Source organism: Chiloscyllium plagiosum, unplaced genomic scaffold (genome assembly GCF_037043375.1).
Source record: "Chiloscyllium plagiosum isolate Xiang-an unplaced genomic scaffold, Cpla_swu_hap1 HiC_scaffold_15, whole genome shotgun sequence".
NCBI lineage: Eukaryota > Metazoa > Chordata > Chondrichthyes > Orectolobiformes > Hemiscylliidae > Chiloscyllium > Chiloscyllium plagiosum.
Window position 1 is genome coordinate 46,463,884 of NW_028270153.1, and position 117,096 is coordinate 46,580,979.

The 117,096-nt window shown below is 40.4% G+C and overlaps 1 long non-coding RNA gene across 1 annotated transcript; it reads left to right on the forward strand.

Annotated features, from left to right (window-relative positions):
• The first annotated feature begins 2,424 nt into the window (after positions 1-2,424).
• Positions 2,425-79,124, forward strand: LOC122560057 (uncharacterized). Its single transcript, XR_006314629.2, has 3 exons — positions 2,425-2,841; positions 7,611-7,750; positions 79,022-79,124. It is a non-coding gene; the product is annotated as an uncharacterized LOC122560057 (long non-coding RNA).
• Positions 79,125-117,096: the final 37,972 nt, after the last annotated feature.

Genomic DNA, 117,096 nt, shown 5'->3' on the forward strand with positions numbered 1-117,096 from the left:
CTTGGTTATTCAACTGAGGAGAAGGGCATTATCATTCCAGTAATGATTTTGCTTTTCACAGGCTGTATACAATATTGATTCAGAGGTTATTCAGTTTCGAAAGACAGAGGAAAAACAGCCTATTTGTTAGGATAATGATCTGGTTTTCACATTGAAATTAGTTGCCAATTCGTTGACAGGATCTTTGGTCAATGCAACAGATGAAGGATTTGATTTTATGTAAAATCTTGAGTCTTGTACAAGTTGGAAATTGAAAGAAACCCTTTTGAAATCATTTTCAGAATTATTAATTCTTAGATGTGGGATTCAAAATTCCATTAGCTTGGTCCTGTAAGGGTTCAGAGCTGAAAATGTGTTGCTGGAAAAGCGCAGCAGGTCAGGCAAACTTTCCTCATTCCTGAAGAAGGGCTTATGCCCGAAACGTCGATTCTCCTGTTCCCTGGATGCTGCCTGACCTGCTGCGCTTTTCCAGCAACACATTTTCAGCTCTGATCTCCAGCATCTGCAGACCTCACTTTCTCCTGTAAGGGTTCACCCAATTTTACCTTTTCTTTGTTCTGGCAGATGTAGGGTTATTGAATTTTCAATCACTCATACTTATTATGCAGTATCACAAAACTTTAATATATCCTTTGCACTGAACAGTTTCATTAATGTGCGCTGAAATGTGGTTCCTTTTCTGTCTCTAAGACTAGTCAACATTCAACCCATAGGAACAAATCATGTATTCACACCTAAGCACCTAAAACAGTTGTTACAATATATATCCTACTGATCTCAGCCAAATCTATGTAATACAACCCATGGTGTTTAATCATTGCCTGTCTCAAAGTATACCAGTGTATAATGATTACTGCAGAATTAAAATAATTAAATGTTATATTTTACATATTATTGATGTTTGACTCCTATAGTTTCTACATAAACTAGCTTGACACCAGGACTTCTACTTTTAAATTACTGCTAATATTCAAGTAACGGTTAATCTCATGTGAAAGCCTAACTTGTCCCTTGACTTTTAATTAAAAAACTGCAAAATCTATGTACTTACCACCCAGTATCATTTTGTCCTTTTGTAAACCTACTGAAAAGAATCGTAAAACACTGTACCTTTGAAGGTAATTGTTCAGCTCCTTGTGTCTGTGCACATACCTTTGGCTCTATTTGCTCTATGTTTGGGTAAGGTTTGGCAGGAATAGTCTCCAATCTGTCAGCTCTGTGGTATCAAGTTGAGGGAAAAGGATGCATTTCAACCTCTCTAAAATGTCACTTGTGTAAAAGTCAAGTTTTAAGACTAACCTTTCGGCCAAAAGTAAAATGGGAGGAGGGGGCAGGTGGCGCAGAGGTAGATGGGGAATGAGTGTAGTATGACTTTTACCCAGGTATATAAGATAGAACTCAAAATTACAAACAAATGCAGTTGACCTGTGAGTTGTTGGGAAAAAAGTTAAGGTGTCAGATGGAAACCATTTCTCAAAATAATTGTATTTTTCTCTTTTGCAATGTTAAATCTTGTTTATATTACCAATGAATTGTTGTATTGCATGTCAATAGGATAATGGAAGGACAATCACTCACCAGTGATTACAAACTATTTACCTTTTGGATTTTAGAATACTATCAACTGTGTTTAAACAAGCTAAGAGATAAAGTTCTGTCATAAATTCCAATCATGAGTAGGACATTAGCTAATTCTTCCAATCCCATAAAATTACCTCAGTCACTGGTCAGTCCTGAGTTAATTCGTCTATCTGAAATGTTACAATTGATTTCAGTCCTTCAAAAATGAAAAGGGAGTAAAACAGAAACACATTGTCCAGTGTTACATTTAGTGAACTTTGCTACAAGCTGTGACGCTCAGCTTTCTCTTCCAGTCAAAAGGTCATGGTTTAAACCCTGCTATCTAGTCCTAACATGAGTACCTATGAAGTATCAAGACTGATAATTGCAGTGTTGAGAGAGCGTAACATTTTTACCACACCCTATAAGGCACGGTTTTGTCTTTTATGGCAGACAGAAATTCCATGGGAACACCATGGGAACATACATAAATCTGGGTGAGATGGTCTTAGGAGGTTTGGTACAAATGCAAGGGCCAAATAGCCTTTTCTGCACTGCAGGAATTCTATGATTCCATGAGTTGTCCCACTATGCAGCCTTTGAAAGGTTATCAGTTGCAATGGCCTCTTAGCATGGTGTTCGGATAGGCTAATGGCAGTCGTGAAGAGGCAGGGACAAGACTGGCAGCATTGGCATTCAGATATTCCTGCTCTGTGATGTTTATCATAGTACATAGGATTTCAGACATCATTTTTAACATATCAAATGTGTTCCTTTATTCAGTCTTGAAAAATACACTTAAGAGACACTGGAGAGTGTTTAACAGCTGTTAAACCACACTCCAGCAAGGAATCAGTGTTATAGGAAAAAATTGGAGTGGGGAGAAAATACTAATAGAAATAATAGATACATATACAATTAAACTAATTCCATTACAGTCTCTGGAATCCATTTGTAGTGGACGTGAACAGTAAAGTTTCCAAATGTGTCAAAATTAATTCATGCTTTGTTGGATATCATGATCAGGAATGTCAGTTGATCTGCAAATTTCTTTGATTAAATTATCTATAATTGCAGGAAATGAAAGTGAATTAGCCCTACCATGTCTCTATCAGGAATCATTTTTCTCCCTATGGTGTTAATCAAACGATGCATGTTTATCTTTCAGAGATTTTCATCTGCATCTGTAAGCAGTAATTTGTGGTTTGTCATCTCATGGTTTCACAATACGTATCTGACACGGGAAGTCAAGATGAGAAAAAAAACCTAACAAACAGCTACGTGAGTGGACTTTTAAAGATTTTGAAGAACTAAAACCAACAAACAGAACATCTGGTTACTTATCTTTTTTTGTGGGATGTGCTTTGTGCAATTGCAGATTGTGTTTATCTAATAACAATTACAAAATTTCAAAAGTGGAGAAGTAATTGGGATTGTTAAAGCTGCTTGTACAAATCTCTATCCTTTCTCTTTTAGCCATGATGACAGTCATAACAGTCTTTTCCATAGCTACAGCAGGTACAGGCTACTCCAGATAAAAATCAAGGAAGGTTGCATGACTCCATTAAACAGGCTTACTTTCAACTGTGCCTGAAAGGTAATATAGTGAAATGCTGGGAAAGTTTGATGAGACATTCTGGGCTAATAATATATATATACTATGAGAATCCTCTCACATTGGCAGATTGCTGACAAAGATAGCATTTCTATTCACGTTGAGTTGATAAACTGCTTCAATCCAGCTATTTGTTCAGAGAAGCCACCAGGATAATTGCATTGCTGTTGAAAGAAGGTTCAAAAGGTCATTGCACGATAATATCCCAGCGATGTGGAGAAGAGCAAGGCAGTTATTCATCAGCATTCTATTGTTTCACTACTTTTCTGCATATGAGAGCCCATTTATACATGAAAGTGAATGTTGAAGAAAACTGCCACTTAATGAGGTGTTATTTGGGCATAGATAAAAGCTAGAGACCAGAATAGAAATGTTAGCTAATGCCTTGATTCTTTCTGGTTATTGGTGCAGGTTCTGACTTATGATTACATTGGTATTGTATTGATCTGACTATTCACATTGGGTGCTTTATCTTTTGTTGAAATGTGGAATGTCTATGCATACAACAAGGACTATCCTTCAAAGGTACCTACCTATTTCTGAGGAGCTTTAGACATCTCAAGATGATGAAAGTTGTTGCATTATTATATGTTCTTTCTTTTTTTGTTCTTGCGAACATTTGTAAAGTTTGGAAAAGTGACGCTATTTCTTACACAAAAATGAAGAGTAATGAGCAAGTGTGCTATCTATGACAACTTGTCTTTTTTCAGAAGACTTTTCAGACACCTGAAGAGTTGCATTTATAATGATTAACATACTTAAACTTCACAATGTCATAGCATGTAAAGATTTTTGTCGAAAGTGTGGTACTGAAAAGGCAGCATCCAAGGAGCAGGAAAATTAACATTTTGGGTAAAAGCCCTTCATCAGGAATGAGGCTGGGAGCCTCGGGGGTGGAGAGATAAATGGGAGGGGGTGGGGCTGGGGGGGAAGGTAGCTGAGAGTGCGATAGGTGGATGGAGGTGGGGGTAAAGGCGATAGGTTGGAGGGGAGGGTGGAGCGGATGGGTGGGAAGGAAGATGGACAGACGGAATGGGTCATGAGGGCAGTGCTGAGCTGGAAGATTGGAACTGGGATAAGGTGGGGGGATGGGAAATGAGGAAACTGGTGAAATCCACATTGATGTTATGGGGTTAGAAGGTCCCAAGGCAGAAATGAGGCTTTCTTCCTCCAGGTGTCAGGTGGTGAGGGAGCGGCGATGGAGGAGGCCCAGGACCTGCATGTTTTCGGCAGAGTGGGAGGGAGAGTTGAAGTGTTCAGCCACGGGGTGGTGGGGTTGGTTTGTGCAGGGATCCTGGAGATGTTCTCTGAAGCGCTTTGCGAGTAGGCATCCTGTCTCCCCAGTGTAGAGGAGACCGCGTTAGGAGCAACGGATATAGTAAATGACGTGTGGAAGTGCAGATGAAACTTTGATGGATGTGGAAGACTCCTTTGGGGCCTTTGAAGGAAGTCAGAGAGGAGGTGTGGGCACTAGTTTTGCAATTCCTGCAGTGGCAGGGGAAGATCTCGGACGTGGAGGGTGGGTTGTGGGGGCCTTGGACCTGATGAGGTAGTTGCGGAGGGAATGGTCTTTGTGGAAAGCGGTTGGGGTGGGGAAGGAAATATATCTCTGGTGGTGAGGTCTGTTTGTAGTTGGCAGAAATGGCAGAGTATGATGCGATATATATGAAGGTTGGTGGGGCTGGAAGGTGAAGACGGGGGCATTCTGTCCTTGTTGCGGTTGGAGGGGTGGATTTTGAGGGTGGAGGTGCAACATCAACCAAGTGGGAGGTGAAATTGCAGTCTTTAAAGAAGGAGGCCGTATGGTGTGTTCTGTTGTAGAACTGGTCTTCCTGGGAGCAGATGCGGCGGAGGTGGAGGATTTGGGAATAAGGATAGCACTTTTACAGGAGACAGAGTAGGAGGAGGTGTAATCCAGGTAGTTGTGGGAGTCGGTGGGTTTGTAGAAAATATCAATGTTGAGTTGGTCGCCGTTGATGGAGATGGAGAGGTCCAGGAATGGGAGAGAGTTGTCTGAGATGGTCCAGGTAAATTTAAGGTTGGAGTAGAATGTATTGGTGAATTTGATAAACTGTTCAACCTCTTCATGGGAGCACGAGGTAGCGCCGATGCAGTCATCAATGTAAAGGAGGAAAAGGTGGGGCGTGGTGCCGGTGTAACTGTGGAAGATAGACTGTTCCACGTAGCCAACAAAGACACAAGCATAGCTGGTTCCATGCGGGTGCCCATGGCTATCCCTTTCATCTGGAGGAAGTGGGAGGATTCAAAGGAGAAATTATTGAGAGTGAGGACCAGTTCAGCCAAGCTTATGAGAGTTTCAGTGGAAGGATACTGGTTGGGACATCAGGAGAGGAAGAAACAGAGGGCTTGGAGGCCCTGGTCATGGTGGATGGAGATGTACAGGGACTGGATATCCATGGTGAAGATGAGGCGCTGGGTCCCAGGGAAACTAAAGTCTTGGAGGAGGTGGAGAGCATGAGTGGTGTCCTGAACGTATGTGGAGAGTTCCTAGACCTGGGGGATAGAATAGTATCGAGGTATGTGGAGATGAGTTTGGTTGGGGCAGGAGCAGGCTGAGACAACGGGTCGGCTGGGGCAGTCAGACTTATGGATCTTGCGTAGGAGGTCGAACCGGGCAGTGCGGGGTTCCTGAACTATGAGGTTGGAAGCTGTGGGTGGGAGATCCCCTGACTTAATGAAGTTGTGTATGGTCTGGGAGATGATGGTTTGGTGATAGGAGGTGAGGTCGTGGTCGAGGGGTGGTAGGAAAAGGTGACTTCAAGTTGGCGCCTGGCTTCAGCAGTGTAGAGGTCATTGCGCAAAACTACCAGTGCATCCCCCTTGTCCTCTGGTTTGATGGTGAGGTTGGGGTTGGAGCGGAGGGAGTGGAGGGCTGCGCGTTGTGAGGGTGAGAGGTTGGAGTGGGTGATAGGAGTGGACAGGTTGAGGTGGTCAATGTCCCGGCGACATTTGGAAATAAAGAGATTGAGGGCGGGTAACAGACAGGCACGGGATGTTGGAGGTGTGGATGGTGTGTGTTGGAGGTGGGCGAAGGGATCGTCAGAAGGTGGGCGGGAGTCTGGATGGAAAAAGTACGTTCGGAGGCGGAGGCAGCGGAAGAAGTGTTTGATGTCACAACGTGCGTTGAATTCATTGATCTGGGAGTAGAGGGGGATGACGGTAAGGCCTTTCCTGAGGAGTGATCGTTTGTCCTCAGTGAACTGGGAGGTCTGGGGAGCTGGTAGAAACTCGGCAGGGCTGGGAGCTAGGACATTGTTTTGGACTGGAGCTGAGACTTGGGGAGGAGACTGTAACTGGAGTGGGTGTGGAAGTGGGGGGAACAGGGGTGACATCATTAATGGAAGTGACACACACCCTGGGCATCAGGGGGGCGGAGGTGGTGACTGTGGGATCCACAGGGGGCTTGTTGGCGATGTTCAGGTGAGTGGCATCAGTGGGGGCGGAAGTGGTTGTGATGATGGTGGCTGCAGAAGTGGAAAAGTCATAACACATAGCGTAGGTGATGAAGGTTTATAAAAGATGTAAAGACTTTTGCAACATTCAGAGTGAACTAATATTGAATCACCAAATCTTTATTGTAGACTAGCCTAAAGCATAAGGAAAGTGATTTAAAATCCCCATCAGGGCCCAGCCAAAAAGCACCTAACTGCAATTGCAAGGTGAAACACATTTTGAATTGGAAATTTCAAAGAGTTCCATTTAATATCCGAATATAAATTCCATTGTAGTTTAGTACTTGATGAGAAGCACAAATGTTATCTTTATGCACACTTAGCATCGAATTGCTGAAATCATGAGCTTTTTTTGTTCTCTACAAGGAATTGAGATATTTTTCTGGCATTTAATCTTCAGATTTATGAGAACCTCAGGTACAAATCCAAATTCGTTGGGAAGACATCCAATTTGAAAATCTAAATGACCCTATCTCAACAAGATCAAAATGAATGGTGTAGGTTCTGCCATGTACATCTTGCTCTTGAAGAGGGACTGTAGAAATTCTAACCTCAAATGATTAGAAGATTTCTGTTTTTATAAAATTACTGCCAAAAGTAAACATCTCTACAGATTCTACTCTATACAGTTATGCATTCACGTTGCAATTGTCTGCTCAGGTACAGACCATACTTAATGGAATTATGATATTAATAGCCCTTTCCTCTCTTCTGCAACGGTTATACTTTGTTCTTTATAAAAATAATATGTTTGCTATCAGAATTGTTTTATAAAAATTGCATTAAAGGAAATAAGCTATCTGAGCACGGACTTGCGTTATCTGCTTCTAAATTATATTGAAATATGGTTGAACCTTATTACTGTAACTCATTAAAACTATTGATCAAAGAAGTCGGGTGAAAGAGAGGGCAAGAAGAATTGGGAAGCATTGAGAGAGATTATGCTTTTTTTTGTTATACAGCTCCAACTTGTACCTCATATGAAGACCAAAAGGAACAGGACCACCAACACCAGCAGAACACCAGTATCAGCTGCATTCTCCTGAGCCAAATGCCACTTTAAGGGGCAAAGGAGAGGAACTCGAGATCCGGTACAAAGAAGGTGAGGCCTCCAACACAGCATCTGGGGTAGAGGATCAACTCACTTAATATTGAGAAGCTCCAAAGCCTCAGGAGGTACAGACTCTCACAGTAGATCACTGCTGACATCTGCAGCCTCCTGCAGCAAGACCTACTCCGTGTGGAGCAGCTGGGTATGCACTGCCAGTGCCCTCTGAGATGCCTGCAATTGGAGGCCAACCTCACAGGGCTCTGGCTCTTCTCAATAATAATGGTCTCCTTTTCCTTCAGAAGAAAAGTAGAGACACGTAATTATTAGAAATGGTCTGTGGGGAGAGGAAGGAAGGACACCGCTGTGAAGGTGACTTTAAGGCATGAGTGTAAATGAAGACATTGTGTGAGGGAAAGCATGATTGCCAATTGTTGAAATAGGGATGGGAGGTGTCTCATGTCGAGTTGCAAGTGTGTTATTCTGAGGAATGCTGCATAGGAGGATGGTGGAAGAGTTAGAATGTGAGGATTATCCATCAAAGGTGTTGGTTCATTCATCCTTCCCAACCTCCTGCGATCCTTGATCCTTGTGATATGCTGTTTCCAGGTTGTGGGAGAGGGAGGTGGGGAGACATGTGATACTTCCATCAGTGCCTTTTGTTGAAGATGTTATCCCCTTCCTCCAATCCTTGAGAAAGATCGACTCAGTCCAGCCCCTCAGGTCGCACAGCAGGACTTTAGGAAGCCCTCCCAGCTCTCTTCTTCATTACTGTGGTTACCTCAAACAAATCATGTATAGATCAGTGTTCTGACAATGCCGGCATCATTAAAATCCTCCTCTGACAAATCCAGTTTGTCATTGCCCCCACTCAACTCCCCCTCCCACCCTAGCCACCACCACACCCCAACGTACTCCTTTCCAGAATGGACGGGGATCTCCAAGATGGGATGCAATCACTGTGGTCAGCAAAGCCCACAGAAGATTCTAACAGTTTCCCAACTCAGTAATGGTTTCACCATTTAGCCAGGAATTATCAGTTGAAAATTCTGACTAGATGGAAGCAAGGATCAATTTCAAGAGAATGAATAAAGAAATAATATGAAAGTAAGAATTTGTTTGAAAAATCTTACAAGAATTAATGCACAGAAGAATTAGACTCCAAAGTTTCGATTGTTACTTTTTGAGTTGAGCATTTTAAGCTGCATTGTAGGCATGTTAATCTCTTCTCTCTGTGATAACCTCAACGGGAAATTAACATGTAAATATGGCAATTTATTCAAATTTGCAGGGAGCTGGAGGACAAGTTATTGTTTTTGTAAGATTAATGGGTAGTAAGGTAAACCATCCAAAAGTTGTGGCAGTGTATAATTTATGGCATAGCTCTTTCTGTGCACAAGTTGCTGGATGAATAACACAACAAGAATAATGAGCACCATGAAACTCACCATTATTTTGCCACAATGCTTGCAGAATATTTTTGAACTCTTCACTATTGATTCACAATTATCTTTCTGATAATGAGGTTTTGGAATATGGCAAATTGACAAATTAGAAAATTAGTCCCATTAAACTGCAAATTTGACAAATACACAGATGTTAAGATAAAATGACATCTGGCAATGTTGGCTATGGAAAGATAACTGCAGTCAGTGACCCAGAAGGAATTTTGAAATTAATTGTACATTTCCTCCAAATGTTGATGGTCATTAAAAAAAAAACACAGAATTAAACTGGTAATAAAAACGGTAATAGATGTGGCTTTCATATTGCCATGACCTTGGTTTTGCACTGTATAATAGAGAGATGGGAAAACATGGTTTAAAATCTTTATAGGTTTTCACATGATTAAGGAGAATCCCAAGCTTTTTAAATATATGTATGTAAAAAGCAAGAGGGTAGCCAGGGAATAGGTTGGCCCATTCAAGGACAAAGGAGGGAATGTATGTGTGGAGCCAGAAGAGGTAGGTGAGGTCTTGGACGAATAATTTTTATTAGTATTCACCAAACAGAAGGACTTGGTGGAGGATGATCTCAGGAAGGGAATGTCAAATTTCTAAGCCAAGTTGCTATTAAAAAGGAAGAAGTGTGGTGTATCTTAAAAAGTACTAAGATAGATAAGTCCCATGTCCTGATGGGATCTATCCCAGAATATGGAGGGAGGCAAGAGAACAAATTGCTGGAGCATTAACAGACATCTTTGTATCCTCTTTGGCCACACGTGAGGTCCCAGAGGCCTGGAGAATAGCTAATGTTGTCTCATTGTTTAAAAAAAGGAAAACAGGGATAATCCAGGAAATTACAGGCCCGTGAATCTCACAGCAGTGGTCAGGAAATTATTGGAAAAGCTTCTCAGGGACAAGATCTATAAGCATTTAGAAGCAAATTGTGATAAATAGCATAGTCTTTTTACGGGGGAGGTAGTGCCTCACTAACTTGATCGAGTTTTTTGAGGAGGTGATGAAGATGATTGATGAGGGAAAAGTGGTTGATGATGTCTACATGGACTTTAGTAAAGCTTTTGATAAGGTCCCTTATGGCAGACTGGTACAAAAGGTGAAGTCACATGGTATTGGGTGAGTAGGCAAGATGGATACAAAACTGGTTTAGTCATGAATTTGGAGGAAAATGTAACCAATCTAATTAGTAAGTTTGCAGATGATACAAAGATTGGTGGAGTTGTGGATAATAAGGAGGATTGTCAGAGGATACAACAGGATACAGATCAGTTGGAGGCATGGGTGGAAAAATGGCAGATGGAGTTTAATCAGGACAAATGTGAGATGATGCATTTTGGATGGTCACGCACAGGTGAAAATTATGCAGTGAATGGTAGAACCCTTAAAAGTATTGATTTGCAGAGAGATCTGGGTGTGCAGGTCCACAGATCACTGAAGATACCAGCGAAGGTAGATAATGTAGTAAAAAAAGGCCTATGCCATGCTTGTCTTAATTGAAAGGGGCATTGAGTATATGGATAGACAAGTTGTGCTGCAGTTTTATAGAACGTTAGTTAGGCCACACTTAGAATATTGCATGTAGTTCTGGTCACCACACGACCAGAAGGATGTGGATGGTTTGGAAAGGAGACAGGAAAAGTTTACCAGGATGTTGCCTGGTATGGGGGATTTAGCAGTGAAGAAAGGTTGGGTAGACTGGGCTTGTTTTCACTGAATGTAGGAGATTGAGGGACGACCTGATAGAAGTTTATAAGATTGTGAATGGCATAGAGAGATTGGAAGGTATGAGGCTTTTTTCCAGGATGGAGGGGCCAATTACTAAGGGATACAGGTTCAAGGTGTGAGGAGGGGAAGTTTAAAAGAAATGTGCAAGGCAAGTCTTTCACACAAAAGGTAGTGAGTGCCTGAAACATATTGCCAGAGGAGGTGGTGAAAGCAGACACAATAGCAGCATTTTAGAAGTACCCAGGCAAATACACAAATGGGAAGCAAATAGAGGGATATGGATCTTGTAAGTGAAGACAGTTTTAATATGTAAGAGCAAAATGTGTCAGTGCAGGCTTGGAGGCCTGAAAGATCTGTTCCTGTGCTGTATTATCTTTGTTCTTTGTTGTATTACAACATTTTGCATGGGAAAAGATAAAAACGGTGTACTGAATTTTCATTCAGAATGGGTGTATTTACATAGAAGGACAATGCCAGCTCTGTTAGGATGATTGTTTAGAATGTGTTAAAGTTTGATCAATTATTGACACTTACTGTACTTAGATTATGTTTACTCCCCTTCAGTCCTTTCAAAGTAGGGAAGTGATCGCAGCTGATGTTAATAGTGAACAAGTCAGAACCCAGACAGAAATCTAGCTAGCTGGATCCTATTTTTTGCTTTTAATGAGGTGGTCTTTCACCGAAACACAAGCACAGAATGCTGCAGATTTTGTTTTAGCAACAAAATGAAAGTTTGTTGTGCACAAATTATAAATAAAACGTAATAAGCCAAAATGTTTCCATATTACACAAATTAATTTAAAAAACTGTAAATACAATCCAATCAATCCCAAAATATCCTTTACGGTACTCATACCAGAGAAAATTCCCCTTCTCTTTGACATCTATTGAATACAAGAGTCAGGACGTCATGTTGCAGCATTATTAGACTTTGATTGGCCACACTTAGAATATTGCGTTCAATTATGGATGCCACATTACAGGAAGGATGTGGAGGCTCTGGAGAGGCTGCAGAAGAGGTTTAGCAGGGTGCTGCCTGGATTAGAGAGTATTAGCTAAAAGGAGAGGCTAGAAAACTCTGGTTATTTTCTCTGGAGTGGTGGAGACTGAGGGATATCTTGATTGAAGTCTATAAAATTATGACATGCCTAGATGGAGTTGATGGTCAGGATCATTTTCTCAGAGTTGAAATGGCTAATACTAGGGGACATGCACTTAAGGTGAGGGAGAAAGTTTAAAGGAGATGTGAAGAACAGATTTTTTACACAAAGAGTGGTGGGAGTGTGGAATGTGCTGTGGTGGAGGCAGATGCAATAGTGGCATTTAAGGGACTTTTAGATAAGCAGATGAATATGCAAGGAATGGAGGGATATGGACCATAGGCAGGCAGAAGGGATTAGTTTAATTTGGCTTCATATTCAGCACAACATCATGGGCTCAAGGGCCCATTCCTGTCCTGTACATTTTTATGTTCTATGTTCTATCTATTTGCTTTAATTTAATTGTAACTTCAATTGCAAACAGGAGAATCTGGTAGCCTCCTGTGTGAACCTTCATGTTAATGTGCTTATATTTTCTCAGCTTCAGGGTTTTAACCAAACACTTCTGGCTTAGACTTTCAAACTAAGCCCTTATACTGAGGTAACCTATTTCTTGAAATTCTAAATCATTTCCTTTCATCAGGAGCAACTGGTTTGCACATCTCACTTTAGCGAAGACTATTTCAAAACTACCAAATAAAACTCAAAAAGGTTTTCTTTAAGCTTTGGGTTTTTTCGTAATCAAAAGGAAAAGAATCTTCAAACTTCTAAACTGATTTCTCGGACCTTTGAGTATAAGAGTTGGGATGTCATGCTTTCTGCCAATATTCGCCTTTCTCCTGCAATGTTTCTACAAAATATCCACAGGGAATTGTCCCAAACTCCTAGCCAACAATCAGTCCTCAAGTAACACAACTAGAAGAAATTATGACACTGCTTTAAACCACTCAAAACACTCCAATTGCACAGTTAGAACAAGTTTTAAGGGTAAAATTTCCCTAAAAGCTTGTGGACCCCATTATTTGTCTCAAATATATGTTAGAAGTTTGCGTTATTTTAGAAACAGTCATTCAACGTGAATTTCACACAATGGCCATTGGATAGTGGGTGTGCTTTTGAACATGGAAGACTAATCATGGCCTTTCTAGCTAGAAAGCAGCATCCAAATGGCATAATAGTTCAAAGGAAAATAATTTAAAAATGGAAGTTCACGAGTTTTAAAATATTAGTGGCCTTTTCAGCCAAGCATTAAAATCACAAAATGAACTCTGCATCTGGAGTTGTTTATGGATTCTATGGGCTGCTGCCTAAATGACATGAATTGTAGTTACTGAATACAGAAGTTTAGTTTTTTTTGATCACTTGTTCAGACAAGTTTGAAGCATCTTCAAAGCAGATAGGGCTTGAATCCAGTCCATCTGGTCCAGAGGTAGGGACGCTACCACTATATCATAACAGTCTACTAAACTGTCTCTGAATTATTCATCTGGTCCATATTTTTTGGAGAGTTCTTAGCTCTTTAGCTATTGATCCTGATATTCTAAGTCTGTGAGGACCTTTGTCCCCATTTGCTAAGCAATTCTAAATGGCTTGTCTATCTGCATTGGACACACCTGAAGCTACAACAATAACTTTGTACATTGTTTAAATATGTTAAATTTTCTTTGAAAATCTCTGATGTCCCGATTAAAATTAGGACATTTTATGCAGTTTCAGACAATCTACTTTCAACATTCCTTTGTTTGCATTGATCCGGCACGCACCCTGAGTGCTTTACTTTCTCAAGTGAGTTAAACTGGGCACTCAATTAGGACTTATCTGCTTACCAGCAAGTTACATTTTCACCACTGTCGGACACAGAGACAAATGGAGACATCACAGGTTGTCTCATGCACTTCAGCCTGATCTAAGACTGTTGACCATATTTTTTACTTACTTTTTGCTTACTGACTATGCAAGCATGATAGGCCTCAACAGCATGAACTTTCCATTGTTGTCCACCATGTCAGGTCATGATAATACTTTGACGATCCATCACTTACCAGAAATTGACTTCATTGATTAGCTTATTGAAAGCAATAAAATATGTTACAAGTCATTAAGCAGAACTAACTGATTTCTATGTGTGCAGTTTGAAAACCCAAAGCAGTCTGTTCAGGCAGAGTTCCAATATTGTATGCACAGAGCACATGCAGTCCTTAAAGATGAAATCTGTTAATGTCAAGATACACATATTAAAAATTTGCCTTCAGAACAAAATAATTCAGCTTCAGTGAGATTTATCAGGATAACCATTAATGTTTTTCAAGTGTCCTGAACATAATGCACACTCTCTGCAACATTTTCCTCATGGTTTCTGAAATTCTTGGGTCTTGATTTCTATCTCCATGGTAGGTTGCATTGTTCACCATAGCGCCAACCCTGTCAAAATTCTTGTGATGCTTTCATCTGCTACTTCCCCATGTTCCCAACCTATGCCACATAATTGTATTCTCTCTTGACCTGTCTCATCAATCCACTTCCCATGCGGAGCACAATCATTTGCCCTCTAGCTTGGTTGCTGATTTAGAGCTGAAAATGTGTTGCTGGAAAAGCGCAGCAGGTCAGGCAGCATCCAGGGAACAGGAGAATCGACGTTTCGGGCATAAGCCCTTCTTCAGGAACCCTGAAGAAGGGCTTATGCCCGAAACGTCGATTCTCCTGTTCCCTGGATGCTGCCTGACCTGCTGCGCTTTTCCAGCAACACATTTTCAGCTCTGATCTCCAGCATCTGCAGACCTCACTTTCTACTGGTTGCTGATTTACCCCCATCTCAGAAAAGATTTGTCATGTTCTTGGCAGCCATTCCGTTTATATATTTCATTTTATATTGCATATAGTATACTTGCTAGGACAGTAAAAAATGCTTTGCCATTGCCTTGTGCTGCAGGAATGAGATAAAGGTGGCAAAAAAAATCAAGACTTTGCCTTGATTCTAAAATTATCTCAGGTTTTTTGCTGAGTTGGCACTGAAGGACTACCAGTGGTTTAAGCTGGTTCTTTTTAACATATGCAAGGGCATTGAAGTGGAGGAGATGGAGAAGTGTCCAGATGTCTGAAGAAATATCACTACGTTGCACTATTGATACTTTGCCATTCTCATTTTCTTTAAGGATCTGCAGCAGAAGGCAGTAATAAGCTAAAAGTGACATCTGCTTTTGATGCAGCTTTGTTAAGCTTCTGGCTTTATCCTTTATTGTTCCATGTTATTTTTTGAATAAAGTATGTTTCCTGTGCCAGCTAGCGGAAGGTTCTTTTGAATCAAATTCAAATATTGTGTGGGATTTGTTGAGTGATGAGCCCTGAGTAGCAGCTTTTAAGTAAAAAAAAAATAAATCAACAGACGTTTGTTTCAATCATTTTGGTCTCAGTCACATAATTGGAGGTGTTTATCGTCCTGGAGAAAGTGAGGGCTGCAGATGCCGGAGATCAGAGCTGAAAATGTGTTGCTGGAAAAGCGCAGCAGGTCAGGCGGCATCCAAGGAACAGGAGAATCGACGTTTTGGGCATAAGCCCTTCTTCAGGTGTTTATCATCCTGTCATGTTCAAATGTAGAGAATCTATTCAAACTTTCAGAAAGAGAGAAAATAAGGTGATAAAAAGAAATTATAGAGGTATACAGTACGGAAGCAGACCTTTCAGTCCAACTCATCCATGCCGACCAGATATCCTAAATAAATCTAGTCACATTGCCAGCATTTGGCTCATATCCCTCTAAACCTTTCCTATTCATATACCCATCCAGATGCCTTTAAAATGTTGTAATTGTACCTCCTCTGGCAGCTTATTTCATACACCCACGGCCCTCTCCATGAAAACGTTGCCCTTTTGATCCCTTTTAAATCCTCCTCTCAACTTAAACCTGTGGCATCTAGATTTGGAATACCCCAGCCTGAGGTAAAGACATTATTTATTTATCCTATCCATGTCCCTCATGATTTTAAAAACCTCTCTAATGTCACCCCTTAGCCTCTGATGGTCCATGGAAAATAGCCCCAGTCTATTTAGCCTCTCCCCATAGCTCAAACCCTTTAACCATGGCAACATCCTTGTAAATCTTTTCTGAACCCTTTCAAGTTTTATAACCTTCTTCCCATAACACGGAGACCAGAATTGCACGCATTATTCCAAAAGTGGCTTAAACAATGTCCTGTACAGCTGCAACATGACCTTCCTATACCTATACTCAATGCACTGATCAATGAAGGCAAGCATAACCAACTCCCTCTTCACTATCTTCTCTACCTGTGACTCCACTTTCAAGGAACTATTAGCCTGGATTCCTAGGTCTCTTTGTTCGACAACACTCCCCAGGACCTTACCATTAAATGTATAAGTCCTGATTTGATTTGCCTTTCTAAACTGTAGCACCTCACATTTATCTAAATTAAACTGCACCTGCCACTTGGCCTATCTGATGAAAATCCCGTTGTACTCTGAGGTAACCTTCTTCACTGTCCACTACACCTCCAATTTTGGTGTAATCTGCAAACTTACTAACCATACCTCCTATGTTCACATCCAAATCATTTATAAAAATGATGAAAGGCAGTGGACCTAGCACCGATTCTTGAGGCACATGCTGGTCGCAGGCCTCCAGTCTGAAAAACAACCCTCCACCACCATCCTCTGTCTTCTACCTTTGAGCCAGTTCTGTTTCCACATGGCTAGTTCTCCCTGTATTCCATGTGATCTAATCTTGCTAACCAGTCTACCATGAGGAACTTTGTCGAATGCCTTACTTAGGTCTACATAGGTGATGTCCACCGTCATCAATCTCTTTGCTATTTCTTCAAAATACTCAATCAAAGTTTGTGAGAAGATTTGTAGCTCGGGTGCTCGTTGTTGTGGTTCTGTTAGCCGAGCTGGGAATTTGTGTTGCAGACGTTTCGTCCCCTGTCTGGGTGACATCCTCAGTGCTTGGGAGCCTCCTCTGAAGTGCTTCACAGGAGGCTCCCAAACACTGAGGATGTCACCTAGACAGGGGACGAAACGTCTGCAACACAAATTCCCAGCTTGGCGAACATACTCAATCAAGTTTGTGAGACATGTTTTCCCATGCACAAAGCCATGTTGACTACCCTAATCAGTCCTTGTCTGTCCAAATACATGTAAACTCTGTCCTTCAGGATTCCCTCTAACAACCTGCCCACCACAGATGTCAGGTTCACCGGTCTGTGGTTCCCTGGCTTTTCCTTACCACCTTTCTTAAATATTGGCACCATGTTAGCCAACCTCCAGTCTTCTGGCACTTTACCCACGGCAGTGTTACAAATATCTCAGCAAAGACCCAGCAATCACTTCCCTACCTTCCCATAGAGATCTAAGGTACATCTGATCAAGTCCTGTGGATTTATCCACCTTTATGTGTTTTAAGACATCCAGCACATCCTCCTCTGTAATAAGGATATTTTTCAAGATGTCGCTATTTATTTCCCCACGTTCTCTACCTTTCATACCCTTCTCCACAGTAAACACTGATGCAAAATACTTGTTTAGTATTTCCCTCATCTCCTGCATTCCACACGTAGGTGACCTTGCTGATCTTTAAGGGGCCTATTCTCCTTTAGTTTCCCCTTTGTCCTTAACACATTTGTGGAATCCCTTTGGATTCTCCTTAACTTTATATGCCAGGGCGATCTCACATCCCCTTTTTGGCCTCCTGATTTGCCTCTTAAGTATACTCCTATTGCTTTTATACTCTTCTAGGGAATCATTAATGTTTTTCGAAATGAGTAAAGTTTAACTTGGGTAATTATTAAAATAATAACAATTATAATAAGCACGATGATCTTTGTTTTTAGGTACCATTTTGTTCTATTGGTAAAACGTATTAAGTGTTAATGTATTGGTATTTGTAACGTGTAAAAGCCTTATCACCATGAAGTATCTGATCAGCTCAGTAGGACTATGCACAAAGGGGTAAAAACAATGACTGCAGATGCTGGAAACCAGATTCTGGATTAGTGGTGCTGGAAGAGCACAGCAGTTCAGGCAGCATCCAAGGAGCAGCAAAATCGACGTTTCGGGCAAAAGCTCTTCGTCAGGAATAAAGGCAGAGAGCCTGAAGTGTGGAGAGATAAGCTAGAGGAGGGTGGGGTGGGGAGAAAGTAGCATAGAGTACAATAAGTGAGTGGGGGAGGGGATGAAGGTGATAGACCAGGGAGGAGAGGGTGGAGTGGATGGGTGGAAAAGGAGATAGGCAGGTAAGACAAGTCCAGACAAGTTATGGGGACAGTGCTGAGCTGGAAGTTTGGAACTAGGGTAAGGTGGGGGAAGGGGAAATGAGGAAACTGTTGAAGTCCACATTGATGCCCTGGGGTTGAAGTGTTCCGAGGCGGAAAATGAGGCTTTCTTCCTCCAGGCGTCTGGTGGTGAGGGAGCGGCGGTGATGGAGGCCCAGGACCTCCATGTCCTCGGCAGAGTGGGAGGGGGAGTTGAAATGTTGGGCCACGGGGCGGTGTGGTTCATTGGTGCGAGTGTCCCAGAGATATTCCCTAAAGTGCTCTGCAATTGCAACATTTAAGAGGCATTTGGATGGGTATATGAATAGGAAGGGTTTGGAGAGATATGGGCCGGGTGCTGCCAGGTGGGACTAGATTGGGTTGGGATATCTGGTCGACATAGACAAGTTGGACCGAATGGTCTGTTTCCATGATGTACATCTCTATGACTCTATGACTCTATGGCCTTCCTCCAATTTAGTCTATTCACCCGAAAACAAGTCTTATCTTCATGCATAAGTAACTTAAAACTTACTGAATTATGGTTACAATATAATATAGTAGTATTTTACATTCAGTTTGAAGAACAGTGAAGTAGATCCAAGTCTAATATTTTAAACTTAACTGAGAGCATAAAAGCCGAGGTAGCTGAGATAAATTGGCCAACAAAGCTAAGGGATGTATCAGCAGATATGCAGTGGCAGATAGTGGCATGAGATATTTCAGAATACACAGAATACATACATTTTGACAAGAAACAAAAAATCCAAGGAGAAAACCACATTCCATTATTTAACTAAAAAAGTTAAAGGTTATGTTATTTTTGAAGAAACATCATATCATTGTGCAAAGATTGTGGTAGGTCAAAAGATTATACAGAATATAAAAGGCAGCAAAGAATAACAAAAAAGATTAATAAGAAGGGCGAATTAGAGTATGAGAAAAAACTGCTGTAAAGACCATCCCAAGATGTGCAGGTTTGGTGAATTGGCCATGCTAATTGCCCGTAGTGTTCAGGGATGTGGAGGTAAGGTGTTTTAGTCAGGCGTAAATGTAGAAAAATCGGATAGGGCAATAGGTCTGGCTGGGTTACTCTTCAGAGGGTCGGTGTGGACTTGCCTGTTCCTACACTGTAGGAATTCTATACATCAAACTTATATTTGTGCTTTTCGAATGAGGCCTGAAATGAGAAAAGAGCTGTTTTAACAATGAAGAATTGCTGCATGTAATGAAAGCAAGTCATTTGATACTCAGTGTGGAGTAGCTTGGGTTACAGCAATGTTTGTGGATGAACTGGAGCCAAAGGGTTGTGTACAAATGGATTTTTGGTTGGCAACAAGAGACTTTTGGCTTAAAGACTAATGACCAGTCATGACGAAGACGTCCTACCTTGCAGCAACCACATGATTGGTTCTCAGGTAACTGAACAGCTTGGGAAGAAGATACAGAGAAGCCATCAGATCTCCACCAGCCAAGAGCCCTCTCTCCATTTCCTGCAGTAAGTCACTTTAAGCATGAAGCACATCGGTTTATATTTCTTTCAGCAGCTGCTGTAAGCTGTGACTTTTAATTGATAAGTCAGAGAACGTTTTTACGCGTCCTTTGAATCCTTCGAAGCACAAGTCAGAAGTAGATAGATAGTGTACATTTCGGACTATTTACTTTGAGATTTAAGACTATTTACTGAAGAATCCTGTGAAGAAATTGATATAGTTTGACAGAGTTTAATTAAGGTACAACGGTAGAGTCTGATAAGTATTGTTTTTTCTTGATTAATTGATCAATAACGTTGTGTTGGACCCTTCCCTGACTCCTGTCTGCTTTGTCTATCTCACTATATAACGTGTCTGATTGAAAAAAGGATTATTGCAAACTGGTCAAAGTTAATCAGGATACATTTCCCCACCTTTCTCTTTACAACAACTCCCTTGGAGACATTTTCTGGATTTGGGCTGCATATTCCTCCCATCTCGAGGAGAAAAATTGCTCTCAAGTCTAAAGACTTTTTAAAGGCTTTCCCTGAAATAACAACATGTCGGGGTAACCTTAACAAAGTAACATCAGGTGTTCAAAACCTCAGGGACAGGAAGCCCGACCTTTGAGAGCTTCCATCTTATCTGAATAGTTGGTATATTGATAGATCTAACAGTGTCAGAATGCAGTTGTGGGTGCTGCTGGTATTACAAGGGATTTTGATTGGGAAGGATCGGGAGCCTGGGGTTGGGGCAGTAATGTATCAGGTTGGAGAAACTATGGTGGGATTGATGAAGGGGAGTTTCTATCTTGGCAGACTCTCCAGTTGGGCAAATGGGTTCCTGAGCTGGTAAAGTATTGGGCTGGCCACTTTCCTTACATCTTCCTTTGCACCCCTCTCCCTGTACTCTTACTCATGAATCCCTGCTACCCACATTGATTACCAATGGCCTAAGATGCTTCATGATCTGGGGATTCTTGCAGCTACTGTCCCCAGTGGTGCTGCTGAGCACAAGATCTGCTAGCCTCTGTTGCTGGTAGCTCTGAGTGGATAAGATCTCTGTGCTTGGCAACTTGATTCCAGGTGAAGATATGCTAGTGGCCCTGCTACTGCTTGATTAGCTTCTAGTTTGGCAGGCATTTCTGAAGGAAGCCACACTGGTCTCTCCCCAGTTCATCTGCTTTTAGGCTCGACCCATGATGCCGCAGTAACTCTATACTACTGTAATTTCTCAAATCCCGAAGCATCTTCCTATGTGTCTAATGCTTTAAAAAGACATTAAATGGAGCTGTTAGATTTACAAGGATATGGGTATGCTTTCTACAGAAGTATGAATATTAACAGAAATATTTAAAATTATATTGCCAGGACTGCCAGAATATCATTCAATAAAAATGCAATTTCATTTATTCAGTAACATTAATATGTTATATTTCATTAAATGTTAGATAAGACCTGTTTAGCATGTGTAAAGATACATGTAAGCAGTGGCAATATTTAGAGGGGCGATTGCATTACATCCCCCCTATTAAGAGCTAATGGGCGCTGGCAGTCATAATATGATTCAGTCCAACTCTCAAGGCTGGTCTGCTCTGACACAATTGCTCTCCTGCCGGCATCTTTGATATTCCATTACTATTTGTGGAAATGTATTCACTCATTTCTCAGTGAGAGTATTCTTAGCAATGGGTGCCAGATGGTTGCTGGCACCCTAGGAGCTGTGTCTCTGAATGGATTGGCACTTCAAGAAGAGCAGGGAACAAACTGGGAGAGAGGAGCAGCTGCACTGCAATGTGTGCTAATATTGCAGAAGAACTACTTATATTCTACATTCATATCGGTTAATAGCATGACAAATATCCTATAATTCTGAGGAAAAATGCTGCTCTTATTCTACATTAGATGCTCGGTAAATCTCAGCTTTAGTTTATTCTTCCATTTGATTATTGTTTTCTTTATTTTATGATTTAACTTCAATCTTTGAAGTATGAATCACTATAAAAGACTGTTGATAAAATACCTGTTTAAATTTAGATTTGTCAACTCTCATGTTTAAAATAACATTAAAACAACATTTAACAAATTTAACAAAAATATTAAAAGGCAATTTTGACCAGAGGAAAATTCAATCTCTTTTGTTGAGAGTCAGATCATACTTAAATAATAAAACTGAAAATGTGTTGCTGGAAAAGCGCAGCAGGTCAGGCAGCATCCAGGGAACAGGAGAATCGATGTTTCGGGCATAAGCCCTTCTTCAGGAATCCTGAAGAAGGGCTTATGCCCGAAACGTCGATTTTCCTGTTCCTTGGATGCTGCCTGACCTGCTGCGCTTTTCCAGCAACACATTTTCAGCTCTGATCTCCAGCATCTGCAGACCTCACTTTCTCCTTAAATAATAAAACTTCAGGCTGAAAATTCTGAATTCACCAATATGTCTGTGCTCAGTTAGAGGAAAGGAAAAAGAAATAAGTGGAAGAAACAAGACTTTAAATATTGAAATTTTGATTTGTTCTTAAGTTCAAGAACAGAACTGTCAAAGAAAGGAAACTTGAAGCAATGCATAACTCGAAAGAGGTTATACCTGATAAAAGCAAATGATTTATTTTTAGCAGCTTACATGTGTTATGGTCTACCAAGGCACTTTACAGGAGAATTTTAAAACAAAATATTATTGTGAACCATGTAAGCAGAGCAGATGACTGACAGATTAATTAAAAAGACAGGTTTTCAGGAATGTCTGAAAGGATGAAATCAAGATAGAGATGCAGAAAGCAAGTTGGATAATTAGCAGTTTAATGGAAAAAGAGTTGAGGGCACAGAAGGTAGTCTACATGAGTAAGATGAACTTGGAAAGCATGCAATGAGAGATAGCGAGAAACTAGAGAAGGATCTGAGTTCAGCTCTCAGACAGATAGGAGAAAGAACGGAGTTCAAGGAAGATTGGAACAATGGTTGGTGGAAGGGAAGGATATAACAGAATTGCTGATCTACTGGTCTTGATCTTAGTGACAAAGAAATATTTTAGATCTTTGCACTTACTGTTGGAAGTGAAGGTGGGGGAGAAATGGAAGCAGGATTATGAAATCGATTGAACTGTGTAATGCAAGTGAAGAAAAACTTTCATAGAAAAAATTTCTTTTGATAGTTATGAGGAAAAAGGAGTGTAGGGATAGATTCCTGCGATGTATGACAGCTTTACTGGTAATGTGATGGCAATGAATGCCAGAGCCTCATAACAGAGCAAGAATGTTCGAGTTCTCAAGATGTCCAATGTTTACTCATTGTTGAAAGTAGCTGAACATGATTGAAGTTCATGTGATATGTGGGTTTCTTTAATTCATTCTTTCTTTTCCTCATTGGATAGTTGGGAGCTTTCCCTCCTGTCATGATCAGGAATGCCATAAAAACCCTTATTTGTGACATCTCCTCCTCAGTATGTGGTATTTGGGGATAGAAGGAGTTTGCTAACATTCCTCGTTCCCTTACTGCATCTAAGAGTCTATTTGATATACAATGGTAGAAGAATATTCAGTTGTCAATCTTAACAAGACTCTGTGTCTCAACAAGGTATAGTTTATTTTATTGAAGTGAATATCTAGAATTTATATCAGCTAGATAGACATTGTCATTAAAAGTAATGGGAGGCATAAATGACACATTTGTTCCCTTCAGGGTCCATACCTATTGATCTGATTTCCCCACCCAAGAATATATGGCAACATCAAATTTGGTGGAACTTAACATAGTCCTCAACATTAACCCTTTCAGAACATTAATTTATCTAAGTTCTCCTCCCAAGTTCTTTTTCCTTCCTGTCATTGCCATTTATTATATTCATATACAAAATTACAAAATTTACCATAACTTCATTTCCCCCAATGTACAGATTTGAAATATTGGTAGGTCTTTGGCTTGAGTAATGTTGCCCTTGATTCTGATCGTGACCATGTATGGAGGACCTTTTATTTCTCAGATGTCCTTTGTGGGGACGTTATTCTTGCCAACCCAGCTGGTTGGTTGATTAACTTATCTGGAAGGCCCTTAATTTCCTGTCTTTTTCAAACGAACTCTTTGCTGCTAATTCAGTTATTTTCCCCATATCATTTGGGTGATATTGAAACTCATGAATTTGGAGTTTGCACATTCTCCCTGTGTGTAAATGGTTTCCTCCAGGTGCTCCAGTTTCCTCCCACTGTCCAAAGATGTGCAAGTTAGGTGAATTGGCCATGCTAAATTGCCCATAGTGTTCAGGGATGTGTAGGCTAGGTGCATTAGTCAGGGTATGTCTAGAGTAAGAGGTAGGGGAATGGGCTTGGGTGGGATACACTTCAGAGGGTGGGTGTGGACTTGTTGGGTCAAATGGCCTGTTTTCACACTGTAGGGATTCTATGATTCTATGATACATCATGGAGGACAACTGCTTGATGGAAGCAAACATTTTTAATGCAGCATTCTTGATTTTTGAGCCAGATAATTTCTTCTCTTTGGCTGTATCTTGCATCTGTGGATGTTGGTTTGACTTCCATGGAGTTGTAGGAAGCCAATCTTAATTTTGTGCCAGCAAACCTTTATTCACAATTTGCCAATAGATCTGTGTTGAAGCATGTAAGTTGTTTGCTTCAACTGTTTGATTAGTTTGGGTGTTTTCATTTCCCCCACACTTTTATTTTACTGGCGCACAAGATAGTTTCTCATCTTCCGTCAATGTACTGCAGGATTGCTGCTTAATTAGCATTCTCTCTGTCACTGTAACTGAGAATTCTGCTTTGGAAAATGAAGGATCAAAATGTTCCCCTTGAACACATTTTTTTCTTATGCACTAACATCAAATTCAAATCTATAATAACTTGCTCTGCAGACTGTTTTGTTGTCAATGTGACCTCAGTTAATGATTCCTCAAAGAGATCAGGTGGGTGGTAGAGTTCACTCTTTTTGTCAGTATTTGCATCTGCTCACAAACTCTATTGATTTCAGTCCTTTGAAGGTCTTTCTCCTGGGTCCAATGGATGTTTCACTGTTGCACCTTGTGTTATCAAACAATAATGCTCACCACTGATCACCATGCTGTATTTGATGTTGGATGGATTCTGCCACACTTCCTCTTTCCTTTATTGGATCTAATAGCCTGTCTGGCTAACAGTGACAGAGGAACACCTGCCATGGTGTCTTAACAAGGAAAGACTCTTGTCTTGATGAAATTAATTTTATTGCACAATAGCAGATAAGTGCAAGATACATTAGTTATTGGGGCTAACAATATTTAGAAACATAAATGACAATTCTGTCCCCTTCAAGATCCAATGCTATTCTGGTGATTTCTCCACTTAGTATTCAATGATATTGTCAGAATGCATGAGTTTAATGCAATCTTCATCATGCAAATTAGTCTTTGCAGCACTGATACCTTATACAACACTTCAATAGTGAGTTACATGATCTGTGGAAGACCCTCTTTGCTTCAGTCTCTCTGTCTCTCTCACTCTAGTATTCTGTTGTCTTCCTGTTTGCAAGGAGGGACAGACATACCAAAGAGTGGGTGTGATAGCACGTAACCATCCAATGAATAGAAATTTTTTTTCCGAGGGAGAAAGAAATGAAAGAAAAGGTAAGACTTAGCATGAGAATGAGGCTGAATCGAAGCAGTGGATGGATAGCTGGGTGTTTGAAATGAAACAAAAGGATGGGTGTTCCTGTAAAGGAATTTTATATGAGGAGTGATGTGATAGCATGAATTTGTGAATGTGAGTGTGAGTGTGCCTACAACAAGATATTGGGGAACAAGATATTCATCTGCTTTGGTATTACATTGTTTTCTGCACCAGATTCAGGGGTGTGGTATCATGCTTCTGTTGTTGAAATCCTCCACTGCCTCCAACGTCAACTTCCTGCTGTTGCTCAGGAAGTGAATCTCCCTTAGAATCCCTAGCAACACATCCAGGTACCTATTGGTGAAACAGGACACAGTGCTTACTCATCTGCACTCCATTGTAACTCTTCCAATTATCCAACCACCAAATTGAACTCTTTCAACTTCATGTTTGAACTGTTCCTTTAAATGCTGCAATTGAGATAGCGTCATGAGAGTCCGCATCATGCCTGTTATTGCTGAATGGATGGGACATCTAAAGGTAAAATGATGAGGAGTGTGCATTAAAAAGGAAGACATATTGAAATTATACATGGGTTTCCTGCATGAGATGCTGCTCCCAGTCCATTCTGAGTTTATAATTGATGAATATATCTTAGGATTTCCACTCAAGAATGCATGAATCCCTATCTTTTTATCTGAAATACTTTAAATCAAAAAGGGAGTTGAATTCTTCAAGTTTTATTGATTTCAGATAACTTCCCAATTAAAACAGATGCTCCTTTTCTATTAATGGTGCTTCAATTCGAATTGCACTGCTAGACCTATCATTAACACCATCTGTGCCTCTCTTTGTTTCGAACAATGACTATTTGCATGTCGGAATGTATCTTACTTTTCAGATTTGCTGTACAAGATGTCGGATAGCTATATGAGTAATTTTAATTGATTTATTAGATTTAGGAGCAGAAGGAGGCCATTCAACCATCATACCTGCTCCTCTATTCAATGAGATCATGGCTGACCCAACAATTTTCAATTGAACTTCACTGACTTTTCACCATCAATCTTTATTTGCTTGCTTATTAAAAATCAATCCATCTCAACCTCGAATATATCTCAATGACCCAGCCTCTAGAGCCCACAGTAGTAAAGAATTCCACAAATTCACTACTCTTTGAGAGAAGACCCGGGTTCAATTCCCGACTCAGGCGACTGACTGTGTGGAGTTTGCACATTCTCCCCATGTCTGCGTGGGTTTCTTCCGGGTGCTCCGGTTTCCTCCCACAGTCCAAAGATGTGTAGGTCAGGTGAATTGGCCATGCTAAATTGTCCGTAGTGTTAGGTAAGGGGTAAATGTAGGGGTATGGGTGGGTTGCGCTTCGGCGGGGCGGTGTGGACTTGTTGGGCCGAAGGGCCTGTTTCCACACTGTAAGTAATCTAATCTAATCTAATCTAATCTAATCTAATCTAATCTAATCTAATCTAATCAAGAAATCCCTCCTTATCTCTGCCTTAAATGGGCAACCCCTTATTCTGAGACTAATCCATCTAGACCTAGACTCTTCCACAAGGGGAAGCAAGCTTTCAGTGTCTGTCCTGTCAAGTCCCTGAGAATCCTAAATACATTGGATGTACTAGTGGTCATCTTCCATAATTCTGGAGACTTGGGAGTAGTTCCTGAAGATTGGAGGGTAGCAAGTCTAACTGACTATCTGAAAAAGATGGGGGAGTGGAGGCAGAAAATGGGGAAATGCAGACCAATTAACCTGACATCATAAGTGAGGGAAAATGTTAGATTACATTATAAAAGATCCAATAACAGAACATTGGAAACCATTAGTGGGATTGGACAAGATCAGCATAGATTTTATCAAAGGCAAATCTTCCTTAATGAATATACTGCAGTTTTTTTGGGGGGAGGGGCAGGGAATGTAATTAGTAGAAACTATAAGGGAGAACTAATTGATATTGTATATTTAGATTTTCAGAAGGCTTTTGAGAAGGTCCCCCTTAAGAGGTTAATGGGCAATGTTAAAGCTCATTCAACAGCAGGTAATATACTGGCATGGATTGAGAATTGGTTGACAGACAGGAAACAGTCTGAAAAAATGGGTCTTTTTCTGAGTGGCAGGACCAGTTGACATGAGGAAAAATTTCTTCACGAAAGATTTCTTCACTCAAATGGTCATGAACCTCCACTGAAGAAGGCTGTGGAGGCCAAATGATTGAAAATATTCAATATGTAGAGATACATTTTTAGATATCACAGTCTTCATGTGATCTGGGGAGAAAGCAGAAGGATGGCATTGAGATTAGTTGTCAGCCATGATCATATTGAATTATAGAGCAGTCTTGAAGAGTCGAATGGCCTACTCCTGCTCCTGTTTTCTATGTTCTTTTTGGTCAATGCACATGAAGTTTCACTCTGAAGTTCAAAACATAGCCTGGAATTGAAGTTTCTGAACTTCAGTTATGAGATTTTCTCTTATCTATTTAAATGTTCCTGTCACTTCATGTCCATGTATTAGTTCAAATGAACTCATTGGATGTGTCATTAATGGTGAATAGTTACAGAGGAATCCTTTATCCCAGTGCACCTTGAGATTATGGGTAATGAGCAGAAGATGTGAATTCCCATTCTAGTCATCATTTACTTGAAAATTGATGGTATATAAATATTGAGCTTTAACCTGACTGTACTTCTTTGGGTAATCCATATCTTGTAAAAGAAATGTACTAATGTTTTCACCAACACCTTTGCAGTAATTTTTCATGAAGGTATTGCTTCAGGAAATCTTACGAAAACATTTATAATAATGAAAACAAAGCGATTCCTGTTCCAGTTCTAGGCAGAGGCTCTACACAATCTGTTAAGACCTGCTAAACATCTCTTCAAAATTTCATATTAGAACAATTAAACTGTCAAGTTTAATTGATGGCTTGATTTTCCCACTCCCTGTCATGTATATCATGTCTGTCAAAGTATCTTTATGCAATTCCTTTTCAATAAAAATACTTTAATATTTTAGCCAATGTTTTTCTAATATCTGGGTGAGCTGGCTATGGAATATTGTGAGCCACTCAAGGATTTTAATGATGATATACCAGTGGAATGCCATTTGCTGGACCTCTGTCGATTGCTCATTGGTGATTTTTATATGGTCTCTATTTCCTCATTAATACTTTGTCTTCTAAATAATAACATTTAGATATTCTTTCTGACTCAATTAATGAGTAGGCTTTTTATATAAACCTTTTAATTCTGACTTGATTTATTGTTGTTCTATTAAAGAAATAGGTTAAACATATCAGCTTTAACTAGGAAAGTTAATTACCTCTATCTTTTTAGTTAAATTTTCAGAACTTATATTCATTAACTAAACTTCCAAATCACCTTCCTCTTTCATTGACTTCCTATCTGAAACAAAGACCTCAGAACTTCCAGTGGTCTTATTTTCTTTGTGACCATTCAAAGACAAATTTTCATGACTATCTTGAGCCACCTCTTCCTTGTTAGTACATTCTAAGGAAACATGTTTTCTTTGTACTACTACTGCAATTTTAACACTGATTTCCTTCCCTGATGTCCTCCAATTTGAAGATTCATTAGGCATTCAATCTACTGCAATTTAAATTCCAGACTGGGTTTTGTTATGTTCAGTTTATTACAATGGAGGCAGTTAACTTCTTTATATCATTTTTTTGCCTTTTATTAATTTGACATCCTTCTATCTGTTCTCTAAAACTAATATCTCTCCCCACTGCAGATTTTCTATTTTCCCAGTTTCTTTGTGGATTTCCATCTGGCCATTTCTCACCTGTAACTGTCAATGCAAGATATCATAGATAACTGCAAGAATTGTGAATTTTCCACAGTCACAAATTCCCTCAGATTCACAACATTTACTCTAGCTTGAGTGATCCAAACCACTGATCCCACAAACTTTCTTTCTCCCTTACACACTCTAAAATGATCTGATTAGATTTTTGTCTGGTAGTCCAGAATTTTACTTGATAAACGTTTAGGTATAAGCTCATAAACATTGTGTGATGCCTTTCTGACAGCTTTGTACTTTGTACTTTCCAACAGATTGACATACACAGTCAAAGCTGTACCTGTCAAAGCTCTCTGTAACATTTGCGTTCAAACGTCTTTTGGCTACTTTATCTGTTCAGCTACAAATGGGAAGATGATGGCGCAGGAGTAATGTCATTGGGTTGGTAATCCAGAACCACAGACTAATGTTCTGGGAACATGGATTTGTATCATGCCATAGCCTGAGGTGAAACTTGATTCCAATAAAAATCTAAATAAAAAGCTCGCAAATTCAAGAGCTTTCATTGTTATGATTCCAGCTGATAAAACTAGATCTGGACAAACTGAATTGTAGTCTGGGTTCTGACATGTCCCATAATAACATGAGCTGGGATCATAACAAAGATTATTTCTTGCTATTCTTGTTCCATCTCCCAAAAAGCAACCCATCACCTTTTCTTTCCTTCAGTCTTTTTGAGATGTCCGGCGACCCTGAACATTTAATTCCCAGTTTTGATCTCCTTGTAGCCGTGAATCATAATGACTATAAGATTATACCCATCAACCTCTATTTATGCCATTAATGTTGCTCTGAAAACCTTATATGTTTAAGTAAAGAGCCATTAATTTTGCCTTTCTTCCCATTTTTCTCTCTTTGACCTGATTTTTGTTAAGTTCATCTCAGCTCCCTCTTGACCCAATCTGGGTATCATTACCAAAATAGCTGCCATGCAATGCTATCAGTTCCTTTTACTTTGTAAATCTATATATCCACTCCCCAGAAATCTCTCCAAATTGGGATGGATGATGGATGATGAATGAATATCAATAATTTAGTAGCTCCTGGGTGTATGCTTTCCCCAATCAAAGCAATTTTTAAAGCATTAAATGTGTTACAACGTTTTGCAGCATTCAAGATATAAAATACTGCATTTAATGATTTAAAAGCAAAATTTTTAAAAAAGGTAGGAAGCAATAGGTAGGGAGGGGAGCCAGATAACACAAAATGGGTTGTAGGTGGTAGATGAAGGCTGAATGAGGGGTGTGATAGTGGAGAATGTGGACTTCCTGAGGCTGTGAAAGTGATGTACAAATGCAAGTATGATCTTTTTTTATATTTTTGACATTTGAATCTGGTATTGATAGCAGTTTAGGATTAATAGTTTGCTCAGTACATTGTGTTTTCTTTATTAAAAATGGATGGATAAAAAAACTGCTGTTGGGTACTAATTTTTATCAAAAAAAGTAAAATCCTGGCTCTCCAAGCTGTACCATCTGTGCATGTTTAATATAACAGTGCTGTATTCTCACAAATTTTAAAAAAACATAATATGAGTCACAGAAACTGCCACCAACAGGTAAAGAAACAGCAGAACACTAAATGGAGCTGTTTGACTTTGAACATCATGGGATGGGTTTGTGAACATGTTCTGCAGAAGGGTCACTGAACCTGAAATGTTAGCTTTGCTTTCTCTCCACGATGCTTCTGGACCTGCTGAGTTTTTCCAGCAATTTTGTTTTTTGCATGGGGTGTAGTTGTCCTCTTTTAACAACCTCCTCACAACAATACTGACAATGGCAAATCATTGTATGCCTTATCACTATACATTCACTAAGAGGGGAGCACTGTGGCTTAGTGGTTAGCACTGATGCCTCACAGTGCCAGGGACCCAGGTTTGATTCCACTCTTGGGCGACTATCTGTGTGGAGTTTGCAGTTTCTCCCCTTGTCTGTGTGGGTTTCTTCTCACAGTCCAGCGATGTACAGATTGGGTGGAATGGCCATGCTAAGTTGCCCATAGTGTGCAGTCTACATGGATTAGCCAAGGGAAATGCAGGGTTACAGGGTAGGGGTTTGGGTCTAAGAGGGATGCTCTTTGGAGGGTTGGCATGAGCCAAATGACCTGCCCCCACACTGTAGGGGCTCTACGGCAGAAGCAAAGTTTTCTCCATGTGTGAAATTGCTGCACACCATTCAGCTTTCTTGCCAACAGTAACTTTGAGCCTGATAAAGCTAAAATAATGGAGACAGGACTTTGCCAAGCTAAAGGTGACCTCACTCACTGGTGAGAAAAAGGTCAGGGATCCCCAGTTATTTCCAAGAGAGTGACTCAATGGAATCAAATGGCTTTTAGGTTTTTCATTGGCCACTGCTTGGCCTTACTCGTAGTTGAAGCTCCTGGTTGTTAAATTCCACCTTTCGTGAGTTGCTGATCAGTCAGAGGCTGTGGCTGAAATCTAATGACGGAAGGTGGAATGTAGGTCACAGACTGTGGTTGGAGCGGGGATGGATAGATCATAGGACAGTGAGTCAGAAACAAGGGCTGGAAGCTAACTTTCAATTTGAACTCCCTGTTCAATGCCAAGCAAAGTCCCTGATAATGAGAGATACCATCTCTCCACCCATCAGCCCTCCCTCACAACCTCAGGAGGCCACTGACATGTTCCACACATACTATTCCATCACTAGGTCCTGAGTCTCATGCATAGTGGAGGTGATTTTGTGGAGGCTGCAAGAGTGGGAATACGGAATGTGGGGTGCCTTAATTAGACAGCATGCAAAATGTTGATTTCTCAGCATCTGGTTGAGATAGAATATAGAACATAGAACAGTACAGCACAGTACAGGCCCTTCAGCCTTCAATGTTGTGCCGACCTTTTATCCTATTCTAAGATCAGACTAACCTACATACCCTTCATTGTATTACCTTCCATGTGCCTGTCCAAGAGCTGCTTAAATGTCCCTAATGTATCTGACTCTACTACCATTGCTGGCAGTGCATTCCATACACCCACCACTCTGTGTAAAAAAACTACCTCTGACATCTCCTCTAAACCCTTCCTCCAATCACCTTAAAGTTATGATCCCTCATGATAGCCATTTCCGCCCTGGGAAAAAGTCTCTGGCTATCTGCTCTACCTACCTCTCATCATCTTGTGCACCTCTAACAAGTCACCTCTCATCCTTCTTCGCTCTAATGAGAAAAGCCCTGGCTCCTTCAACCTTTCTTCTTAAGACATGCCCTCCAGACCAGATAGCAACCTGGTAAATCTCCTCTGCACCCTCTCTAAAGCTTCCACAGCCTTCCAGAACGACCAGAACAAAACACAATATTACAAGTGTGGTCTAACCAGGATTCTATACAGCTGCAGCATTTACTTGCGGCTCTTAAACTCAATCCTCTTGCTAATGAAAGCCAACACACCATAAGCTTTCTTGACAATCCTTTCAACTTGGGTGGCAACTTTGAGGGATCTATGGACATGGACCCTCTGATCAGTCTGTTTCTCCACACTGCCAAGAATCCTGCCTTTAAACCCTGTATTCAGAATTCAAATTCGACTTTCCAAGGTGAATGACTTCACACTTGTTTAGGTTGAACTCCATCTGCCACTTATAAGCCCAGCTCTGCATCCTGTCAATATCATGTTGCAACCTATAACAGTGCTCCACACTGTCTACCATTCCATCAACCTTCATGTCAATGACGAACTTACTAACCCACCCTTCCACTACCTCATCCAAGTAATTTATAAAAATCACAAAGAGCAGAGGCCCCAGAACAGATCCCTGTGGAGTACCACTGGTCACCAAGCTCCAGGCTGAGTACTTTCCATCTACCACCACCCTCTGTCTTCTATGGGCCAGCCAATTCTGTATCTAGACTGCCAGATTTCCCTGTATCTCATACCTCCTTAATTTCTGAATGAGCTTCTCGTGGGCAATCTTATCAAATGCGTTGCTAAAATTCATGTACACCACATCCACTGCTCTACCTTCATCAATGTGTTTTGTCATATCCTCAAAGAATTCAATAAGGTTCATGAGGTATGATCACAAAGCCATTCTGACTATCTCTTATTAAACTATAGTTTTCCAAGTAATCATAAATCCTGTCTCCAGTGTAACAAAAATTACAACAACCTATGATGGTTTGATACATAGAATACATTCACAGGCCATAAATACTCATTAATATGAAACAGTTTTCAATAAGGTCCTGCCTTTAAGACAAAGTCAGTTGCATATGAGAATATCATGGCACCTGGTTCACTTCCAGACCTGGCCAGACTAAGGTACTTCTGACAGACAACTTAAATTCTAACTTCCATAAGTTTGTGGTCATCAACAATTCTACTGATAGTGTCCTAAGCCACACCAAATCCCATTTCAAGAGTAAACTATATAATCAACTGAAGTTATGCATAAATTGCGCAGCACTTTGATCAGTCCATATGTTTGCTGCTGTGTCTGTACCAAGTAGCCGAAACACAAGATCCAGGTGGAGTCAGTTCAGAAATAGCTCAGCGTGTTAGTGCTGGAAGACTAAACATCTCAGAGTTTGAAACTTGAATGGAGGTAATGACTTCAGTGAGGACAGTGAACGTGCTAGCAAGCTGTACAGAAATGGCAAATCTAAGATACTGTTTTGAACTGAGCCATAGCAATAGACTAGGGCTTAATCTAAGGAAAGACAACATGGGACTAATATCAAGGACATCTTGTTTTTACAGAATAGTGACCAAGGCATGGATTTTCAGATAGTTACCCTTAAACAAAAAAACCTTGGATCATTAAAAAAATTTGACACTGTACAGGGAAACTAGTATCCTTGTGATAGTATGTAAGACCATGCTTCCTCAATCCGTATCTATTTTTTGAATTAGAGAAATCATTCAGCTTCAGCAAGCGTAAGTATTCACCTTGGAGAAGTAGGTTAAAGTCTGTAGCAAGCCGAGTGGTACTTCTGGAAAAATGTAGATAATATTAATATAAATGTAGATAATGTAAATAATATAAATAGAAATGTAGATAATTTAAATATAAATGTAGATAGTATGAATATAAATGAGAATATAAATATTCTCATCTGAGTAGCTACATGAGTTTTATTTTGCATCTTCCTGATTTGGTTCACCAATTGTAAAGGAAAGATTTGCATATCCCTTTCCTGTTAACAAACTCAATCAATTACAAAATTAAAAATCACACAACACCAGGTTATAGTCCAACAGGTTTAATTGGAAGCCCTCCTTCCTGAAGAAGGGCTCATGCCCAAAACGTCGATTCTCCTGTTCCTTGGATGCTGCCTGACCTGCTGCGCTTTTCCAGCAACACATTTTCAGCTCAATATGTTGAAGGGGCCAACACCTTCAACATATTGTCTAGCTATCACCATTGTTAACAGCTAACCCGAGAATGCAACTTCTAAAAAAAGGTTTTGTGATTTACACATGAAAGAAGTGAAACTATCACTGTATTCTCACAGATGAAAGGCTTAACAGACAATCAATTTTTCAATGTATAATTTCAGTTACATCACACTGTAAATTTTTGCTATAAATTCTGTGTTACGATCGAGCCCTCCATAATCACCTGATGAAGGAGCGTCGCTCCGAAAGCTAGTGTGCTTCCAATTAAACCTGTTGGACTATAACCTGGTGTTGTGTGATTTTTAACTTTGTACACCCCAGTCCAACGCCGGCATCTCCAAATCAATCAATTACATTACTCATATTTGCTATTGGCTTGGGTATTGTCAGCTAGAAGCTATATATGGTCACGCTTACTGCCCTTAGAGTGTAATAATAATCTTATGTAAACTCTGCTATCCCAATTCTTGTAGCTGATCATTTTCAACAGTAAATAAACGGTAAATACTCAGTCACCAATTAACAAAGGCTGGTAGCATTTGAAGTAGGTGCATTTAAAATCAAGGTAGAATACTGTAACACCTCATTTTCTTCATCAAGCATAGATAATACTGAAACAAGAAAATAAAGATTGAATGGCAGCCGCCACATTACACTGTTATCACAGAGCAAATGGTCTGGGTTTGTCCTCAGGGGGTGTGGGACACAAGCCAGATTCCATCAAAGTAATTATAAAAAGAAACTGTGGTAGTTATATTTGAAACACCACAACAGTGAATTTCCCTAAAGACAGGAAAACTGCATCCAGGGAACAGTGTAAAATCGAAAAAACCTTCCCTCAGTCACACTTGTTCTGACTCTGAAAGATATGAAGCATTTTGTCCTGGGCTTTAAGAAATTGCTTTGAAAGGAAAAGCCTCCACAGGAATTGAAACAACTTTATACCATAGCTTTATTTGCTTTATTCAGCTGCAGTTTTGCACTTAGAAAGGAAGCATTTTGTGTGTATCTATTTTGTATTTTTTCTATAATTATACCAAAAATAATTGGTAAATGACAAAAACGTTGTATCGTGTATTTCTGGTATATTCTCAAAAAAATTGTTGTAATCTTGTCTGTTATTTTTGCTGGTTGCAGATGTATAGAGATAACCTGTGGAATGATTTACCATTAGAAAAGGTCACTAATATAATTTCAGATCTGTGATAACTTGGTAGATTTTGGCTTTGCTGAGGTTTGGGACACACAAGCAGCTTTGGTATTTATGTGTTAATAAAAGTTAAGAAAATACTAGCTGGAGTTTCTGCACTTGCTCATACCAACAATCTATGCTGGAAAATACGTGTGTGTGGACATTAGATGAGGTGATGATCAGAGGAGGCAAAATGTCCTCCAAGATCCAGCAGCCTACTGACACGAAGAAAGATTTTGGTTTTATACAAAGCCTTCATGGCGTCAGGACACTTGAAAACATTTTACAGCATATGAAATATTTACAGTATAGTCATTGTTGTGGTTCTGTTCGCCGAGCTGGAAGTTTTTGTTGCAAACGTTTCGTCCCCTGGCTAGGCGACATCATCAGTGCTTGGGAGCCTCCTGCAAAGCGCTTCTTTGATGTTTCCTCCAGTGTTTATAGTGGTCTGTCCCTGCCGCTTCCGGTTGTCAGTTTCAGCTGTCCGCTGTAGTGGTTGGTATATTGGGTCCAGGTCGATGTGTTTGTTGATGGAGTTTGTGGATGAATGCCATGCCTCTAGGAATTCCCTGGCTGTTCTCTGTCTGGCTTGCCCTAGACAAACTCCATTGCAGACGAAACGTTTGCAACAAAAACTTCCAGCTCGGCGAACAGAACCACAACAACGAGCACCCGAGCTACAAATCTGTGCACAAACTTTGAGTACAGTCATTGTTATATAATTGGAAACAAATAGTTCCTTGAAAGTAGAGTCGCAGGTAGATAGGATAGAACAAAGAATATGACTTAGAATCTTAACATTAGCCCATTAGCAGAAGGCATTTGGTATGCTTTCCTTTATTGGTCAGAGCATTGAGTATAGAAGTTGGGAGGTCATGTTGCGGCTGTACAGGACATTGGTTAGGCTGCTTTTGGAATATTGCCTGCAGTTCTGGTCTCCTTCCTATTGGAAGGATGATGTGAAACTTGAAAGGGTTCAGAAATGATGCTGCCAGGGTCAGAGGATTGAGCTAAAGGGAGAGGTTGAGTAGGCTGGGGCTACTTTCCCTGGAGTATCGGAGGCTGAGGTGTGATCTTATCGAGGTTCATAAAATCATAAGGATAGGATAAACTGACAAGGTCTTTTCCCTGGAGTGGGGGAGTCCAGAACTAGAGGGCATAGGTTCAGGTTGAGAGGGGAAAGATAAAAGGGACCTAAGGGGAAACTTTTTCATGCAGAACGTAGTGCATGTACGGAATGAGCTGCCAGAGGAAGTAGTGGAGGCTAGTACAATTACAGCATTTAAAATGCATCTGGATGTGTATATGAATAGGAAGGGTTTGGAGGGATATGGGCCAAGTGCTGGCAAATGGGACTAGATTAAGTTAGGATATCTGGTCGGCACAGACATGTTGGACTCAATGGCCTGTTTCCATGCTGGATATCTCTATGACACTACGACTCTAAAACAATCAAGTTAGGTACAGAAAGGTCCCACAGACAGCAATGAAACAAGTGACCAGATAAACTATTATTGTTGAATATTGAATAATGACCAATACACTGGAAGAACTTCCCTACTCTTCTTTAAATTGTGGTAGAAAGTCTTTTAGGTTCAAACTCCTAAGCAGACAGAGGAGATCTCACTTTAATGCCTTATCTTAAAGGTCCAATAGCACTGCTGAAAATGTAGCATTACCTAAATACTACACAGAAATGTCAGTCTAGATTATACACTCAATTGTGTGGTGTGTGATTGTTCCATGACTTTCTTATTACATTTCAGGCATGGTCATTTGGGCAAGCTACTTGAGTCTGTCAGCATCCTTGAACCAGTTTATGTTATCTGTAGGAAACGAAGGGAGAACTTTGGTAATTCAAAAAGCACCAATGTATTCATTATTACAAAATTAAACATGGCAATGGCACCTTTGTTCCCATAAAGGCATTTGTACTATACACTCAATAAGTCCAGTAATACTGAGAAAATACACACTTTGTCAAAGTGGAACCATACCAAATGAGTTTCCCTTTCTCAATGGCCTTTTTGAGAAATGAGCTCAGTGGAACTGTGCTATTGCATATTTTCCATGATTTGAGCAGTAAGTTTTGGGCCTAATCCACTTCAGGACAAAAATTCAGAGGATCTTGATAATTCAGCTTCACAAATCCTCGTCACAATCCATAGGGCTGGTGTTTGATGAAATATTTTCTATTTTCTTGGATGAATACTGCTCCAACAACACTTAAGATGTTCATTAGCAACTATTAGAGGCAACTGAGGGAAGACTGAGGGACACTAACACTTTGACCAGAGAACAGAATGCAGCCTTCACAACAGATAAGATTGACACATTCTGTGCCAAAAGGCTCTCTGTCCTCTGGTATCAATGAGCCATCCAATTAACATGAATTGTATACTTTTTTTGTCTAATGAACAAGTGTATCATATCTAAGTTTTACATCTTTATAAACCTAATAAACTAACTGGAAATTCCTTGTGAATGGCTGACTGGCTATATTAAATAACTGTGGTCACAAAACTCTACTGTGGTACCAATATGCAAGCTCATATTAGTTTTTCAAAGTTTGTGCAAAGATTTGTAGCTTGGTGCTCGTTGTTGTGGTTCTGTGCCGAGCTGGGAATTTGTGTTGCAGACGTTTCGTCCCCTGTCTAGGTGACATCCTCAGTGCTTGGGAGCCTCCTGTGAAGCGCTTCTGTGATCTTTCCTCCGGCATTTGTAGTGGTTTGAATCTGCCGCTTCCGGTTGTCAGTTCCATCTGTCCGTTGCAGTGGTCAGTATATAGGGTCCAGGTCAATGTGCTTATTGAAGTGGTTAGCCACGAAACGACGCGACCAGCTATCCTTAGTAGCCACACTCGCAAATGACAAGCAACATGAGTTCGACTGGGACAACACTACTATTATAGGACAAGCCAAACAGAGAACAGCCAGGGAATTCCTCGAGGCATGGCACTCATCCACAGATTCAATCAATAAGCACATCGACCTGGACCCAATATACCGACCACTGCAGCGGACAGCTGGAACTGATAACCGGAAGCGGCAGATTCAAACCACTACAAATGCCGGAGGAAAGATCACAGAAGCGCTTCACAGGAGGCTCTCAAGCACTGAGGATGTCACCTAGACAGGGGACGAAACGTCTTCAACACAAATTCCCAGCTCGGCGAACAGGACCATAACAACAGACATTACATCTTTGCGACAGATTACTTCTCCAAATTTCCTACTGTTCGACAAGCAAGATTGTTGCTGACACAATGAGTAATTTAGTTTATTCAGTATCTGTAAAAGAATAGTGCCTGACAATGTACTGCAGTACACCAGCAAGCTGTTTCAAACCATGTGTACTAAGTAGGGATTGACCCATATCATATCATTACCCCACCATTTATACTTAAATGGTCTAACATTTATACTTAAATGGTCTGTGATATGTACTATCAAATCTATTATTAGATTAGATTCTATTAAATTAGATTCCCTACAGTGTGGAAACAGGCCATTCAACCCAACTAGTCCACACCAACCCTCCAAAGAGTAACCCACCCAGACCCATTTCCCTCTGACTAATGCATCTAACACTATGGGCAATTTAGCATGGCCAATTCACCTGACCGGCACATCTTTGGACTGTGGGAGGAAACCGAAGTACGCGGAGGAAACCCACGCAGATAGGGGGAGAATGTGCAAACTCCACACAGACAGTCACCCAAGGCTGGAATCGAACCTGGATCCCTGGCGCTGTGAGGCAACTGTGCTGACCACTGAGCCACCGTGCCACCCATTAGGTAATTATCAGTAATTAATTATCAAACAAGGCAAGATTTTTCTATTGGATTGTGTTTTCATGAAACACAAATAGAGAAGAGATTATAATCTCCAACTTGTGCTTGTAAGGGTCAAGTTCGAATGATTTTGCCCTGTGGTTGTCGAACCATTATAAAGCATAGGACATTCTTCTATGAAGGAAGAGAAAAATGAAAGAGTTCATGAAGAGAGAGCAGGTAGCAAACTAAGAAAACTACACAATAGACAAAGAATGCAAGTTAGAAATCCAAATTCAAGTACTTGGAATGATTTCTACTGGCTAGGATCAAACAAAGCCATTACTAATCATGGTGTTGTATTGAGAACTAACAGAATCTAGCTCAGATCACTTCAATCACTCATGAAGAGGGTGAAAAAGAACCCTCCATCAGTGATGATTGTGTGACGATGTTGAGTGACAGCAATCAGCAGCAAAATAATTAAGTTGTCAAACAAGTGCAACAGAGAGTAATGTACATGTTTTCAGACAGGTATACAATGACAGGAGTTATCTTGTAAATTCATCTTTTATCTGTTTGTAATTATTTTAATCAATCTGTTTGGTCATGTTAGGAAGACCTTCTGGACCAGAGGTAAGGGCACTACCACTGTGCCACAAGATTCCTTTTCTTGACAAATTTCTCATCACCTCAGTCCTAAATAGCCTACCTTTAAATTGTGACTCATGACACCCCAATCATCAGGAATATCATTCCAGCCTTTATTCAAATGGAAAATACATTATTGTGTCATTATATTTTTAAGAATCATGCTCAAGATATCATCAGTGTATCAAAGAATGTACCCTGAATATGTAAAATATCATGCTTAATCTTACATCAGGATCACTGACACATCAGTGGAAGCATGCTTCCCTATGCAATTTACTAACTTAATATTAACTAGGATATTATGTGTCTGATGAATGTAATGATTGTACATAATTGTTAGCTGCAATAAACATTTGTTGGATGCTTCAGTGCCACAATATTTCTTATGTTATAAAGGATAACCATTGTCATATCAAATAAGATGCTGTGCTGGAAGTGAAATTTCATCACCTTCAATAATTGTGACTACCACTTAGAAAGACAAGTGCATCAGCTGCATGGGAACTCTGACACCTGCATGTTCCCTTGCAAGTCCTATATGAATTTCAATTGAAAAAAAATCGAGATCCTGGAACTCTCTATTTAACATGCAGTGTGAGAGTACTGTCCCCATATAGACTGCAGTAGTTCATGAAGGTGGCTCACCAACATTTTCTCAATGACCTTTAGGAATGGATTTTAAGTGCTCTGCTTGCACATCATGCCTAAAGTAAATAAATTGAGAAAAGACAGAGGCAGTCACAATACTTATGGCCACAATGATTGGAAATAAGTGCATAAACACTGGAATGGAGCACACATAAATGAGATGAAAAGAGGAATTAAATGAAAGTGCAAAGAAACAAGTTTAGAAGAGTAAGATAATGTGGGGGCTGAAACAGCCAGAGGAAAATAAAGATTACAATCTACAAGGAAAGAGAAAACAAGCTTGAATTTTAACATTGAGTTTTATCCAAATGAATTGAATAACAGACTCTGATGGGTAGGCAATGAGCAACTGAGGTCCCAGAAAATCATATCAGTTAATTTAATAAAATGAGTCTTCAATAGGTTGGGAGGAATGCCCAGAATTAAATAAATTAAGGATATAATTGAAGCTGAGCAAGCCAAGTTGGCAACAATCTCCAGAGTATGTTGGGGAAACGTAATTATTTAGTGAATTGCCAAGTGGCATTAGTTGAGGTTGCATATTTAATACATTTCCAGCTGTTTCACTGTTCACTTAGGCCAATACAATTGATTATGACCACATTTATTTATGAAATAAATTGGCAGCTGGCTGTTACTTGTATAGCCCAACTCCATCCTATGAAAGGTATTTTAATCAGAAAGGGCCTGGAGGGGAGTATGACTGGGAAAGCTAGAGAAAACAATTAAATTAGAATGTCTGTGAAAGCTGATGGAATGCATTAAAATCACAGCAGGGTTGAGAACAATGTGCAGGGTTAAAGGTAAACATCAAAATTACACTGTGCTCAGAACTCTGAGTAAGGTTTGAGGGTAGACAGAGCAGAGTTTGTTTAAAAACACAAGTTGGTGCAAGTTTTCTTGCAGAAGAAATTAAGAGGTAGTAAAAGACAAATTTCAAACATTTTTTGACTAATAATTAACAATCTGCACAATACAGAAAATCTGTGACAGACTAATGAGAAGAACAGAAAGATTTGAGCTAAATCGTAGAAATGGAGGAACTGAGTGACCAGCTGGACGTGCTGTATCCACCAGCTAGGGGCAGTGATAGGGTAATTGCTATTGCTATGTGTTGACATTTCTAAATTCCTACACATATGCATTACATATTTATACATATAGCAGTTTAATAAAAATGTGGTCACAGGAAATAAAATTTTGCAGACAGGAAATTGTGTCCGAGCTCATGATAATTCTAGATATTGCGAGATTTTCTTTTGTGCAGAAAACACATGGTGAAAAAGTCTAATTTCTTTTTCAGATTATTGTTTTGGATTAGTTAAATTGAACATTCATAAATATAAATTTTCCCAGAAAATCACCCATGTTGACATTTAGCAGAAAGAAAATTAAATATTTGAAAGAAAGTTCTTGTGAAGCTTTTTACTTAGTGTGAGTCAGACAATCATAGTTTTTGCTCTAATCTGCATAAGCTTAAAGTGAGCTTCCCTTTCATTCCCTTCCAAGTTAAGTTTAAATTTACAAAGGTTATCTTTGTAAGAAGTTTGCGTAGTTTATACATTGCAGATAGAAAAGTTATATCAGTTTAAACTTTTGTAGAAATCTTTGATTTTTAGGCATATCGAATATACTTTGGAAAAGTAACAATGTGTTAGCTCTAAATTTCGCAGAGCTGTAGAAGTAAATGCATGGAACTAAAAATGCATAAAAATTACAACCAAGGTATGTTATGTGATGATTTACCATTGTATTGACTTTACAAAGAATTTAGTGACGAAAATACAAAGAGGTGCAAAACAAATTGTACATTAAGATCATAGAATCATATAAAAGAAGTTCTTTGGCTCATCAAATCTGCATCAGCAAAAAGTACCCTAAATCTACACTAGTCCCATTTTCCAGCACTTGACCCATATGGTTGAATCTTGTAGCATCTCAGGCGCTCGACCAAGTACTTTTTAAAGATTGTGAAGTTCCCCATGTCAACTACGCTTCCAGGTAGTGCATTCCAGATTCCCACCAGCTTCTAGGTGAAAAATTAAAATTGCTCCAATCCCCTCTAAAACACCTGCCCTTCACCTTAAATTTATGTCTCGTTCAACTAAAGGAATAGATGCTTCCTATCCACACTGTCTATCCCCCTTATACTTGCAACTCTTTGTATTTTTGCCACTTATACTGTACACCTTAATTAGGTTTCCCCCTATATTACACACCTTAATTAGGTTTCCTCTCAGCCTCCTCTGTTGTAAAGATAACAACACAAGCTTATCCAGCCTCTCTTCATAGCTAAACTGCTCCAACCCAGGCAACATCCTGGTGAGAGTCTTTTTCACTCTCTGTAGTACAATCCTTCTTAGAATGTGACGATCCAAACTGCACCTGTAGCCTAACCAAAGTCCTATACAGCTTCAACATAACCACCCTACTTTCATAATCTATACCATGATTGATAAAGGCAAGTGTCCTGCATGCCTTCATAACCACCATATTATCCAGTTCTGCCACCTTCAGGGATCTGTGGACAAGCATACCAAGATCCCTCTGAGCTCCCTAATGTCCCGTCTTGTAAGGGTATGAATAAAAAAGATATGCAGAGTCATTACAGGGACATCAGCAATGATTGCTGCATCAGCAATTATTGAGGTAACATTTATTTATTTTCCAAATCAACATGGGTGATTTTCTGGGAAAATTCATATTTATGAATGTTCAATTTAACTAATGATGTTGAACTTAATTACTGAAATATCATGGGATTAGTTATAACTATGAACTTTATTGATTATTGGTATGTTTAATCTATTTTCAAACCTCTAAAGAGAATGATGTCCTGGAAAGTTTTCCGTTTAGCTCAAGTGCAGGTGACCATATGAAACCTCATTTTATTGATGGTTTCTATCTTTACCCCAGCTGTTCCACCCCAAGGTAATTTTTTTCAGTCAAACTTATTGTTAGGCTATCATGAATTTGGAGAGATTTAAATTAGTTTAGGAAGCATAGGCCCATAATCAGTCTTCCTATCTGTAGGTTTTGTTCTAAAATGAAATGCCATCCCCTTTGAACTGAGTTCCCCATGCCCTCCCTCTTTGTGATAAAGTTCCCTTGATTTCCCCTTCATAACCCCAGATTCCTTCTGGTCTCTCTCCTGTTCAGAATGAATCCGCAATATCACTCTACCCTCAAATCTCCCATCCACCCATCTCTCTCTACCTCTCTCTCCTTATTCTCTCTGCTCCAAATTCTCTGTGGAATTTTCTCCTCCACAATTTTCCGTGGATTCTTCCTGATCCCGAGTCTCCCCTGCCTCAAGGTTTCTCCCGGATTCTCCCTCCTCTCCCATCAGATGTCCCCGGATTCTCCCACCATACCAAATCTTCTGCCCTTTCCCTAAAATCAGCCCCCTCCTCCCTGACTCTGTTTTGGATTATCCCTGGGTTTCTCCCTTTCATTTTGTCCACCCAATTCGCTCCTGATTTTGCCGCTGATGCTAGCACCAATATCTCATTCTAATATCTGCTCCACTCTCGGTATGCAATGTGTTCTGGAATTGGAAGTGAAGTTATAGTTTCAAGTATTGGGCAAGTAGTTTCAACTGTAGAAAATTCCTGATCCCCTGGAGCTATAGAGAATCACTACAGAGAAAAATCAGACAGTACAGATTAAATTGGAATGCTAAAATCAGTGATAATGGTACTTATGATGGAAATTCTTGGATATTATCTCACTGTTTAAAATGGAGAGAGTGAGTGGAAAGGAGTGTGAGAGAGACAGAGTGGGGAAGAGGAAAAGCAGAGGCTTTCTCTCCCTAACTATTCTGACAAAGCATCCTTCACTATATGCTGTGCCCTGAGATGATCACCCTGATCTGGAGGATACGGAAACAGAGATGGAATTGGTTATTGAAGCAAAGAAGTGGTTGGAGAGCCATGTAGCAGATCGACACTGAGGCAGCAGAGCAAGAGGCTGGCAGCAGCAACTGTAGAAGGTGAGGCAATGAAAGAGATGGAGATGGAGGCAGCAAAAGAGTCCACAGTGGAGAAGGAGCAAGAAGTGTCAGAGGAGCAAGTGGAGGTCAATACAACAGAGAAATAATGGAAGCTTGAGGTGGAGGAGGTGCAAAAAGCGCATCATAGAACATAGAACATAGAACATTACAGCGCAGTACAGGACTTTGGCCGATATTACGCCGACCTGTGGAACCAATCTGAAGCCCATCTATCCTACACTATTCATGATAGTTGACAAGGAGGTTGAGGCTGCGCAGGCACAAGAGGAGTTCGACATGAGTTGACCAAACAAATTCATGTTACTTTTGCAGGTTTGATGAGACAGAATGAAAAAAAAAGTAATGAGTGTGTCAGAGATCAATTGCATCATCTCAATGCAGACATGATGGGCCAAATGACCCCTGTCTGGGATGTACCTTTTCTATGGTTCTATGGTATCAGCAGCTGCTGCACAGACATGAATTAGCTAACCAGCAATCAGCATGACTAGTATCAGACAATGGGAGGCGTGCAGGTACCTAAGAATGGATTGGATCTGCGTTTGGGAATTTTATGGCTTATATTGCTTTTATTGTCCTCACCAGTTTTTTTATGGTGATCATTAATTTTTATGATTCTTATAATTTTTATTGCTTATTGTTTTTATAAGTTTCACAGTTTTATAGGTTTTATGGTAGGTATTATAGAGAGATTTTTGCACTTTGTGAAAAGATGCATAAATTCAGAACTTTTCATCCTAACTTCCCAGTGCTTTTTCATTATATGGTTCGCTGGTTGTGTTTGATGTCATTTTAATGCCCTTGAGAGCTTCATTTTGGTACCTGGCAAAACTTCAATTTGATACCAAATGAGAGCTTTGATGCCAATTAGACAGTTTCATTTTGATGTCTTCCAGCACTTTGATAACTTTTGAGTACTTTGTTCGTTCCAAATGAAAACACTTGGTACCAAATGAGAGCTGCATTATTTTTAAATGCATTGAAAATTTTGTCAAAAGTTTCTCGGAGGGTTGTTGCTGACATTGGAAACATTCCATCTCAGGAAACTACCCCCTTCATCTTGATAAGCCCAGAGTGAAGAAAATACTGAAAGAAAATTAAACTTTCAAATAAATAGGTATTGAGCAAAAGTCTCATATTGAAGTAATAAACTATGGGACTGTGAGATAAGTAAAACTGCATTGTATTATTGCACAGCTCTCAGAATAGCACTGTACCTTTAAGACAGCTTGGTGATACCACAACATGTGATTCTTTGGCAGAAGAGATCTTCATCTTACTCTCTGTGGAATCTTTAGCAAGCAGTCAACTGTATACATAATATAATATAATATAATATAATAAATAATATAATACAATATAATATTATACATAATATAATATAATAGTAATCTAAGTAAGCATATAACCCTGACTGTATATGCAAGTCAAAGTGATGTCATATTAGTGCACACAGTTGATTGTTTATATACTTAAAGATATCTTTAAGAACCTGAATCTTATGTAGTATATGTTATCTGGCTTATATACAGAAAATCATATCATATCAAATTGTAACTTATTGGATAAATTGAGGTTGCAGAGAATGTCAAAGCTCATTTTCTTTTGAATGAATAGGAAAATGAAAAATTCCGGTGATTACAAGTTCAAGCATATTTAAATATGTCTGCACCTGTTGTATTGAAAAATGATCAGTTTGAAAATTAGCAATATTTTGTTAGCTGAGAAGAAATTTGCAGGGGCACTCTGGCAGCTAAACCATTTGGTCATGGCTCATTTTGAACATGTCAGCAATGCTGTTCAGCGTGGCAGGAACCCGGGTTCACTTCCAGCCTCAGGCAACTGTGTGGAGTTTGTACATTCTACCCATGTCTGTGCAGGTTTCTGCTGGGTGCTCCACTTTCTTCTCACAGTCTAAAGGAGTGTATGTTCGGTGAATTGGCTATGCTAAATTGCCCCTAAATTGTCCAGGGATGGTGCTGGCTAGATGGTTTTGCCATGGGAAATACAGGGGTGGGTGGGTCTGGGTTGGATGCCCTTCAGAAGGGTGATGTGGACTCATTGGGTTGAATGGCCTGCATCCAAACTGTAGGGATTCTGTGAATCTTTACCAGGATTACCATTTATCATTTGAGGGGAGCATGGTATGTTTTTGGAAGAAGTAAAACAGAGAATTTTCCTTACACACCCGAACTAACATCACTAAAATAGTTTAACAGTTTATTACATTTATTGCTGTTTGTAAAGCATTAATAATTGGTTGTTTCATTTCTCCACAAAAACACCAATCTTTACATTTTGAAAGTAATTCTTTGGTTGTTAGGTTCTTTAAGGCATTCCAATTATGTGAAAGGTGCTCCATAAATGCCAGTTCTTTGTTTGTTTAGAATTGAGTCTTGAGTTTATGGAGAAACATTAAAATTCCAATCAAAGTTTGATAGGGAGTTTAGTAATATTGTATGAGGAAAAAAAATAAGCCATCCAAATGAAGAAAGAGATTAGGAATTTGAAGTAGTCGAAAACTTAGTTAATAGAACAGATACTTTTAAAACAAGTAATTAAAATCAGTTACAACTAAATTTAAATTGACAATCAAGAAAGATAATTTGCATATCCTTGAGTTTGATCTTGTAAGATTATTCTCCAGTCAGGATCCTCAGACACCACTCATATCCTAACCCTAATTGATTTGGTTTACGTTACAACTTCCCCTCCAAATTCTGTCCTCTATCATCTCACAGGGTTGACTCTCTTTGTCTGATTTCACTCTGATCAGATCAGAGAGGGCCATAGAATCACCTCCCAATGGCTTTTTTTCCCATTCAAAACCTTTGGAGGTCCCCAAGGCACTTTCTATTTCTCATCAACATGCTGCATTTTGGTAACATTCTCCAAAGACTCAATATAAGATTCAATATGCTCACTAATTTGTCTCAGTCTCCACCAACTCTCTCAATTCCTCCATTGTCTTGGATGGGCTGAAATATCCTCCAATTAAACATGAAGAAGATCGAAGACATCACCTTCCCACTTCTCAGCCTCCTGACAAAACCCATTCACTGTTTGCTGAATCTTTTCTTCACAATGGCGATAATTTCACGTTGAATTAAACCATTTGCAATCACAGCTTCCGTTTCCACTCAGAGTTAAGCTTCCTACTTCACACACTGTCTATCACAAAGGTGGTCGACTTGTACTTTCACAATATAGTCCCTTTCTGTCCTAGCTCATCTGAATTGCTGAAATGCTCATCCATGAATCGGAGATGCCGGTGTTGGACTGGGGTGTACAAAGTTAAAAATCACACAACACCAGGTTATAGTCCAACAGGTTTAATTGGAAGCACACTAGCTTTCGGAGCGACGCTCCTTCATCAGGTGATTATGGAGGGCTCGATCGTAACACAGAATTTATAGCAAAAATTTGCAGTGTGATGTAACTGAAGTTATACATTGAAGAATTGATTATCTGTTAAGCCTTTCATCTGTTAGAATACAGTGATAGTTTCACTTCTTTCATGTGTAAATCACAAAACCTTTTTTTTTAAAAGTTGCATTCTCGGGTTAGCTGTTAACAATGGTGATAGCTAGACAATATGTTGAAGTCTAGCTATCATCATTGTTAACAGCTAACCCAAGAATGCAACTTTAAAAAAAAGGGTTTTGTGATTTACACATGAAAGAAGTGAAACTATCACTGTATTCTCACAGATGAAAGGCTTAACAGACAATAAATTCTTCAATGTATAATTTCAGTTACATCACACTGCAAATGTTTGCTATAAATTCTGTGTTACGATCGAGCCCTCCATAATCACCTGATGAAGGAGCGTTGCTCTGAAAGCTAGTGTGCTTCCAATTAAACCTTCATCCATGAAGTTTGACTATCCCAAAGCTCTCATGTGCAGCTTTCCATCTCACACACTCCCTCAGTCTGAATTCTAATTCTTACCCAATGAAATGTCTCAGACCTGAAATGCTAACTCTGTTTCCCTCTCCAGAGCAGGCACCAAGCATCATCTGATCACTAGTTACCATGTTTAAAATGTTGGGCATAATAGTCCTGGAGGTGGTCAGGTGGAAGGGCATTTAATTAGATGGGGTATTGGCATTCCTGAATCCAATTATCTTGTACCTTCCCTCAAATTAAACTTTTGGCAGCAAGGTACATAGTTGATCTTTCCATCTGAGCACCAACTGAGGCAGTGAAGTGGCTGATTCTGAGACTCTTCTGAGACTCTCTAATCATCACTGGGATTAACCAAGCAGTGAGTGAGTATGCTAACAAGTTTTCCTGAAAGCAGCAATAGTGCAGGCTATTTGTTGGCTGCAATATTAGCAAACTTGATCAGAGGCGCTCAGTCCCAGCCCTTGCTTCTGAAGCCCTCTGTCAAATCTTTCCTCACAATCCTCACCTTTGAAACCCCTCTCCACTCCTTTCACCCAGGTAAGCCATTTACCTTACACTTGCACTGTGTGTTGCTTACCTGGCAGCAGACACAACTTTCTACATGGTGATGTTGAGCTTGAAACTATTGGTCTATGATTTGATGGAAGCTTCTTTTGGAGGGGAGTTCTGCCCCTGGGGATTTACTTCTAGATGATGCCCTGCTGGTGTCCCTGGAGCTGTCTGATTGGTAGAGCTCCTGACAGGCCTCCTGAAGAGATACAGTGGCTCTGGTCTCATTGACTGTCCAGTTGGCAGGCAAGACCTGCATTGTCAAAATCAGATTCTGCCCATTTTGTGGGCACAATAATGTCAACATTGCATAAAGAATTTTAAACTGAAAATGTGTTGCTGGAAAAGCACAGCAGGTCAGGCAGCATCCAAGGAACAGGAGAATCGCGCTTCGGGCATAAGCTCTTCTTCAGGAAGAAGCCCTCTGCTTATGCCCGAAACGTCGATTTGTGATTTCTTGTTATTATCATTATTTGGAAACTTGTATCTAACATGAACAAAACCATATATAACATTAAGTTTGATCTAGATTTCTATATTGTGTGGCTTAAAGAAGGAATGGACTTAGTTTAGTCTTTCAGTTCTGAGAGTGGTACTGAGGTTTCTGGAAATGTGTTAACATGCATTTAAATGAGGCTTTAAGAAACAGCGCTTGAGGTGAATTATCCAGTGCTTTGGAAAAACATGGGTGGAAGAGAACAAAAAAAACTGTGCTATTTTCAAGCAACAAGGAGTCCTATGAGATACGAGACAGGAATTAATTGTCTTAGAAAGACATAACTATCTAGAATGTCAGTGAGTGTGAAAATTTCTTTCAGAAAGTATGTCGGCTTATGTCAGATCTAATGACTTTATGGCAGCAAAGAGGCTTTTAGTTGACAATCACTAAAGTATTTTGGGCTGAAAGGACATCCAGAGTGTTTTAATGTAATTAAGAGCTCCAGTCACAAAAGGCCAAAGAAGAGCAATTTCTGGAATCCATGTTAAGAATTAGGTGAGCTGTATTTGCAGTTTGTTTGAGAGTCTGATGAAGAGACATTAAATAAAGAAGTTTGCTGGAAAGAAGCCAAATGCAGCCTTGCCAAATGGACAAGCAGCTTCATCATGTACTTACAATAGATGACTCTCCGCTGAGGTTTGAGTACTGATAGGGTTGTACAAAATAAAAGGGTTGGATCATTATTTTTGATACTTGGAACAGTCCTTAATTGAGTTTTTGAAGAAGCAATGAAGGGGTTTGATAAAGGCATGGGGGTGGTTATGATCTATATTGACTTCAGTAAGGCAGTCGACAAGGTTCCACATAGTTAGCAAGGTTAGATCACATGGAATACAGGGAGAACTAGCCAGTTGGATACAGAACTGCCTCAAAGGTTGCAGACTGAGGGTGGTGTTGGACAGTTGCTTTTCAGACTGGAGGCTTGTGACCAGTGGTGCTGGTTCCACTGTTTTGTGTCATATATATAAATGATTTGGATGTGAGCATAGGAGGTATGATCTGTAAGTTTGCAGATGACACCAAAGTTGGAAGTGTAGTGGACAGTGAAGAAGGTTGCCTCAGAGTACAATGTGCTGTGGACCAGGCCAGACCCTCTCAAAACATATAAATAAGGTAGCCCAGACCCTAACATATATTGTTTTTTAGGCAGATATAAGGTGGATATCCCAGGAGTGATGCAGTTGGTCAAACCACTTGGCTTCAAGTCAAGTATAACTTATTTACATACCACCAAATAAAACACAAACAAAAGAAAACAGAATTTAGAATCACAGCAATTTGAAAACCTGACCCACCCGATATTCCCACAAGTTAACAAAGAGCTGTCCTAATTTCCTGCAACATCCCTTAAACATACCCCTTAGCAAAAAGGTAAATTCAAACACAGGTTCTTACAGGGGAGTGAGATGGTGGAGAGTATCAGCCAGGGATCATTTGCTGAAGCATGGAACCTCTTTTCACTCCAACCCTTCTTTGGGTCCCCAACTAAAACTAAAAACTAAACCAAACTAGAAAAATTCCTGAATTCAGAGAACTGGCCAGTCCCCTTTCATTGTACAACTATTTTTTTAAAAATCCTAAAAGCCTTTTACCTGATTATTGCCTTGGGCAGTATCTGTAAGCCATTAGCAAAGGCTTGCGACCCCAGACAAATTAAAACCCCTGCCTTTTACAACTCCTCTTGAAAAGAAAAACCAAGCACAACATAACACTATTAAAGGGAGCAGCTTCATCACAAATGGAATCTTGATCAGATGGGCCAATGGGCCGAGGAATGGCGGACAGAGTTTAATTTAGATAAATGTGATAGGCTGCATTTTGTAAAGTCAAATCAAGGCAGGACTTACACACTTAATGATAAGGTCCTGTGGTGTGTTGCTGAACAAAGAAATCTTAGAGTGTAGAGTCATAGAGTCATAGAGATGTACAGCATGGAAACAGACCCTTCGGTCCAACCTGTCCACACCAACCAACCCAATCTAGTCCCACCTGCCAGCACCCAGCCCATATCCCTCCAAACCCTTCCTATTCATATACCCATCCAAATGCCTCTTAAATGTAGCAATTGTACCAGCCTCCACCACATCCTCTGGCAGCTCATTCCATACACGTACCACCCTCTGTATGAAAAAGTGTAGGTTCATAGTTCCTTGAAAGTAGAGTCACAGGCAGATGGGACAGTAAAGAAGGTGTTTAGTATGCTTTCCATTATTGATCGGGGCATTGAGTATAGGAGTTGGGAGGTCACATTGCGGCTGTACAGGACATTGGTTAGGCCTCTTTTGGAATACTGCATTCAATTCTGGTCTCCCTTCTATCAGAAGGATGTTGTGAAACTGGAAAGGATTCAGAAAAAAAGTTACAAGAATGATGCCAGGATTTGAGGTTTTGAGCTTTAAGGATAGGCTGAATAGGTTGGGGCTATTTTACTGAAAGCCATTGGAGGCTGAGGGAGTGACCTTGTAGAAGCTTATAAAATTATGAGGGGCATAGATAGGGTGAATAGCCAAGTTCTTTGCCCCAGGGTAGCAGAGCCCAAAACTAGAGGGCATAAGTTTAAGGTGAGGGGGGGAAGATTTGAAAGAGTCCTAAGGAGGAACGTTTTCATGCAGAGGGTGGTGCGTGTATCAAATGAGCTGCCAGAAGTGGTTGAGGCTGGTACAATTGCAGTATGTAAAAGACATCTGATTGAGTATAGGAATAGGAAGTGTTGAGAGGGATATGAGCCAAGCGCTGACAAATGGGACTCGATTAGGTTGGGATGTCTTGTTGGCATGGACAAGTTGGACTGAAGGGTCTGTTTCCATGCTGTACATTTCTATGACTCTATGACTCAAAGACCATTTCAGATTGTTCCGACATAGTGTTAAATAGTTTATGCTTCTTTTTTATTTGGTGTATAATAAACATTGATGTTCTTTTATGAAAAGTACATTGGTAGCCTCATGTGAATATATTAGTGATTGACCACTCCCGTATTAAAAACTGAAAAAAATAACTTATGGTCTATCTAGCCAGGTTTAACTCTTGTATCTGACTTGTTCAGCATTAACAGCAATTGGGAACATAACATATTGCACATTGAAATGAACAGGCTGCACATAATATAAGAGGGAGCATTAAAAGCCACTCCTTTGTTTGCTGATCCATATCGGTTCCTTGTCTCCCAAAAAAATTGATTTTAAAGTATGTGAGGGATCTTGGAGTCCATGTACATAGATCCCTGAAAGTATGCCTGTTAAGAAGGCATACGGTGTGTTAGGTTCATTGGTAGAGGGATTGAGTTCCAGAGCCACAATATCATACTACAACTATACAAAACGTTAGTGCAGCCACACTTGGAATATTGTGTACAGTTCTGGTCGCCATATTTCAGGAAGAATGTGAAAGCATTGGAAAAGGTGCATAGGAGATTTAGCAGGATGTTACCTGGTCTGGAGGGAAGGTCTTATGAGGAAAGGCTGAGAGACTTGGGTCTGATCTCATTGGAAAAAAGAAGGTGAAGAGGGGATTTGACAGAGACATACAAGAGGGTCAGAGGATTAGAAAGGGTAGACAGTGAAAGTCTTTTTCCTAGGATGATGACGTCAGCTTGTACGAGGGGGCATAACTACAAATTGACGGGTGATAGATTTAAGACAAATGTCAGAGGCAGGTTCTTTACTCAGAGGATGGTAAGGGCTTGTGCCCGAAACGTCGATTCTCCTATTCCTTAGATGCTGCCTGACCTGCTCCGCTTTTCAAGCAACACATCTTCAGCTCTGATCTCCAGCATCTGCAGCCCTCACTTTCTCCTCAAGGGCATGGAATGCCCTACCTGCCAATGTAGTCAACTCAGCCACATTAGAGAGACTAAAACAATCCTTGGATAAGCACATGGATGATGATGGGATAGTGTAGGGAGACAAGCTGAGAATAGTTCACAGATTGGTGCAACATTGAGGGCTGAAGGACCTGTTCTGCGTTGTATTGTTATATGTTCTATGTTCTAAATTTCTTAACCTCATGTTCAAAAGCCTGCATAGCCTTATCCTTAACAATTAATCTCCCAGCCCAACAACATTCTGTGATCTCTACAATGTGCCTTGAAACAACTATTCACCTTAAAGATGTATGAAGATCTTGGGCAGAAAGCTGAAAGCTTCCACTATTAGTCTAAGACTTAGAGTCATAGAGATGTACAGCATGGAAATAGACCCTTCGGTCCAACCCAACCAGATATCCCAACCCAATCTAGTCCCACCTGCCAGCACCTGGCCCATATACCTCCAAACCCTTCCTATTCATATACCCATCCAAATGCCTCTTAAATGTAGCAATTGTACCAGCCTCCACCACTTCCACTGGCAGCTCATTCCATACATGTACCACCTTCTGCATGAAAAAGTTGCCACATAGGTCTCTTTTATATCTTTCCCCTCTCACCCTAAACCTATGCCCTCTAGTTCTGGACTCCCTGACCCCAGGGAAAAGACTTTGCATACTTACCATATCCACGCCCCTCATAATTTTGTAAACCTCTATAAGGTCACCCCTCAGCCTCCGACGCTCCAAGAAAAATAGCCCCAGCCTTTTCAGCCTCTCCCTAAAGCTCAAATCCTCTAACCCTGGCAACATCCTTGTAAATCCTTTCTGAACCCATTCAAGTTTCACAACATCCTTCCGATAGGAAGGAGACCAGAATTGCACGCAATATTCCAACAGTGGCCTAACCAATGTCCTGTACAGCGGCAACATGACCTCCCAACTCCTGTATTCAATACTCTGACCAATAAAGGAAAGCATACCAAACACCTTCTTCACAATCCTATCTACCTGCCACTCCACTTTCAAGGAGCTATGAACCTGCACTCCAATTCTCTTTGTTCAGCAACATTCCCTAGGACCTTACCATTAAGTGTATAAGTCCTGCTAAGATTTGCTTTCCCAAAATGCAGCACCTCGCATTTATCTGAATTAAACTCCATCTGCCACTTCTCAGCCCATTGGCCCATCTGGTCAAGATCCTGTTGTAATCTGAGGTCACCCTCTTCGCTGTCCACTACACCTCCAATTTTGGTGTCATCTGCAAACTTACTAATTGTACCTCTTATGCTCGCATCCAAATCATTTATGTAAATGACAAAAAGTAGTGGACCCAGCACCGATCCTTGTGGCACTCCATTGGTCACAGGCCTCCAGTCTGAAAAACAACCCTCCACCACCAGCCTCTGTCTTCTACCTTTGAGCCAGTTCTGTATGCAAATGGTTAGTTCTCCCTGTATTCCATGAGATGTAACCGTGTTAACTAGGCTCCCATGGGGAACCTTGTCGAACGCCTTACTGAAGTCCATATAGATCACATCTACTGTTCTGCTCTCATCAATTCTCTTTGTTGCTTCTTCAAAAAACTTAATCAAGTTTGTGAGACATGATTTCCCACGCACAAAACCATGTTAACTATCTCTAATCAGTCCTTGCCTTTCCAAATATGTATACATCCTGCCCCTCAGGATTCCCTCGAACAACTTGCCCACCACCGAGGTCAGGCTCACCGGTCTATAGTTCTCTGGCTTGTCCTTACCGCCCTTCTTAAACAGTGGCACCATATTTGCCAACTCCTGTCTTCCGGCACCTCACCTGTGACTATCGATGATACAAATATCTCAGTAAGAGGCCCAGCAATCACTTCTCTAGCTTCCCACAGAGTTCTCGGGTACACCTGATCAGGTCCTGGGGATTTATCCACTTTTACCCGTTTCAAGACATCCAGCATTTCCTCCTCTGTAATCTGGAATTTTGCAAGATGTCACCATCTATTTCTCTACAGTCTATATCTTCCATATCCTTTTCCACAGTAAATACTGATGCAAAATACTCATTTAGTACCTCCCCCATTTTCTGCGGCTCCACACAAAGGCCGCATTGCTGATCTTTGAGGTATCCTATTCTCTCCCTAGTTACTCTTTTGTCCTTACTGTATTTGTAAAGACCCTTTGGATTCTCCTTAATTCTTTTTGCCAAAGCTATCTTATGTCCCCTTTTTGCCCTCCTCATTTCCCTCTTAAGTATAATCCTACTGCCTTTATACTCTTCGAAGAACCCATTTGATCTATCTTGTCTATACCTGTCATATACTTCCTTCTTTTTCTTCCTAATGCTCAGTGACAAAAGATGACCACATGGAAGTATTGGTGAAGAGGCATATCATGAAGAAAGGATGTAAAGCAGTAAAGCAGTAAGATAGCAAGTGACAGTAGAGTAAGACTAGATAACTACAAAACAAGGTAAATAATACTGCAGCAAGGTTTAAACTTTATCGACTACAGAGTCTAACTGCAGACTGGAGCTCACTGAAGCAGATCATAGATTGGCTAGCTCCTCCCAGAGGCTGTCACTCATATGTCAGTGAACCAAGCCATACAAATATTCCTTAGTTAACGCATTCTAGCTAACTGCCTTACATAATATCTCCTCCAAAGGTTTTTTTCAGCAACATAAGACCAGGAGTAGGCCATTTAGAGTGTTCTGCCATTCGGTTAGATCATTGCTGATCATCCACCTCAATAAAGGCAAAATAATGTGGATGCTGGAAATTTGAAATAAACATGAAGATTTCTGAAGAAATTCATCAGGTCTGGCAGCATCTGTGAAGAAGGAAACAGAGCTGTTGAGTTTCTTTCTCCACAGAAGCTGCCAGACCTGCTGGATTTTTCTAACAGTCTCTGTGCTTGTTCCATCTTCTATAGATCCTTTAAAACAATGAAATGAAACATTGAAGAATGATCCAAGTATGGATCTCTCCCAAACCTGGATGCTACCACTGGTCTCTGTCTCTCCCTCTGACTTGAGAAACTTTGGAAAACGCTAAGCTAGGGAGTTGACAAAATGCAGTGCTGCTGAAACAAATTGCCTCCAGAACATTGTTTACGTGAAGGTGCTATGAAGTCAATAACAAATTACATTGTGGTGTGAGAAACACCACAGGCTTGCTTCAGCGTGCGGTGCTCTGAGTCATTGAGGGCATGGTGTGAAATTCTCACACGCTATGCTGTGTGCAGAATTAGCCTATTAGTAAGCACCAAAGGTCAAAACAAAACTTCTGAAATAAAATGCAAAAAGTGTTATGTTTATCTGGAGATGGTTGGCAGAATCCTGGGATTTAGGACTGTTGTTCGCAGATCATTTTCACTACTAGTTACCAGCGAACTACTGCTGCTCACTTTAAGACTGAGGTATACCATGTAGTTCTCTAATTTCAGGAAAGAAAGGAGTCATGCAAATATATAATACATTTCCATCCTGATATAGAACTTCTTCAGCAGCTATAACTATTTGCTCTGTTACTGTGAAAATATTTAAATTTCAAGAAGAATGGATCTTAAAACCAGTTAATGGTTGATAATGAAGGTATTTATGAATAAATCTATCCTTAAAATATTCTATATCCTTAACAATTCTGACAGAACAGCTTAAAGTTTTTATTTCTTCACTTGAAGATCTGATTCTCTATGTCACAGGCAGTGCACTTCAAAGTAATTAATTGCATGTGAAGTATTATGAGCCTCCTGAGGTATGTGACAAGGTAATTTATGAATGTTAGTTTTCTTTTTATTCATTTACCAGTCTCTTCCTAAGATATCAACTTCAACCTGCTCATACTTGACTAGGAAGTGCAGGCCTAGGACTACCCAGCTGTCTCTACCTTTTCTCTGAGATATACCAGAATGTGGAAGTTGCCCACACCTCCCCCCTCACCTCCCTCCAAGGCCCCAATGGAAACTTCCATATCCGCCACAGATTCACCTGCATCACCACACACATCATCTATTGCATCCTCTGCACCCGATGTGGCCTCCTCTATATTGGGGAGACAGGCCGGCTACTTGCGGAGCGTTTCAGAGAACACCTCTGGGACACCCGGACCAACCAACCCAACCACCCTGTGGCTCAACACTTCAACTACCCCTCCCACTCCACCAAAGATATGCAGGTCTTTGGACTCCTCCATCGCCAGACCACAACAACACAACGGTTGGAGGAAGAACGCCTCATCTTCCGCCTAGGAACCCTCCAACCACAAGGGATGAACTTGGATTTCACCAGTTTCCTCATTTCCCCTCCCCCCACCTTACTCAGTCAAATCCATCGAATTCAGCACCGCCTTCCTAACCTGCAATCTTCTTCCTGACCTCTCCGCCCCCACCCCAGTCTAACCTATCACCCTCACCTTGACCTCTTTCCACCTATCACATTTCCGACGCCCCTCCCCCAAGTCCCTCCTCCCTACCTTTTATCTTAGCCTGCTGGACAAACTTTCCTCATTCCTGAAGAAGGGCTTATGCCCGAAACGTCGATTCTCCTGTTCCCTGGATGCTGCCTGACCTGCTGCGTTTTTCCAGCAACACATTTTCAGCATCCAGTATAGGCCCCATCTTCCCACTTTAAGTACAATGGAACAGATTGAATGGATATGATGTAATATTGGTGTATCCGATAATCCTGGAATGCAAAGATAATTTCAACATCCTTTCTGTAATGCAAACCATCTTCTTAAACTTCTTTCTGCTGTCTCTCCAACAGCAAGTGCAAGGAGTTCATGGCCTCACTGGTCACTAAGATTAAAGTCATCCAACCAGTTGCCTCTGTAATTTTCCACTTTTCCCAGCTCACAGGATTGATCTAAGCTCTCCTGTTTGAAGTTTTCAAATTAGATTCCTCCTACCCCTAGCTGCCATCCTGAATCAGCCATCATCAAGATCAAAAATACTCTTTTCAACTGTGTCAAAAGTTAATTATCTTTTCTCATTCTTCCCATCTTTTCTGCAACTTCTGAGATAGCTATCTGCATCATCCTCCTACAACCCCTCTCATTGCTACTCAATGTGACTTTTTCACCTCATAATTTTTATCTACATACTGGGATCCAATGAATCACTTGCACTGGCTTTTCTTTCTCCATCTGAACAGTTACTTCTGGCATTCCCCAAGAATCTACCCTAGAACACAATCTCAGCTATCATCATCTACAATCTGACCCTTTCCGTATTTGTGCCAATGATACCCTTCTCTATGTTATCAGTACCTTTGTCAACTCCTCCCTTGTACCAACCCCTCTGTCAGGAATCTGCATTTGCAGCAATTTCCTCCAAATAAATATTAGGAAAATCAAACTCATTGTCTTGTTACCATCACACAATCTATTCCCTGGTCACCAACTCCATCTTAGCCCTGACAACTGAGGCTGAACCAGATTGTTCACTTCGTTGGCATCATATTGCAACCTGAGATAAGCTTCCAACAATATGTCCACACCATCATCAAGACTATCTTGTTACTTGTGTAGCATTGTCCAACTCTAGCCCTGCCTTTTCCAATATGCTGCTGAGGCCCTCATTTTTTCATCGCTTTACTGCCTCCAGATTTAGCTATCCTGATGTACTCCCTGTCCAGTCTCCATGTTTAATCTGCTGTAAATTTGAAATTATTCAAAACTCTGCTGCTGTGCCCTCAATTCACCAATCATCCTGTGCTCACTGGTCTGCATTGGCTCCCAGTTAATTCTCATCCTAACCTAACTATCAAATTCCACATTTACCATACTCACCTGTATATCTGACATTTCCATGAACCCTACAACTCTTAGATATTTTACTCCTACAATTTTGGCTGATTAAGCATCTCTGATTTTACTCACTCCCACGTTGAAGGTATACTTCAGGTGCCATGACCCAAAACTCTGGAATGTCTTTTTATATCTTCCTGCCTCTCTACTTCTCCTTCCTCTCAATGTTGACCTCATTGACCAAGCTTCTGCTAATTGAACCGAGTAGCGTCTTCTTTGAATGTCTGTCAAATTTCATTCAATAACAATCCTGTAAAGCACCATAGGATATTTTACTACAATTGAAAGCCTACAATATTGTAAATTATTATTGCATAAGTTAGGTTCTGTCATTTAAAATCATGTTACTCACAATATCCATTTGATGCTATGGATCAATATATCTTTTGACAGAACCAATTTTTGACTGTATTAACCAAACTTCTTAAAGTTGTTGCCAAAATATACCAAATAATGTTCTCTAAAACAAATTTGGAAAGAAAAACTTTGCAACGCTCAGAGATAATAAATAAGTTTAAATGAATATTTGTGAGAAAGCAAGCAATGTCCAAAACAGGCACAATTTTGGATACAATTTTTGGTAGTATTAAGTAGTGAGCAGTGCATGTTGTGAAAATTCCCAGATTATGAGTGGAAATTTCCAGGCCCATCCAAAGCTTTTAGAAGAACAGGTGGAAGAAAGGGTAAGAAAGTGGGGTTGACAGTCCAGCCATGGTCTCAGTGAGAGGAAATGGGCCAAATGGCCTCTCTATGCTCCTACACCTTATGGTCTCATGGTCAAACTTAATTAGGTGAGAGGCAAGACAAATAAGATTGCGGGAGGGGTTAAAGTTTTGGCATAAAGTTCTTAGAACCTCTCAGGTGAGTCAGCTTTTCTGACCTTAATGGTTGGGAATGCTTTATTTTTGTATTCATTAGCATCTTTGAATATGCATTAGCACTCCAACCCACAGGAATTATGTTAATGGGTGCACTCTTCTTAGGCACAAATGGGAAACGTGGCTGTTACAAAGTTGATAGAAATGACGTGTTTACATGATGATTTGGATTTCTTCCTCCAAGCTGTGGTGAGTCCAAACTTTGCTGACTTGGCTTCTTCATAACCAGACTTACAACGTAAGCTGTGAAGACTGGCTGAGCAAGCACAGTCACATGGTAAATTCTTAAATACTTAACCAGTGTAACTGGTGAATGGAGTAAGGTTAAGGATATGGGAATCTGAGTGGAAGTGGGATCAGGAGGAAGAGCAGGAATATCAAATGAGTTGTGAAAGGGCTGATAGCCACAGATAAGAGGAAGATAGATAGAGAAGATGTGAAAGGAGAATGTCATCTACAGCGATGAATGAATCAAAATGAAAAGGTTACAACCACTATCTATCTCTTGGATTGTCTTGCAGAAGGAGACCTTGTGGAGAATGCATATTATAAATTGAAGGCTCCGTAGATCTGCTTGCACATGTTTCTGCACAGCACAAACACATCCACTTGAGGGAATTGAAACAGAAATCGAAAAATACTATTACGCAAGCTCTCAGTTAAGGCCTTCTCACTGAAAGAAAGCACTCTCTTTAAAACAAAAGCAAATAAGCTCCATCAACTCCTAATACAACATCCCATGAGTCATTTGGTTCTGAGAAAAAGGACACCTAAGACTCATCAACAGTAGTGATGTTGTTGGCGTACAGTCATGCAAGAGCATTCACAGGCTCTTATATCTGAAATTAAAGGATATGAGGATGAAAGTATTATCAGGCGGTAGATTCCAAAGTTGTAACGCAAGGGACAATGAAGGCCACCAAAAGCTAATTTGCACATGCATGCAAAGCAATGTAAAGGTTAAGTTGACAACAATGTTGCATGTGACAGAATGAAGAAGATGAAAACCAGTCACAGGTCATGGAGGATGTATCTCACCATGTGAAGGTGGTGCAGAGCAGGCTTACACACAACATATGAGCAACTGATAGGAATCCTAAAGGTGCTGTACTGTGTCGAGATCTCACATGGAAAACAAGTATTTCATTCTTCATATTCCTTCATTGATTAGTACTTCCACGTTTAATGTTTGATGAACTTTTTAATATCAAAGCCACATTTGACTGTATGTAGCCCTTGCAAAGGAGCCCTAGCATAACAAAAGCCAATATAAATCATAGTAAAAACTCTCTGCTGGTTAGGGTCATACCTGGCGCAAAGGAAGATGGTTTTGTTGGTTGCAGGTCAGTTATCTCTGCACCAGGTTTTCTCTGCAAGAGTTCCTCAGAACAATATATTCAGCCCAATAATCTTTAGTTGCTTCATCAATGACCTTCCCTACATCATAAGGACAGAAATAGGATTGTTTGCTGAGGACTGTACTATGTCCAGCCTTTATAACTTTGCAGATATTGGAGCAGTCCATGTCTAACTACAGCAAGACTGGGACAATATCCAACTTTGTTCTGGATTAGTGGTGCTGGAAGAGCATAGCAGTTCAGGCAGCATCCAAGGAGCAGTAAAATCGACGTTTCAGGCAAAAGCCCACCTAATATCCAACTTTGGCCTAATAACTAGCAAGTAATATTTGGGCCACTCAAGTACTAGGCAATGACTATCTGAACAAGAGAGAATCTGTCCATTGTTGCTTGACGTTCAATGGCACCACCACCTCTGTCTCCCCACTTGCATTGCCCTGCAGGATACCATTGACCAGAGGCTGCACTGGATTAGCTATGTCAATACTGGGATTTCAAGAACAGGTTAGCGGCAATGGGTCCTACAGCAAGTAACTGATATCCAAACTGCTCAGGAAGCTTAACACCATCCAGGACAAAGCAACCCACTTGATTAGTACTACATCTACAAATATCCACTCCCTCCACCAATGATGCACAGTGTATACTGTCTACAAGTACCATTTTTTAGTTAATGTGACAATGAATTAAACATGTCAAGAGTGTGTGGGGCTCAATAAGTTCATCGGTTTTCCTGCTCCTCTGATGCAGCCTGACCTGCTGTGCTTTTCCAGCACCACACTCTCAATTCTAATCCCCAGCATCTGCAGACCTCATTTTCGCCTAATTGATAAATCATCCCCAGTGGAAGGCAGGAGAGAGAAACCTTATCAAATACAAAGTACTGCAAATACAATCCAGGTACATGGGCAATGAAATAAAGGGCAACTGATTCTAACTGATATACAGCAGTAGGAAGTCACTGCTTTTAACAAAGGAAGGAGATAATGTTGGTAAGTGAAAACTATCTGCACCGCCAACATCCTCAGTATGAAATATTTGAGTGGCTTTTTGATTTTCAAAACAGCATTTTCACAGATGTTAGAGGGCTAGTACTATTACTTAATGGAGAAGAGGGAAGACACATTTTGAGAACACCCATGATGTGCACTGTAATTTATGATTCACCTTTTTCCAGTTGTGCTTCCTGCTGTGAATCACGCTAACATTCTTATGTAGGCAGGGTTGCCATTAGTAAATCCAATCTTCTTTGAAATTTATTTCAATTAACAATGCACCTCAACTAGCCAGATAAATTCAATTTCTATCCAAATTTAGATTTAATGTCAATGTAATTTAGAAATTGAATCAAAAACACATCCAACTTTGAAAATTCACTTGTGCATGAAGCATAGAGTAATGTTTCTTCATCAAGGTAAATTCCTCAGTAACTTCTGAAGGCAAAGTTTTAACTAATGATGAATAGAACATCAAAAAGCACAAATCAGAATTGAAATAATAAATTATAGACCTAAACAGATCAGCAAGTATCTGAAAAAGTAAACAAACATTTTGGTTATCGAGTCTTTACCAGGATTTAAGAAGAGCCATTTCAAAGTTATGAAAATAATGTGGTGAGGTCATAAGTCAAAGGTACAAAATATCAACATAAAGCATAAACTGATGAAATTTATTTTTTGTAGTATATTTTTGTAGTATCACATGTTTTCTTGTATTTCAAATATATATTACTTATTCTATAATCAACAGTGTATTCTACTGTTTGTCTTAAAAACAAATTTTAGAAAGTATAATGATTTGGAAGAATAAGTAAATATTGCATATTGGTACTTATTCCAGTTATGAATAAGATTATAAAATGTAGGAGCAGAAGTAGGTAATTTAGCTCATCAGGTCTGCTCCACCATTCAATGATATAATGTCTAATTTGATAATCCTCAATTCTGCTTTCTTGTTTTTCCTGTTTTCTCCCCATATTCCTTGATTCCCTTACTAATTAAAAACCTGTCTAGCTAAACCTTAAGGATATTTCAACAACCAACCATTACAGCCTTCTGTGATAAAAATTCCACATATTCAATACCTTTTGAGAGAAGAAATTCCTCTTCACCTCCATCATAAATGGGTGACCTGTTGCTCCCACAAGGGGAAACAATGCTGGAGTAGAGTGGTGCTGGAAAAGCACAGCAGTTCAGGCAGCATCCGAGGACAGTAAAATCGACGTTTCGGGCAAAAGCCCTTCATCAGGAATACAGGCAGAGTGCTTGAAGATTGGCACTCTGCCTGTATTCCTGATGAAGGGCTTTTGCCCGACACATCAATTTTACTGCTTCTCGGATGCTGCCTGAACTGCTGTGCTTTTCCAGCACCACTCTACTCCAGAATCTGGTTTCCAGCATCTGCAGTCATTGTTTTTACCTGGGAAACAATGCTGTCAAGTCCTGAATAAAGTCACTTCTCTAAACTCCAATGAGTACACTACCCTTACTAATCAACCTCTCCTCAGCAGTATCTTTCTGGATTTAAATAATATTCAGTTCCTCTAAACTTCCTGCATATTATTTTCCATCTGCCAAGTTTTCATCCACTCACTTAATCTTTCTATATCATTCTACAGACTCTCTGTAATCCTCACCATTTGCCTTCCCTCCGATTCTTGTGTCATTTGCAAACTTGGCAATAGTACATTCACTTCCATCACCTAAGTCATTGATATTCAGGTCGTTCAGCTATAATGTGCATTTCATTAACACAAATTTGTTATAACACGATTGACAAGTTAGGGACACTATCTAAAGTTTGAACTTTTAAAACGTGTGTTGTCTCTAACGAAATTACATCGCCAATACTTTAAGCGCTGTTTCTAAAGTACGATTTTTCTATAAGGTAGGGTTGCACAAGTATGCAACCATCATATTATTGAAGAACTATCTGTATATTGTAAAGAGTTGTGGGCCCAGCACTGACCCCTTTGGCACTCTACAGTTCAGATCTCTTTGTCGTGTCGTTACTTGAAAAGTTTTTGCTGGTTTGATATAATAATTCCACTTCTAAACAATAGTTTACCTTGTGCAGAATGACAGCAAGATTAATTTTCTTTTGTATAGTTTGAATCTGATTTATCTTTTAGAATGCTATTCATCCCTAAAGGTAGGAGAATTTTAAAAAAACAAGAAACTCCACCTTCTGAAGTCATAAGAAATGTCTTTTGTGTGCTGAATACAAAGCAAATTTTGTACTTCAGTACTAGTTATATGTTGCATATTGCATGTCATTCTTAGAAAACAAGAAAAATCCCATGAAAGGAGAAAAACTGAAAATTACATCTAGTACAGCTATAAAAGTCATCTCAATGTGGTTCCTATGCCTAGCTGTCCTTCTCTGACAGAGGTAATTGAATGTGAACAGGAGCTGAGCGGTAAATGGCCTTGAAGTTTACATGGAATAATTCTCCTGACACCGTTGATACAAGTGCTGGAATCAAGAGTCCACAATGCTTGCTTATTTCCTGTTTATTCTGTCAGAAGTGGCAAATTCTCACCTTTTATAAGAGGTTGCTCCATTCACAAATAAACATAGATTTGATGTTTCTATCTTGTGATTTTGAAAAGAAATGATAGATGTGGAATCATAACCCTTTTGGGTATATTTAAAGGAGTTGGATTTCCATATGCTGAATCAGATTGACTGGAGGCAGGTGATCAAAGCCATGGTGTCATATGGTGGCTTTAATGCCCCACCTCCTTTCCCAGATTTATGAGGGTGAGAGGAAAGCAAAGAAGGGTTTGGAAAAAAGAAGTCATTCTTTCCACTAATTGGGAGCACTTAGCTAATTAAGGAGATCCTTAAGATGTTACATTCTAAGACACTTAAATTCTTGCCATTGTAAATTGCCTTTGGGAACAATGTACACTTCAGTGGTGGGTTAACATCTAGAAATTTGTGATTAGAATTAATAGTCACATGGAACAATGTAGGTTAATTTAGGATAGTCAGCATGAACTTGTTAAGGGAAATTTATGTCCAACTGACTTTCTAATGTTGTGAAGTGGTAGCAGAGAATGTTGATAAGAGTCAGGCAATTAATATAGTGCACATGGATTTTCGAATGAATGTTTGACACAACACCTCACAACAGATGTGGATGGAAAATTACAGGTCTTGCAGTAAAAGGAATTGTAGAACATGGATGCAAAATTGACTTAGGGCTAAGAAACAGAGAGTAATGATTAAGGAGCATTTTTTCCAATCTGGAGGAAGGTTTGTAGAGGGATTGTAATGTGATTCTTTCTTCCCCATTATATATATAAAAATGATCCAGGATCTGGTGTGAAGGGGATGTTTTCAAAGTTTGTAGATGACATGAAACTTGAGAGAACTCTAGACCATGAAAGCAGAACTTCAAAAGGACATTTAAAAGTTGGCAGAGTGGGTTCATAGGTGACAGATGAAATTCAATGTGAGATGATATACTTCGGTAGAAAGGCTATGAGAGACAGTATGAAACAAAGGGTGCTATTCTAAAGGGTTTGCAGGAGCAGAGATATAAGTATATATGTGTAAAAGTCATTAGATGTGACAAGACAGGTAACAAGAGATGTCAATGAAGTATACAGTGTTCTCGGCTTCGTGAATCGGGGCATAGAGGACAAGAGCAGGGATGTTATGCTGCCTTTATATAGGATGCTGGTTAGAACTCAGCTGGAACATCATGTACAATTCTGGGTATGACACTTTACAAAGGATGTGAATGTATTGGAGAGAACACTTCACCACAGGAAATTACATCACCAATCCAAAGAAACCCAAATATATAAATAGAAAGCAGGAATTTTCAGCATTGCTTTGCATGAGGCCCACTGAAGATGTTACCTTGTAAGGTAACAAAATGTCTGGAAATGAACCTTTCAGCTCAGTGAGCAAACCTACATCCACAGCTTTCTATCTCCCTCTGTAACCTGCAACATCCTTCGGCATTGTTCACAACTCCACCAAACTTTATATTATTCGCAAATTTACTAACTCATTCTTCTACACTCTCATCCAGGTCAGTGCCCCCAAAACAGATCCTTGCAGTACTCTGCTAGTAACTGAACTCCAGGGGAAACGTTTCCCATCAACTATCACCCTCTGTCTTCTTTCAACTAGCCAATTTCTAGTCCAAACCACCAAATCACCCTCAATCCCATGCCTACGTTTTTTGCAATAGCCTACTGTGGGGAACCTTATTAAATGCTTTACTGAAATCCATATACACCACATCAACCACTTTACCCTCATCCACCTGTTTAGTCATATTCTCAATGAAGTTTTTAATATCATCAGGGGTCTGGACAGAGTAAGTTGTAAGGGACTCTTCTGCTTCCAAAGGGATTAAGAACTGGAGGGCACAGTTTTGAAGTGTTCTGCAAAAGAAGCAAACATGAAGTAAGAAAAAACACAGGGTAATGGCAAATGGCAGGAGATTGGCACTGAGTTAAACTTCTCAGGGGCTGTGCAGCCATGATAAGCTGAATAGCCTCCTTCTGTTCTCTAACAGTTCTGAAATATAATAACTTATTTGGGTAAGCATTTCACTTTGTTATTCAACGTTATATTTGATTATTTATAATCAACCTATTTTGCTTTGGAAGTATTTTCTTTCCAATATTTCCTTCACATTATCAAGTTCAACTCTCAAGCTTTTCTTTGCAACACTTTGTTGAATGAACCTTGTCCCAAAGAAACCAGTTATCCACATGGTATCCAATGGGTAGTTTTCTTTTCTCAGATTGACCTATATATAGGATCTCTTTCAGAATATTAGACAAGGATACTTGCATATCAGTTGCTTCCACCAATGCCAGTGTTTCAAAACCTGAAATGTTTTTAAGTAGTCTTTTTATTTTCTTAGCTTCCAAGACAAATGGATGTTTATTATTTTTTTCCACCAAGAATAAGATAAAGGCTACAATATAAGAATATCCATCTGGAAGATTGGCATACAAAGTAACACTATAAAGTATCATTAAAGATTGAAAGATTGGCATCCTTAAAGTGACTAATCTCATATCTTCACGATTATCCAAGTTTGGAAATTTGTGTGTACCTTTCTGTGGATTTAATTTCTTCCATGAGTAATTTACTTGCAAAACCTCCTTGGCCATAGCGCATTTTATCATGATACTCAGATCCAGTATTGCACAACAGGCATTGGGTCTGATTTCAGTACACAACTAGTTAAAGGATCTTCATTCTGTTCTGTTCCTACTTATATGACTGATATAGCCTAAGAAAGAATGTTGATCCAAGGTCACCCACAACATATTCTGATTGATATGTAATCCTATATAAATAAATGGCACATGGAGCCTGAATAGCAATCTGGGTGGCACAGTGGTTAGCACTGCTACCTCACAGCGCCAGAGACCTGGGTTCAATTCTCATCTCAGGCAACTGTCTGTGTGGAGTTTACATGTTCTCCGGGTGCTCTGGCTTCCTCCCACAGTCCAAAAATATGCAGGTTAGGTGAATTGGCCATGCTAAATTGCCCATAATGTTAGGTGAAGGGATAAATGTAGGGGGATGGACCTGGGTGGGTTGCTCTTCGGAGGGTTGGTGTGGACTTGTTGGGCCGAAGGGCCTGTTTCCACACTGTAAGTAATCTAATCTTAAACCTTTTTTTACTTTATGCCTCACACATTCCTTGCCCAGTCTGGCCTGCCAGCCTCCCAGCCTGATGAGGTGGACTTTCAGCCCAGCACGATGGGCCTTCGACCCAGCACAGTGGACGTTCAGCCCAGCACGGTGGACTTTCGGCCCCATACAATGGACTTTCAGCCCGGCACAATGGACTTTCGGCCAGGACTGTGCACTTTCAACCCTGCACGATGAACTTTCAGCCCAGCACGATGGACTTTCAACCCAGCACAGTGGACTTTCGGCCAATCACGGTGGACTTTCAACCCGCCAGGATTGAGTTTCAACCCAGCATGATGGACTTTCAGCCCAGCACGGTAGACTTTCGGCCAGTCACAGTGGACTTTTAGCCCAGCACGATGGACTTTCAACCAGTCACGGTGGACTTTCGGCCAGTCAAGGCAGTTTTTTGGCCCAGAGTGGCGGACTCTCGGCCTGTCGTGACAATCTTTTGGTGGTCCACTGTAGCAGTATCTCAGTCTGGCATGGTGGTCTTTTGGCAGTATGCAGCAGTCTTTCAGCTTAGCATGGCCTCAGCATGGACCTCCAGTCTCGAGATGATTCCTTGAAGTGAGGTCCCACTTTGGCTAAGCACTATAATTAAGCACTTCTAATTAAAACTAAGAAGTTCTGCAATGTGTAACTTTTAATCTTATTCCCTATGTTTTACACTACACTATACTTCCTGCAATGTTTAACTTTTAATTTTGGTCTTTCTTTCTACCTTGTTCTTAAGGTTCTATGCCAGATGTGTGGCAACATTATACACTTTTCACTGTACTCCTGTACTTTTGTACTTGAGTACATGCAACAATCAAATCAAAATCAAATCAAATCAAATATTCAGTATTAATGATGTCAACTTTAAACTTTTTTTTAATTTTCTCTATCATATGTTGCTTGAATTTTGCAGAACCTCCCCACAGAAATTCATCAACATGCATCATAAAGATGCCTGCTAATTTCTCCTTGTGATGCCAATAAAACACGGCTGGGACTACTTTTGATTGAATATACAGTCAGTTCTGTTATATTGTGATAGTTCTATTCTCGTGCAATCCTGTGTTATGAGAAAATAGCAGCACGATTTAAACTAAGGGTCTGGAATCACATTATAACCTATATATACTTCAAAAGTTTGTGCTTTAGAAACAGTTATAGCAAATTTGCATTAATGAAGCACACATTACAGCAGAACCACCTGTAATTCACTTCCAGCAGGATTAACCTAATTGAGAAACACTATACCTTGATGCAACAGTTTCCCTATCTTATCGCTAACTCTTTAGGTGGTTTCAAATACCTTCTGTTTAAAACTTTTTCTTTGCATAAATTTAGGAACAATTTACATTCTGAGGAATATGTCATTAAAATTGTTAATACAAACCACAGGCTTTTTTTAAAGTTGTACAGGAAATTAACACTTACATAGTGATCACCAAGCCTCTCTTCAAAACCCAAGCCACATTTAACCTTGTATCTAAAGTCAGGGAGCATTTTTCTCTGCATACTAATACAGCTGGCTATCCCCTATCTGACATCTCAGTGTGTATTCAAATTCTGTCCAGCTTTCCAATTCGTACAGTTTGGCAACTTTTATCAACTTAACTTCTAATTTTTCAGTATGAACTAAAAGCTGTATTCCTGATGAAGGGCTTTTGCCCAAAACGTCCATTTTCCTGCTCCTCGGATGCTGCCTGAACTGCTGTGCTTTTCCAGCACCACTCTAATCTAGACTAAAAGCTCAAACTCAAGAGATTTTACTTCTTATGGTATTCATAATCCATTGCATTGTGCTTGTTCATAGAATTGTTGAAGCATAGAATCATACAGTATAGAAAATGTCATTTGGCTCATCAAATCTATGCTGATAAAACCTTTTCTAAATCTACATTAGTCCCTCTTTCCAACACTTGAGTCATAGGCTTATCCAAGTATATTTAAAAGATTGCGAGGTAGTCAGGCAGTGTATTCTAGATCCCCACCATCAACTTTTTTTCTTCAAACCACCTGTAATCTTCCTTACCTTCACCTCAAAGTTATTCCCTTCAATTAAGAGGATCAGCTGCTTTTAATCCACCCTGTCCATGCCCCTCATAATCTTATATACCTCACTCAGGTTTCCAATCAGTCTTCAATGCTCCTAAGATAACAAATCGAGCTTATCCATTTTCTCTTCACAGCTAAACTGCTCCATCCCAAGCAACATCCTGACTAAACTCTGCACTTTCTTCAGTGCAACCAGAGCCTTTCTTCAGTGAGGTGACCAGAATGGCACACAGTATTCCAGCTGTGATCTAATCAAAGTTCTGTACAAGTCCAACATGACCTCCCTGCTCTTATAATCTATGCCATGACTGATAAAGGCAAGTGTCCCATATGCCTTCTTAATTACCATGTTAACATGTCCTGCCACCTTCAGGGATTTGTGAACAAGCATCCCAATATCCCTCTGTTCCTGTGAGCTTCCTGTTGTCCTGTCATTCTTGCTCTTGTCAAGCTATGACCTTTACTCAGCTGTCTCATTTTGGATATGACTATGATCAGAATTCCTTTCGCAAATCTATGGGTTTTGTTCACTTCCAGGTCCAATTTATGAACCTCGACTGCATTTTCTGGCCTTCCACACCTATACCTTATTTTGCTAATCTATCATTTTACTTTCTGCACCTCATCTTCCATATTTATTCGTAATTTGCATGGGTCGGTGGCTTTCCTGCTCTCACCATTATAGTGGCATCCCTCCATTTACTGGCAACTTTTTGAATCTGTTATTTTATGGTGACATTGTGTTGTTGCTTAGAAGACTTTATAGTCCTAATCAGTGCTAACTTGTTAAATAGTCAGCCCTTCATCTATGTTACATATGTGTTTGTTTCCAATATTTGGGCACTTGATGCTTCTTTTCCCTTCTTTTGACCTGTCTCATGTTATTACGCACTTCTGGAGCTCATGGGACTTGAACCCCAGTCTTCTGGCTCAAAGTTAGGGACAATACCACTGCACCACAACAGTCCTATCATCTGCCTTGATCTGCTGCTCATAATTGTCGACAATATATGTATGTGAAATGCATGGTTCATCAATATCTATTAATTGTTCAACTTCTATAAATATTTAATCAGTGCTACTTAACCCTGAGGAATGCACCCCTAGCAATCTAATTGCCATGTTGTAAAATTACTGTTTTCCAACACTACATATAACCTTTCCACTCTTTCTGCTCTTCTCTTTTGTTAAATGCCATGTATCTGGCATTGATATTTATTATAACCTTTCAGAATGCTATAAGGCTTGCTGAATTTTCTCTGAAATCTCAGCCTCAATTAAAGCCTTTCTTTATGCATGCAGGACATTCAATTGCTCAGATGAGGCTAACTGTAATTCTTTTATAAGATGAGGGATGATCAATCATAACTAAGGAACTTTTGTATTCCTCCAGAAAGTGAATTGATATGGACTATAGGCCATACAATTTGCGAGAAACTATTCATATGGACTGCCCATGACAGAGCACATTTTAGTTTACTTGGTTGGTTAGATGGTTGGGAGAAAGTGAGGACTGCAGATGCTGGAGATCAGAGTCAAAAGGTGTGGCGCTAGAAAAGCACAACAGGTCAGGTAGCATCCGAGGAGCAGGAGAATCGATGTTTTGGGCATAAACCCTTCATCAGGAATGTGGTGGGGTGGGTGCCCAAGGAGGCTGAGAGATAAATGGGAGGGGGTGGGGCTGGGGGGGAGTTAGCTAGGAAGGTGATAGGTAGATGAAGGTGAGGGGGTGATGGTGATAGATCAGAGCACAGAGTGGAGCGGGTAGGTGGGAAGGAAGATGGATAGGTTGAACAGTTCAAGAGGACGGTGCCGGGTTGGAGGGTTGGATCTGGATTAAGGTGGGGTGGGGGTGATGAGATGAGGAAACTGATGAAATTGACATTGGGACCCTCCAACCACACGGGATCAATGAGGTGCTCTTCTTCCAGGCGTCGGGTGGCTAGGTTTTGGCAGCGGAGGAGGCCCTGGACTTGCATGTCCTTGGCAGATTGGGACGGAGAGTTGAATTGGTCGGTCACAGGGTGATGGAGTTGTTTAGTGCGTGTGTCCTGGAGATGTTCACTAAAATGTTCTGCAAGTTGGCGTCCTGTTTCTCTAATGTAGACGACACCACATTGAGAGCAACGGACACAGTAGATGAGGTGTTTGGATGTGCAGGAAATTCTCTGCCAGATGTGGAAGGATCTTTTGGGGCCCTGGCTGAAGGTGAAGGGAGAGGTGCAGGAGTAGGTTTTATACCTTTTGCGATGGCAAGGGACGTTGCCAGGAATGGAGGGTGGATTGGTGGGGGGATGCGTGGACCTAACAAGGGAGTCGCAGAGGGAATGGTCTCTGCGGAATGCTGAGAGGGATGGGAAGTGAAATATATCTGGTGGTGGGGTCTAACTGTAGGTGGTAGAAATGGCAGAGGAAGATGTGTTGTACCTGGAGATTGGTGGGGTGGAGGGTGAGGACCGGGGGTGATTCCATCCTTGTTCCGATTGGTGGAGTGGAGTTCAAGGGCAGAGGTGCGGGAAGTGGAGGAAGTGTGCTGGAGGGCATTGTTGACTATAGGGAAGGGGAAATTGTGGTCCTTGAAGTAAGAGGCCATGTGGGATGTTCTGGAGTGGAATTGCTCCTCCTGGGAGCAAATGCAGCGCAAGTGGAGGAATTGGGAGGAAGGGATGGCAGTTTTACAGGGTGGGTGTTGGGTGGAGGTGTAGTCCAGGTAGCTGTGGGAGTCGGTGGGTTTGAAGTAGATGTTTGTGTTGAGTCAATTGCTGGAAATGGAGATGGAGAGGTCCAGGAAGGGGAGGGAGGTGTCCGAGATGGTCCAGGTGAACTTGAGATCAGGGTGGAAGGTGTTTGTGAAGTCGATGGGAGCGCGAGGTGGCACAGATGCAATCATCAATTATTTCTTTCGCAAATTTATTTATAAAGAGACTTCCTGCTGCCGTATCCATCACTACAATGTTCATATTCTCACAAATCTTTAAATTCATTGTCAGTGAGCAGGTTAGTCAACGGCCCCAGTTTATTGATTCATTTCTGCATTATTCATTCAAAATCTCTATTTCTTTTGTTGTTAAATATTATGGTAAACTGGCTAATTCCAGCGAGATGGCGAGATTTGTGGCAGAATCAAATGCAAAATCTGGTGAGGCCAATCTCCATGTCAGGGTATCTCGCCCCATCTTTTATCATTTTGATAAAGCGATAAGTTTCTTGCTAGCAGCAGCAAGCTGCCAATTAAGGTGGATCATTACTTGTTATTGGCCCAACTCCTCTCATCAGAACTGTATCCTGTTTTACATTTTACTAAATTAGCCAAACAAACTAGATATTAAGAAAACTTGAGATGGAAATCAGAGTGAGTGCTGGCAAATTCAGTACACAGTTTGCTCCGAATGATCTCCATGTTGGATACTGTGTACCAACATTTCAGGGCACACACCATTGGCACCAGCCACACACACATCACATCCATGGACACTGGCACTTACGGCTGCTTCTGCACTTCAATGCTGCATCACTCACACAGTTTGACCTGAACTGGATACGTGCAGAATCTCTGCCTTGCAATGCATTGCCCTGCCTAGCCTTTTGCACTCTAACCCTTTAGCCAGAGACATCAGGCTCATGGTACTTCTGTCTTGTCTTGCCATTTAGCACATAAACAAAAACATGAAACTTGTCATAGCCATGAGCAGGCCTCAGTCAAGTAAAGAGAAATAACCTCGGGTCAGAGAGTCCTGGTACAATCATTCAAGAGCAGCCTCTAATACCAATCCAGGAGACACTCATAAATCATCTCTTGTATTCTCATGTAAATAATGTGGAGCTGAATGTCAGGCAGCTGACCATTATTTTCAGGATTTTTTTCCCTTTTGTGTTTTTTTTTCTGAAATGAGACAAAAGCTGGTATTAAGGTAAATGAAAGGGTTAGTACAACTGTTACTTGGTGCAGTTGGAGAAGTATTAACAACAGAGACTGCTCTCACCCAGTTGACAATCTTACACCAGGCTGACATGGATGAGGGCAGTGGTCATGTATCATGGCTTCATCTGCTGGCTTTGTATTGCCTCTGCAACAGTTTGTCCAGCAGGGCCTCCAGTTTGCTGCCCAGAAAAAAAGAGTGATAATATCTCCTTTCTGCCACATCTAGCACAAATCTCAACAACTATGCATGCATCTCCAGGCTGATTGGCTTTTAAAGAAGGCACATTTTAGTGGACACCTGTGAATTCCAGAACGTCAGCTAAATGGAAATTTATTCTGGAATGTCAATTGGTAAGATGGGGCAAGATTCCGATGTGATAAATGCCATGGTATGGGATAACTAGTTCATGTAGCAAGCTGGTAAGATACAGTGAGAAAACGCATTAGGCCTCTTCACAAAAAAAATTAAAACCAACTCATACTAAGCCATAGAAGTAAGAATCAGCCCAAAATGATTTTCTTTCCTTATTCCACAGCTAAAAGTCCATTGCCATAAGCTCTCAATCATGGAAGCCTCACTACAAACTGTGATGGTTTCCTTCTACATGCTTGCCTTATATCACATTTATCACAATCTCTTCTGTAGGTTTAGTTTGCACTTTGTCCTTAATCTTGTGTCATTCAGACAATTTTTAAAATTTTAGTGAAGATGCAGGGGCAAAATGTCAATTTATAAGACAATCAGCCTGTTTTTCCTTTCAACTATGAATTTGAAAACACTTCTTTGAGAGAAATTAGACCTCATTAAGGAAATACGGTATTGTCCAGATTGCATAAACTGTAAATCCACTGACTTCCCAAAAACAACTGCCTTTTCATGTTCCATTTCCAGCTTTGTTTGAGCTTTTATCATAGGCAATCTGTTCAGCAGTAAGGGTATTTCTTGTTACTGAAGTGGGAGATGGCACGGTGACACTCAGCACATGGACACACAAGATGGTCACTGAGCTATAAGTTGGTCACTTCACACACAAGATGACCACTGGACCACAATATGGAGAGAGATAGCAGAGCAAACACAGATACTGCCTGGGGCTACCAGAATGCCAGCACAATGCACTCACAACCTAGTTGATTAATTTAAGGTGGGTGGGGGCTGAAAATGTGTTGCTGGAAAAGCGCAGCAGGTCAGGCAGCATCCAAGGAACAGGAGATTCAACGTTTCGGGCATAAGCCCTTCTTCTGTTCCTTGGATGCTGCCTGACCTGCTGCGCTTTTCCAGCAACACATTTTCAGCTCTGATCTCCAGCATCTGCAGTCCTCACTTTCTCCTTAAGGTGGGTGAGGGAGAGAATACACGAGTAGCATATACTGCCCATCGAAGTGTCTGGGCCCAGCCAACACCTTTGATAGAAATACTAATCGTCTGATATGGACTCAATACAGACTGATAATAGAGCCACAGAGTCATAGGGTTGTACCACACGGAAACAGACCCTTCAGTCCAATCCATCCATACTGACCAGATATCCCAACCCAATCTAGTTCCATCTGCCAGCATCTGACCCATATACATCCAAATCCTTTCTATTCATATACCCATCCAGATGCCTTTTAAATGTTGCAATTGTACTAGCTTCCACCACTTCCTCTGGCAGCTCATTCCATACATGTACCACCCTCTGTGTGAAAACATTAAAAGGTCTCTTTTATATCTTTCCCCTCTCATCCTAAACCTATGGTCTCCATTTATGGACTACCCCACCCCAGGGAAAAGTCTTTGTCTATTTATCCTATCCATGCCCTTCATGATTTTATAAAGCTCTATAAGGTAATCGCTCAGCTTCCGACGCTCCAGGGAAAACAGCCCCAGCCTGTTCAGCCTCTCTCTATAGCTCAAATCCTCCAACCTTGGCAACATCATTGTAAATCTTTTTCGAACCCTTTCAAGTTTCACAACATCCCTCTGATAGGAAAGAGACCAGAACTGCACGCAATATTCCAACAGTGGCCTGACCAATGTCCTGTACAGCTGCAACATGACCTCCCAACTCCTGTACTCAGTACTCTGACCAATAAAGGAAAGCATACCAAACACCTGCTTCACTATCCTATCTTCCTGTGACTCCACTTTCAAGGAGCTACAAACCTGTGCTCCAAGGTCTCTTTGTTCAGCAACACTCCCTAGGACCTTACCATTAAGTGTATAAGTCCTGCTAAGATTTGCTTTCCCAAAATGCAGCACCTCTCATTTATCTGAATTAAACTCCATCTGCCGCTTCTCAGCTCATTAGTCCATCTGATCAAGATCCCATTGTAATCTGAGGCAACCCTCTTCGCTGTCCACTACACCTCCAATTTTGGTGTCAGCTGCAAACTTACCTCTTATGCTCACATCCAAATCATTTATATAAATGATGAAAAGAAGTAGACCCAGCACTGATCATTGTGGCACACCACTTGGTCACAGGCCTCCAGTCTGAAAAACATCCCTCCACCACCACCCTCTGTCTTCTACCATTGAGCCAGTTCTGTATCCACATGGTTAGTGCTCCCTGTATTCTGTGAGATCTAACCTTGCTAATCAGTCTCCCATGCCAGGACTGCAGTAATCGTCCTTCTCAGGAAGAGTGATTAGCACCCATTACCACAGTGATGGACCTCCAAGCAGACATTGGAACTGACAATGTCTGTGTTGAAACTGACAAAGACCGCTCTGAAGTTAACAAAGACTGCACTGGAACTGACAGTGACTGCATCGAAACTATTCATGATTCTGCAATGTTTACAATAAACAAACTATGTTACAGAGACAATAGCCCCATTACTGACCTATTACATCACAAAATGTATAAAAGTATCTTGACATGTGCTCCAGGTTGAGAGAAGACTCGCAGCTGACCACTGTGCTGTTGGTGTCTTTCTCTCCTCGGAACTCTGGTATTTCCTTGAACAATAAACTCTTGTCATTGAATCCCGACTCTGATTCTGAGGCTGGTGATTTTCCCCATAACACAATAGTTGTGCTGATAGTACAGCTTGCCACCATTATTTTACATGGAGTTGCCACTCTTTTCAAGTGTGTTGTTACCCCTAAACTTGAAACATGTAGAATTCTCAAATTCTGTGGTCTGACTTTGATCCTTATGAGTTTACAAATTTAGCTAACATTTTAACCAATGTATTCTATACACTGTGGATGTGTATCCACTGTCCAACACAGCACAAATGAATGAATCTGCAACTGAAACATTCATTACCATCCTGATATTTCCTGCAACCAGGAGAATTTTATTTTCCTGACAGTGTTTCTAACTTCTTATGAATCTTCAGTGTTGTGCATCGTTCTGTAAAATTTGTTATTCTGTTTTGCATAATTCATTACATAATGATATTTAGAGTTACATCTGAAACGCTTGTTGAACATACCTTGGGAAACTTAGGGTTCATTCCTCTATTATACTTCCCTAATTCCTTGCACTTGTCCTGGTGTCAGAAGTGTCTCTATTCAATTCTTCTCATTATAATTCTTCTTTTGCACTGACCTTGCTCCCCTCATGTGGATGGTATCGAAATATGATTAACATTAACTTCCATTTGTGTGTGACTGCTGAATGCCCTATTTGAGTCAGGAAGTTACCAGAATTGATTATTTTCCCAGAAATTTTTTCAGGCTTCTGACAAAGTGGGTGGCACGGTGGCACAGTGGTTAGCACTGCTGCCTCACAGCGCCAGAGACCAGGGTTCAATTCCCGCCTCAGGTTTGCACGTTCTCCCCGTGTCCACGTGGGTTTCCTCCGGGTGCTCCAGTTTCCTCCCACAATCCAAAAATGTGCAGGTTAGGTGAATTGGCCATGCTAAATTGCCCGTAGTGTTAGGTGAAGGGGTAAATGTAGGAGAATGGGTCTGGGTGGGTTACACTTCGGTGGGTCGGTGTGGACTTGTTTGGCCGAAGGGCCTGTTTCCACACTGTAAGTAATCTAATCTAATCTAATCAAAGGTATTTTTCTTTCTGAAAATCCAGTTAATAACTAAGAGAATATCCATTCTGACACCTTAGTACCACTGAATAAATTAAAGGTAAGTACTGTGTTAGGAATCTTCAAACGCAAGTTTTGCATTCTTGAATGTAGCCTGAAAAAATCCATGATATATTTGTCTATAGAATAATCATTCAGCTTTCAATACCTATCAAAGACTAACCATGCTTTGTATGTATTTAATAGATCATAATTTTTATAAACATTGTCCGTAAATGTTAATAGAATTTCAAAATTTTCCTCAGTATCCAATTGTTGATCTACATCTATGAAAATATTTTATACATAATCCTGCTTCTAGTTGCAATTGATAGTGCCAAGTTCATACCTTATACTTTTCTTTTGATGAAGACGTAATCTGTTTTCACATCCATTTCATTTTTCCACTGATTACAAAGTGCAGCATTCAGAATAATATCCTAACAATTTTACCATTGGTTTCAGCCATCCTTCTCCAAAGTAATTACAAATACAATCTTCTTTGGATCGCTGCCGGCTTGGAGGGCCCAAGGGTCTGTTCGTGTACTGTAATTTTCTTTACTTTTTGTTCTCAATAATGGAAATCTTTATTTAAATTATTACCGTTAGACTCCATATCCACTGTTAATATATTCTATAATGGCTAATAAAACAAAAAACTACAAAAACAACTGTTTGTTGACTGTTAGTCCAACACCTCTCTTTCCCAGTTGTAACTATTTCTCTTTATATATGTAGACAGCAATCATTCAATAATAGCTAATGTTTGTTTCTCTGATAACTGTAACTACTTATATTATCAGGTAAGAGTTCTTCATTATTTGAAATTACTTTATTCCAGATTTTAGAATATCAGTCAACACAGATAAGACTTGCCTTCCACTGGTTTGAAGATTAAATTATTGTGTTACAGTGCCCTCATCTCTACCGACTGAACTCTGGTAATGATATTTTTTAATGGCAGTACATGTCAAGTCTTTAAATTAGTTGTTCCATATCAGTTTATTGCATAACCCTGGGAAAAGACATATTAACATTCAGTGCTGTAACCTGACATCTTAAATGCATGATTAAAAATTTAAAATGAAAGTTTATGAAATAATTTCACTAAAATTAAACATGTTTAATAATAATTTAACAGTAAACGATGCTACTCATTTATTCAGTCTTTTGTTAATGACATAGCCCGAGTTATTACATCCAGCTGAGCTTTTTTGGTTCAGGTAAAAAAAGAAAAATATGAAACAAGTATAGATAATTCTGCAATTTCATAGACGATTGATTGTACATAAATCAATAGGTTTTCCCTTTCCAGAGAATCACTGACCTCTCATGTTATATCCAGCTGTCCCTTTTTTGTAATTTGCTCATGTGTTGTCAGTATCGCTGGTTAGACCAACATTTATACCCAATTCATAACTACCCCAGAGAAGGTGCTGGTGAGCTGCCTTTTGAAGTCCCAGTTTAGAAACTCCCACAGTACTGTTAGGAAGGCACTTCAAGGATTTTGACCCTGCGACAGAGAGGGAAAAGCAATATTATTCCAAGGCAGGACAGCGTGTAATGCAACGGGGAACTTAAAGGTTGTGCCTTGTTTCTTTAAAGCAGCCTGTAATGAAAATGCAATTTTCTTTTTGTGGTCATCTTGATTGGTGTAGCTAAAATAATTGGTCAGAGCATTAATTTATTCATAAGCTTCAATGTAAAATCAAATTAGCCAGCTTGTAAAGGAAATAGACTGCAGAGATCCCAGCAGAAGTGTGCTGGGCTCATTATCTAGAAATTGACAGATCAAAATCATCTGCTATTTACATTCTAATGGTCTTGAAGAGCAGTGGTAGTGTACCTACGTCTAGACCAGGAGGAGGTACAGGTTTAGATCCTGCCTCTCCCAGAGGTATTTCATAACAGTTTGATTAAAATACTTGTAAAACAAACCAAAAATATAATTTTCACAGTTATTTCCTGGTGCAAGTTATTTTAAAATTACTGCTTTGGTTACATCTGAAGATTATTTTTCTTGAGTAATCTTAAATATTTAAATCATAAAAGAAAGTTTAAAACAGAAAAAATTGGAAATTTGTGACAATCTAATTTGAATGTGATGATACAGATGGATGAAATTCTAATAATTCAACCAAACAACTTTCTCATTACTAGTTAACAAATGTAGCATTAAAACAATTCCAAAATAAATGACTTTAAAATATTAATAGACTAATTTGCAGGTTTCATGGAAGGATGTGTGGCGTCTATATTTTAGCAGAAACAAAATTTTACCTATTCATTAATTTAAATTAGCAGTCCTGCTAATTCTTTACATATTATGTGGCATGGCACTCTGAGTGATATCAAACTGCAAATCCTACAACTCACCATGAAGCATGCAGCAGACCATCTGTTAGACTTCAGGATGGTTTCCGCCCGACAGCATTTTCTAGGCTCTGAGGCTTAAGTTTACCAAATTGTTCACTTCTATTCTATTTGGATTCACCCTCGTTGGTCTTTTGTACTTCCTTTCTGATCTAGCAGTGACCAAAACAGTACACCAACTCCATTCATGCTAATTGTAATTATTGTCAGAATTATAGGAATGATGCAAAGCAAATACAGCAAGGACCATGTTCCTTTGTCAGCTGCTCATTTTAGTTGTAAAAATATTGAAAATGCACCAAATAAAGTTACAGAAAAAGTCCCATTTTTTTCACAAGGATCATGTCCTTGACCACTTTAGGAAAAAAAAGCTATGCATTCAATATTACTCCGACATGTCCTCTGTTAAAGTGCACATTCTTCGCATACTTAGAGTAAAGGCATTTGAATGTACCCACAGATTAGGTTAAAATCCATGTACTACTGATTTTTAATGTAATTACTAGCCAATACTTTAGTCAGGGCTCATTTTTAAAAGCATCAAACATTTTTTGTTTGGAAGCAGCGCTAACTAAAGTTAACTTGTTTTTTGAAGCTGATAGTCAGGTTTTGCTAGTTTTCCATTAGGGTCTATGTTCATCCAAGTATGATCTGAGAATACATGTCTGTATGCATGTTATTTGATAGCTCATGCTGAAACTTACAGCTTTATGTACAAGACTAGACATTACAACCCAGTGCATCACTGTGATGCTGGTTTCCATTAGTTACCTAGCAACAACACCAATCTGGATTCCTTTGAAGTTGTATTGCATCAGTCAGGAATTAATGGTGGCATGAAACGTGTGCTTGAAGGGGTGTTTTTGTTTCTTATCTTATGGCAACATGAGGTCAGGTCATGTCATTTGGCTGGGATTACACTGCTAAATTCATGCTGGATAGCTGTAAATTCCAGATTGATTCTCTCACAAACTTGGCAATACTTGCAGCAAGGGACATGTTTCTGACTTTATTAGACAAGGCAAGCTTTGTAACAGCCTGTCACGGTGAAAAACACAAATGCACTGTCTGCATTGTCTCCCGTATAAAGAAAATAGGAATTATTGTTCTGACACTGGATGATTAGATCAAGATTGTATAGTCTTCTATCACTTGCTAGTTGTTATTCTTCATCAGGTCCTGAGAGATAGAAATGAGTTCACTTTTCTATGCTTTTGAATCTTATAAACTTAGCTTTGCATAGTGATTATGCTTAAAGACCTTAACATTGTATAATAAGTGGTATTTGTGCTGTTGCATCCATGCAAACCACAACACAAAATTAAATGATTTTGTTTGCTACACACAATTATTACAAAGTTGGGGCTACATTAATTTTAGACAATGGAATTCAGCTGTTTTTAGTGCCTCTGATAGTTTTCATTAAAGGTTATTCCAGAATACCATACAATTTGTTTGTGCATGTGGACAGAATATGAAGCATTTATGGAGTTTGAGCAGTTGTGCTCATGGGCACAGTTCAGGTTGTTATGTGCCTAAGAATGGGAACACATTGACCCATTACCACACCCTAATATTAAATAGTAAGTAAGAAAATATACCTTCTATTGTTGGGTGCACTGAATTTAAATAAGTATGAATATCTGTTAATCAATGTTCAATTTGCTGTTGAAACTATATCCTGTGAAAGCACATGTGCTTTGGGGTGGATGTGGTTAGCAATGCTGACTAACAGCGCCAGGGACCTGGGTTTGATTCCAGCTTCGAAAAACGGTCTGCGTGGAGTCTGCATGTTCTTCCCGTATCTGTGTGGGTTTCCTTTAAGTGCTCCAGTTTCCTCCCACAATCTAAAATATGCAGGTTGGGTGGGTTGGCCATGGTAAATTGTCTCAAAGTGTCCAGGAATGTGCAGACTAGATGGACTAGCCATAGGAAATATAGGGTATGGGGGGGTGGGTTTGGGTAGGATGGCCTTTGAAGTAGCGGTGTGGACATGATGGGCCGAATGGCCTGCTTCCACACTGTGGGGATGTTATATAAATCAATTAATTTCCTTTCATGCTGAGTGCTAAATTGGATTACTAATAATTTTTCCTTCCCTAACAGATACATGTAGCAGCAGGGGTAGAGCATCGAATCTGCACCACCATTCAATTAATCATTGTTGATATTCTATCTTAATGCCAGGTATTGAACTCAACAACCAAAGAAAACGTTCAGTTTGCACTAACCGGTAAGAATCTTGTATGCTTCAGTTTGACCATCTTTCACTCTTCTAAATTGTAGGGAATGCTTTATGCGTTAAGAAGTCTTCCTGTGTTTGACCACTGTAGTACATGAGTGAGGTTCTTTATATCAATGTGTTAAAAAAAAGTGACATTATTTCCATCTGCTGCAATTATTTTACAGTATAATTTTCTTTCAATCTAGTACAAGTTACATTGTCTTCATCTGTTATAGTAAATGTGTATGCATTGACACCCACAATGTGTAACCTTAAGAAGGAATTAAGTTACGAGATAATTATAACAACTGTCTTATTCTTATGTTTTTTATATAAAATATGGTTTGGATTGCTTAATATGATCCGAGAGAACTAGCGTGATGCGGAAATTCTAGAAACTCATGTAACAAAACAAACTTGATATATTGTGTCTGCAGAGAAGTGGCCCTGACTAAAACCTGCAGTGGAGGCAAGATTTTGTATTGTTGATTGTCATGTGAAATTTCAGCATTTTTGTTGGAACTATCTATTAGCTCTTGTGTTTTCTATGTAAATAAGATATCACTCAAGTCTACCATTAGCATTATTTATTTAGTGGCATCTTTAAAGTTAAGGAGCAAAAAGATTGCTTTTAGTTTTGAAGGTTGTAATAATGTAAAGACAAGAAATTTCAGAATGAATGCATAATTCACAATCACTGTTTAGACAAATTTTAGCACACAAGTTACAACCTTAGTAGAATATTTGAAGACATGAATAACATTCCAAAAGCACACAACAATCGAAGGGAAAAGGAATGAGAAAAGATAAAACAAAAATTTTCACGAGAGAAAAGGCATTCAGGAAATTAATGGGGCTAAAGATCAATAAGTCTTCTGGAACTGATGGGATGTTAAGAAGTTTTAGAAAAATACAGTGCAGTACAGGCCCTTTGGCCCTCGATGTTGCGCCGATCCAAGCCCACCTAACCTACACTAGCCCACTATCCTCCATATGCCTATCCAATGTCCGTTTAAATGCCCATAAAGAGGGAGAGTCCACCACTGCTACTGGCAGGGCATTCCATGAACTCACGACTCGCTGAGTAAAGAATCTACCCCTAACATCTGTCCTTTACCCTTAATTTAAAGCTCGTAATAGCTGACTTCATACGTGGAAAAAGGTTCTCATGGTCAACCCTATCTAAACCCCTAATATCTTGTACACCTCTATCAAGTCACCCCTAAACCTTCTTTTCTCCAATGAAAACAGCCCCAAGTGCCTCAGCCTTTCCTCATACGATCTTCCTACCATACCAGGCAACATCCTGGTAAACCTCCTCTGCACCCGTTCCAGTGCCTCCACATCCTTCCTATAGTATGGCGACCAAAACTGCACACAATACTCCAGATGCGGTCGCACCAGAGTCTTATACAACTGCAACATGACCTCAGGGCTCCGGAACTCAATTCCTCTACCAATAAAAGCCAGTACGCCATATGCCTTCCTCACCGCACTATTTACCTGGGTGGTAACTTTCAGAGATCTGTGTACATGGACACCAAGATCCCTCTGCTCATCCACACTACCAAGTATCCGACCATTAGCCCAATACCCCATCTTTTTGTTACTCTTACCAAAGTGAATGACCTCACACTTACCTACATTGAACTCCATTTGCCACCTTTCTGCCCACCTCTGCAGCTTATCTATATCGCGCTGTAACTTGACACATCCTTCCTCACTGTCAACAACTCCACCGACTTTCGTATCATCCGCAAACTTGCTCACCCAACCTTCTAGCACCTCCTCCAGGTCATTTAGAAAAATGACAAACAGCAATGGTCCCAAAACAGATCCTTGCGGAACACCGCTCGTAACTGCACTCCAAGATGAACCTTTACCATCAACTACTACCCTCTGTCTTCTTCCAGCCAGCCAATTCCTAATCCAAACCTCCAACTCACCCTCAATGCCATACCTCCGTATTTTTTGCAGTAGCCTACCATGGGGAACCTTATCAAACGCCTTTCTAAAATCCATATACACCACATCTACCGCTTTACCCTCGTCTACCTCCTTAGTCACCTTCTCAAAGAATTCAATAAGGTTTGTGAGGCACGACCTGCCCTTCACAAAAACATGCTGACTATCCTTGATCACATTATTCCTATCCAGATGTTCATAAATCCTATCCCTTACAATTCTCTCTAAGACTTTGCCCACAACAGAAGTGAGACTCACCGGCCTATAGTTACTAGGGTTATCCCTACTCCCCTTCTTGAACAAGAGAACCACATTTGCTATCCTCCAGTCTTCTGGCACTATTCCTGTAGACAACGAGGACATAAAAGTCAAGGCCATTGGCTCTGCAATCTCCTCCCTTGCTTCCCAGAGAATCCTAGGATAAATGCCATCAGGCCCAGGGGACTTATCTATTTTCACCCTTTCCAGAATTTCCAACACCTCTTCCCTACATACCTCAAAGCCGTCCATTCTAATTAATTGTGACTCAGTATTCACATCGGCAATAATGTCCTGTTCCTGAGTGAATACTGACGAAAAGTATTCATTCGGTGTCTCCCCAATCTCCTCAGCATCCACACGCAACTTCCTACTACTATCCTTGACTGCACCTATTCCTACCCTAGTCATTCTTTTATTCCTGACATACCTATAGAAAGTCTTTGGGTTTTCCCTAATCCTACCAACTAAGGACTTTTCATGTCCCCTCCTTGCTGCTCTTAGCTCTCTCTTCAGATCCTTCCTGGCTACCTTATAACTCTCAATCGCCCCAATTGAACCTTCACGCCTCATCTTTACATAGGCCGCCCTCTTCCCTTTAACAAGGGATTCCAATTCCTTATTAAACCACGGCTCCCTCACACGACCCTTTCCTCCCTGCCTGACAGGTACATACTTATCAAGGACACTCAATAGTTGCTCCTTGAACAAGCTCCACATATCAATTGCGCCCTTCCCTTGAAGCCTATTTTTCCAAGCCACGCATCCTAAGTCGTGCCTCACCGCATCATAATTTCCCTGCCCCCAGCTATAACTCTTGCCCTGTAGTGCACACTTATCCCTCTCCATGTATCTTAGGATATTAAAATAAGTAAAATAAGTACTAATCTTCCAGAAATCAGACTCTGCAAAAGTGTCAGAGGATTAGAAACTCCTAACATAAAGTCTTTATTTAGAAAGAGTAGGAGACATAAAACAGGTAGTTAAAGGCCAAATATTTCAACAATGTTGGAGTCCATTAATAAGGATATAGTGGCAAAACATTTAGGAATACATAATGTGACCAAACAGAGTTAGCATGGTTTCATGAGGGGAAAATCTTTGAGGAGGAAACAAGCAGGATAAATAAAAGGAAAGCAATGAACCTAGTACATTTGGATCCTCAGAAGACAATTGTTAAGATATCACATATTAGGCTTCTTAAAATAAGAGTCCTTTGTGTCGAAAGTAATGTATTATCATGAATAGAAGGTTGACTCATTAGTAGGAGACAGAGAGTTGGGTCAAAAGGCACAGTTTCAGGATGACAACATTTAATAAGCAAAGGGCCACAGGGATCAGTGCTGGAGCCACAATCATTTATAATATATATTAATAACTTTTGTTGTAGATTAGATTCCCTACAGTGTGGAAGCAGGTGCTTCAGCCCAACAAGCCCACACCAACCCTCCAGATGGTAACCCACCCAGACCCATTTCCCTCTGATTAATGCACCTAACACTATGGGGAATTTGGAATAGCCAATTCATCTGACTTGCACAACTTTGGACTGTGGGAGGAAACCCACTCAGACACAGGGAGAATGTGCAAACTCCATGCAGACAGTCCCCCAAGGCTGGAATCGAATCTGGGTCCCTGGCGCTGTGAGGCAGCAGTGCTAACCACTGAGCCACCATGCCACCCTTGGATGAAGAAAGTGAATATGTTGTAACCATGTTTACAGATGATAAAAAAATGGGGTGGGAAGAATTGAGGATGATACATGAGTCTGCAGAGAGAGAGAGAGATGAGTTAATCAAGTGGGCAAAACATGGGAATTGGAATATATTATGGGAACATGTGAATTAGTACTTTTGCAGGCTGAATATTATTTAAACTGAAAAAGACTGCAGAAAGTTACAGCACAAAGAGATTTTGGAGTCAGTGTGTGTAAATCATAAAAAAACAAATACCCAACTTCAGCAGGAAATGGGGAAGGCAAATAATATGTTGGCCTTCAGATTAAACGGAGTGGTGTACAAATATAGCGAAGCCTTGCTAAAACTATTAAGCACTAATCAGGCGACATCTATAATACCATGAACTGTTTTTAGTCACCTTATCTGATGTAAAATATACTGGCATTGGAGGCAGTCCAGAAAAGATTCAGTCCAGAAAAGGTTTACCTGGGCATGGAGAAATTTTCTTATAAGGAGAGGTTGAGTAGTTACTCATTGCAGTTTGGGAGAGTGAGAGACAGCCTTGTTGAAACATATAAAAGTCTTTGGAGAACTGGCACGGTAGCTGCTGAGATGTTTTCCCTAGTGGGAGACCCTAGTACCAGATGGCATAGTAAGGGGTCACTTAGATGGGACAGAGAAGAGGAGGAATTTCCTCCCTTATAGCATCATGAATCTGTAAAATCTTTACTGCACAGCACTGCAGAGATTGGGTTGTTAATTATATTCAAGGGTGAAATCGAATTTTATTTAGCAAGGGAATCAAAGGTTATGAGGAAAAGGTGGGAAAGTAGGGTTGCAACCATCAGATCAGTGATGATTTCATTGAATGATGGAGCACTAATGATCCTTATGGTCTTATGGTCTTATCTGATAACTTGTGCTTGGTGGGAGCCCATAGGTTTAAACCTGCTTGTTGAATAATAATCTCAGACAAGTAGTAGAAGTATCAGTTTTTATGTTTCTAGGAAATTTTATTCATAATGTAAAAATAAGATCAATCAATCAAGTCTTTCAACCAGTCATTAGATTTTGAAATAAATACAAAGGTAGAAAAACAATCCAGTGTTGGGAAACTGGCCTTCTGGCTTACTATGACTACACATTCAATTCATTCTAGAACGTTTTATTCCTCCTTATTCATTCCTCACAATAGCACTTCCTCAGCACTGCAGTGATGTGTCAGTGTAGATCATCTGCTTACTTCCTGGAATGATTCTCGAAGACACAACTGACTCAGTGGTGACTGCTACATCTCATCCAGGGCTGAGAAAAGTTTTGAAATCAAGTTTTCCTCTGTGCTTTAAGAAGTAAAATGAATAGCAGCAAGAAAAGTAACTAGTTCCCATGGACTGCAGTAAATGAGCCAACAAACCATTGATATAATTAATAGTAAAGGTAATTTATTGTATTTAAATTTCAATATGAATTTAATTGAATTCCAGTAATGTGATAACATGGACAAAGGCTTCCATGAATGGGAGTACAGGCTTTCTTGTGATCAAATAGGTAATCTGGAATCTTTCTTTGAGTAACTTGCTTTATCCTTATATTTCAATCAGGTTGAGGGAACTGGAAAGCCGAACAGACAATTAATTATAGAATCAATCCAATGTGTTGCTGACACAGATTGGGAATCTACAGTACAGCAATTTAAAAAGTGATAATTAAATTGTGGAACCAGTTCTCATTAGGCTTCCTATCTCAGCGCTAATTATTTTCCAGATTTTTTTAATAAATCTTGTTACCATGTTAACATTGGGAGGATGTAACCACAATGCCAACAGCTCCATGTATGTTGGCATGGAAAGGAATTTGTTCCACTCTAACTAATCTCACTGAATGTTTATTTTATCAAAATCTTATTTGTAGTATTACTGTAACTTGACATTTTTCATACTGAAGAACGACAAAAAAGAATCAATTGTAGGAGGACAAACTAAGTTACAGTTTTCCATGTTAAATTTTAGCAAGCTTCCAGTAATAATTGAAGTAGCTTTAAATATTGATTTAATTTTTATTAAAATTATTAAATATTTATTTTTAAAATTGGAATTAATATTTATTGAACTCAGTAATATCATAGTTGAATGGAGTTTTCATTTTATCATTGGCACTTTATGGTGGAACGAGGACAAGTTCATAAAGAAAAAAGGAAGTCATGTCTGCTAATTTTGCCTTGAGGGATATGGTTAGTAACATAACAGTTTAATTTCATGTCAGCCTCACCTCATCCTTTTAATAAATGTCTGTTTAATGCATTGATAAAAAGATTGATGCTAGCATTTTATATTTAGTAGTGCCAAAACAGTTGACATGGAGAGGCTCAATATTTTTATGTCTTTCTTCAACAGCAAAACCAATTTATTGGTGATGTCTTAATTTTGAGATCAAATGCAGATCACATTGTGGAACACCAAATCTCTGTCCAGAGGAATAAACTAGTCTCCAGTTGCTTGCCGTTTCAGAGAACACCTCTGGGACACCCGGACCAACCAACCCAATCACCCTTAGCCCAACACTTTAACTCCCCCTCCCACTCCACCAAGGACATGCAGGTTCTTGGACTCCTCCATCGCCAGACCATGGCAACACGATGGTTGGAGGAAGAGCGCCTCATCTTCTGCCTGGGAACCCTCCAACCACAAGGGATGAACTCAGATTTCTCCAGTTTCCTCATTTCCCCTCCCCCCACCTTGTCTCAGTCAAATCCCTCGAACTCAGCACCGCCTTCCTAACCTGCAATCTTCTTCCTGACCTCTCCGCCCCCACCCCACTCCGGCCTATCACCCTCACCTTGACCTCCCTCCACCTATCGCAATTCCAACACCCCTCCCCCAAGTCCCTCCTCCCTACCTTTTATCTTAGCCTGCTGGACATACTTTCCTCATTCCTGAAGAAGGGCTTATGCCCGAAACGTCGATTCTTCTGTTCCTTGGATGCTGCCTGACCTGCTGCGCTTTTCCAGCAACACATTTTCAGCTGTCATTTCAATAAACCATCTTCCTCCCACTCTAAACTTGCCATCCTCTCCCAGTAAAACTCAACCCAAGCTGGGGAAACAGCATCCCATTTTTCTGTCCCAGGCATGCGAGCTGGTAAGATGCAACATTAAGTTCAGCAATTTCAGAGCATAACCCCTGTCCTCCATTTTGATTGCAATTACCCAAGTATCTCCCACCCCATTGTGACAATGCTGCTCCTTTAACAAGGTCATGTTGTCCTTGGTTTTCTTTTCAGAGAAGTCATAAAAAAACATAGACTCCATAAAGTTGATTTGAAGGGTTTTAGGTCCAGTTTGACTCTAGCTAACAGAAATTGCCTCAGGCAACGGGCTTTCAAGTTTTTGAAAATAAACACTTGTACAATGAAAGGGAAATGGCCAGTTCTTCCAGCTCAGCTCTCTGGTTTGGCTTTAGCAGCAGTGTTTTGAAGTCGCTGGACCCAAAGAAGTAGGTCCAGGGTGGTACTCTCTCTTTCTGACTTCTCTTCTGTAAGACTCTGTGTTTGATTTTTCCTTTTGTTCCAAGGGGTGTTTATGGGAATTGTTGCAAGTTTTTTTTTAGATTAGATTAGATTACTTACAGCGTGGAAACAGGCCCTTTGGCCACACTGACCCTCCAAAGAGCAACCCACCCATACCCATTCCCTTACATTTACCCCTTCACCTAACACTACGGGCAATTTAGCATGGCCAATTCACCTAACCTGCACATTTTTGGACTGTTGGAGGAAACCGGAGCACCCGGAGGAAACCCACGCAGACACAGAGTGAATGTGCAAACTCCACACAGACAGTTGCCTGAAGCGGGAATTGAACCCGGCTCTCTGGCATTGTAAGGCAGTAGTAATAATCACTATGCCAGCGTGTGGCCCGAAAAACATGCTACTTTTTAACGATCTGATGGGTTTTCGGATGTTTAAGTTATTCTGTATTCTATTTTCTTTTGTTTATGTTTCATTTGGTAATCTTGTAAATAAATTCTATTTTTGTTTAAAACTAAATGGTTTGACCAGCTGCATCTCTCTTGGAATATCCACATTACACCTGTTTAAAACAACTAGCACAGTTAGGGTCTGGGCTACCTTTTTGAAATGTCTTGAGGACTTTGGCTTGGGATCATCTGTTCCAATTGCTTGTCCTCCCCCTCTATCAACAGCACAAAAAGAGTTTTGGACTCAATACATTGATTCTGTTTTTTTCTTCACACATGATAACGGTCCTTTACATAATGGCAATCAACTTCCTGACAACGCGAGAACAGAAGTACAGAGAGCAATGCTTTCTGTGATGCACTTGTGGGATGTAGGCATTGATGACTGGACCAGAATGTTTAACCCATCCTAAACTGCCCTTGAGAAAGTGATGGTGAGCTGCCTTCTTGATCTGCTGCAGTCCATGCACTGTCAATAGACTCATGCCATCAGGGGAAGAATTCCAGGATTTTCACACATGATAGTGAAGGTACAGCAATATATTTCCAAGGTGGCATGATGAGTGGCTTGGAGAGGATGATGGCAAAGACAATCAGGTACCTACGCTTCAGGTACCTAACGGCTTCAGCTGACGAGGTGAAAAAATCTGTCAAATGTTCGACCCTATAGCAATGACAGGCAACATCCTTCACAGGAAGGGCATGATCCTGGACATAAGGGGAGGGTACAGGAGAGAAAAAATGGTAGAAAGATTATAGAAGACAAACTGTCAACAGCTGAAGTTGGAGCGACATGGAGATGGAGCAGGAAGTTGTGAGTCTCCAGGTGGTGGTCACAGACATCTTTCCTGTCATATCAAAAGATCAGAATTCTAAATTACTATGAATGTTTCAATTTCTGAAACTTGTTTTTCAAAGAAAAGGCTGAATCAACTAAAAATATGAATTAACCATCCGTCTGGAGAGATAGGCTCATAGAATATCATAGTAAAGATGCAAAGGAAACTTCAACATTCAAATGGGGTTCAGCCAAATCAAAACAGACAGAACTGTGATTTCTCATGACGAGAAGAGTAATGAGGGATTAATGCCCTCTGCTCAACAGCAAGCCTGCTCTATGACTTACATCCCAGGCTGCAATGCCATTACTGTTTTTCCCTTTGGAAAGTACTCATTGAAAGGGCTTAAAAAGCCAACAAACAGAGTTTCTCTCACCCTGACTTTGTCACAGTCGAAAAGAATCAGAACAACAGAATCTCAGCCAACCTGAAAGCTCGAAATCTTTAAATGAACTACTAACAATAACTTACAGTGCAGCAGCAGCAACATTCAACTATCCACTCTTTGCTAACAATTCAAAGACTGATCCATATCCATAAATTGCTTTGTTTTAAAAATGTTAATTTGTACTTAATCTTTATTTCTATTCTTGTGTGTATGTGCGTTATGTTACTAATTCCTTGCGTACTTAGTAATTAATAAACTTGCTCTTTGTTAACTCAAGAAACCTGAAAATGACTCATTTTAAAGCAAAGTTCATTTAGGTCTGACAGAAAGGTATTCTAAGAGAAGGGTTGCAGTTATAAACCGACCTTTTATGATTAACTAATGGGATAGATGAATAAAGTGGCAGAGCCAGTTCATCTCTTCTCACAAGGAACTGAACAACTTGGGTTATCCCTGTCTACAATTGTAACAACTTTGGGAATTACACCTAGAGTCTGATCATCAAGGACCTCATAACCTGCAGCACTGATTGCCATGATGTGCCAGTGACTAAGAAAATCACTGCAGCTTTGAACTTCGTCACCTTTGCCTCCTGCCAAGGAACAGCTCCAGATCTTAGTGACATTTCAAAACAGCTGCACAACATTGGATCTTGCTGGTTACTGATGGCCTGTTTGTCAGCTAATTATTTTAACAACACACACAGCCTCTTTGGTAGACAGGAAAATGACCTTCACTCGAATGATAGATTCCATCACATATAGGTCATCATCAAATTTACCCAGGTGCCCAGGAACTGAACAGTGAGATCGTCAATAGTAAAAGCATCCACTACCTCAACGTCCAACTGGTCTGTGACTACAAACAAGAACTTCCTCCATGCTTTCACTTATGTTCCTAGCTGTTGCCCTGACTCCTTTATTCTTCATTAATTCACATTGCCTCAGATCTTCACTCTGATCCTCAAGGTGCGGAATTTGATCCCAGGAACGAAGAAAGATCTGTACTGGGGGCAGCTTTCTGAACACCCCAAAAAAAAGATCTGAGGTGGAATTCAAAACACTGATTATACTTTGTCAATGGATGACAGAGTGAATTGCTAAGAAAGATGATGGGAAGCAATCAAGCTGCTTGGTCTCGAAGGTGTTTCCAGGCAAGTAGAAAGCATTCCAGCACAATCCAGACCTGTGCCTTGTATACAATGGACAGGCTTTGAGGAGACTGAATATGAATTACTCACCTCAGAATTCCAAGTTTCTGACCTCCCTACTGTACTCACAATATGACTGGAAGTACAGGATCAATTGTAAGATACTCGGTCTTGGAGATGATCTTTGTCTGGAACTTGTATCATGCAAATGTCACTTGCCACTTATCACCGTAAGCCTGGACGTTGTTCAGCTCTTGCTGTGTACGGACACAGTCTGCTTCAGCATCAGAAGAGTTGCGAATGGTGCTGAACATTGTGCAAACATCGGTGAACATCTCACTTCAGAATAATTGATGGAGGCTTGGTCATTGCTGAAGCAGCTGAAGGTAGTGAGGCTTAAGATATAACCTTAAGGAACTGGCCTCATGGGGTGCAGTGGTAGGGTCGCTATCCTGGACCAGGAAGCCTGGGTTCAGGACTTACCTGCTCCAGAAATGTATAAAAACATCTCTGAACTAGTTGATTAGAAAAGTAGGTTAAATTTTTAAAAACATCCAAAGACTGTCTTGAAGTAATAACTGGGACTGAGGTAAATGATTTCCAACAACCATAATCATCTTCCTTTGTGCGATGTATGACTCTAATCAGTGTACATTGTTTGCTTCTGATCATGATTGACTCCAGCTTTGTCAGAGCTCCTTAATGCCACACTCAGTTAAATACTGCCCTAATATCAAGGTCAGTTACTTTCTCCTCAACTCTTGCCTATTTCAAATTCCCCATGCCCTTTCTATGCTCATGCCCTCTTAAGACCCCATGTTCTTCCTATGCCCTTGCTTGTCCCATGCTTCTAGCAACTCCCATGTCTATTCTACAGCTCCTGACCCAGAATCCATAAAATGGAACTGATTAAAGTACAACTTTTATTGAGCTCTCATTCTAATGCACTTCACACTGAAAAAAGCTTATTTATAAAATCCATTTGAAAAAACTTAATTACCCTTGAGTGGTGAAAATGTTGTAAAAACAAACTTTTTTTCACTTACCACATCAAAGACAGTTAATTATTTAATGACCTCTTAACACTTATTCAAAATGCCTCCACAATGCCTGCCGAAATAAATGATTCGTCTGCTTTTGAATTGCACTCATGAAAGAAAAAGAACAAAATGTACTCATGGCATTCATAATGGTTTCTGCTTTAATAAATGTCCTTCGAAGTCTGAACAATGGAGTCTATTGAAACTGAAAATGCTAATGGCCTTTTTTCTAAGCTATACCAGAAGGTCTGTCATTTGAAACAATCTGAAGGTACATAGGAGCATTTTTTACTCCCCACTAACTGAAAATTGTTGGAGTTTTTTTTCTCCATTTTGCCAGGATTTGGGGTATTTAAATTCCCTACTTTATTATGTTAATGATTCCAATGACAACAGTAAAAACGCATCTAATTTGTAATACATCATCTTACTATTGAAACTGATCCTCACATGTATTACAAATTCTGTCAACACAAGAATTCCAGAAGCAGGTGACTGATTTTCTGATTCCCCACTTGAGACTTAGATTCCCATATGGTGGACACCTCTTTTGAGAGACTGTGAACTGTACTTACTCACTGAAGAGACCCAACTCTGAAATGGGGCTGGCAAGAATGATAATGCTGCAAACAGGTAGGCTACCCACATCATAACCCCCTGCTAGGAAATAATAATAAACAACCATCATCATCATCATCTGCTACACATATGAAAAGCAACCTGTGATAATGGAGCAAAAAAGATCAGCGTGTTAAGATGTACATTCCCTAATTATATGCACTATGCAGGCCCTTAAACCTATCTCATTTTGATGTGAACAGAGTTACTTCCTTGTACTGAACTGTCAAATATCACTTAATAAACCTGTGTTCATCATGCATTCTATTTTTATTTTAGGAAGTTGACACATGTGAACTAGCTTGTCCAGTCTATGTTGTTAAAATCACTTTTTAGTATAACTGTTGTTTTTTTAGAAAACCTTCCAAATATACCATGGGAAGTCTTTTGAGAATGGAGGCTATCACAAGGTCTGCGTGAACTGATAATCGATAATGAAAACAAAGCTACCAATAGGTCCACTAACAACTGGCTTTTCATATATTACGTGACGTCATTATAATGCTGATTGATCCTTCACCACCTTTGTTGATGTCCACCATCACCTTTGAATTTGCCATCAGTTTTTTTTTTATTATCACATGCCCTTCCTATTGCTAACCCTCTTTATCTGGGCTGAGGGCTGTCATTAATACATGTGGACTTGCCCACAACAGTGATTGGCTTCTTCCATGGAACTCAAACTCAAAGCATTCTGACTTAGAGGGTTACGAATGATAATGCTGCAAACAGGTAGGCTACCCACATCATAACCCCCTGCTAGGAAATAATAATAAACAACCATCATCATCATCATGATCATCTGCTACACATATGAAAAGCAACTTGTTACGAATGATATCTAAGCCTTGTTCAATAAATTGAAAAGTCCTCTGAATTCCAGGGAATTCAAAGGATGTAATAAATTAGCGAGACTAGAGGCTAAAGTTGTCCGATGATAGTTACAAAACACTCAGGTTTAGCTGGAGTAGTTAATGAGCATCTTGATGGCTTAGTGTTTCAATTTATTTTTGCATATAAACTTCAAAGTGAACTTTTAATGAGGTGAGCAAGTATCTGTGAGAGGTAGGGACAATAATTTCAATGGACAAGTCACTGTCTGAATTTATTGTAGATGAAGAAAGGAGGTTAAAAGGAAATACAACTCTAAGAGCTTAAGTATTGAAAATTAATTAGCAAATCAGGTTGAATCAGTTTGGAAATTCTGGTTCCCATTTAACCCTGATGTATGGATGCTGAAAGGGATGCAGGGGAAAGTCCTCCTTACTGTGATACCCGGAAAGGACTTAATGTCATTACCAGAGATTGCTGGTCACATTCCTGAAGGATAATGAACTCACAAGATGCAATGTTTCACAGACTATTGTACAGAACTTCTAATGAAGAGTCTTGAAACATTAACTCTACTTTCCCCCCACAGATGCTGCAGACCTGCTGACTTTCACCAGGAATTTCTGTTTTTGTTCCACAACAGAACTCATTTCATTTGAAGTAAGAGACTCCCCACCAGAGCAAGGACTCATCACATCACAGAGTCATAGAGACGTACAGCATGGAAACAGACCTTTCAGTCCAACTCATCCATGCTAACCAGATATCCTAACCTAATCTAGTCCCATTTGCCAGCACTTCGCCCATATCCCTGGAAACCCTTCCCTTTCATATACCCATCCAGATGCCTTTTAAAATATTATAATTGTACTAGCCTCCACCAATTCCTTGAGCAGCTTATTCCATACACGCACCACCATCTGTGTGAAAAAGTTGTCCCTTAGGACTCTTTAAACTTTTCCCCTCTCACCCTAAACATATGCCCTCTAGTTCTGGACTCCCCCACCTCAGGGAAAAGTCCTTACCTATTTACACTATCCATGCCCCTCATGATTTTATAAACCTCTATAAAATCATCCCTCAGCCTCCGACGCTCCAGGGAAAACAGCCTCAGCCTATTCAGCCTCTTCCTTTAGCTCAAATCTTCCAACCCTGGTAACATCCTTGTAAATTTTTTCTGAGCCTTTTTTAGAGTCATAGAATCATAGAGTTGTGCAGCACGGAAACAGACTTTTTGGTCCAACTTGTCAATGCTGACCAGATATCCCAAATTATTCTAACCCATTTATTAGCTTTTACTCTATATCCCTCTAAACCCTCCCTATGCATGTACCCATCCAGATGCCTTTTAAATGTTGCCATTGTATCAGCTTCCACCACTTCCTCTGACAGGAGCCACCCTCTGCATGAAAAGGTTTCCCCTTACGTCCTTTTTAAATCTTTCCCCTCTCACCTTCAACCTATGCCCTCTAGTTTTGGAATCCCCTACCCTGGTGGAAAAGACCTTCACTATTCACCCTATCCATATCCTTCATGATTTTATGAACTTCTATAAGGTCATGCCTCAGCTTCCAACATTCCAGAGAAAATAGCCCCAGTCTATTCAACCTGTTCCTACAGCTCAAACTCTCCAACTCGGGCAACATCCTTGTAAATCTTTTCTGGACCCTTTCAAGTTAAACAACATACTGAATGTAGTATTCCAAAAGTGGCCTAAATAATGTCCTGTTTAGCCGTAACATGACCAGCCAACTGCTATACTCAATGCATTGACTAATAAAGGCAAGTGTACCAAACGCCTTCTTCTGTATGCTGGCTACCTGCACTCCAAAGGATGGTGGTAGAAGATTGCTTTTTGGACTGAAGGCCAGTGACCAGCAGTGTGCTGCAGGGGTTGGTGCCGAGTCCACTGTTTTTTTGTCATTTATATAAATGATTTGGATGTGAATATAGAAGAAATGGTTAGTAAATTTGCAGATGACACTAAATATTGTGGTGTAACGGACTGCGAAGAAAGGGACCTTGATCAGATGGGCTGGTGGACTGAAGAGTGGCAGATGGAGTTTAATCTAGATAAATGTGAGGTGCTGTATTTTCATAGGGCAAATCAGGGCAGGTCTTATACACTTAATAGTAAGATCCTAGGGAGTGTTGCCGATAAAAGGGACCTTGGGGTGCAGGTTCATAGTTCTTTGAAAGTGAAGTCACAGGTAGACAGGATAGTGAAGAAGGCATTTGGTACATTTACCTTTATTAGTCATTGCATTGAGTATAGGACTTGGGAGGTCATGTTGCAGCTGTACAGGACATTAGTTAGGCCATTTTGGAATATTGTGTTAAGATACTAACTATAGGCCATTCAGGAAATAATTCAATTAACAATAAAATGACTGATAAGTTGAATTCCAGTGGCTGGGAGGGAAGGAGGATACAAGAAGGCTTACGACTACTCTCGGCAAAAGAATCTGCAGAAAGAGAAACCAGGACCAACCCTCCAGAAGACGTCCAAAGTTGAGACTTCACGAGGAGTACCCCTGCACCAGTCCTGTTCAACCTGAGCACAGATGGTTAACATCACAAACTAAACTGTTCTCCAATGTGTGTACATATTTTAAGTTGGACACATAAGTTGTTTTTAGTGTATTAAAGGATTGTGATTATTCAAATGGCCATTTGTTTCTCAAGGTTGTTACTCAATTACTTGATAGAAGTGTACAAGATGATGAGAGACATAGATAGCGAGAACAGTCAGAGACCTTTTTCCAGGGCAGAAATGGCTAACACAAGGGGACATAATTTTAAGGAGATTGGAGGAGGGTTTAGGTCAGGGGTAGGTTCTTTAAACAGAGAGTGGTGGGTATGTGGAATGCACTGCCAGTGGTCGTGGTAGAGTCAGATACATTAGGGACGTTTAAGCAACTCTTGGATAGGCACATGGAAGATAGTAAAATGAAGGGTATGCAGCTTAGTTTGATCTTAGAGTAGGATAAAAGGTCGGCACAACACTGAGGGCTGAAGGGCCTGTAGTGCGCTGTACTATTCTAAGTTCTATGTTCTTCTCTGTTCTATCACTGGCAACCAAATGGATCTGCTTCCGGACTCAGGTCAACACTATGGTCGTTAATATTAAACATTGTGATCCATTGCTCCCTTTTAACTCGCTGACAACAATGTGCTCAAATTATTATGATTATTTTGGTTACATTTATTATGTTCTCAGTGAAATTTTACCCATAGAACACAAATAACCAAACAAAGCAAGACACATTTCAAAAGCGAATGTATTTACAAATATAAAAACAGGAGCAGGAGTAGACCATTTGACCCTTAAGGGCAATTTTTTTTTTAGATTAGATTACTTACAGTGTGGAAATAGGCCCTTCGGCCCAACAAGTCCACACCGACATGCCGAAGCGCAACCAACCCCGACCCATTCCCTTACATTTCACCCCTTTACTTAACACTACAGGCAATTTAGCGTGGCTAATACAACTAATCTGCACATTTTTGGACTGTGGGAGGAAATCGGAGCACCCGGAGGAAACCCACACAGACACAGGGAGAATGTGCAAACTCCACACAGCCTGAGGCAGGAATTGAATCCGGGTCTCGGGCGCTGGGAGGCAATAGTGCTAACCACTGTGCCACGGTGCCACCCAAACCACTGTGCCACCGTGCTGCCCAATCATGTGCAATCATTACCTGGTTCCATGGACTGAGCTTATACATAAAAATATCAGTCAGTGATTGCAGCATTTTAACAGTCCAATTCAGACTGCAGAGAGAAGATAATAGAGCTTTGCCACATCAAAAAGTAAAATAGTCTATTCTAACAAATTTTAAATGATTGCTGTAATCCAAATTCTGTCCTTCAATGTTAGACTTCTCAGTACCTCACTGTTATCATTCTTCAAAATACAATATCTTTTCTTTTCCTCCACTCATTATTACCATGATAAAGCACCCAGCCAAAGCAAATGGATCCCATTAGCTGCATATTGACTTGTATTAAACTACTTTCCTGAGTGAGGTTTGCTGAAGAAAATAGGCACCTTGTTTTTGTGGTAATTGCACCAATTGTGAACATCACTAAAACCATATCTTTGAAAAACTGATGATCGAAAATTTGCAGTACTAAAGGTTCTAGGTTCAATTCTATTTGATAAATCTCTCATCACTTCTTTAAGGTCATAGAGCTAAAATAAACAATGTTTTATTTTGGCTTTATCATACTGTGGCATCAAAAAGTTTTAGTACACCCTAGAAAAATTCATTCAATAATACTGCAGCAATAGGTCGAAGTTTATATCAGAGTATTTATAGCATTAGTAGAGGTTTTTCTTGTAACAGAGCTTTCATAAATGTAGTTGCTAAAATAACAACTTGCACTAAATAAAAACTTAATAAAATATCTCAAAGCACTTCACAGGAGTGTTAAAGGATAAATTGATATCAAATTGTGTAAGTTTTGAAACATTTCACTCTTTGTAGATGCTGCCTGACCTGCTCTGTATTTCCAGCATACACTGTTTAAATTCCATGCAAGATGATGTTAGGGTGGATGGCCACAATCTTAATTTAGGAGACAGTTTTTAAGAAGAGTCTTGAAAGTGGAAAATGAGGCAGAAACATAGAGAGATTTCAAAGACAATTTCAGAACTCACGATCGAAGCAGTGAAGGCACCGCCACCAATGTTAACGATTAAAATTGGAGAAGCTCAAGGTCAGATTAAGCACAGATTTCTCAGATGGTTGTGGGAAGGAATAAATTATAGAGATAGGAGAGGTGAAGGGCGCAGGTGAATAGACGATCTTCTTCTAATTGGGTGAGGACACAGAAATCAGGAAGCCTTCCGCTGATTATTTTGTGCATCAGCTTGACTTGCAATGAGAAAATGAGAAGTGTTGAGTGTGATGGGGATGTGTTCATGTGCATCTGATGAGAATGCATAGCCCTGCTTGCTTAGTAAGCCTTCCCTAGTAAGTGAGTGGGCACTGGTCCCTGGAAAGCATGAGAAGATTGATAGCATGAGGTGTGTGCACGCCTCTCAGAGCACACCATGCATGCTATGGTGAACTCAGCACACTCTTGTAACATGGCTGTGCAGTAGCATTTAGACTGAGTCTCAGGAGTGTGAGGTTACAGAGAGAAAATTGTGGTATTTACCTTGTGTAGCTTGCTCTTTCTGCATGGGATGCCACTACTTATAGACCATAACACCATAAGGAGTAGGGACAGAAATAGGTCATTCAGCCCATCATGTCCTGCCTTTTTGTGACCTGATGGGAGAACTTCTTTCATGCATGTACGGGAAGAAGTCATCCAGTCTGGCCAAGACAGCCTGGAGTAGAGTGCCCAACCAAATTCTGTGAAGCAGGGATCCACATGCTGGTGCATTGCAGCCAGTTGCAAGGGTGAGGGAAGTGGGAGCAATGACTACAGGCCATTGTTGAGCTTTCTTTTAAGTATGGCACCCGAAAGGTCCTGGGGACAGACAGAACTGATGCCCATCAGAAGTGATATACCATTTCAATCACCTGAATGTGAAGTGAGCTGAAAAGTGGATGAAGACTCCAGAAAGACACTGTAGACCATAGCAGACGTAACAGCATCGAACACACCCACCAGCATACTTAACTCCAAAATGGAGATGAGTTACTCACAACACAATTCTAAAGCTCTGACATAGTTTTGAAGTCACAGTATTCATATTGCTGGTTTAGTTAAGTTTTTCATCATTGGCATTGCCTTAAGATATTGATAGTATTGGATTCAGCAATCGTAGATGTTGAATTTTAAAGGGAGATTGTCAGATTCATTTTTGTTGGAGATGGCCATTGTCCGGCATGTTACTTGCCACATATCACTCCCAAACCCAGAGGAGGTCCATATCAGGCTGCATTTGACAATGATTATTCCAGAACCTGAGCAGCATCAGCAATCATCCCTACATTTTGCTAAAATAATGCTGAGAACTTCATTGAAAATGTAACTGTTGATGATTGGCCTACAACACTACCTTGATCAACTCTTGCAGAGATGTCCATTAAACCATAACACATAGGAGAAGGCCATTTAGCCCATCAAATCTGCTCTGCCATTTAATGAGACCATGGCTGATCTACTAATCCTCAACTCCACTTTGCCTTTCTCAATAAACCTCAATTTTATTGTTGATTAAAAAATCTAACTCAGCCTTAAATATACAAAATGACCCAGCCTCAACAGCCTTAATAATTCAATAGATTCACTATCCTTTGGGAGAAGAAACCTTTCCTCATTTTTGTCTTAACTGGATGACTGTTACTCTGACACTATGTCCTCTGGTGTTAAACTCTCCCACGGGGGAAACAACCTCTCTGTATCTACCTTGCAAGCACCCCACCCCCACCCCCTCCAACCTAAGAATCTTGTATGTTTCATTAAGTTTGCCTCACATTTTGTAATGTCCAATGAGCACAGGCCCAGATATTGAATTTCTTACTCATAAGAAAATCCCTTCATGCTTGGGTTCACAGTTATGCACTACATCCACTACCAGTTTTTCTTTTCTTAGAAAAGGGGACCAAAATTAATCACAGTATTCTAGCTGTGGCCTAACTAGTGCCTTGTACAGTTTTATTAAGACTTCCCTATTGTTTTACTCCATTCCCTTTGAAATAAAGGCCAACATTCTGCTTGCCTTCCTTATCACTGCTGTACATGTATGCTAACTTTTGTGATTCATGCATTAGGACACCAAATCACTCTATGCTGCAGCTTTTTGCTGTCTTCCTTCATTTGTATAACATTCAAAACATCCTACAAAAGTACATAATCTCATATTTTCCCATATTGCAATGTTTTCACCCACTCACTTAGCTGGCCTACAGTCCTCTGCAGATGCAATGCTTACCTTCTCACTGATTTTTGTGTCATCTGCAAACTTGGCTACAGTATATACACAATCTTCATCTAAATCATTGCACTGTAAATAATTATGGCTTCAGCACTGATCTCTGTGGCACTCCACTAGTTACAAGTTGCCATGCTGAAAATGCACCCCTTATCCCATCTCTCTGTCTTTCTTTATGAACCATACCTCGATTCATGCTAACATATTTCCCCCAACAAATAAACTCTTTTCTTAATTAAGTTGTCGTATGTGTGGTACCTTATCGAACTGGTAATCCAACTGCAGAACAACCTCAATTATCTGAACAAGATGGGCGGGGTGTATTTTGTTTGGATAACTGATTGTTTGGATAACGGATAACATTTTCCAGGACCTTGAGATCTTGTTGGGATAATCTGAAATTCGGATAATTGACGTTTGGATAACTGAGGTTGATCTATATATTACACTTACTGCTTTCCCTTTAGCTACACTGCTTTTGACCTCTTCAAAGAATTCTGAAAAATGTTTCAAGCCCGATTTCCCCTTCATGAAGCTATGCTAACTCTGCTTGATCATATTATATATTTCTAAATGCTCTGTTATAACATCCCTTATAATAAACTTTTAACTTTTCCCCAATAGCAGATGTTAAGCTAACGGGGCCTATAGTTACTTGTTTTTTTTTATCTCCTTCCCTTTTTGAATAAGGGTGTCACATTGGCAGTTTTCCAATTTCCCAGGACCTTTCCATAATCTAAGGATTCTTGGCCAATTAACACCAGTGCATCCACTATCGCTGTAGCTGTTTCTTTTAATATCCTATGATGCAACCATCAGTTCCACAAGACCTGTCAACCTTTAGCCCCATTGGCTTCCCTAGCAATTATTCCCTTGTGTTAGTCAAGTTATATCTATTTTCTCTCCTTCCAATCCTTACTGCTCCCCTTGATTATTTAGTACCTTTGGAATACTGGGGCTGATTTTCTTAGATTGCAACAACTACCTTCTTCCTTGCTGCTAGGTATGACTTTAAACAGTGGAGATATTTGTAGTTTGCATTTTTTTATACACTTCTTAACATACCGATAACTAACTCCCTTACTTCACAATCCTGTTCTTTTATGACTCTTGCGAGGCTGGCACTTGTTACTTGAGATCATCTCTCAAAACTTGATCAAGATAGGAAAACATGCTTTCTTTTCTGACTTGTAGGCAGAAATTTCCCTTATCAAATAACAATCAAATTATCAGATTGATCTCAATTCTATTTATTCTATTTCCTAAAGCAAGCACTTGTGCAGTAGTGTGATAAGAACAGGTCAGGTTCAAAATCATTCATGTTGGATTGTGTGCAATGTTCTTCCAAACTCCTGTGTTCAACACAACAGAAGCCTTTGAGTCTTCACACCTTTTGAGGTTTCAGTGGACAGTTCTTTAAATTTCTGAATTATTGAATGACTTATTGTGAGTGGCTCTTAAGTCAACACATCAGTCTGTCTGCTTCAGGCTGCAGTGAATGATTAAGAATAGCTGCATTACTTCTGGGAGCCATCTTGTAAGATTCAGTGTCCATTTTAAAGACAGATCGGCCTGCTCTACAAGCTACATTATATTATAATTAGGCAGGCATGACACTAAAAACAAAAACATTTGACTAATGCTCTTTTTGTTACATTGTTGCAACAGGAACTTACCTCTCAGCCTTGTGTGGTTAAACTGCTGACTCCTTCCGTCTAAACCACCCCACTCCTTACAAATCACAATATTGCATTAATTTCCTCATAACCAAGTGAATATAACAATATCAGAGTCAATTAATAAATATTACATTATGGTTCACTGTATAATTCCTTGGCTTTAGTAGGTGAAAGAATAATCACAATCAAATCATTGGCTCTTGGTTAACAGATGCCTCAATTTTAAGATTCTTATTGTTATATTCAAATCACGACATGGGTTCATCTCTGCCTGACTTTGTAGTCTTCATCAGGCCAACGATCTTCCGAGATATCTGCACTTCTCTAATTCTTCCTTTCTGACCACTTAAGCATCCGGAATTTTAATTGCTCTGGCCATGTCTTCAGCCGCCAAGGACCTAAATTCTGCAATTCTTCGTGTAAACTTCTTTGATGCTCTTACTCTTATATAACCCATTTTAAGTAATAAAATAAATATAAGGTATTGTAATAGATATCAGGGCCAGGATTTAGACCAGGAATGTCTAATAAATTTTATTTAATAGTAAGATGATAGATTAATTGTCACATGATCTAACAGTAGATTAGGTAAAAACAAGGACTGCAGATGCTGGAAACCCAAGTCTGGATCAGAGTGGTGCTGGAAAAGCACAGCAGGTCAGGCAGCATCCAAGGAGCAGGAAAATCAATGTTTCAGGCAAAAGCCCTTCATCAGGAATAGAGGCAGGAAGCCTGCAGGGTGGAGAGATAAATGAGAGGGGGGTGGGGTGGGGAGAATGTAGCATAGAGTACAATAGGTGAATGGGGGTGGGGATGGGGGTGATAGGTCAGCGAGGAGGGTGGGGGAAGGTAGCAAAGAGTACAATGGGTGGATGGGGGTGGGGATGAAGGTGATAGGTCAGAAAGGAGGATGGAGTGGATAGATGGAAAGGAAGATAGGCAGGTAGGACAGGTCATGGGGACGGTGCTGAGCTGAAAGGTTGGAACTGGGGTAAGGTGGGGGGGGAGGGGAAATGAGGGAACTGGTGAAGTCCACACTGATGCCCTGGGGTTGAAGTGCACTGAGGTGGAAGATGAGACGTTCTTCCTCCAGGCGTCAGGTGGTGAGGGTGCAGCGGTGGAGGAGGCCCAGGACCTGCATGTCCTCGGCAGAGTGGGAGGGGGAGTTGAAATGTTGGGCCACAGGGCAGTGGGGTTGATTGGTGTGCGTGTCCTGGAGATGTTCCCTAAAGCGCTCTGCTAGGAGGCGTCCAGTCTCCCCAGTGCAGAGGAGACTGCATCGGGAGCAACGGATACAATAAATTACATTGGTGGATGTGCAGGTAAAACTTTGATGGATGTGGAAGGCTCCTTTGGGGCCTTGGATGGTGATGATGGAGGAGGTGTGGGCGCAGGTTTTGCAATTCCTGTGGTGGCAGGGGAGAGTGCCAGGAAAGGAGGGTGGGTTTTTGGGGGGCGTGGACCTGACCAGGTAGTCACGGAGGGAACGGTCTTTGCGGAAAGTGGAAAGGGATGGGGAGGGAAATATATCCCTGGTGGTGGGGTCCGTTTGGAGGTGGCGGAAATGTCGGCGGATGATGCGGTTTATGTGAAGTTGGTAGGGTGGAAGGTGAGCACCAGGGGGGGTTCTGCCCTTGTTATGGTTGGAGGGGTGGGGTTTGAGGAAGGAGGTGCGGGATGTGGACGAGATGCATTGGACGGCATCTTCAACCACGTGGGAAGGGAAATTGCGGTCTCTAAAGAAGCAGGCCATCTGGTGTGTTCTGTGGTGGAACTGGTCCTCCTGGGAGCAGATACAGTGGAGACAGAGGAATTGAGAATACGGGATAGCATTTTTGCAGGAGGTAGGGTGGGAAGAGGTGTAATCCAGACAGGAGATATTTCATAACTCTCTGTAACGATATACTCCATTGAAATAAAGAGACTCCATGAAAAGAGGCACCATCTGTGGTTAACTAAGGAAGCCAAAGATAGTAGCAAATTGAAGAAAACAAAACACATTATGCTGTGAAGATTAGTGGTAGGCCACAAGTTTGGGAATGCTTTAGAAATCAGCAAGTATGACCGGAAAAAAAAGGGAAATTAGAATGCGAAGTATGCAAGAGCTTCAACAAGTATATAAACAAAGTGTGGCTCAGTTAAGTGAACACATGGTCCCTGAAAAGATGAGAATTTATAGTGGGAAATAAGGAAGTAGCAGAGGCTTTGTATGTGTTTACTGTGGAAAACATAAAATCATCTCAGCATTAACAGGACCAAATCAAAAAGGGAGGGAAGACCTGAAAGCAAGTACAATCTTTAGAAAAAATGTACCAGGAAAGCTAATGGAACACAAGGCTGATAAGTCCCCTTGACCTGATGGCCTTCATCGAGTGTCTTAAAAGAAATGGAGATTGAGGTAATGTTGCATTGTTTGTAATCTTGCAGAATTTCATAGATTTTGGAAAAGTCCCGGAAGATTGGAAAACCACAAGTGTAACACCTCCAGTCAATAAAAGAAAGAGAGAAAATGCAGAAAACCATATGCTAGTTGGCCTAATATCTGCCACTAGGAAATGCTGGAATCTATTATTAAGGAAATGTCGCAGGAAATTTAGAAAGGCATAATACAACCAAATGAGGCACCACAGCTACATGAAAGAGAAATCATGTTCAACAAATATACTCGAGCTCTTTGAGGTGTAACAGTCAGGGTGGATAAAGAGGAAACAGAAGTTTTTGTTATTTAAATTTCTGAAAGCATTTGATAGGTGTCACATAAAACATTACTACACATTATGAGAGTTGGGGTTAATGTATTAGCACAGATAGAGGATTGTCTAATGAACAAGAACCAGAGTCAGGGTAAATAGCTGATTTTGCTTAATTCTGTGACAATTGAGTATGTACAGTCCCTTGAAAAGTCAAAATAACTAAATTAACTAACTAACTCATTGATAGCTCCTTCAACAGGAACTGCAGCAAAAGGAAAATAAATTCCAAAGAAAAATGAGCAAATTAAAATTAAAATGCAATTCTGGGGGCAGATATTGCACTCCAGGTCCTGACTGACCCATTGGTCATGGAAGGCCTTGAGAAAGATAGTAGGCACCACCTGCTCCCTCTCCATGGCCACACAGGTGAGGAAGAGGGGAAGGCAGTCAGGCCTAACAAGTCCTTCCACAGCTCACAGCCTGGACCTGTTAATGGCTATGTTGGCTATGCCCAGGAGCAGACCTTGGTAAAGGTCTCCAACTCCTGTTGCCCTCTGCAGTGGGTGGCCACTAGTCAGGAGTGTGGAGCTGAAGTGCAAACAGAACATGAGGTGCAGTCCCTCAGAATTTGAAATCACGTTGCAACCCATCTACGTAAACATGTAGCATAGATTCTTCAATATTGAAGAAAATACAGGTAGCCTTGGAGGCTATCAATGTTTGTAATCTTCTACTGTATGGGACTGCTGTGTACAATACCCTCTGTGCCAAAACTCCAATGGTAAAGGGGAGGACCTCTATGCAGAGAGCCTTTCACCAGAAGCCCCCAACACCTCTAGTACATAACATGTACGGACAGTAAGCAAGCACAAGGATGTAAATGTTCAGTCTTGCAGGAAACCTCTCCATGTAGAAGTGTGTGGAGGTAATTTTTTTGGAGATGGCTCAAACCGTGAGACACAGATCTGCAAAGGAGGTTTTAGAATCTGAGGCCAATGTAAAGTTCCATTCTGTTGTGAATGAGGTTAGAGGGTTGCACTGTTTCTTTTACTAATCCCTCTCTATGGTCCATGCAGCAGGAAAAGTTAAAGGAAACCTAGCTTAGGTCTGTACTCATTCACTAGAAGAATGAGAGATTATTTTATTGAAACATGTAAGTTTCTGTGGGGACTTGACTGTAAAACCATAAGACATAGGAGAAGAAATTAGGCCAATCAGCCCATCGAGTCTGCTCTGCCAATCAATCATGGCTGGTAAGTTTCTCAACCCTATTCTCCCACTTTCTCTCTGTAATCCTTGATCCCTTTACAATAAAGAACCTATCTATCTCCGTCTTAAATATACTCAATAACCTGGCCTCCTCAGCCTTCTGTGGCAATAAATTCCATAGATTCACCACTCTGTGGCTGAAGAAGTTTCTTCTTATCTCCATTCTAAAAGGCCTTCCCTTTATTCTAAGGCTGTGCCCTTGGGTCCTAATCTCTCCTGCCAATGGAAACATCTTCCCAACATCCACTCTGTCCACACCATTTAGTATTCCATTAGTTTCCATTAGTTTCCATTTTATTCCCCCTCATCCTTCTAAACTCCAATGAGTATAAACCCAAGTCCTCAAACATTACTCATATGTTAAGCTTTTCATTCTTGGAATCATTCTCATGAGCCTCCTCTGCACATGTTCCAGACCAGTACATCCTTCCTGAAATATGGGGCCCAAAACTGCACACAATAGTCCAAACGTGGCCTGACCAGAGCCTTATACAGCCTCGGAAGTACATCTCTGCTTTTATAGAGTCATAGAGATATGCAGCATAGAAACAGACCCTTCGGTCCAACCTGTCCGTGCCAACCAGATATACCAACCCAAACCAGTCCCACCTGCCAGCACCTGGCCCATATCCCTCCAAACCCTTCCTATTCATATACCCATCCGAATGCCTTTTAAATGTTGCAATTGTACCAGCCTCCACCACTTCCTCTGGCAGCTCATTCCATACACGCACCACCCTCTGCATGAAAAAGTTGTCTCTTAGGTCTCTTTTATATCTTTCCCCCTCACCCTAAACCTATGGCCTCTAGTTCTGGACTCCCCAACCCCAGGGAAAAGACTTTGCCTTTTTACCCTATCCATGCCCTTCATAATTTTGTAAACCTCTATAAGGTCACCCCTTAGCCTCCGACACTCCAGGGAAAACAGCACCAACTTGTTCAGCCTCTCCCCATAGCTCAAATTCTCCAACCCTGGCAACATCCTTGTAAATCTTTTCTGAACCCTTTCAAGTTTCACAACATCTTTCCGATAGGAAGGAGATCAAAATTGCACGCAATATTCCAACAGTGGCTTAACCAATGTCCTGTACAGCTGCAACATGACCTCCCAACTCCTGTACTCAGTGCTCTGACCAATGTCGGAAAGCATACCAAACGCCTTCTTCACTATCCTATCTGCCTGCGACTCCTCTTTCAAGGAGTTATGAACCTGCACTCCAAGGTCTCTTTGTTCAGCAACACTCCCTAGGACCTTACCATTAAGTGTATAAGTCCTACTAAGATTTGCTTTCCCAAAATGCAGCACTTCGCATTTATCTGAATTAAACTCCATCCGCCACTTCTCAGCCCATTGGCCCATCTGGTCAAGATCCTGTTGTAATCTGAGGTAACCCTCTTCACTGTCCACTACACCTCCAATTATGGTGTCATCTGCAAACTTACTAACTGTACCTCTTATGCTCGCATCCAAATCATTTATGTAAATGACAAAAAGTAGTGGACCCAGCACCGATCCTTGTGGCACTCCACTGGTCCCAGGCCTCCAGTCTGAAAAACAACCCTCCACCATCTATCTTCTACCTTTGAGCCAGTTCTGTATCCAAATGGCTAGTTCTCCCTGTGTTCCGTGAAATCTAACCTTGCTAATCAGTCCATATAGATCACATCTACCGCTTTGCCCTTATCAATTCTCTTTGTTACTTCCTCAAAAAACTATATTCAAATCCGTTCAAAGTAAATGCCATCATTGCATTTACCTTCCTAACTACTGACTCAACCTGCAAGTTTATCTTAAGAGAATCCTGGACTCGAACTTCCAAGTTTCTTTGTATTTCAGAATTCTGAACTTTCTCCCCATTTACAAAATAGTCCATGCCTCTATTCTTTCTACTAAAATGCATGACCTCACACTTTTCCATGTTGTACTCCATTTGCCACTTCTTTGCCCACTCATTTAACCGGTCCAAATCCTTCTGTGGCCTCACTGCCTCCTCAATGCTACCTGTCCCTCTCCCTATCTTTGTATCATCTGCAAACCTAGCCAGAATGCTCTAATTTCCTTCATCTCGATCCTCAATGTATAAAGTGAAAAGTTGTGGTCCCAACACTGGGCCTTGCAGATGACCACTTGTCACCATCTGCCATCCTGAGAAGGACCTTTTTATCTCCACTGTCTGCTTTCTGCCAGACAGCCAAGCTTCTATCCATGCTAGCACCTTGCCTCTAACACCATGGGTGCTTATTTTACTCCATAGCCTCCTGTCTGGCATCTTGTCAAACGTCTTCTTGAAGTCCAGATAGTCCAAATATCCATTGGTTCTCCTTGGTCTAATCTGCTCGTTACTTCCTCAATAATTCTAGCAGATTTGTCAGGCATGACCTCCCCTTGATGAAACCATGCTGCCTCTGCCCTATTTTACTATACAGTTCGAAGTGTTCAGAAATCTCGTCCTTCATGACGTATTCCAAGATCTTACCCACAACTGAGGTTATGCTAATTGGTCTGTAATTTTCCATCTTCTGCCTTACTCCCTTTTAAAACAGGGGTGTTATGTTAGCAATTTTCCAGTCCTCTGGGACTCTCCCTGATTCTAGAGATTCCTGAAAGATTACCACTAATGCTTCCACTATCTTGCAGCTTTATCCCTTCGAACTCTGGAGTGTAGACAAGCTGGTCAATAGACAATAGATAATAGACAGGATAGGATAGTGGAATCAAGGGTTATGGAGCTAAGGCAGGAACAGAATACTGATTAAGGATGATCAGCCATTATCATATTAAATGGTGGTGCAGGCTCGAAGGGCAGAATGGCCTACTCCTGCACCTATTGTCTATTGTCTATTATTTCTTTTTTTGTTGCCCTCTATTGGTCTTTGTAAGCTTCCTGATCCTCTGATTTCCCACTGTTCTTTGCTGCATTATATACTTCCTCTTTTGCTTTTATGCTATCCCAGACTTCCCTAGTTAGCCATAGTTGCCTCATCGTTCCTGTACTATGCTTCTTTTTCCTCGGGCCAAATCTCTGTTGTGTCTCCTGAATTACTCCCAGAAACTCCTGCCATTGCTGTTCCACTATCTTTGCTGGTGGGCTACTCTCCCAGTCAATTCTACGTAGCTCCTCCTTCATGCCTCTGTAGCTGCCTTTATTCAGCTGAAATACCATTACCTCTGATTCTGTCTTTTGTCTCTTAAATTTCTGAGTAAATTCAATCATATTATAATCACTGCTTCCTAAGGGTTCCTTCACCTTAAGCTCCCTCATCAACTCTGCCTCATTGCACAACACTAAATCCAGTATTGCCTATTCCCTAGCTGCTCCAAAAAGCCATCTCATATACTTCCCACAAATTCCTTTTCTTACTACCAACCCAATGTTCCCAGTCCACCTGCATATTGAAATCCCCCATGATCACTGTAATCTTGCCTTTCCAACACACCTTTTCTATCTCCTGGGGTATCTTGTGCCCCAGGTCCTGACTATTGTTTGGAGGCCTATGCATGACTCCAACTACAGTTTTTTAACCTTTATGCTTCCTCTGTTCTATCCACACAGATACTACACCGTCTGACCCTACTTCATTTTTTACTGTTGATTTAATTTCATTTCTTACAATAGGCAACCCCACCCCCTTTGCCCAACTGCCTATCTTTTCGATAGGATGGATATCCCTGAATATGCAGCTTCTAATCCTGATCCCCTTGCAGCCACATCTCCGCGATGCCCACCACGTCATACCTGCCAATTTCAATCTGCGCTAAAAGTTCATTTACCTTATTCCTTATACTGCATGCATTCAGATTTAACACCTTCAGTCCTGTATTAACTGTCCCTCTTCTCATTGCCATTCATTTGTCCAGTGCACTTGAAGTTTGATTGCTAACCCTTTCTAGATACTCTGTCCTATTTGTGTCTGTGCTGGTGATTTTAATAACTTCTCTTGAGTTCTGCACTCTTACCTCCTCTTGGAATTCAGGTTTTCTAATTTCCCCTATAACTGAACCTTCCACCACCCCAATTTAGTTTAAAGCCCTGCTTATAGCCCTAGTTATGCAATTCGCTAGGATTCTGGGCTCAGCATAGCTCAGATGAAAACCATCCCATTGGAATTGGTCCCTTCTTCCCCAGTACCGGTGCCAATGTCCCATGAATTTGAACCCATTTCTCCCACACCAATCTTTGCGTCATGCATTTACTGGTTAAATCTTATTGACTCTGTGCCAATAGGCTCGTGGATCAGGTAGTAATCCAGAGATTATTACCTTTCTGGTTCTACTTTTTAATTCTGCTGTTCATATTCCCTTAGCAGGACCTCTGCCTGAGTTTTATCTATGTCATTGGTACCAACATGGACCACGACCACTGGATCTTTACCCTTGACAGGGTAGATACTGAGAGGTTGCTTCCTCTCCTAGGATATTCTGGAACCAGGATAGAGTTTCAAAAAGAGACATTTCTTCTCGTGAAGGGTTGTTAATGTTTGGAGTCCTCGACCAGAGGCCAGTAGTGCTGGGTTAATATATTTAAGGTTGACTTACTTGGAGTTTTGATCTACAAGAGAGTTGATGGTTTATGGGGTTAGGCAGGAAAGAGGAGTTAAAGTTACAATCAGATAGCAATGATCCAATGGCTGAGTAGCCTTACACAGCCAGATGACTGACTCCTGCTCCCATTTCCTGTGATCTTATATTAATGACATATAATGACAAATTAGTACTCCAAAGTTTCAGAATTTTATAACAGTATCATCCCTAATAAATCATTAGTGAGAGAAATGAATGAGTTTTGAGAACATTTGTAGCTCAGGTTGAGGTTCTGCATGTAGGTTTGCTCGTTGAGCTGTAAAGTTCATTTCTAGAATTCCTAGAAGCATGGCATTCCAACCAGAACTCTATCAATAAACACATCAAGTTAGACCCCATCTACCACCCCCTGAGAAAAGAACAGAAAATGACATCACCACAGAAATGACATCACCAACCCACAGAAACCCAAACATATAAATAGAAAGCAGGAATCATGAACAGTGCTTCGCCTGGAGGCCCACTGAAGATGTTACCTAGTAGAGTGATGAAACATCTGGAAATGAACAAACCTACATCCAGAGAAATGAACATTGGGTGGCAACAATGTCTCAATGGTGAGATTTCACCAATTGCCATTGAAAAGATTGTACACATCTTTTCCAGCCTGTGCTGCTTTAAACTGGCATGTAAATACTTTAACGTTAACAGCCAATACTAGAAATAGCTAATTTAATTATCAGTGTTTAAAACTGTACTTCAAATAATTAGAGTACAGATAGTTCTTCTGTATCATGATGATGGCATTCTTGTTCAACCTTGCATTATAGAAAAATCGTGCTTTAGAAACAGTGCTTAAAGTGTTGGTGATGTAATTCTGTTACAGCCAACACACGCTTGAAAGTTTACATTTTTGAAACAGTGTCCCCAATTCATCAATCCCATTATAGCTAATTTGCATTAACAAAACGCACATTATAGCAGAATAATCTGTATTTAATATGTTGATAATCTCAATAAGGAGAGGTGAAATGCTCTTGTTCTTTACAGTTGTATTGTTGGCATAAAGCCTTTTTAGTTCTAGCCATTTCAAGATATTTATGCTGTCTTGTTCAGGTTTTTACCCAAATAAACTAAAATAAATTAACTGTTTATAACAGAGAGTACTGGTAAAGCAGCAAATCTTCACATTTGAGAACTCCATCTGGTTCTGCACACCTAAGAGATTTTGTGGCATTGTCTGTCTCTGGCTGCTCCCCTCAAAGCATTAATTATCAGCGCTTGAAGGAGCCCACTACTTCTCAAATTGCAATAGCAACAGTTCATGCCTCTCCTGTCATTGGTCTCGCCACCATGAACACCCACACCCTTCCTCACTTATGAAACCCTTGGAAGATTCCCTCCTTCTATTCTCAGACTTGACTTGCTTCCAGAAGTTCACTTATAATGCGAGCATGCATTCTCCATCCCACCCCATTTTCATCCACCCACCCCCTCCCTCAGCCAGTAGCCTTGTATATTGCCAGTAACAGCTCTGTAGCTAAACAGTGCCATTCAATTGATGCCTGATAGTGAAATTCTGCCAAGACAATGACTAACACCCACTTCCCTTGGAATTACCATCTGCTGCTGCAGGTTTTTTGCCAGGAGTTAAAAGCAGCCCTGTAGAATTAAAATGAAAAGGTGCTGCACCCCAGTGCAGGAAATGCAGCTTATTCTAATGATGAAGCAATAGCAAGTTCTACTAAAATACAAACAAATTGGCTTGTAAAACTTAAAACTTTCCCATATGTTCAGGACTCTTTATATCAACAAAGAATGGTAATTCACTTTTACTACTTTCATGCGTCGAAGCAACTTTTAATACTGTGATACTTCACCATATATTTCTTTAAAACTCCTCTGAAGGCTCACTTATAACTTCCAAGACATTATTTTTTCCATTTCTATACTTCTTTTTTATGTGCTGTAAATCAGAATTATTGGACAGCTCTGTTGTGGGGCACTATGATTTGTTCACAACAGAATTGGTGTGACTGATGAACAGATTGACTACACAGTAATACATCAAGTCATTTTCATTGTTGACCCATCAGCTATTTATTGGCATAAGGATTCCACTGCAGGCCAAAATATTGATTTATTAATTCAATAATAATTATCTTTTTAGAAGATATGGTTTGAAGCAAACATCTCCAATGAGTTATTTTTTCACTGTCTCCTCGATTACTCTCTTAGTAGCACAACTAAATATATCTGTCATAAAAAAGCTCATGAATGAAACATGAATAGATTACTTTTGCATTTGTTTGACCAGAGCTTAGAGTGCCAAAATGTTGCTATCATTAATGAAAATATTGGAATAATGGGGACTTTATGATGGTCTACGTTCATTACAAATTAGAAGCTGCAGGGTGAAATCAACTAGGATTCCAACAGTTTTATTCCTTCCAGTATTCCATATAACATTTACAAATTAATCATGCAGCTACTTGTTCAGAAAAATGGCTCTGGATGCTCCATGGTCACCATCTCATCCACTCAAGTGCCAGCCTGAGAGGCTGGTCAGTAATGATCAAAGGACTTATCCGGGCCATCCACTGAGTACTGGGGAAATGGAAGGGAATGGGAAAGGATCGGGGGCCCTTGTGATGTACATGGTCCAAACAGCCCTTCCCATCCGACCTCATTTGAGCAGCCCTGCCCTGAGCCAAGCACAGCAGCCCCAAACACAATCCAACAACAGACACCCTGGAGACCTGAGCCCCAGTTACTGGGACTTTATGTGCCACCCTCCCATCCCAAGCCCCAGTAAATGGATATTGATGTCAGGAGATGTGCTTTATTGTACTGACCACTGAGGAAATGGTGACCATGATAGAGAGTAATTGTAGGTAGTTGGGCAAGACCTCACTACGAATAGGAGGGGTCTGTGATCTCAGAATTTCAGGAGGGTGTCAACAGGTCATGGTAACTGTGGTCTCCACATGTTAACAAAGGCTTGAGAATTTCCAAATATACAGACTCTGGGAATAAAGTGAGGTTATGAATAGACATTTACAACATCTCAATGGAAATAGGGGTAGGCTATTAACATGCTTGCCTTCATTAAGACCATTGAGTATGGGAGTTGGGACATCATATTGTGGTTGTACAGGATATTGGTGAGGCCCTTTTGGAGGGATATGTACAGTTCTGGTTGCTCTACTATAGGAAGGATATTAATAAATTGGAGAGGGTTCAGAAAAGATTTACCAGCATGTTTCCAAGACTGGAGAATTTGAGTTATAAGAAGAGGCTGGATAGGCTGGGACTTTTGTCACTGGACCATAACAGGTTAAAGTCAGTCCTTATAGAAGTTCATAAAATAATGAAGGACGTAGCTAAGGTGAATCGCAAAGGTCTTTTCCCTAGAGTGGAGGAGTTCAAAACTGGGGGGTATATTTTTAAGGTGAGAGGAGAAAGTTTTCAAAGGGATCTGAGTCTTTTTTGTGTTTTTTTTACAATGAACTGCTAGAGGAATTGATAGACATAGGTACAATTACGATTTAAAAGACACTTGGACAGGTACATGAATAGGAAAGGTTTAGAGGTATATAAGCTGAAAATGTGTTGCTGGAAAAGCGCAGCAGGTCAGGCAGCATCCAGGGAACAGGAGAATCGACGTTTCTGGCATAAGCCCTTCTTCAGGAATGAGGAAAGTTTGTCCAGCAGGCTAAGATAAAAGGTAGGGAGGAGGGACTTGGGGGAGGGGCGTCGGAAATGCGATAGGTGGAAAGAGGTCAAGGTGAGGGTGATAGGTCAGACCCCAGTCTGACCTATCACCCTCACCTTGACCTCTTTCCACCTATCACATTTCCGACGCCCCTCCCCCAAGTCCCTCCTCCCTACCTTTTATCTTAGCCTGCTGGACAAACTTTCCTCATTCCTGAAGAAGGGCTTATGCCCGAAACGTCGATTCTCCTGTTCCCTGGATGCTGCCTGACCTGCTGCGCTTTTCCAGCAACACATTTTCAGCTCTGATCTCCAGCATCTGCAGACCTCACTTTTTCCCTTTAGAGGTATATGAGCCAAACACAGGCAAGATGCATTTGTTTAGTTTGGGAGATTTGGTCAGCATTGGCAAGCTGGACCGATGGGTCTGCTTTTGTGCTGTATGACTCTAGGTCATAAAACCCATGGACAACAATAACAACAAAGAGAACCTGAAGAATGGACGGGATTTTCATGCATCATAAAGTAGAGGCAACAAATCACTTTCATTGAAAAGAAATTTGGACATGTGTTGGAAAGTTAACTGTGTGATATTACACAAAATGGCTGCCGCTATCTATAAACTGGGCAGAGGATGTTATTGCCATGGTCTTTGGAGGGGTGGGGGAAGGGGAGGGGACAGAGAAAGACTCTTAGTATCAGAGTCCCTCCAAGAGGTAATCATACCTCAACTGATTCACTAATGCTGCCCATCTGACTTCAATTTACTTTTCTTTGGCAGATTGACCAAAAATGAACATTAAA